This window comes from Gymnoscopelus microlampas (genome assembly GCF_963454915.1).
Source record: "Gymnoscopelus microlampas genome assembly, chromosome: 1".
Classification (NCBI taxonomy): Eukaryota; Metazoa; Chordata; class Actinopteri; order Myctophiformes; family Myctophidae; genus Gymnoscopelus; species Gymnoscopelus microlampas.
Window position 1 is genome coordinate 37,104,028 of NC_139962.1, and position 144,179 is coordinate 37,248,206.

Here is a 144,179-nt window from a genome sequence, read left to right on the forward strand (position 1 = left end):
GTGGACTAAATCTACTTCATACAGTGAGTTAAAAACGCTGAGTCATGGCTCCTAGCTATGACTCAGCGTTTGACTCACTGTATGAATGCTTCAGGGAAGGTTCAAAGGATGGATGGAGTCATCAGGAGATAGCTGGTAATAGAGTGTCTGTAACTCAGGACAAGGGGCTTGAAGATGGAACCTCGATGGCGTCGACGCAACAACGAGGCCCTGAGAGCTGAAACGTATAACGGTGCCAACGAACGTTCTCCGTTTGAGATACAAGGCGTACGGTGCTCGGGACGTGGTGCCATACAACCTACGCGGCTCTATTAATACCAGCTATCTTCAACCACGCGGCGGGAGGCCCCACACGGTACGTACCTGGATCACACCTGGCCAGCAGTGGTGGAAAGTAACTAGGTGCATTTACTTGAGTACTGTATTAAGTGCAATTTCAAGGGATTTGTACTTTCCTTGAGTATTTCCACATTTCAATACTTTTACTTTTACTCCACTACATCTCGGATCCAAATATTGTACTTATTACTTCACTACATTTATTTGAAAACTTTATTTTAGTTACTTTGTAGATTTTTACTGTAATTAAGAAAAACTATTATTAACCACTTCAGCCCTATATACATTTTGGCCATTTGAAATTAGCCGATCTACAAGCTCACAATGCGATGCATTGTGAGCTTGTAGATCGGCTATTTTTAAAATATTTTAATATATTTTGAAAACTTTTGAAACGGGATATTCTACATAATGAGTACTTTTTATTTTTGGTACTTCAAGTACATTTTGATACCTGTACCTTTGTATTAATTTTGAATTCTGGACTTTAACTTGTAACAGAGTATTTCTACATTGCAGTAGTGATACTTTGACTTAAGTAAAAACAAATCAGTATTTTCTTCCACCACTGCTGGCCATTATAAACTAGGGCTGTGTCACCATTACAAAATGGAAGTTGACGATTCATTGTCACATGATTGATTGCGATCAAAGATTTAATTGTGTTTGACGTTGAGCATGGGAACATTATGAATACAAATGTAATTTATTTTTGGCTTTTAAGGCTTCGTAAACAAAAGTTGCACAAGGTAGATATGACACATAATATACATCATTTAATTACAACAAATACATTCATAGTGGGATTAGCAGAGTGGAAATAGCCAATCTACAAGCTCAGAACGTGTCGCATCGCAACACGTTTTGAGCTGGTAGATCTGCTATTTCCACAAAATGTTTGAAAATATATGAACATTATTAACATGGTAATGATTATGACGATTATGCAAAACATAATTGCAAATTCAAATAATTGCAATTAGGCTATTGCGTAATAATTGTGACCGGTCTACTCATGGTAACTGATGACTGGTATCAGACATCACTTTGAGAGCCACTGGTCTAGCGGCTGAGAGCTGAACCAAGACGTCTGTGGTTTTATTTTCAAGCCGAATCCCAACCCTCAACATTCTGCCTCCTCCAGTGTTATGGAGAAATTGGTGACCTGGCAAAAGATGTGTCCATCGTGTCCATCACATGTCAAACATCCAAAGTAAATCACTGCTGTTAGTTCATGAACTTTTTTGCTCTGTTCATAAACAAACGGTTGTTATTTACATTTGGACGTGGTGATGTTTTTGTGAAGTCCACGAGATGGTCGCATGTTTTCTGAAGGTCACCAATTTCACTGTAACACACAACCATGCTGGAGGTAGGAGGCACAAACTGGAGTTTTGGAATCAGCGGCCATATTGGAAATAAATCAGGCCTCTTCCTCATTTCCCTTCACAGGTGTTACCAATGATGCTAATGAAGGCTCTGTTCCAAATGGACCCTTACGGGTGTGTAACTCTTGAGTGTACAGATGGAAACAAATTACAGTCCATTTGGTTCCATTTGTACACTCAGAGTTATGGGTGTCCTTTGAGAACCACTGTGCTACACTAAATAGAACAGAGCCTTCATTTGTATCATTGGTAACGTGGTAATGTGAAGGAAGTAAGGAAGAGGCCCAATCCTTGGCCAAATGAATATTCATGTGGGGGTCCTTGATATGAAAACATTTGAGAGCCACTGTCTTTAGTTGTTTCTGAAACTTGATGAAATGATAAGCATTGTAGACTTTACTTGAACATGGTGTTTGATACAGGAATAGACGGCACCTCTTTGCTAAATTGGCAATGTTTCTCCCAGAATGTAAAGCAAATGAAGAATTTGCTAAATGTTCTTAAAGCAGGGGTCTTCAACAGGGGGTCCGGGACCCAGAGTTACTACAGGGGGTCCGCCAAATCTTTTTTTTACATTAACCACTTGAACCCTAGCATCCCTTTGCTGAGGAGAACTTAAGCCAAAAATAGCAGATCTACAAGCTCACAACGCCTCGCGCTGCAAGGCGTAGTGAGCTTGTAGATCGGCTATTTTTTAGCAAAGAGTTATAGGTGTAGAGGGAAAAAAGAGCAGCAAAAGTTTATCCCAAACACAATTTTATACAATATAGAGGGGGTCCCTGCTTCATCTCTCTCTCAGCTAGGGGGACCTTGGCCTGAAAACGTTGAAGACCCCTGTCTTAAAGGGATAGTTTAAAACAGTGGTTCTCAAACTTTTTCATGTCAAGGACCCCCTAATTGACACTTATTACCCCGCGGACCCCCATTTGAAAAGATAAGCCAGGGACCCCAATAAGAGAAGGTTTTTACGGCTCTCTAGCAGTGATTCTCAACCATTCATTTCAAGGGCCCCCCAGTTTGACATGCATTAGGCTACGGACCCCCATCTAGTGGCATTTATACCTCTGGGACCCCAATTCACATTGTAAAACCAATGTCAATTTAACTCTGAGAGTGTACAAATGGGAGTTACAGACCCATAAGGGTCCATTTGGTTCCTGTCCATCATTTAGCTGGGGACCCCCTGGAACCCCCTCAAGTACCCCTGGGGGTCCCCGGACCCCACTTTGAGAACCAACGGTTTAAAACACTTTTTCCTATGGATTAGTCACCCCATGGAGACATGAATTCATGAATATGTTTTTGTTTTTGTCTCATTCCTAAACCAATAATTTGATGACCGGCAGCGGTTCCGGTAGGAGACACAAAGAGTCTCCTTTGTGCCTACCGGTCCATAATTCAAGGCTCCGTGGGGTGACTAATCGAAAAAAAGTATGTTTTTGGGTGAACTATCCCTTTTTAAGTAATGTAAAGTATACATGATGTGAACATGTACGGGTGGGTACATCATTATCAGACCTAAAACGTATTGTTTTATGCCCACAGTGGCTGTAGGCCAGTCAAGCATCTTCAAAGCATGTACTTAAAGGAGTAGTTCACCCAAAAAATCACTTATTTTCTATAAATTGCACACCCCATGAAGCCTTGAATTCATGATTTAGTTTTTGTCTCATTACTAAGCCAATCATTTGATGACCCGGTGTATTTCCGGTAGGAGACACAAATAATTTACTTTGTGTCTCCTACCGGATACATTAGCCGGTAGGAGACGGGAATCTAATTATTGGCATAGGAATGCGACAAAAACAAATCCATGAATTAAGGCTTCATGGCGTGTGCAATTGATAGAAAATAAGTCATTTTGTGGGTGAACTACTCCTTTAAGTTACTTAATTACTTACTTTGAGGAATAGAAATGGCCAATTACACATTGAAGTGCCCACTTTTCCCGGGTGCCCACTCTTCTAGTTACAAAAATGTTGATTTATTTTCAAACATGTTCAATGTTCATGTACAATACAATTAAATCCTTAATCACAATTATTTGTGACAATTACTCAAGTAAAATGCCATAATGGTGACACAGCCCTGTCAGTGACCAGCTTATGGCTCTACAGACCATCTTGGCTTCCAAAATGTCACCCTGTAAGGCCTGCTCAACTCAACGTTTTTGTTTTCTTTTTTGTGTCTTTACAGAACACGAAGATGACAAGAAGTAGACGTCCGTAAGTGAAGATGGCAGGAAGGTAGGAACCTTTTGATTGCAGCTGCTGCTTGTTAAGGGGGCTACATGCTACATGCTACCATACCATGTATGTGGTAATTTGCGTCGTCTATCGTTTCACGTCATTTGCATCGCGTCATTTGTGGGTAAAGCTTCATCACGTCGGTCCACATCACATAGGACCATGTGCCTTTCTGTGATGTGGATTAATGTGATTTTATTTATTGTTTCACGTCATTTGCGCCCAAAACTTTGATCACATCGGTCCACATCACATATGACCATATGTGGTCGTAACTTCTCCTCTTTTTCTCTATTCTTTGCTTTAATAAAGCAATAACAAGATTATTTGTTTTTATTTACTTTTGTGTCTGAGTTATTTGATCGATTTTTTATTTTTGTCTATCTTTCTTTTCACAAACACATTTCTTTCTTCTTGCCTGTCTATTGCACTAGTTCTTCACTAGTGGTTTGTGTGTACAAATGTATGTGATGTGGAGCTATGTGATTTATGTCTGGTATCATTATGGTAGCATGTAGCCCCATTAACACTGTGTTAACAGTCATCTATGCTGTAGGTCTGTGCAAACTAAAAGAGAAAGCAAATGATGTGCGTGGTGTCATTTGCTTCTTTCTTAGTGTTTTTTTAATTTCATCTGCTGTTTGAGTCGTGGCTGCTGTTCAAGGTAAGTGATAGTAGTGACACGGTCTATCATTGGTTGTCGGGCAGAAACTATATATATATATATATATATATATATATATATATATATATATATATATATATATATATATATATATATATATATATATATATATATATATATATATATATATATATATATATATATATATATATATATATATATATATATATATATATATATATATATATATATATATATATATATATATATATATATATATATATATATATATATATATATATATATATATAAATAAATAAATAAATAAATAAATTAAAAAAAAATTGTCGTAAAGACATTTCTTTACTTGGTCATACCGTGTGACAGTGTCACATACTAAAGCAGTACAAACAGCCGATCTACAAGCTCACAACGCAAAGATCATGATAATTATATTGGATCCATTGGAACACAGGTTATTTTGTGTCCATTTTAAAAAGTAACAATTTTGGACATACAAGGTTTCTGCCTGACCTCCATACTTCAACTTCCCCTCTTTTCTCTTCATTATTTGCTTGAATAAAGTTATAACTTTTTTTTCCTTCTAGTGTGTCTTTGAGTTTTTTACAAATGGAACCAAATGGACCCGTCACTGGTCCATTTGGTTCTATTCGTAGTACTGACAGTATACGTATCCAGGCTGTTTATGTAATGACAGGGTACAGTATATGTAGGCCTACGCTAAGCTGTATAATATAGTGACAGGGTACAGTAGATGTATACTAGGTTGTATAATATAGTGACAGGGTATAGTATATGTATACTAGGTTGTATAATATAGTGACAGGGTACAGTATATGTATACTAGGTTGTATAATATAGTGACAGGGTATAGTATATGTGGCTCTTGGTCACATAGCAAACTCACATAGTTAAACCTATTTGTGCTTTATCTATTTTTGATAAAGTTAAAAATATTGCTTTTTTTTTGCCCCGTCATAGTATCAACTAAACATTTTTTTAGCTTTAACTGTAAAATTTGCACTATCAGCGCCGCTTGCGTTGCGTCATTTAACGGGTGGCGGGCCAGCGGTTTGCGTCGTTTGCGTTCAATGCCTGTCATTCGTGAAGAATATGTAAGGGACTGGACCATTTTTTTTTATTATTGGGTCACGGCCAGCGTTTGTGTGATTTATGTCTCGTAGCATTTCGCGTCATTTGCGTTAAGTAATTTGATTTGCGTCGCGTCTCAGGATTTCACGTCATATCCGTGCAGGTAAGTCTTCATCACGTCAGCCCACATCACATAAGTCCATGGTGTAGTGTAGTGTAGTATGTGATGTGGATTGATGTGATGTATGTGTTGTCATTTCACAACACATGCGGGTAAAAATTACATTTGATTTCACGTCGCTTCCGTCATATGCAGGTAAGTCTTCATCACGTCAGCCCACATCACATATGACCGTACACGGGGGCCGTATGTGATGTGCATTGATGTGATGTATGTCTTGTGTTGTGTCATTTCACAACATATGCGGGTAAAACATCATCACGTTAGTCCACGTCACATATGAACATATGTGGAGGTATGTGATGCATGTCGTCCTTTACGTCGTGTGTCGTTTCGCGTAATTTTATTGCCGTTGTACCGTTTCAGGCTATTTGCGAGTAAAGCTTCATCACGTCAATCCACATCACATAATAATAATAATAATAATAATAACATCACATTACTGGTCGTAGGGTTATATGTGATGTGGATTTATGTGATTTTGTGATTATTTCACAACATTTGCGGATAGCTCGTCATTCACATCGGTCGGCAATTTTTTCTTTTAGGCGAGGTACACGCCGTTGTTTACAGTAGGTCAGAACAGGGAGAGATGTAGGGCCATCATTCATATCATATGCATTTAACCCATTAAGACCTGGAACTGTGTCATTTTTAGATTTGAGCTAAAAAGCTTTATTTTACACTTTGGCTATTCAAAAATAGCAGATATGCAAGCTCATAGCGCAGCACCGAGTGCCGCGCTATGAGTTTGTAGATCTGTTGTTTTTGAAAATGTGTGCAAATCTTTGAATATATATATTTAAAGCAAATATTTTTTAACTCAAATCTTTGCTTCTGCGGGGGGGAGGGGGTCCCTGGAACAAAATATTTTGATGGGTGTCCGCGGCCAAATACATATCATTTTGGGGGTCCTTGACATGAATAAGTTAGAGAACCACTGATATAGAAACTTATGTTTTTCAGAAAACTGTTGGGATTTAGGAGACATGTAGAATCGGCTTCAGGTCTTAAAGGGTTAATGACTTTGGTTATTCCTGTTGCTTGTGTTGTATGTTGTGTATTAATGTCATTCATAGTGTTGTATAAGGTGTACTAATGTCATTCATAGTGTTGTGTACTAATGTCATTCATGCTGTTGCTGTATTGCTGACAAATATTGGCACAATTGATTTTGCGTTGCGTCATTTGCGGTAAAGCTTAATCACGCCAATCCACATCGCATATGACCAGTATGTGATGTGAAGGTGTTTGACGGATGTCGGCATGTGCATCACGTATAGTTACTCGTTATTTGTGTCATTTGCGAGTAAAGCTTCATCACGTCAATCCACATCACATAATAATAATAATAATAATAATAATATAATAATATAATATAAACAATACATACAACCATATGACCAGTATGTGATGTGGACTTCGTTTCACGTTGTTTGCGTACAATGCTCGTCATTTGGCCGGAGAATAATGAAGAAAATGGACTGATGCTGGACTGAGACTGATGCAGAGAACATGAAACAAAGAATGCTGCTGCCATTGCGTCATATGCGCCTCGTATGATTTATGTCAATCGTTCACAAATTATGTAAATTATACGAGTCTCTCTATCTATCCCTCTCTCTGTCTCTTCATCCCTCATCTCTCTATCTCTCCCCCTGCTAAGTATGTTGGTGAATGTAATGCACATTACAAAGTGCTTTGGTTAAAGGTACTATAGATAAATGCACCATTTAAATTGAAACTTTGAATTGAACTCATAGGCATCAGCTAGCAGCCACTGTGACACTGTAAGAGGCAGTTCAGTCACTGTAGACTGTATTACTTCTGGAAAATAAAATAAACATTAGTCATAACTGTGTGATTGCATTCTAAACATTACAGTCATAACTGATGTCATTCAAAATGTGTAAGCTCTATATTTAACAGCTACCAGGCATTGTGCCACTGCAGAGGTTCCCAAACCTTTTAGCTCAGGACCCAAACTAGTGAAGATAATAGATTTGCAAGCTCACAATGAGCATGTAAATCTATTTTCACAACCTCTTTTTTTTGTTTTGTTTCTAATTTATTGCTTAGATTTGTTGTTTTCACGAAATAGCACATGTTCTATTTTGCTTGCTTCTTATATGTGCTTTTAATTCATTTTCATTTTACTATTTGACCCCAGAAAAAAATAGTCACTGTTTGAATCTGGATCTGAAATTATCAATAAACAAGCAATGGCAAAAACACACTGGAATGTAAACATTTCAGTGTAAAGATTTTCATAACGTTTTCGCTCGAGACCCAAAAGAGAAATGTGATGTCTCCCTGGGACCTAGTGAGAATAGCAGATCTACAAGCTCGGCTTGTAGATCTGCTATTTTCATTACTCTTATTTTAATATTTTAAATTGAATTTCTTTGATTTTTGTTTTTAAATGTATCGGGTTCTTTTGAAACATAAGAACGTTTTACTACTCTAAATATTGTATTTTATTCATGTAAAACAAATGTAGGATGCTAAAAGGAAAGAGGAATATTCACTGACTGATCTCAAAAACAAATTAAAACTGGCAGAAATAAAGACTCACTCCATAAAAACCTTAAGGAAAACTCCTCAGACAGAGACTAAGAACATATATTTTTATTTTATTTTTTCTATGTTCATAAAGTGCTCCAAGTGCTCAAAGTGAAAAGTGCAGCGACACACATTTAGGTCGTAGGACCATCGTCAGTGCAATTAAAGCTTCATCACGTCAGTCCACATCACATAATGACCGTAATGTAGTGTAGTGTAGTATGTGATGTGGATTTCTGTGTTGTCATTTGTGGGTAAAGCTTCATTATTCATGCCGGTCCTTTGACCCAAACGTTTGCTGCTGCACTTTTCACTTTTAGCACTTGGAGCTCTTTATGAGCATGAACAAATAAAACACTAATATATTTTTTTAGTCTCTGTCTAAGGTGTTTTTCTTAGGTTTTTGTGGAGTGAGTCTTTTCTTCAACCGGTTTTCCTTTTGTATAAAGATGTTAACATGGCTTCACATTTATGGTCTGTAATGATTAAATTATTACAAATTTCTAAATGTTTTTGTTTGGAAGAGTCAAGATTGTATTTCACACTTGTAAGTTCTGTGGATATTTTTGCTTTGTTTTTTTGATAAAAATATGATGTATTGTTTACCCGATGATTAAATGCATTATCAGGTTGTCATTAAAAAAAAAAGTAAAACAAAAAATCCACAGAGCTTTAAAAAGTGTTGAATAAAATAGTTTTTCCTTTAAAAACAATCTTAATTGTGAACTACATTTTGCTCATGTACAGAGCGTTAATCGATAGGGTTATGTTTTGATGTTGTAGATCTTTGATTTGATTGAATACTTTATTAACAGGTTTGGGGGGGGGAGGGGGTATTTACTCATGACCCAAGAAAATGTGTCCACGACCCACCATTGAGTCCCGACCCATAACTTGGGAAACAGCGGACCAGGGTCCATTTGTTGCCTTAAATGTATGAGGTTCTTTTGAAATATGAGAACTTTTTATTTCTGTAAGTGTTTTATTTTTAAAAATGTAGGAAACTTAAAGGAAAAAGAGAAAGATTGATAGACAGATTAAGAAAATCTATTTTTGTTTTATTCGTTTCATGATCATAAAGTGATCCAAGTGCTCAAAGTGAAAAGTGCAGCAACACACATTTAGGTCATAAGACCATCGTCAGTGCTATATCATCAGATCTAATCATTTGCGGTTAAAGCTTCATTACGTCAATCCACATCACATAATGACCATAGTGTGTGTCTGGTGTAGTGTAGTGTAGTATGTGATGTGGATTTATGTCTCGTATAATTTTGCGTAATTTGATTTGCGTCTCGTCTTATCATTTCACGTCACTTATAAGTCATTTGCAGGTAAGTCTTCATCACGTCAGTCCACATCACATATGACCATAGGCGCTGTATGTGATGTGGATTTATGTGTTGTCATTTGCGGATAAAGCTTCATTATTCACAGCGGTCAGTAGGCGATGCACTGATAATGGTCCTTTGACCCAAACGTTTGCTGTTGCACTTTTCACTTTTAGCACTTGGAGCTCTTTATGAGCATAAAAAATTAAAACACTAATATATTTACTTAGTCTCTGTCTAAGGAGTTTTCCATAAGGTTTTTGTGGAGTGAGTCTTTTCTTCAATCGGTTTTTATTTTTTTAAAAGATGTTAACATAGCTACCCATTTATGGTCTGTAAATGATTACATTATTACAAATTTTATTATATTTATAATTGGTTGGAGGAGTCAAGATTTTATTTCACACTTGTAAGTTTTGTCGACATTTTTGTTTTTTGATAACAAATATGATCTATATGTCATTTACCCGATTAAAAGCATTATCAGGTTTTTATTAAAACAAAGTAAAACAATGTCCACAGAGCTTTAAAAAGTGTTAAATAAAATAAAGTTCCTCTAAAAATGTCAATCTTAATTGTGAAACTTAATTACATGTTGCTCATGTACTTAATCCATAGGGTTAGGTTTTCATCTGCCGTAGTTGTAGATCTTTAATTAAATGTTCATGTACAGAGTGTTAATCCATAGGGTTATGTTTTCATCTGCTGTAGTTGTAGATCTTTGAAATGTGTAAATCAGTGGTTCTCAACCTTATTCTGGATCTGACCACTTAACATGGCAGCCGTGTTAAGTGGACAGATGGGTGGGCCTTTTCAGATCATGCTTTAAAGACCAATCAATCCATTGGTACTAACTTAGTATAAATTATTTATTTAGTATAACTTTTTTATATTAAATCTTAATGTTTTTGCCAAATATTTAGGAGGAGAACCACTGGTTTAAATTTCAACTAAATGTAAGTTGTATGTTAAACAAATGATTCCCCTACTTTATGGAATTGCTTCTTTTTTACTTTACTTTATTAAATTAGTTTGAGCTTGTAGATCTTCACTCTTGTAGATTTTCATTATTTTCTTTTCTTTATGGAATTTCTTATTTAGCCTTTTCCTAAATTACATTATTTTGAATGTTTTTCTTTATTTTTGTGACATTGATCTTGTAGATCGGCTATTTTCACATTGTATAATGTTTTTTGGACATCAACAATATTCCAATATGTCATATCTGCTCTATTCAGAACAAACCAATGTCATTTTCAAATGTATTTAATACATTACAATGTTCAATGTTTCCTTAAATATATGAGGTTCCTTTGAAAAATAACGTTTTATTTCTGTACATTTCTTTCTTTTTTTTTTATTGTAGGAAACTAAAAGGAAAAAGAGGAATATTTACTGACTGTAGCTGGTCTCAAAAACAAAGCAAAACTGGCAGAAAAAAAGACTCCTTCCACAAACTCCTTAGACGGAGACAAAGAAAAGCTATTTTTATTTTATTCGTTTCATGATCATAAAGTGCTCCAAGGGATCAAAGTGAAAAGTGCAGCAGCAAACATTTAGGTCATAGGACCATCGTCAGTGCTATATCATCAGATCTAATCATTTGCGGTTAAAGCTTCATTACGTCAGTCCACATCACATAATGACCATAGTGTATGTCTGGTGTAGTGTAGTATGTGATGTGGATTTATGTCTCATTTCATTTTGCGTAATTTGATTTGCGTCTCGTCTTATCATTTCACGTCACTTCAGTCATGTGCAGGTAAGTCTTCATCACGTCAGTCCACATCACATATGACCATAGGCGCTGTATGTGATGTGGATTTATGTGTTGTCATTTGCGGGTAAAGCTTCATTATTCACGGCGGTCAGTAGGCGAGGCACTGACGATGGTCCTTTGACCCAAAAGTTTGCTGCTGCACTTTTCACTTAGCTCTTTAACATGGCAACCTTGTTAAGTGGATAAACTAAATTGGTAAATGGATGAACTGTGACGGGATAGATGAGGGAGGTCAGCAAGAGTTTTTTTTGTGCAAATATTAATTTGAATATCTGTTAGTTTATTGTATCTTATCTGTATTTTGTTTTAGTTTTTCTCCTTTTTTATTGTAATGTTAATTATTGACATGTATTTTGGGTTATTGTTTTCCTGTTTTCTTCTTGGTCGTCATGACTTCATATGCTTGTCAAAATTACATAATAGCATTAGTCTTGGATATGGATAATATCATTGGAAATTATGTAATATTTGCACAAAAAATATTTCAGTTGTAATGTATGTTTTGTTTTAACTTCCATTTACTGTATTTGAATGTGATAGATAGATGAATATCTACATTGAAAATTGTGAAGTGACTTTACTGTTGAAATGTAAATGAGTGAATGTTACCATGATTTGTAAATAACAACATAAAAACAAAGGCTCTGGTGTGGTCCTCCTGGTTTACCGGGATGGGGTTCAATTCCCTGCAGTGCCCTACTCGTAGTGTTGTATTTACCATTTTATATTGTCTGTTTTATTTATGTTCATAGTGTTGTATTTACCCTTTATGGTTTTATGTTTTATTCTTTATGTTCATTGTGTTGTATTTACCCTTACATGGTTTGTTTAATTCTGTGTTCATAGTGTTGTATTTCCCCTTATGTGGTTTATTTTATCTTTGTGTTCATAATGTTGTATTTACCCTTACATGGTTTGTTTTATTCTTTATGTTCATTGTGTAGGGTTGGGATCCTTCATTATCATTATAATTGTTGATGACCAAATGGACCATTACAGGTCTGTAACTCTTTAGTGTACAAATGGAACGTAAAAGTTTGAGGACCACTGGTATTGTAATGGTTTATCAGACGTGAAGTCCACACACCAGCTCTTACAGTGTGATGGATACGGTTCCAAATGCTAACGCAGCTACAAGCTCTTAGCCTGTCTCAAAGTGGGGTCCTTGGGGGGATTTCAGGGGGTTCCCAGCTAGAGTAGTTAAGGTAGCATCATAAACATTTTAACCACTTTATCCATTTACTAGAGTCTGGGGGGAACACGCCCCCCGAGACCCCAGCCGTTGCGTGGGGCTTTGCGTTCGCTGGTGCCTACGTGTGTCTGTCTTTGTGTTAGTGTCGCTGTAGCACAGAGTGGGCATTAAGATGGGATGTATGCTCCTTTAAGGGAGGTGGATCGTGGGATTCTGTTGTTTGCAAAGAGGCATTGTGAATATTGGCTCATTGCAGACTCACCTTATTGCCACCTGATCGTGTGAGTGAGTGTTGTGTGTACGTAGGGCGGAATAGCTTGCGAGGTTGTGTGCTTTTTTGTTTGCTACTGGGCCTTGCATAGGAATGGATATTTTGAAAAGATGTGTTGTGATGACATGTGAAAAGGAAGTGCAATAATGTGAGATAAATGACATAGACGGAATTGCATGTGACGAAGTGAGGAGTTTATTTGCATGAGATTTTGTATTTGTAGAAAATGATGTAGGAGTGAGCAGGTGTTGCAGACAGTGGCAACGTGCTGAGGACGACAGCTTGTCATGGCTGGGCCTGCGGAATGGGAGAGAAGGAGAAGGCAGGAGTCAAGCACGCAGTCTGGCATGTCCATCAGGGAACAGGTGAAACGTAAGCTAGTGGTGTATTAGTGAAGTGGTGAGAAGCATTGTCTGCATCGGTGATGTAGGTCAATGAGATATGGCACAGGTGACAATGCAACAGATGTACCTAATTTGTGAAGGAGTACTTCCCCATGAAGGAATGTTGTGAGGGATGCAGTTTCCATCGATGGCATTCATGGCAGAGCCTGCAGAATGGGAGAAAGGCAGGAAGAAGGACATAATGTGGATGGCCAGCATAGAGTATGTAACAGTAAAGGAAGCGTCTTTTGTGTGAAGTGGTAGGCCTTGACAATTATGTAGTGCAAGCATAAATGACACATGGAAGAATGCAACAGATGTACCTCAATGGAGAAGAAGCAGATGTCCATGATGAAAGGAAGTTGGCACGTCATCAGGTTCCAGAGATTGGCAACGCAGGGCCTGCAGAATGGGAGTGAAAGAGCAGCCAGGAATCAACCACACAATGTGACATGTTGAAGAGGGATTATGTGAAAGGAAAGGCAGTGATATGTGTGTGAAGTGTTAAGCAGCAGCACTATTAGTTATGTGGATTTATGAGAAAGGAATGTAACAATGCATGAACCTTGCCTCAAGGGGGACGAAGCAGTAGTCCAGGAAAGAAGCTGCAAGGCCGGCAGGTGGCGCAGGTTGTCATGAGAGGCTCTGCAGAATGGCTGAATGGCAGCGGTGACTTTGATGACAGCGGTTGTGGTGCTGTGTGATGAGCAGAAGGGGGTTGTGACCTATGTGGTGCCAGAAGTTGTTGGAACAGTGCGGGATAAAAGTGTATCCCTGTATCACAACGACTTTGGCAACCACCAATTAGTCAGCTCATCGTCACGTTGATTAGGGGGGAAAACTGTAGTAATAGTAGTGTTTTCAAGTGGATTGTTTGTTTGACGGGGGGCCACTGCAGGTGGTGGAGGACTGCTGTGAGATGGTCTCTGGAACGGGCGCTGGTGTGCGGGCAAGGCAGTGAAATGTCTGTGAAGTGGTAATTTGCGTCATTGTCAGCAGCACTTATGTAGATGAATGAGAAATGGCACATGTGACAATGCAGCAGACGTACCTCTTTGTGAAGGAGCACTTGACCATGAAGGGAAGTTGCAACGGGCTGAGGTTACACAGATAGTCATCCATGACAGAGGCTGCAGAATGGGAGAAATGGAGAAGGCGGGAAGGAAGCACACAATGTGAGACGTCCACTATGGATCATGTGACAGTGAAGACAGTGATTTGTGTTTGAAGCGGTAGGTATTGTCAATTATGTAGAGCAATTACAAATGGCACATGGAAGAATGCAAGACTTTTACCTCAATGTGGAAGAAGCACTTGTTTGAAAAACACATTTTCAGTGTCTGGTGCGGTATGGCAAACGTCATGGCTGCTGGGTCACCCGTCCTTGAACTGGCAACATAAAGCTGTCCGTGGCTGAAGACAGGGGACTGTAGCCAGACGCCCACTCTTCTGAGGGTCTGCCCTTGGGACTTGTTGATGGTGGTGGCAAAGGCAGTGCGGATCGGAAACTGTCGTCTGGCCCAGTCAAAAGGGAACTGTCCAGCTTCAGGAAGGAACTTGATGTGAGGGATCAAGACTTCCTTTTGTGTGGCTGCGATTGTGCACAGCAGGAGCTTGTTGTTGAGGGACCTCTGGAAGAAGAGTTTGGTGCCATTGCACAGTCCGTCTTTAGGGCTGATGTTGCGGAGTAGCATCAAGGGCATTCCAGGCTTGAGGGTGATGATGTGGCGGGGAAATCCACTGGGGCAGAGGGTGTTGAGATATTCGATGGTGAAGCGCATAACATCTTGGTAGTCCACCAGGGTGTCAGCACTGGTGAGCTTGGTAGCCATACCTGGCATCCAGGTCTCCATGATGTCATTGATGGTGTCCACCTCTTTGTTGGTAGGGGCAAGCAGTGATCTGCCGTGCAGCCAGTCAGTGCGTGCGTAGTTGGTAGGCAAGTCTGGAAACACTGTGTTGCAAAATTCTTTCATGGATGTGGCCTCTGCGACGTTGTTGCGATCTGTGTTAAGTTGAATGTGGAAACGCATGCTTTCAGGGATGGAGACGAAGTCGTTGGCATCATTTGCTGTGCCATCGCCAAGGCTGAGGGTCGAAGTCCTCCAGACGTGGGTCTCCACTGGCCTTGACGCGCATGTTTTCTGTGAGGGAGAAGATGGAGAATTTTTCCCAGAGTGTGGAATTGTTCAGGCAGCTGTCTATAATCTGGCCCTCATTGGCCCCTCGAATCACTGGGAGACACTGTCGGAAGTCACCTGCCAAGACAATAATTTTGCCACCAAATGGAGTGTTTGGCTTCTGGAGTAGGTCTTGCAGTGAGCGGTCAAGTGCCTCTAGCAGGTGGCGGTGCATCATGGTGGCTTCATCAATCAGCAGGAGGCGTGAGCGGCGTAGTAGTTTGGCCAGGCTGCTCTGTGCTGTGATGTTCAAGGTAGTGTTCTTTGTGAGGTGGAGAGGAGCTTTCAGGCGCGAATGGAGCGTTCTGCCGAGTTGAAGGAGTTGGGCTGCAATGCCAGTGGTGGCCATGGCAAGGGCAATGCAGCCACCTGGTTCCAGACTCCGCACTGCATCTAGGAGGGCATTGAGCAGGAAGGTTTTACCGCAGCCTCCACGTGCAGATATGAAGACTTGTAGGCTTTGTTGTTGTGTGACAGCTGACATGACTGTGTCGTAAATCTGTTGTTGTGCTGTAGTGAACTTTGGTATTGTTGCCTCCACAGTGGCGGAGATCTCGCGCACATCGTAGTTCATTTCTTCACGGATGAGGGCGTCTTCCATGTTGACCAGCCCATGGACAGTGGCCTTTTCAGCATCAGTCATTGGTTCCAGGAAAACTTCGTGGAGGTCCTGGTGATGTGACTGGAGTGAGGCTTGTAGATCCACTCGGACCATGGTTTTCAGCTGGTCCTCAGTGAAGGAGAGATTCCTACGCTGTGCTGTGCGCTTGAAATCATCAGTCCACTGTGACCAGTTGTCGTTGAACAGTGTTTTGGGGTCAGCTGGTTGGCAGAAGAGGAGGATGATTACGAATAAGAGACGAATCTGTGGGCACAGCTGTGTGATTGCATGAAGTAGTGTGAGGAGCAATTATGCAGTGTGGATGAGAGGTGCGTGAATTGGCAGTAAGGCAGTCTGTGTGATGTAAGTGATAGATATTGGGGGCTGGTGTAGTAGGTAGCTAGTGTTCAGTGTGAAGATGTACATAGGAATGAGGGGTGGAGACGGAAAGAATTGCACACACATGTATGTTGCGGTGTATATAGTGTGTGGTGCTGCTTGTGGAGGTGAAGCAATGTGAAGGTGAAAGGCAATGAGGGCAAAGAGTGTGATGTGAAGGCCAATGCAACAGCAGAGGACGTCCACCTGAGGACAACAGATGTGCGCAAGGACGTCTGTGTCGTGCAGACAATAGAGTGAAACACAGACACTCTGTGTGACAGAGAGACACAGACACACAGACACACAGACACACACACACACACACACACACACACACACACACACACACACACACACACACACACACAGACAGACAGACAGACAGACAGACAGACAGACAGACAGACAGACAGACAGACAGACACACACACACACACACAGACAGACAGACAGACAGACAGACAGACAGACAGACACACACACACACACACACACACACACACACACACACACACACACACACACACACACACACACACACACACACACACACACAGACACACACACGCGCACACACAGACACACAGGCTGTAGTTGTGTGTGCATGGTGGTGATGTGAAAGAGTAGGTAGTACATGGATGACAGTGGACTGCATGAGTGGAAGTAATGAGAATTGCATTAGTCAGTACCTTGCTTGTGAGGCAGCTGCAAGGAAGGGCCCGCTGTGTGTGCAGCGTGCTCCGGTGTGTGGTGACTGTGTTGATGGTGTTGGTGTTGTGGGCAGGTGTGTGCTGAGGCGATTGGGTTGATGGTCTGCACCTAATAATGGAAGACAGTTGAGGTGGATATATTTGTTGCATTGGAAAGGCAAGTAAAGGCATCAATGAGCAATGTGTTTTTGACACGGTAGGTGTACTGTGGAAGAGAAGTAGGTGAGGGTGATGTGGTGAGGATGTGAAATAAAGAGGTCCCTGAAGTGAAGAGAATGTGTTGGAGGTCAATGTAATAGCATGAGTCATCACCTGTGGCATGGGGCTGGGTGAATGTGCGTGTCTGTGTGTCTGGCGGCTGTTGCTGGTCGTGCGGGTGTGTGTCCTTTGCGAGGAGTTGAGCTGGGAAGTGAAGATAGTTAGAGATGAGGTAGTGGAATGAGCAGTAATGGCATGTGGATGTGATTATTGCAAGGACGGCTGCGTGTTGCAGACGATAAAGGGCCACGCACATAGACAGACACACAGACTGGCAGTGTTCCTCTGTGTGCATGTTGGTGATGTGAGGGAAAAGGTTGTACATATGCTTTTGCGAAGAGAATGGCTGGAAGTTTGGGAATGCAGTAAAGTCTACCTTGGCTGTCAGGCAGCTACAATGAAGGGGTGTGAAGCTGGCGTTGTGGTGTGGCATCATGACCGGCATCTGAGAAGTGATGTGGCATGTACAGTATATGAGGTACACATTGGATGAAAAGGATTAAGTGCAGGTGGGAGACGTGGCGTGCTTTGGGTGGACATAGAATGTGCGAGAAGGTGAGTGTAGTCATGATGGGAAAGTGTGCGCCAGTAATGAGCAGTAATGCGATATATGTGAATCAGTGAGACAAAAGAAGTGGTGGTGTGTTGTTGTGCTGGGCAGAGCATATGTTGGTGATGAGAGATTATAGGTGGGAAATAGTGTAGAGTGGAAAGACTGCATGGAAGGGATGAGGACAACAGAAGTCATCACCTTGGCTGTCAGGCTGCTGCGGTGAAGGTGTGGGAGGTAGGGCTGGTGATGTGGACTCACTTCGTGCTTGTCAGCTGAGAAGTGAGGTATGCATGTTAATAGTTGTTGAATAGGAATGACTGCATGTGTGGTGACACACACACATATGTATGCATAGTGGCTGTGGCATGATGTGTAATGCTATGCGCAAGGGAAGAGCTAAGGACATGCAATGGAGGGGACTGCATAGTGAAAGAGACGTACAGAGAAGGTGGTGAAATGGAAGTACTGCATTACCTGATGTGTGTGGCAAGTGTGGCCGCTTGCGTCGTCTAGCCAATGCAGGCCTTTTCCTTTTCATGACTGCCAGACAATGTGACGGTCCCAAGCAGGAGTGGGGTGGTTGTAGGTAAACTGTGAAGTAGGGAACATTGTGAGGCAGTGTAAGTGTGGTGTGACACCTTGTGAGGGCAAATGAAAATGTAATAACGGTGTGTACAATACAGCTGCGTTCCTCATTTGCTGTGCAAAGTGCTGTGGCCAACGAGAAGCAGCAAAAGGCACAATAGGATTGACAACGTAAAAGAGGGCCGAAGAAAACAATGTCTTGAAAGTAATGGGTCCAAGACAACATAACAGGCAGTGAGGCAAAGAGTGAAGAGATGAATTAGAACATAGAGAGTGGGGAGAGAGGAATGGAACTGAGTGCTAGACTGAAGGAAGAAGTGTCGGCGTGTGCTTAGAAACACACGTGCAGTAAGTGGGGCCACAGACAGCGTGTGAGGTGATGGGTGTGTATGGCGTTGTTGTGATTCAGTTAGATGGAGACATGGTGGCAGTTGTGGTGCGCAACGGCTCCTTAGTATAGTTTTGTGTGTGAAGAAGTTGTATTGAATGATGTACTGCCTTGGCATGAGATGACATTACATTGTTGGTATGTGAAGGCGTGATAGCATGTGAAACATTTGTAGTGGCAGTGTGTTAAAGAGCAGTGTGCTGAGGTGGTTTGTAAACATGTTATGGCATTAATGTTAGCAGTCATGAAATACAGGGGAAAAAAGCAGCATCCGTTTAGAAAACAATCATACATGTGCATAGAAAGAGTGTGAATTAGCATGGAGAAAATGCGAGGTTGTGAAAAGCATGGAGATAAGATGGGAAGATGAAAGAAAGAGGTGAAAGCATGAGTGTTAAAAAGGCATTACACATTACATTGTTGGTTTGTGAAGGCGTGATAGCATGGGAAACATTTGTTGTGGCGTTGTGTGAAAGTGGTGTGTGCTGTGGTGCTTTGTAAACATGTTATGTCATGAATGTGAAGAGGCATGAAATAGAGGCAAAATAACGTGCATCCGTTGTAAAGACAATCGTACATGTGCAATAGAAAGGGTGTGAATTAGCATGGGGAAAAGGCAGCGTTGTTAAAAGCATACACATAAAAGCGAAGATGAAAGAAAGAGGTGAAAACATGTGTTAAAAAAGCATTGCAAAGTGCATTGTGTATGTGAGTGTAAAGAAAGGCTCCATACTAGAGAGTGGGCTCAACTGGGTAGATCTTGAAAGAACCACTAAGAACCGAGTGAAATGGAGGACACTTAAGTCAAGTAAGTCAAGACTTTATTATGTTGTAAAAGAAAGTATATGCTGTCATACTACGTTGGATGTTTCCATAGTGTAAAAGCAACACCACATGAAGCCACAACCCCCCCAGTTTGATTACAGAAAGAGAACATCAATTGCAGTCAAAATATCATCGCCGCCGCTAGCATCACTCAACGCCATTGTCGGGAGTTTACATTATTTAGCGGAGTGACGAATCTGCCGATCCACACAAACCATCTTTTGACCTCTCCCTTCAACCTCAAATATGCCCTTAAACATCTCATCGATGTGAAAGGCCTGGCTGCACAAGAGAAGGTGGAGATGCTTCACAAATCTGATGATTGGGGGTTTGAATCTTAAAGGTCTGGTGCAATGACATTTTCTGATATTTTTATACAACTAGATTCTGACAAGGAGCACGTTTTTAAGATTGAGTAATTAAGATTGTTTTTTTAGGGACTTTTGATACAAAAATACACAAAAATGAGTTTAATTTGTTTTGGGCATCTATTGTTAGGTATGCCCATATAATAACGTGCAGCTATGAGTATCACACAGGTGAACAAAATCAAGATAAATTCATACTCATAAAAGTGTATATCCCTCCTCACACTTTCACTCACTCAATGACATATGTCAGTAACATGGTCAGTATCATGGTCAGTTAAAACTTAGTGTCAAAAGTAGCAGAAATAAGCGATCTACAAGACCCCAACATATCGTGTGTGTGTGTGTGTGTGTGTGTGTGTGTGTGTGTGTGTGTGTGTGTGTGTGTGTGTGTGTGTGTGTGTGTGTGTGTGATCTTTAATTTACAGAGAGGAGGAAACCAGACAAACTGCTGTCCTGTGCATTTAGGGGAATAAAAAATACCATTACATCACCCTAATAATAATAATTTGACCTATTTGATCCTGTGGCGTAGACTCAGTTTCCAGCTTTACCCAGCTGATGGTTTACCACAGTTAGGGGTCCAATGCCTTGCTCATAGACACGGTGACACACTCCGATGAACTCTCCAGGTGGATTCTCTCTCCATTCAGCTATGAAGCCTCGCACTGCACCTTCCATCTCCATGTCCTGAGACACTTGTTCAGACCTACAGTCTGTTCTGTGTTCAGAATGTTCAGGTTTTTTTTACATGCAATGATGGGGTCCTTTCCACATGCAGTAATGTTATGCTAGTAACACGGTTAGAGGGGAGTGCCGACGCGACGCGTTGTGAGCTTTTAGATCTGCTATTTTCAAACATTTTAGTACTTTAACTTTTGGTACTTTAAGCACATTTTGATACCAATACTTTTGCATTTTTACTCAAGTAAACTTCTACATTGCAGTATTGACTTAAGTCAAACATTTGAGTACTTTTTCCACCAGTGAAATTCATTTTATTTAAACGGATTTATGCCTGATTCAAACTTACTTCTAGGTGTAAACATTTACTTTCTACTACATCAATATGTTTGTGTTTTAATGTACTGTATAGTTCAAAACCATCTGCAACAGTGCATCTAAAGTCCTTTTGCCCACACCTTCTCAGTCGTACTCCTAACAGGTTTTTGGGGGAACAATTTTTTTTTCGTTTCGGTAGTGTCACTACCGAAACGGAAACAAAATTACTAAGTCCAGAGCTCGATGAATGTTAGGGACCAAAAAAAAAGTCACTACCAATCAACTTTAAATTGCCTGAAACTTACTCCTAACAGGTTTTTGGGGGAACCTTTTTTTTTTCGTTTCGGTAGTGTCACTACCGAAACGGAAAAAAAATTACCAAGTCCAGAGCTCGATGAATGTTAGGGACCAAAAAAAAAGGGACTACCAATCAACTTTAAATTGCCTGAAACTTACTCCTAACAGGTTTTTGGGGGAACATTTTTTTTTTTTTCGTTTCGGTAGTGTCACTACCGAAACGGAAACAAAATTACTAAGTCCAGAGCTCGATGAATGTTAGGGACCAAAAAGAAAGTCACTACCAATCAACTTTAAATTGCCTGAAACGTACTCCTAACAGGTTTTTGGGGGAACACATTTTTTTTCGTTTCGGTAGTGACACCATTGTGTCACTACCGAAACGGAAAAAAAATTATTAAGTCCAGAGCTCGATGAATGTTAGGGACCAAAAAAAAAAGTCACTACCAATCAACTTTAAATTGCCTGAAACGTACTCCTAACAGGTTTTTGGAGAAAAAATTGTTCCCCCAAAAACCTGTTAGGAGTACGTTTCAGGTCAGGCTATACTCTACTCAGAGTCATAAGTTTACAAAATGTACTAAAGTACAGTGAACGTCTGTGCGGTTTGTCTTCATCACTGAAAATAACGTACATGTAAACTGATGTCATGTGCAGTTGGGGTGAAGAAACACAACCATTTCACTCCTAATAATACCTATTTGATTTGACATCCAGACTTGCTGCTGTAGCTGAGGCTTGAACCTGTTACCTGCGGCTCACTAGTCAGTGACTCTATCCATTCACCTACAGCTGTTTCCTTAGAATCTGTGGTTCTGAAACGTTTTGTTGTCAACCCCCCAAATTGACATGTATTTGGGCAGTGGACCCCAATGTGAAAAGATGTAGTGTCAGGGCCCCCCATGAAAAAGATTTATATTTATGCTGTAACACATTTTTTTAAGTTATTTGTCTTGTTTGTTGTTCAAGTCAAAGCACCAGGAAGGCTGTACTTGTCAGCCATCTGTTAGCTCAATGGGTTGAGACGCAGTATTCATGATCCAGAGGCCATGAATTCAAATCCCATTGATGTCTTTCCTATGATTCTTTCCTTTGCAGACTGGCTTCCAGAAGATCAACTGAAAACTACCAGGAAGGCTGTACTTGTCAGCCATCTGTTAGCTCAATGGGTTGAGACGCAGTATACATGATCCAGAGGCCATGAGTTCAAATCCCATTGATGTCTTTCCTATGATTCTTTCCTTTGCAGACTGGCTTCCAGAAGATCAACTGAAAACTACCAGGAAGGCTGTACTTGTCAGCCATCTGTTAGCTCAATGGGTTGAGACGCAGTATTCATGATCCAGAGGCCATGAGTTCGAATCCCATTGATGTCTTTCCTATGGTTCTTTCCTTTGCAGACTGGCTTCCAGAATATCAACTGAAAACTACCAGGAAGGCTGTACTTGTCAGCCATCTGTTAACTCAATGGGTTGACACGCAGTATACATGATCCAGAGGCCATGAGTTCAAATCCCACTGGTGTCTTTACTGTGATGCTTCCCTTTGCAGACTAACTTCTAGAAAAACAAGTTAAAACCACCAGAAAACCTGTAACTCTCAGCCAACAGCATAGCTCAACTGGTAGAGCGTCTGTCCAATAACATGACTTGACTTGACTTGACTTGAGTGGGTTCGATTCCCACTCGAGTCAAGTGTCCCCGGTAACTTGGGGCAACGGATAAATTGACTGATATCCTTAGTGATGCTTCCCTTTGCAGACTAACTTCTAGAAAAACAAGTTAAAACCACCAGGAAACCTGTAACTCTCAGCCAACAGCATAGCTCAACTGGTAGAGCGTCTGTCCAATAACATGACTTGACTTGACTTGAGTGGGTTCGATTCCCACTCGAGTCAAGTGTCCCCGGTAACTTGGGGCAACGGATAAATTGTCAACATGACTTGACTTGACCCACTCAAGTCAAGTCATGTTATTGGACAGACGCTCTACCAGTTGAGCTATGCTGTTGGCTGAGAGTTACAGGTTTCCTGGTGGTTTTAACTTGTTTTTCTAGAAGTTAGTTTGCAAAGGGAAGCATCACTAAGGATATCAGTCAATTTATCCGTTGCCCCAAGTTACCGGGGACACTTGACTCGAGTGGGAATCGAACCCACTCAAGTCAAGTCAAGTCATGTTATTGGACAGACGCTCTACCAGTTGAGCTATGCTGTTGGCTGAGAGTTACAGGTTTCCTGGTGGTTTTAACTTGTTTTTCTAGAAGTTAGTCTGCAAAGGGAAGCATCACAGTAAAGACACCAGTGGGATTTGAACTCATGGCCTCTGGATCATGTATACTGCGTCTCAACCCATTGAGTTAACAGATGGCTGACAAGTACAGCCTTCCTGGTAGTTTTCAGTTGATATTCTGGAAGCCAGTCTGCAAAGGAAAGAACCATAGGAAAGACATCAATGGGATTTGAACTCATGACCTCTGGATCATGAATACTGCGTCTCAACCCATTGAGCTAACAGATGGCTGACAAGTACAGCCTTCCTGGTAGTTTTCAGTTGATCTTCTGGAAGCCAGTCTGCAAAGGAAAGAATCATAGGAAAGACATCAATGGGATTTGAACTCATGGCCTCTGGATCATGAATACTGCGTCTCAACCCATTGAGCTAACAGATGGCTGACAAGTACAGCCTTCCTGGTAGTTTTCAGTTGATCTTCTGGAAGCCAGTCTGCAAAGGAAAGAATCATAGGAAAGACATCAATGGGATTTGAACTCATAGCCTCTGGATCGTGTATACTGCGTCTCAACCCATTGAGCTAACAGTTGGATGACAAATACAGCCTTCCTGGTAGTTTTCAGTTGATCTTCTGCAAGCCAGTCTGCAAAGGAAAGAATCATAGGAAAGACATCAATGGGATTTGAATTCATGGCCTCTGGATCATGAATACTGCGTCTCAACCCATTGAGCTAACAGATGGCTGACAAGTACAGCCTTCCTGGTGCTTTGACTTGAACAACAAACAAGACAAATAACTTCTAAAAAATGTGTTACAGCATAAATATAAATCTTTTTCATGGGGGGCCCTGACACTACATCTTTTCACATTGGGGTCCACTGCCCAAATACATGTCAATTTGGGGGGTTGACAACAAAACGTTTCAGAACCACAGATTCCAAGGAAACAGCTGTAGGTGAATGGATAGAGTCACTGACTAGTGAGCCGCAGGTAGCAGGGTCAAGCCTCAGCTACAGCAGCAAGTCAGGATGTCAAATCAAATAGGTATTATTAGGAGTGAAATGGTTGTGTTTCTTCACCCCAACTGCACATGACATCAGTTTACATGTACGTTATTTTCAGTGATGAAGACAAACCGCACAGACGTTCACTGTACTTTAGTACATTTTGTAAACTTATGACTCTGAGTAGAGTATAGCCTGACTTAAACAAACAAATAACAACTTAGTATAGTCAGATTATTTTTTACACAACTTACATTTTGTAATCAAACTACCAAAACGAAAGTTGGTCACCACCGAAACGAAAGTTAAATCCGAAATAATCACTAAGTGTGGAGGCCAAAATCGTCCCCCCAAAAACCTGTTAGGAGTACGTTTCAGGCAATTTAGAGTTGATTGGTAGTACTTTGTAGTGACTTTTTTGGTCCCTAACACCACAAATGGTTTACATACTCTTTACGAATGTCTTACGCATCATTTGCTTAACATGAATGATAATTCTAGTAATTGTTTGGTGTCTGCATTCATGAAAGCCAGGTAGTTTGCAACAGGTAAGGAGAAAGTCCACATTAACAGACAGTCATAAATGATGAACTGTCTTCACTTTACTGTAGGGCACATAATAACATGTACAAAGGATTTATAGATATTTTAGGAATGTTTTACAAAGCATGTTAAACATGAACAAACACATCAACAGACAGTTGTAAATGATGAACTGTCTTCACTTTACTATAGGGCACATAATAACATGTACTAAGGATTTATAGATACTTTAGGAATGTTTAACAAAGCATATGTTAAACATGAACAAGCTACCAATAGCTTGTATATATTATGTAACATCAGTTACAAATTATTTAATAATCATTTACAGATGTATTATACATGGCTTATTCATGAATAGTTACTAATACCTTTATAGATGATTTGTAACCGTAGTTATAAAGGTTTTAGTAATCATTTACGATTGTCAATAAACAGGTTGTTAATGATTTGTTAATAGTCTACAAACTGCTTATAAACGTTTATAAATGCTTTAGAATGGGTCGTTACAAATGATTTAATAATCTTTTACAGATGTATATAAATGGCTTATTCATGAATAGTTCACTACTTACTAATACTTTACAAATGATTTGTAACTGTAGTTATAAAGGTTTTAGTAATCATTTACGAATGTCAACAAACAGGTTGTTAATGATTTATTAATAGTTTACAAACTACTTATAAACGTTTATAAATGCTTTATAACGGGTCATTATTGTGAAGTGCTACCAATTTTTTTTTCGTTTCGGTAGTGACACCAACACTACCGAAACGAAGTTAAATCCGAAAAAATCACTAAGTGTGGAGGCCAAAAAAAAAATTGTTCCCCCAAAAACCTGTTAGGAGTACGTTTCAGGCAATTTAAAGTTGATTGGTAGTGACTTTTTTTTTGGTCCCTAACATTCATCGAGCTCTGGACTTAGAATTTTTTTTCTCGTTTCGGTAGTGACACCATTGTGTCACTACCGAAACGAAGTTAAATCCGAAAAAATCACTAAGTGTGGAGGCCAAAAAAAAATGTGTTCCCCCAATAACCTGTTAGGAGTACAATCCAGGCAATTTAAAGTTGATTGGTAGTGACTTTTTTTTTGGTCCCTAACATTCGTCGAGCTCTGGACTTAGTAATTTTTTTTTCGTTTCGGTAGTGACACCATTGTGTCACTACCGAAACGAAGTTAAATCCGCAAAAATCACTAAGTGTGGAGGCCAAAAAAAAATTTGTTCCTCCAAAAACCTGTTAATGCTGGTGACGAAAAATGACAAAAAATGCTGGTGACGAAAAAATGCTGGTGACGAAAAAATGCTGGTGACGAAAAATGATGGTGACGAAAAATGACAAAAAATGCTGGTGACGAAAAAATGCTGGTGACGAAAAATGACAAAAAATGCTGGTGACGAAAAATGACGAAAAATGCTGGTGATGAAAAAATGCTGGTGACAAAAAATGACGAAAAATGCTGGTGACGAAAAAAATGCTGGTGACGAAAAAATGCTGGTGACAAAAAATGACGAAAAAATGCTGGTGACGAAAAATGACGAAAAATGCTGGTGACGGAAAAATGCTGGTGACGAAAAAATGCTGGTGACGAAAAATTACGAAAAATGCTGGTGACGAAAAATGACGAAAAATGCTGGTGACGAAAAAATGCTGGTGACGAAAAATGACAAAAAATGCTGGTGACGAAAAATGCTGGTGACGAAAAAATGCTGGTGACGAAAAATGCTGGTGACGAAAAATGACGAAAAAATGCTGGTGACGAAAAAATGCTGGTGACGAAAAAATGCTGGTGACGAAAAATGCTGGTGACGAAAAATGACGAAAAATGCTGGTGACGAAAAAATGCTGGTGACGAAAAATGCTGGTGATGAAAAATGCTGGTGACGAAAAAAATGCTGGTGACGAAAAATGACGCAAAATGCTGGTGACGGAAAAATGCTGGTGACGAAAAATGACGAAAAATGCTGGTGACGAAAAATGCTGGTGACGAAAAAATGCTGGTGACGAAAAATGACGAGAAATGCTGGTGACGAAAAATGACGAAAAATGCTGGTGACGAAAAGAATGCTGGTGACGAAAAATGACGAAAAATGCTGGTGACGAAAAAATGCTTGTGACGAAAAATGACGAAAAATGCTGGTGACGAAAAAATGCTGGTGACGAAAAATGACAAAAAATGCTGGTGACGAAAAATGACGAAAAATGCTGGTGACGAAAAAATGCTGGTGACGAAAAATGACGGAAATGCTGGTGACGAAAAATGACAAAAAATGCTGGTGACGAAAAAATGCTGGTGACGAAAAAATGCTGGTGACGAAAAAATGCTGGTGACGAAAAATGCTGGTGACGAAAAGAATGCTGGTGACAAAAAATGACGGAAAATGCTGGTGACGAAAAATGACGAAAAATGCTGGTGACGAAAAAATGCTGGTGACGAAAAATGACAAAAAATGCTGGTGACGAAAAAATGCTGGTGACGAAAAATGACGAAAAATGCTGGTGACGGAAAAATGCTGGTGACGAAAAAATGCTGGTGACGAAAAATGACGAAAAATGCTGGTGACGAAAAAAATGCTGGTGACGAAAAAATGCTGGTGACGAAAAAATGCTGGTGACGAAAAATGACGAAAAATGACGAAAAATGCTGGTGACGAAAAATGACGAAAAATATTGGTGACGAAAAAATGCTGGTGACGAAAAATGACAAAAAGTGCTGGTGACGAAAAATGACGAAAAATGCTGGTGACGAAAAAATGCAGGTGACGAAAAATGACGAAAAATGCTGGTGACGAAAAAAATGCTGGTGACGAAAAAATGCTGGTGACGAAAAATGCTGGTGACGAAAAATGACGAAAAATGCTGGTGACGAAAAAATGCTGGTGACGAAAAATGACAAAAAATGCTGGTGACGAAAAATGCTGGTGACGAAAAAATGCTGGTGACGAAAAATGACAAAAAATGCTGGTGACGAAAAAATGCTGGTGACGAAAAAATGCTGGTGACGAAAAATGACGAAAAAAATCTGGTGACGAAAAATGACAAAAAATGCTGGTGACGAAAAAATGCTGGTGACGAAAAAATGCTGGTGACGAAAAAATGCTGGTGACGAAACATGACGAAAAATGCTGGTGACGAAAAATGCTGGTGACGAAAAAAATGCTGGTGACGAAAAAAATGCTGGTGACGAAAAATGACGAAAAATGCTGGTGACGGAAAAATGCTGGTGACGAAAAAATGCTGGTGACGAAAAATGACGAAAAATGCTGGTGACGAAAAATGACGAAAAATGCTGGTGACGAAAAAATGCTGGTGACGAAAAATGACAAAAAATGCTGGTGACGAAAAATGACGAAAAATGCTGGTGACGAAAAATGACGAAAAATGCTGGTGACGAAAAAATGCTGGTGACGAAAAATGACAAAAAATGCTGGTGACGAAAAATGACAAAAAATGCTGGTGACGAAAAATGCTGGTGACGAAAAAATGCTGGTGACGAAAAATGACAAAAAATGCTGGTGACGAAAAAATGCTGGTGACGAAAAAATGCTGGTGACGGAAAATGACGAAAAATGCTGGTGACGAAAAATGACGAAAAATGCTGGTGACGAAAAAATGCTGGTGACGGAAAATGACGAAAAATGCTGGTGACGAAAAAATGCTGGTGACGAAAAATGACGAAAAATGCTGGTGACGAAAAAATGCTGGTGACGAAAAATGACAAAAAAATGCTGGTGACGAAAAATGACGAAAAATGCTGGTGACGAAAAAATGCTGGTGACGAAAAATGACGAAAAATGCTGGTGACGAAAAGAATGCTGGTGACGAAAAATGACCAAAAATGCTGGTGACGAAAAAATGCTGGTGACGAAAAAATGCTGGTGACAAAAAATGACGAAAAATGCTGGTGACGAAAAAATGCTGGTGACGAAAAATGACGAAAAAATGCTGGTGACGAAAAATGACAAAAAATGCTGGTGACGAAAAATGACGAAAAATGCTGGTGACGAAAAGAATGCTGGTGATGAAAAATGACCAAAAATGCTGGTGACGAAAAAATGCTGGTGACGAAAAATGACGAAAAATGCTGGTGACGAAAAATGACGAAAAATGCTGGTGACGGAAAAATGCTGGTGACGAAAAAATGCTGGTGACGAAAAAATGCTGGTGACGAAAAATGACGAAAAATGCTGGTGACGAAAAATGACCAAAAATGCTGGTGACGGAAAAATGCTGGTGACGAAAAAATGCTGGTGACGAAAAATGACGAAAAATGCTGGTGATGAAAAATGCTGGTGACGAAAAAATGCTGGTGACGAAAAATGACAAAAAATGCTGGTGACGAAAAATGACGAAAAATGCTGGTGACGAAAAAATGCAGGTGACGAAAAATGACGAAAAATGCTGGTGACGAAAAAAATGCTGGTGACGAAAAAATGCTGGTGACGAAAAATGCTGGTGACGAAAAATGACGAAAAATGCTGGTGACGAAAAAATGCTGGTGACGAAAAATGACAAAAAATGCTGGTGACGAAAAATGCTGGTGACGAAAAAATGCTGGTGACGAAAAATGACGAAAAATGCTGGTGACGAAAAAAATGCTGGTGACGAAAAAATGCTGGTGACGAAAAATGACGAAAAAATGCTGGTGACGAAAAATGACAAAAAATGTTGGTGACGGAAAAATGCTGGTGACGAAAAAATGCTGGTGACGAAAAATGACGAAAAATGCTGGTGACGAAAAATGCTGGTGACGAAAAAATGCTGGTGACGAAAAATGACAAAAAATGCTGGTGACGAAAAATGACGAAAAATGCTGGTGACGAAAAAATGCTGGTGACGAAAAATGACAAAAAATGCTGGTGACGAAAAAATGCTGGTGACGAAAAAATGCTGGTGACGAAAAATGACGAAAAAAATCTGGTGACGAAAAATGACAAAAAATGCTGGTGACGAAAAAATGCTGGTGACGAAAAAATGCTGGTGACGAAAAAATGACCAAAAATGCTGGTGACGGAAAAATGCTGGTGACGAAAAAATGCTGGTGACGAAAAATGACGAAAAATGCTGGTGATGAAAAATGCTGGTGACGAAAAAATGCTGGTGACGAAAAATGACAAAAAATGCTGGTGACGAAAAATGACGAAAAATGCTGGTGACGAAAAAATGCAGGTGACGAAAAATGACGAAAAATGCTGGTGACGAAAAAAATGCTGGTGACGAAAAAATGCTGGTGACGAAAAATGCTGGTGACGAAAAATGACGAAAAATGCTGGTGACGAAAAAATGCTGGTGACGAAAAATGACAAAAAATGCTGGTGACGAAAAATGCTGGTGACGAAAAAATGCTGGTGACGAAAAATGACGAAAAATGCTGGTGACGAAAAAAATGCTGGTGACGAAAAAATGCTGGTGACGAAAAATGACGAAAAAATGCTGGTGACGAAAAATGACAAAAAATGTTGGTGACGGAAAAATGCTGGTGACGAAAAAATGCTGGTGACGAAAAATGACGAAAAATGCTGGTGACGAAAAATGCTGGTGACGAAAAAATGCTGGTGACGAAAAATGACAAAAAATGCTGGTGACGAAAAATGACGAAAAATGCTGGTGACGAAAAAATGCTGGTGACGAAAAATGACAAAAAATGCTGGTGACGAAAAAATGCTGGTGACGAAAAAATGCTGGTGACGAAAAATGACGAAAAAAATCTGGTGACGAAAAATGACAAAAAATGCTGGTGACGAAAAAATGCTGGTGACGAAAAAATGCTGGTGACGAAAAAATGCTGGTGACGAAACATGACGAAAAATGCTGGTGACGAAAAATGCTGGTGACGAAAAAAATGCTGGTGACGAAAAAAATGCTGGTGACGAAAAATGACGAAAAATGCTGGTGACGGAAAAATGCTGGTGACGAAAAAATGCTGGTGACGAAAAATGACGAAAAATGCTGGTGACGAAAAATGACGAAAAATGCTGGTGACGAAAAAATGCTGGTGACGAAAAATGACAAAAAATGCTGGTGACGAAAAATGACGAAAAATGCTGGTGACGAAAAATGACGAAAAATGCTGGTGACGAAAAAATGCTGGTGACGAAAAATGACAAAAAATGCTGGTGACGAAAAATGACAAAAAATGCTGGTGACGAAAAATGCTGGTGACGAAAAAATGCTGGTGACGAAAAATGACAAAAAATGCTGGTGACGAAAAAATGCTGGTGACGAAAAAATGCTGGTGACGGAAAATGACGAAAAATGCTGGTGACGAAAAATGACGAAAAATGCTGGTGACGAAAAAATGCTGGTGACGGAAAATGACGAAAAATGCTGGTGACGAAAAAATGCTGGTGACGAAAAATGACGAAAAATGCTGGTGACGAAAAAATGCTGGTGACGAAAAATGACAAAAAAATGCTGGTGACGAAAAATGACGAAAAATGCTGGTGACGAAAAAATGCTGGTGACGAAAAATGACGAAAAATGCTGGTGACGAAAAGAATGCTGGTGACGAAAAATGACCAAAAATGCTGGTGACGAAAAAATGCTGGTGACGAAAAAATGCTGGTGACAAAAAATGACGAAAAATGCTGGTGACGAAAAAATGCTGGTGACGAAAAATGACGAAAAAATGCTGGTGACGAAAAATGACAAAAAATGCTGGTGACGAAAAATGACGAAAAATGCTGGTGACGAAAAGAATGCTGGTGATGAAAAATGACCAAAAATGCTGGTGACGAAAAAATGCTGGTGACGAAAAATGACGAAAAATGCTGGTGACGAAAAATGACGAAAAATGCTGGTGACGGAAAAATGCTGGTGACGAAAAAATGCTGGTGACGAAAAAATGCTGGTGACGAAAAATGACGAAAAATGCTGGTGACGAAAAATGACCAAAAATGCTGGTGACGGAAAAATGCTGGTGACGAAAAAATGCTGGTGACGAAAAATGACGAAAAATGCTGGTGATGAAAAATGCTGGTGACGAAAAAATGCTGGTGACGAAAAATGACAAAAAATGCTGGTGACGAAAAATGACGAAAAATGCTGGTGACGAAAAAATGCAGGTGACGAAAAATGACGAAAAATGCTGGTGACGAAAAAAATGCTGGTGACGAAAAAATGCTGGTGACCAAAAATGCTGGTGACGAAAAATGACGAAAAATGCTGGTGACGAAAAAATGCTGGTGACGAAAAATGACAAAAAATGCTGGTGACGAAAAATGCTGGTGACGAAAAAATGCTGGTGACGAAAAATGACGAAAAATGCTGGTGACGAAAAAAATGCTGGTGACGAAAAAATGCTGGTGACGAAAAATGACGAAAAAATGCTGGTGACGAAAAATGACAAAAAATGTTGGTGACGGAAAAATGCTGGTGACGAAAAAATGCTGGTGACGAAAAATGACGAAAAATGCTGGTGACGAAAAATGCTGGTGACGAAAAAATGCTGGTGACGAAAAATGACAAAAAATGCTGGTGACGAAAAATGACGAAAAATGCTGGTGACGAAAAAATGCAGGTGACGAAAAATGACGAAAAATGCTGGTGACGAAAAAAATGCTGGTGACGAAAAAATGCTGGTGACGAAAAATGCTGGTGACGAAAAATGACGAAAAATGCTGGTGACGAAAAAATGCTGGTGACGAAAAATGACAAAAAATGCTGGTGACGAAAAATGCTGGTGACGAAAAAATGCTGGTGACGAAAAATGACGAAAAATGCTGGTGACGAAAAAAATGCTGGTGACGAAAAAATGCTGGTGACGAAAAATGACGAAAAAATGCTGGTGACGAAAAATGACAAAAAATGCTGTTGACGAAAAAATGCTGGTGACGAAAAAATGCTGGTGACGAAAAATGCTGGTGACGAAAAATGACGAAAAATGCTGGTGACGAAAAAATGATGGTGACGAAAAATGACGAAAAATGCTGGTGACGAAAAATGCTGGTGACGAAAAAAATGCCGGTGACGAAAAAATGCTGGTGACGAAAAATGACGAAAAATGCTGGTGACGAAAAATGCTGGTGACGAAAAAATGCTGGTGACGAAAAATGACCAAAAATGCTGGTGACGAAAAAATGCTGGTGACAAAAAATGACGAAAAATGCTGGTGACGAAAAATGCTGGTGACGAAAAAATGCTGGTGACGAAAAAATGCTGGTGACGAAAAATGACGGAAAATGCTGGTGACGAAAAAATGCTGGTGACGAAAAATGATGAAATGCTGGTGACGAAAAATGCTGGTGACGAAAAAAATGCTGGTGACAAAAAAATGATGGTGACGAAAAATGACGAAAAATGCTGGTGACGAAAAATGCTGGTGACGAAAAAATGCTGGTGACGAAAAATGACCAAAAATGCTGGTGACGAAAAAATGCTGGTGACGAAAAATGACGAAAAATGCTGGTGACGAAAAATGCTGGTGACGAAAAAATGCTGGTGACGAAAAATGACAAAAAATGCTGGTGACGAAAAAATGCTGGTGACGAAAAATGACAAAAAATGCTGGTGACGAAAAAATGCTGGTGACCAAAAATGACCAAAAATGCTGGTGACGAAAAAATGCTGGTGACGAAAAATGACGAAAAATGCTGGTGACGAAAAAATGCTGGTGACGAAAAATGACGAAAAATGCTGGTGACGAAAAAAATGCTGGTGACGAAAAAATGCTGGTGACGAAAAATGCTGGTGACGAAAAAATGCTGGTGACGAAAAAATGCTGGTGACGAAAAATGCTGGTGACAAAAAATGCTGGTGACGAAAACATGCTGGTGACGACGAAAAATGCTGGTGACGAAAAATTACGAAAAATGCTGGTGACGAAAAAAATGCTGGTGACGAAAAAATGCTGGTGACGAAAAATGCTGGTGACGAAAAAATGCTGGTGACGAAAAAATGCTGGTGACGAAAAATGCTGGTGACAAAAAATGCTGGTGACGAAAACATGCTGGTGACGACGAAAAATGCTGGTGACGAAAAATTACGAAAAATGCTGGTGACGAAAAAAATGCTGGTGACGAAAAAATGCTGGTGACGAAAAATGACGAAAAATGCTGGTGACGAAAAATGACGAAAAATGCTGGTGACGAAAAATGACGAAAAAATGCTGGTGACGAAAAATGACAAAAAATGCTGTTGACGAAAAAATGCTGGTGACGAAAAAATGCTGGTGACGAAAAATGACGAAAAAATGCTGGTGACGAAAAATGACAAAAAATGCTGTTGACGAAAAAATGCTGGTGACGAAAAAATGCTGGTGACGAAAAATGCTGGTGACGAAAAATGACGAAAAATGCTGGTGACGAAAAAATGATGGTGACGAAAAATGACGAAAAATGCTGGTGACGAAAAATGCTGGTGACGAAAAAAATGCCGGTGACGAAAAAATGCTGGTGACGAAAAATGACGAAAAATGCTGGTGACGAAAAATGCTGGTGACGAAAAAATGCTGGTGACGAAAAATGACCAAAAATGCTGGTGACGAAAAAATGCTGGTGACGAAAAAATGCTGGTGACGAAAAATGACCAAAAATGCTGGTGACGAAAAAATGCTGGTGACGAAAAATGACGAAAAATGCTGGTGACGAAAAAATGCTGGTGACGAAAAATGACGAAAAATGCTGGTGACGAAAAAAATGCTGGTGACGAAAAAATGCTGGTGACGAAAAATGCTGGTGACGAAAAAATGCTGGTGACGAAAAAATGCTGGTGACAAAAAATGCTGGTGACGAAAAAATGCTGGTGACGAAAAATGACCAAAAATGCTGGTGACGAAAAAATGCTGGTGACGAAAAATGACGAAAAATGCTGGTGACGAAAAAAATGCTGGTGACGAAAAATGACGAAAAATGCTGGTGACGAAAAAATGCTGGTGACGAAAAATGACGAAAAATGCTGGTGACGAAAAATGACGAAAAATGCTGGTGACGAAAAATGACGAAAAATGCTGGTGACGAAAAAATGACAAAAAATGCTGGTGACGAAAAAATGCTGGTGACGAAAAATGACGAAAAATGCTGGTGACGAAAAAAATGCTGGTGACGAAAAATGACGAAAAATGCTGGTGACGAAAAAATGCTGGTGACGAAAAATGACGAAAAATGCTGGTGACGAAAAAAGGCCTTTTTTCGTTTTTTGCAGGGGACTGCAGGGGACTCAACATGGCAACATCCAGAAAAGAGGGAGATTTAGGAAGAAGGCAATTCACTGCTTTCATGAGATCAAGATTGCTTTTGGAGAATCTTGTCTCCATCTCTACAATGGCTCTGTCCAAAATGTTAAGAAGAGCTCTCTTCAGAGCCTGGCTAGGAGTCATGGAGTCTTGGGCCTGGCCTACAGTGGACATAACAACACTACCTGTGAGCAGTGAGCTCATTGTTCTCTTTCTTTTGGCAGCTGGTGCAGGGTCATCTTCAAACCTGGTTAATGTCTCATCATCTCGCATCTTCTTCAGGGCCAATCCTTTGCTCTGCAATGTATAACTCTTCAACCAATTTATACTTGTCTTTAGCCAGTTGTGCTTTAAATTTCGCCCGCATTTGGCTTTTCTCCTCTTTGGCTCTGTCCTGCATGTCAGTTATCTCGTCTTTCATTTATTTTCTCTTAACATTGAGTGTTGTCTGCCAGCCAGACACCTTTCCTTTCATGTCCAGTAACTTTGGCCACTTTTCTTTCAGTTGTGTTTTCCGAATTTGGAAGGCATCTTTAAAGTCAGATATCATTCGTAGACGTCGTTTCTCCTCATCCCAGATCATTTCGGTCACTTCATCCTCTTCTTTAATTTCTTTTTTCGCAGCTATCCTTGCAGGCATCTCATCCTCTGGCTCTGCAGGCATCTCTGGTGTCTCTTTTGGTTGAGGCTCTGGTGACCCCTCTGTGGGGCTCTCATCGTCTGAAGCCTTGGTGTCCTCAGTTTCGGGGACCGTTTTCTGCTGTTCACTGTCGTCTTTGTTATTGGTTAAACAAACTCCCTAATTTTCACAAAGCTGCACAATCCTTTAAACTTTAAAGGATCTACACCATGAATTTAAAAAATATATTTAATATTTAATATCATATTGTATATGTCCCTCAAACGTTTTTCAAAAGGTTTGAGCCTAAATCAAGCCTCAGATAAACTCATTCTAACTATTATAAAGCACTTTCACCTGCAATACCACATTGTCTGGGGTATTTTTTGGGGGTAGAAGAGAGGTAGGGGAGACCAAAAACACACAAAAAGAAGGAAAAGTTAAAATTCATGGTGTAATCCCTATAATGGTAATTTCCTTATTGTTTAAGACCGCCTTCTATGAAGCCACATTTACTGAACACCTGCTAGCCAAGAATTGAATCCTGAGCCTCTCAATCCTATTCTCCTCAGCTCTCTCAAAAAGAAAAAAAGCAGTTTTAACCAAAAAGTAAGAATTTACTTTCTTGCTCATGTACGAAATGGAAGACACAAAAGGAACAGAGAAAAACAAACGGCTTCTGCAGCTGAGATGGAAACGGGTGCTCTCTAAAACATCACAGCCGAAGGGAACCTCTCACCTTGAACGAAAACAAATAGACACATCACTATAAAAGATGATTCAGGGTCTAGTTGTCAGAGAGCTGGAGTGTAAAACAAATGACAATATAGCTGCAAGCAGCGATAATACAGGGCCAGTGAATAGATAGAGAGAGAGACATGGAAACGGAATAGATTGAAGAGAGAGAGAGTTTTGACAACAATACTTTTGAATAAGCATTTCATGTTATCTTTAACATGAAATACTCTCAAATTAGCATTTCATGTTATCTTTAACAATTGCACATGCATTATTTGATGCAGTTATGTTTTGTGCAATGCAATTGAAAAGTGGAATGACCCACCCACAGACAGACAGACAAAAAGCAAAGTGCAATAATAGCACAATAAGACATGGAAAGGGAATAGATTGAAATTGAGACAAAGCAAATGATTCCAACAGGCGAATATTCTTTTCAGCCCAACCCAGCTGAGGTGGTCATATATAGGACGCAGGGGGGCAATCCCAGGTGAAAAACCTCACCCATTGACATCTCAACCTATTGCCATTGACAGGAATCAAACTCTCGACCTTTGGATTCACAGGCTGAGACACTACCTATAGGGCTATAGCTTTGTCCAGGCTGAGGTCATCTGTTGAAGATAAAAGTGAACCAGTGAAAGCAGCCGATCTACAAGCTCAGAAACATGTTGCTATCTGAAAAGTTTTGAGATTGTAGATCGGTTATTTTCACAATGAAGTTTGTCATACATTGCAAAAACATACTCTCTCCAAGAAGCATTTCATCATTACCTTTAACAGTTGCACATGTATTCAATGATACAGTCATGTTGTTTGCAATTCAACTTAAATTAATCTGCATCAAGTGAGGCTTGAACTGGCGACCCTGAGATTGTGAGGCCTTCATTTAAGGGAGACGCCATTGGCACAACAGATAAGTAACTGTGAAAAAGGAGATCACACAGATGATACAGTTTCACGCAAATAGCTGAAAAATCCTGGGTTTAAGTGTTTTTCAAACTGCTCAAAATTGCGGACAATCTAAGGGCGGAGCTTACTGGTCAAAGCGATAGATGTATTCCTCATGAGTCAAGGCACATGTGTAAGCAAGTTTCACGACTTTCGGCCAAACGAGGCATGACTTATGCCTGTTTAAAGTCTGCCTTTTCAAAAAATTGCTATAGCGCCCCCTTTTGGCCAATTGGAGTGAGATTGGTTTCAGTGATATTTGGAATGACCCTGTACATTTCTGCCAAGTTTCAAAGAAATGTGAGTCTGCATGTATGTTTTAGGCACAGATGAATAATTTTCATAAAACTGTAATAGTTAAAATCTATCTCCTCCTGGGATTTTTGAGCAATCTGCACGAAACATTTTACACATGAACTTTGGACCACTGCCTACACAAATTGCCAACGGATTTTCCATAAGTGAAAAAATGCAGAAGTTAGGAGCCAATGACTGTTTTTCATATAATTCAAAATGGTGGGCGATCTAAAGGTCAGAGGTCAAAAGTCAGACCACGAAAGTTGTCGGGCATGAAGAGACGCATGTGTGTATCGAAGTTTCATGGTTGTAGGTCAAACAGGGCATGAGTTGTACCTGTTCAAAGTTGGCACTTTCAATTGAGTGCTATAGCGCCACCCTTTGACGAATGAGTGTGAGAATTATTTCTTGGTAGTTTTTCATGAGCATCTACCATATGGCCGAGTTTCGTAAAAAGCGTATGCACGGTTAAGCCAGAACTGGCAAAAACAAGTATTTTTCAAACTGCTCAAAATTGCGGAAAATCTAAGGGCGGAGCTTAATGGTCAAATCGATACGTGTGTTCCTCATGAGTCAAGGCACATGTGTAAGCAAGTTTCACGACTTTCGGCCGAACGAGGCATGACTTATGCCTGTTTAAAGGCATTGTAGGGAACATTAAGCCTAAATTTAAAAAATATGTATATATATATTTTTTGCATTTTCTCCCCTCTATCAGCCACTATATAATGATGCTGGGGTGTTTTCCTTCATTGAAACACAGTCCTCTGTCTGAAATCCGTATTTTCCCTTCTGTTTATGTTCATGTTGTTTATGTCCGGGTCGTAAATTAACGCACGCATGTGCGTGTCCGTGCGCGTCCGTGCCCGTATCAACTTTTTACTTTCGGTTTTAAAACGCTCTCAAACTTCTTTTTTGAGGCACATAATTTACTTTTAAAAAATCGTTTGGATAGAATTTAGTTGTTTAGCTTCATATATGTGGTCAATTTATCATGAAAGAGCCTATTTAAAAATATAAATTCAGAGAACCGTAGGGTCGGGCATTTCCGCGAATTGTATCCGCATAAGGCAACCTATTTTGGGCATGACTCATTTAAAAAGTCCCCCCTGCGTCACCCCCTGGTGGTCGGGGAAAAGAACTGCTGGAGGGGCGGTGTTTGACAACAGTTTTTTTCTTTGATTATGTCTGAACTCCCTACAATGCCTTTAAAGTCTGCCTTTTCAAAAAATTGCTATAGCGCCCCCTTTTGGCCAATTGGAGTAAGATTGGTTTCAGTGATATTTGGAATGACCCTGTACATTTCTGCAAAGTTTCAAAGAAATGTGAGTCTGCATGTATGTTTTAGGCACAGATGAATAATTTTCATAAAACTGTAATAGTTAAAATCTATCTCCTCCTGGGATTTTTGAGCAATCTGCACGAAACGTTTCACACTTGAACTTTGGACCACTTTCTACAAAAATTTCCAACGGATTTTCCATAAGTGAAAAAATGCAGAAGTTAGGAGCCAATGACTGTTTTTCATATAATTCAAAATGGTGGGAGATCTAAAGGTCAGAGGTCAAAAGTCAGAGTGTGAAAGTTGTTCAGCATGAGGAGACGCATATGTGTATCCAAGTTTCATGGCTGTAGGTCAAACAGGGCATGAGTTGTACCTGTTCAAAGTTGGCATTTTTCAATTGAGTGCTATAGCGCCACCTTTTGACGAATGAGTGTGAGAATTATTTCTTGATCGTTTTTCATGACCATCTACCATATGGCCGAGTTTCGTAAAAAGCGACTGCACGGTTCAGCCAGAACTGCGAAAAGTGGCAGAAGAAGTGACAGAATACTGCCAATAACAATACGGTTCCAGAGCAGAGCTCTGGCCCCGTAATTAAACTCACAATAATAAAATATCAGTTGCACAATAAAGTGCGGGGTGCGTAATTACTGTGAGAATAATAATGATTGTCAAATACTGCAAGACTACGCCACCCTTTTGTTTAAGAGGTAGGGTCCTCTGTAACACTTTCTTAGGCTATTCACAGGTTCGAGTTTACCCAGGTAAGTATAACACTTTTGAATGAGAACAACACTTTATAAAATATCCCTCGGAGAAAACTGGACGGAAACAGGTTTGTATAAAAAGGTAATTAATTTTATTGTCCTAATACAACGGCATCTATAAGCCATAAAACAATGAAAAGCATAAACAAAAATATAACACTAAACACTAAAACCCTCAACCTCCTATGGCGCCCGCTAACTAACTAAAATACACAATCACAGGAACTCAACAACAAGGCTTAAAACACAGGGCTTGTGCAAATTTAGCAAATAAATATAAATCTAGCATAAAGTGCCTACTTCTACTGAACCAGTAAAGTGACAGGTGCTGATTTAAAGTGCTAAATACTCATCACGGTTTAAATGCAAAAGGTGGGGAATGTCCTTATATGGGTGTAATGGATCGGGGGTTTAGGCCAGGAATCTCTGCCTCTTCAGTTCTTCGTATGCGCTGCCTGCAATTATAGAAACTAGAACCAGTTCATCTGTTCAATGTAACTTCACATGGGAGGTTTAGGACCGTGGTTTTATAAAGGTAACGTTGCATAGGAAGGTACTTACACGCACGCCAGACTTAACGTCTGGCTATGAGTGTGTAGAGCGCGCAACGTTATCGCCACTGGCCGTCTCCTCTGCTCCTTGGTTCGGTTCGTCTCCTTTTCCTCCCCGTCGCTCTCGTCTACCGCTGCGGCTTCTTGTCACTGGAAGCGGGCACGTCTCAGCTCACCGTCCGCTGCTTGTGGCTTGGTGCGTCTCGCTGTATCCTTGTTCTCCACCTTTGCTCCGTGGCTCTCCTATACCTGTGCACAACCTGCTCCCTCGGCTGTCACCTTCACACTGCCCTGTGTGCCTGTCTCTCTGCTGTCCAAATGCCCGCGCCCACTTTTGAACAGTGTGGACCACACCCTATCCTACTCCCATTCGCTCTGCCAACAGCGTGACCTGGGGACATTGGCTGGCTGGAGTCACACGGTCAAAGTCATGCAGCCTATCATGGGGTTCATTGTCAAGTGTCTCAGGGACCGTGGGGAAATATATTGCCAGGTTAAAACGTTCAGTGAGAGATTACATAGGATACATTTAAGATGATGGTTATTTTCAGTGCATTATACAGGTTTTTACGCATCAATAAAATAGTACAAAATGTATTTTCATCACTGGTTTTTGACCCTGTCACATCCCCCCCCACTTTTCCGTTGCCAGTCCCTGCAACTCACCCTATTCATGTCCATACCTCTGAGGTGGCTGTCCTAAATTGGCCCTCCCCGAGCGCCGTGGTTCGTCCGGGGCCCTAAGGACGGGGAAATACCCATAGCAATGCGGCTGCGTTGCTTCCACCCGCTCGGGCTGTGCTGCAGGTGTCGGGTTCTCGTGGGGCGACCTGGGGGCTACACACACCTTTAAAGCGTTCCTATGTATGGTCTTTTCTCGCCCCCCCTTCTCGGGTCGAACCCGGTACACCAACCCCGCATCTCCCACCTGCTCCATCACTGCATAAGGCTCAGGGTCCCACCACGTACTTAACTTCCCCTGCCCGTCTCTCTTCCGATTTCGAATCCACACTCTCTCGCCTGGTAATAGAGGTGTAATACCGGCCCTACGGTCATAAACCTGTTTTCTCCTTTTTGCCGTTTCTTCCATCCTCCCCCCTGCGGTCCTATAAGCTGTCGCCATTCTCTGCTGGTGGTCCTGTACCCAACCACCCACTCCCATGCGATTTTGCGCTGGCTGCACTCCTAATTGAACATCCACAGGGCGCCTCAAATGCCGGCCAAACATCAAATAGGCGGGGGCATAACCCGTAGCACTATGAATCGTGTTATTATACGCATGAACTAACTCGGGTAAGTGCTCATTCCATCTCCCCTGTTTATCAGTGTCTAGCGATCGTAACATGTTCAGTAGCGTCTGATTAAATCGTTCTACTCCACCGTTCCCAGCCGGATGGTACGGAGTGGTGCGACTCTTTGCAATACCATAGGTCTGACATAAATGGTGCATTAACTCGGACTCAAAGTTAGGGCATCGGTCCGAATGGAACCGAGCCGGACAGCCAAACGGCTGGATAATGTGTGTCCATAACGCGCGGACAGTGGTTTGCGCAGTCTGGTCACGGGTGGCAATAGCCCAACTATAACGGGTGAATAAGTCAGTAGCTACCAGAATGTTTTGCCACGCATCAGCAGGCCTACCTAATGTGAGGAAATCAATAGCTATCACTTCTAGTGGATACGAGACTTCAAAGGGTTGTAAGGGGGCCCGAGGCTCTGACCTGTTCCTCTGCAGGCTGCAGGCGACACAACCCTGTTGTAGCTGACGCACCGCTCCCTCCATGCCTGGCCAATAGAACCGACGTCGCAGCTGGGCCAAGGTCCTCTCCAACCCAGTATGCGCCGCGGCCGTGTGGATTCCTCTCCACACCTCCTCTCTGCGTGAACCTGGACAAATGATCTGTGAGTATTGTTCTTTGGTATAGGGATCGGTCACTTTCCTATATAACACATGATTGCGTACGGTTAGTTTGTTCCATTGGCGTAACAGTTGCCGCGCTCCTCGAGTCCAATTCTTCCTTTCCATCATATTAGGAGCTCTCCCCCGTTCCACACACCTCTTCACCACCTGCACATCTGGATCGCGATCCTGCGTCTCTCTCCACTCATCCTCCCGTGCTGCAGGCGTCAATTGTACAGCCGCCACGTCTACAGGCTGTACTGGGAAACGCGATAGGGCATCAGCGTTGGCGTTGTTTTTGCCCGGTCGATATTTTATGTCAAACGTGAACGACGCAAGTTGAGCAGCCCACCGTTGCTCCACAGCTCCCAATCTAGCCGTTTGGAGATGCGCAACAGGGTTATTATCCGTGAATATAGTGAACCGAGCGCCAGTGAGGTAATCTTTAAACTTCTCGGTCACGGCCCATTTAAGGGCCAAAAGCTCCAATTTGAATGAGCTATAATTCGCGTCATTTTGCTCAGTCGGGTGGAGACTACGGCTCGCATAAGCGATTACACGTTCGTGACCGTCTTGGACCTGGGCTAGAACCGCTCCCAACCCACGGCCACTCGCATCAGTGTAAACCACAAAAGGCTGCGTATAATCGGCATAAGCTAACACCGGGGCTTGCGTAAGGGCACTCTTTAACGCATCAAACGCCCGCTGGCACTCCGAAGTCCACTCAACCTTACACTGGTGGGATTTTACGTTATTTGGGATTCCTATCAATAAGTTGTTCAGTGGCCGTGCTATAGCAGCAAAAGAAGACACGAAACGCCTATAGTAGCCCGCTAGACCTAGAAACGCGCGGACCTCTCGGACCGCTGAGGGTGGTGTCCAGTCCCGCACCGCCACCACTTTCTCCGGATCGGGCCGCACTCCCTCCTTGTCCACTACATGGCCCAGGAATTGCACTTCTCTCCGCAGAAGTTTACACTTATCTAACCGCAGCTTCAGTCCATGTCTCCACAGGCGTTGGAAGACGAGCTCGAGGTGCTGTAGATGAGAGGAGAAGTCAGGTGAATACACTATAATGTCATCAAGATATACCAGCAAGGATTCTGTCACCTGACCACTCAGACACTGCTGCATCAGCCTCTGGAAAGTCGCGGGCGCATTACAAAGCCCGAACGGCATGCGCTGAAACTCGAACAGCCCCAGGGGGGTCGTAAAGGCGGTCTTCTCCCGGTCCCGGGGGTCCATTCCCACTTGCCAATACCCACTGGCCAGGTCCAACGTGGAGAACCATTGCGCCTTCGTCAGGCTGGTGAGCGTCTCTTCTATTCTGGGTAGGGGGAAGGCGTCCTTGTGCGTCACGGCGTTAAGCTTCCTGTAGTCGACGCAGAACCTCCAGCTGCCATCTTTCTTCTTAACCAGTACGATAGGTGCCGCCCACGGACTGCAACTCTCCTTGATGACTCCCTTCTCCAACATCTCATTCAGCAGGGTCTTCATCTCCCGGTACATGGAGGGCGGCAGCGGCCGGTGTCGCTCTCGTATGGGTGCCGCGTCTCCGGTCGGTATCTGGTGTTGCACGACGTCCGTCCGTCCGAAATCCTCGTCATGGATGGCGAACACCTTCTTCCACTTACACAACATCTCGTGTAACTCTCTCTTCTGCGCCTCCGGCAGGTCATCACGCTCCGTCAACACTTCCATCTCTTCGGGCAGGGTCTTCAGTGGTCCATCATCTTCCACACTGATTACGGCCACTTCCACCTCTCCGTCAGTCCCCAGGGACAGGCTCAGGTCCCTGCCGCCTCGGACGTCCGCTTCTTCCACCGGGTACAGCCTCCCCAGCTTCTGGTGGCGGTCCAGGACCAGACTATATGCGTGTGGGTTACACACTCGTATGGGAACACGTCCGTGGCGCACCGTGACGAGGGCACGGGCCACTCCCAAATCCTTTCCATCTGGCAAGGCTTCCATCAAGGCCTCGTAGTCCGCTCCATTTGGTCCTCTCCAAGCGCGGCCCCAGATCATCACTTCACTCTGCGCGGGGATTCGAATCTTCCGCCGGCCGACCGGCCACACATAACCTATAGACCCATCTTCGTTCGTCACTGCCTCCACCCTCCTACAGGTGGCGAATGCATCCTTCCACAGCGTCCTTCCCTGCTGACATCGAAACACAGGCCTCCCAGGCCATTTAAAGAGGGCATGCCATACAGCGTTTACGACATTCATCCCAATGATCAGCGGTTGAGTACAATGTTCATCTTTCACGATTACAACTCCCCTCCATGGTATCTTCATTCCCTCCAGTTCTAGGTCCAATATAGGCATAGCCAGTGTACGGTAAGTCAAGACCATTAGCGGCGCGTAATTTAAAAACAATGGGCCCATTTCCCAACGTCAGGTGTGAGAATTTTTCCTCGAATAAGCTCTGCTGCATTAATGTGACCTGTGACCCAGTATCCAGTAACCCCCTTAAGTGGACCCCGCCCATAGTGATCCCAATAGTCGGACAGTCCCCAATAAACACTTCATTAGCCCTTGATCTGGCGAGTGCGCGCTGCACCCCTGTCTCCCGGACCTCGGCGACAGGGCGCACTAGTTTTAAATGATTGGTGTCGGATTTACAAAATCTAGCAATGTGCCCGGACTGCCTACAAATCCTACAGATCGGCCTACCTCCCTCATCCCACTCGTTGCGTTGGTAAGGCTCCCGGCGTCGTTCAGGTGGGGGCGAAACGCGAGGTCGTGTATCGGTGGTGTTGGGTCGAAGGAGCGGTCGGATCTCCTTCATGAGCTCCTGCGTAAACCCCTGCATTTGCGATTTAACATCTTCCATGATCTCCTGTTTCAGTTTCTCTCTCCATTCAGGTTCCTGTGAGGTGGTTGGGATAGAGACAGGTTTAACAGCATGGCACAAGATTTCAGCAGCCCCTTCTCTTCTATGTTCAGTGTCTAGTAGGAAGGCCTCGTCTTTTAGGGCGGCGAAGTCTTCTGTGGGGTTTCGACGGGCATATATTCTCAAGGCTTGACCCAGAGGGCCTTCAGACAGCCCTACAAGTAACTGCTCTCGCAGAATGGCATCGGAGGGAGCGGTGTCTGGGTCGAGCCGCCGCAGCCCGCAGAACAACTCTCTAAGCCTCAAAATATAAGCCTGCACACTTTCACCTGCGCGTTGCGCACAGCCATAGAACAAGGCACGAGCCTGGGAAGCAGAAACGGATGATTTATATAAAGTGTCTAAACATTTAAAGACTTTGGCCACTGTATTTCGATCTTCCTTATCAATTACGCTAATTTGTCGCTTAGCTTCCTCAGTAAGGGTTTGTACTACAAAAGCAACTTTTTTCTCCTCTGTTAAATCCTGAGTGCCCAATAATCCTTTAATCTGTTCTCTCCATTCTCTGTATTTCTCCTCACCCTCTATGCCCGAAAACTTAGGTAACCACGGTGCCCCTGGGTACACTGGCATCATCATCATTTCTTTCTTTGTTCAACCAACAAAACACAAAGCAGCAAAACAGCAAAATTTCAATACAGTTTCTCTCAGGGATTTTTTTGTGTTGTTCTCTACCCAGTCCTGCCGCGCTACGCCAAATATGTGACGGTGGCCAGGTTGTCACATGTGACTTGCCACTTCTTTCTAGAATGCTGGCACTCTTTACTCTTTCTCAATAAATAAATAAATAACAATACACATTAAACTCACAATAATAAAATATCAGTTGCACAATAAAGTGCGGGGTGCGTAATTACTGTGAGAATAATAATGATTGTCAAATACTGCAAGACTACGCCACCCTTTTGTTTAAGAGGTAGGGTCCTCTGTAACACTTTCTTAGGCTATTCACAGGTTCGAGTTTACCCAGGTAAGTATAACACTTTTGAATGAGAACAACACTTTATAAAATATCCCTCGGAGAAAACTGGACGGAAACAGGTTTGTATAAAAAGGTAATTAATTTTATTGTCCTAATACAACGGCATCTATAAGCCATAAAACAATGAAAAGCATAAACAAAAATATAACACTAAACACTAAAACCCTCAACCTCCTATGGCGCCCGCTAACTAACTAAAATACACAATTACAGGAACTCAACAACAAGGCTTAAAACACAGGGCTTGTGCAAATTTAGCAAATAAATATAAATCTAGCATAAAGTGCCTACTTCTACTGAACCAGTAAAGTGACAGGTGCTGATTTAAAGTGCTAAATACTCATCACGGTTTAAATGCAAAAGGTGGGGAATGTCCTTATATGGGTGTAATGGATCGGGGGTTTAGGCCAGGAATCTCTGCCTCTTCAGTTCTTCGTATGCGCTGCCTGCAATTATAGAAACTAGAACCAGTTCATCTGTTCAATGTAACTTCACATGGGAGGTTTAGGACCGTGGTTTTATAAAGGTAACGTTGCATAGGAAGGTACTTACACACACGCCAGACTTAACGTCTGGCTATGAGTGTGTAGAGCGCGCAACGTTATCGCCACTGGCCGTCTCCTCTGCTCCTTGGTTCGGTTCGTCTCCTTTTCCTCCCCGTCGCTCTCGTCTACCGCTGCGGCTTCTTGTCACTGGAAGCGGGCACGTCTCAGCTCACCGTCCGCTGCTTGTGGCTTGGTGCGTCTCGCTGTATCCTTGTTCTCCACCTTTGCTCTGTGGCTCTCCTATACCTGTGCACAACCTGCTCCCTAGGCTGTCACCTTCACACTGCCCTGTCTCTCTGCTGTCCAAATGCCCGCGCCCACTTTTGAACAGTGTGGACCACACCCTATCCTACTCCCATTCGCTCTGCCAACAGCGTGACCTGGGGACATTGGCTGGCTGGAGTCACACGGTCAAAGTCATGCAGCCTATCATGGGGTTCATTGTCAAGTGTCTCAGGGACCGTGGGGAAATATATTGCCAGGTTAAAACGTTCAGTGAGAGATTACATAGGATACATTTAAGATGATGGTTATTTTAAGTGCATTATACAGGTTTTTACGCATCAATAAAATAGTACAAAACTTATTTTCATCACTGGTTTTTGACCCTGTCACATAGTGACACTTTTTTTGGTCCCTAACATTCATCGAGCTCTGGAGCTCAGGACATTCACAGTTCAAAAATTCCACCTTACTGTGGACATGCATGCTTGAGATTTTTTCTTTTTAAATAATTTGTAGTTTTGGAGATATTTAACTTTAAGCGCCCCATGTATTGTCGATGCGGCAATGGAGATTTAAAGGCAGGCTTACAACTACATACTTACGCCTAGTAACCTCATTCATACTTTAAAATGTTCATCTTACTGTGGACATGTTTGCCTGAAAAGGAATCTTTGAAATGTTGCATAGTTTTAGAATTGTACTCCTCTAAAAGTTCAGAGATTTAGAATGGAGGCGGATGGAAGGTTTTGGGACCTTAAAAAACACTTTCACCTAGAAACTCCATTCACAGTTCAAAAATTCCACCTTACTGTGGACATGCATGCTTGAGAAACTTTAAAAAAAAATCATTTGTAGTTATGGAGATATTTAACTAAGCGCCCCATGTACTGTATTGTCGATGCAGCAATGGACATTTAAAGGCAGGCTTACAACTACATACTTACGCCTAGTAACCTCATTCATACTTTAAAATGTTCATCTTACTGTGGACATGTTTGCCTGAAAAGGAATCTTTGAAATGTTGCATAGTTTTAGAATTGTACTCCTTTAAGTGACCCTAAACATGGTCTCAAAATGTCAACTTTGAGCACGAGACAGTGTTACGCTCCATGTCTGAAATGTTGTCCCTCCTTGCTCCGCCTACCAAGCACCTGTAAATAAACCCAGAACAGAGGGCCCTGGGGCCTATTTCACGAAAGCAGAATAAGGGACCCCCGTTATACCGCCGCCTCCGTTACCGCCACCGGGACCCCCATGGACGGCACTGCAGATGGATTCCATGTAATCTCTACATTGCATGCATACCTGCCAACCTCAGACCATCCGATAACAGGAGATTTTTTCCCAGGGGGGGGGGGGCTCTTGACCACGCTGGGGGACCCAGGATTTTTTTTAACAGAGTAGATGTAATTTCCAGTATTCTGGTGGATTTTGACACTTTTATCAGGCTTTACTTACATAGGATCCATTAAAAAGTTATAGGTAGCGATAAAAGAGCCATATTTAATAACATTTTGCTGGGGACCCCCTGGAACCCCCCCAAGGACCCCTGGGGGTCCCCAGACCCCACTTTGAGAACTACTGCTTAACGCTTTTTGAAAGTCCTGGAAAAAAAAAACAAGACTCGCGCAACAAAAATCGGCAAGACACACCATCTCCGGTTTACTTCCCTTATCTGCATAGTCTCGCGTCTCACGTATCGCGTAGCTACAGTATCTGCGTGAAGTGGGCGGATGCCTTTTTAGCAGACCGGAAGCAGGTTGGCGTCCACCCACTTCAAGCAGATAGCTACACGAGACGCGAGACTATGCAGATACGGGAAGCAAACCGGAGATGGTGTGTCTTGCCAAATGATGTTGCGCGAGTCTTGTTTTTTTTTGTCGATCTTCTGTTTTTGCTATTTTAGAATGTTTATGGTGAAAAGTAACAGTTTTGGCCAATGAGGTTTCCGCCCGACAGACAATATATTAATATTTATATTGTACGAATGTAAACAAAATATGTCGAATGTAAACAAATCGCTAGTGCAGTCTGGATCTGTCATGACCGATGAACTTCCTCAGTAAGGGTTTGTACTACAAAAGCAACTTTTTTCTCCTCTGTTAAATCCTGAGTGCCCAATAATCCTTTAATCTGTTGGATGAACTTCAACCTGGTGTTTGTACTTTCTCCATTTTTGACCCGTTCATTCATCTACATAAACAGGAACAGGAACCTTGGCATCTGAGCAATCTGGCTCCCACGGGTCTATCTTTTTTCACCTTTATCATAAAGGTTGCTGGACAATACATAGAGGATGAAATGCATAATTTATTAAATAATATAAAGGTAATATCAAATACATTGTAAAGAATGAGAGACATGACGGTTTATTAGCAAGACAGTCTTATTCCTCATTTAGCTGGTTTCCCCTAAAACCCCTGTACTGTTACAGAGTAGAACTACCTTAGAGTCTCTGCTGAAGATGTGGTCCTTACTGATGATATGGCCATAGCTGAATGGTTAGAGAGCCCGCCTGACAAGCCCTAAATCCCAGGTTCGATCCCAGGCCTCAGCAATGTGTCAAAGTGTCCCAGAACAAGACACTTAAAAGAATAGTCCACCCAAAAAAATACTTATTTTCTATCAATTACGCACTCCATGAAGCCTTGAATTCATGGAGATTCTTTTGTTTTTGACACATTCCTGAGCACAGACTCAGACATATTGGTTGGATGCATGGCGCATATAATAGGCTATCGCATTGTAGATTAGTAGGCGATAATTTCAATATTCACTATGCACTCCTCATGTTTAAGCCTAATTTTTAAATGATATATTTATGGACTTGTATATAAATTGTACATATTTTTGGACGACTTGTGCATTTAATTTGTCAGCAATACTTTGCCACGCTTTCTCCCTGGATCCATTTATTGCGGCCGTGTTTCCTTTCTTGCTTATTATACATTTTACTTCCTCGTATGATTCCGGGGAGACGGGACCCAAGCCTCAAGACTCTTGAGCTAAAGAGTTTGTGAACCACTGCCATTTAGAACAGTGGTTTAGTAGAGGACCTGGCTAAGATACGTATGCACTTAATTTAGGAGAGAATATCTCAACTGTTCTTGGCTAATATGACCCCAGGGAACAACTTAGGAACTGTGACTAATTCTCTATCCGGGACGAAATACCCGAAAATGACCACGCCCTTTTTTAAATGACCATAACCGGTGCACTACTTCCAACATGGCTCTATCTGCTAAACCGTTGGAGCTACAGATTTACTGAGGTGCTCAAAATGTTCAAAATACATATGTTTAGGGAAACGTAGTAAAGTAATATTTCTAATTTGATATTTTATGACAGAACAGCTAAAAAACGCAAAAAAAAACTGCCAACATATTACAGTCCAGGGCTATAGGAATAATTGTGTGTGAATCAGTCTAGAAGCACCTAAATTGATGTAACCAAGGGCATGCTCCAATGATTTAGCAAGGGTACCTGAGCCAGCAATGCTCTGGGTCATCATTGTGGCCAAATCCAATATGACCACCACCTGAAAAAGGTTTTGGCTAAAGCTTTTGAACCAGATGATTTATAAATGATCAAACTTGGTGTCTAAATCATGTTTTTTGACAATTAGAAACATGTTGGAATGCTTATCTTTATGCTTGGGTGTGGCTGGACCTCTATTTTGCATATTTCAAAGAAATATTAGTTTTGCAAATTTGTTTCACTTACCTTAATCTTTGTCATTTTTGGCAAATTTGGTGTCTACTTTATGCTTTTTGAGCATTAGAAACCAGAGTATTGTTCAAGTCGCTCCGGTCCGAGTCAAGTCGAGTCCCAAGTCGTTTGGTCCCAAGTCCAAGTCGAGTCCCAAGTCATGTGGTCCCAAGTCCAAGTCGAGTCCCAAGTCAATCCAACCCTCAGGTCTGAGTCCCAAGTCGAGTCCCAAGTCTTTGGTCCCAAGTCCAAGTCGAGTCCCAAGTCAATCCACCCTCAGGTCCGAGTACCAAGTCGAGTCCCAAGTCATTTGGTCCCAAGTCCAAGTCGAGTCCCAAGTCTTTCTGTTGTGGGCAAGTCAAGCCGAGTCAAGTCCCTCACTACTATTGTTCCCCAGCCCACCCACAAAGCACTCAGATTTATATCTTGAAGAGAGAAACCGTATCTTAAAGTCAAGAATTAAACCAGCATAAAGCTGTTCATTTATCCATTACAACATTACATGTCTGATAATTTAGTTAGAACTTGGGAAAGGCTAAATTACACTCAACCTTTTTGAGAACCTGGCATAGCCAAAAGATCCCAGGGCACACCTAGATATACTGTGTGTGTGTGTGTGTGTGTGTGTGTGTGTGTGTGTGTGTGTGTGTGTGTGTGTGTGTGTGTGTGTGTATATATATATATATATATGTGTGTATATATATATATATATATGTGTGTATATATATATATATATATATATATATATATATATATATATATATATATATATATATATATATATATATATATATATATATATATGCACGCACGCACGCACACACAGAGAGAGAGAGATTATTGGGCAGGTATAAAGAAACCTTAACCATTACAAATATATAAATCTTTGGCCTACAATAAACTTGGGTCAGTGCAATGAATGGATGAGTCTGAAAACCTTCCCAGAGTAAAACTTCTTTGGTAAGTATATTTGGTACCCAATATACTTCTAATATCTGATAATAATATCTAATAATGTGATCCTGATAGCATTATTGCGGACGCATGCGCTGTTGCCCACTGCAGACAAACACCAAAACTCTCGCCCCAAAACAGTCACCCCGGGGGAAATCCGGTGATATTCACCTGGTATTCCTAAACGTAACCTCATTAAACTATGCCTAAACCTAACCTTATTCCTAAACTTAACCTCAGTAAAACTAATAACATGGCTAACCGTAAACTTATTTCTAACCTTATCCTCAGTAAAACAACTACAGGAATACAAGAACCGCTGGTCCGCGAAAACAAATGGGGGCGATGGTGTTTTGGGGCGAGTTTTCCGGTTATGTATCTACGGCACCGTGGCTTGAAGATGCGTGTGGACATAAATTACAGAAAATAAGAATATAAATTATAATAGATTATGAATAAATGCATGACTGATAACAAATGAAAATATAAAATGTACAGATCATATAAACATTACAATTATAAGAATTCAAGTAAAATTCAGAAAGTTCTGGCCAAATGAAATCTCAACTGCGCTGTTTATTATGCGCGATTGCGCATGGAAATAAATTACAGAAAATAAGAATATAAATTATAATAAATTATGAATAAATTCATGACTGATAACAAATGAAAATATAAACTTTACAGATCATATAAACATTACAATTATAAGAATTTAAGTAAAATTCAGAAAGTTCTGGCCAAATGAAATCTCAACTGCTGTGTTTATTATGGGGGGGAACTCCGATGACAAAACAAGTCGTCCGAGTCATCTTGTCTCGAGTCGAGTCGAGTTGGGAGTCATTGGCTAGCAAGTCGAGTCGAGTCTCAAGTCTCGTTGGTCTTTTACCTTCAAGTCCGAGTCAAGTCACAAGTTTTACATTCAAAGTCCGAGTCGAGTCGCAAGTTTTACATACAAAGTCCGAGTCGAGTCGCAAGTCGTCAAATATGCGACTCGAGTCAGACTCGAGTCGAGTCACTATGACTCGAGTCCAATACTCTGTTAGAAACACATTGGAATGCTCATAGTTATGATTGAATCCATCTAGAGCATTCTGACTCGCTTATTACAAATATGGCCACTATACCAAACATGTTATGTAACATAAAGTTTCATCCAGATTGAGTGTATAGTATACAGTAGTTGTAGGAATGAGTTAAGATGAGTTAATTTTATCGAAACAACATAATATGACTATAGAATCCAAAGGATACAGCAACAGCCAGTACAGTATGCACATCAATGCTCAGCATAAAGTGAATACTATCATAATAGTCAACAAATCGTTGCTAGGAATGTGTCTTGGTGTCACTACAACAACAGAACAGCTCTGCAAACACACACACACACACACACACACACACACACACACACACACACACACACACACACACACACACACACACACACACACACACACACAGAGTTGCATGTGCTCAGTCCTTTTGATTCCTCGGGCTGATGACTGTTTTTAATGTCCTAATCATACAACATCTATATATCGAGATGCAACAGACTCCAGTTACACTACATGACTTTTGCAGCCCCAGTGGAGGATGGCGCAAGCTTTACTGGCATCTGCAAGATGGGTCCAGTAAGGTTCCCAGGTTCTGACATGCTGAATCAGTGCATCTTGGGTGGGAGGAAGGTTCTCAAGGGACCTGGTACCATTTGACCAACATCAGCCTTCCCTGACTATGAGAAAAGGAGTGCAGGTATCTCAAAGAAACTCTGGTCACCCTTACTTTGGAGCCTGAAAAGATCAACTTTCCATGTCCAAAGATTGGAGTATATGGTCATCATCATATACTGTACGGCAAGAGCCGTGGTGGCCACAGCAGAGTAGATGAATCCTGACAGTGGCTTTTCTCAGTCCCTCAAGAACATTCCACCCAAGCCGCACTGATTCAGCATTTAAAAACTGCTGCAGACCAACAGACAACCTCCGTCCAACAAAATATCCCAGATTTCAAACTGGTACTGGGACTCCATGACTAGTGTGAACCTTACTGGACCTATCTTGCCAGTAAAGCTGTTGCTGTTGTAACACCAAGACCATAAATGTGATATAAACATAATATGTTTATATCACATTTATGATATTATCTATATCTATCTATATATACAATTTGAATCCTGCGCCATGTCGGTTGTCAGTATGTACGTACGTTGTATGTGGCCAGTGTGACGTCATATGACATCACGGTCGTGACATCACGATGAGACACGCCAGTGTGACGTAATCTCACGACAGCATGACATCACATCCTACCTATAAATAGGTAGGATTCCATCCTCAACACAACCCACGCCGACGACCCTTTACACAAATAAACTGCTAACTTCATCACTTGCGATTTCAACTATCTTTTCACATTGTACACCACTGCACACTCCCCACAGGTCTGCCATACCAGGTCTGAGTAATCACAAAGTGGGTTTTGGTCATTGGAGAGGTGATGCACGTCACCTCTTTCTGAAGTGGGTACTTTCAAAGCCTGCTGTGGATTTAGGAGAGCACAAAACTCTCTCTCACACTGTGAGGTGCCTGTAAGGTGGCACTGCAAAGTGAACGACGCGTTACGCTAGACGTTCGGGCCGCGTAGCGGCCCGAACTTCTAGTTGTAAACAATTCTATACACCTTTGACTAGTAGGCCTACTGTATGATATCATACTAGTCAATGGTGTATAGAAAAGTAAAACTATATAGTATTACATTTTATGCTGAGCATTGTTGACCATACTGTATTAGCTGTAGCTGTAGGCCTATCATACGAATTAGTTCTACTGTTAAATCATTCTTGTTTCAATAAAATTACATCGTAAGATACATTGGTTGTTTCATAACATAGTGGCCATATTTGTGATAATCAAATTAGTGTCCTCTGGGTAGATTACATCATAAAGATAAGCATTCAAACATGTTTCTAATTGTCAAAAAACATGATTTAGACACCAAGTTTGCATTTTCATTGCTCAAAATGTGGTTCAAACGTTATAGGCAAAAACTTTGTCAGGTGGCAGCCATATTGGATTTGGCCACTATGATGACCCTGAAGGTCGCTGGCTCAGGCACCCTTGCTAAATCATTAGAGCATGCCCTGGGTTACATCTGGGACAAATGTGGTGCTCTTAGATTGATTTGCGCAAAAATATCCCTATGGCCCTGGACTGTAATACATTTTTAGCTGTTTCTTTTAGCTGTTCTGTCAAATATCAAATTATAAAATTTACACTTTACTATGTTTCCCTAAACATAGGTACTCTGAACATTTTGAGCACCTCAGTAAATCTGTAGCTCCAACGGTTTAGCAGATAGTCATGTTGGAAGTAGTGCATCGGTTATGGTCATTTAAACAAGGGCGTGGTCATTTTCGGGTATTTCGTCCCGGATAGAGAATTAGTCACAGTTCCTAAGTTGTTCCCTGGGCTCATATTAGCCAAGAACAGTTGAGATATTCTCTCCTAAATTAAGTGCATACATATCTTAGCCAGGTCCTAGACTAAAAAGACTGACTGAAAAACAGGCAGTGAAAAAAATCCAAACAGAATAGTGGCCGTCGGACCATTAGCCCGCCTCCTCGTCCATTCACGCGGTCAGGCAGCTAATCACCACCGTATCCATTCAGCAGAGCGACCCTCGCCTATATATGAGCTGCTGCAGTGCTGCTGTTCAGCCACAGAGAAGAACGCCGCTCTGGTTTTGGGCTCCATGATAGGGCAAGTTCAAGGATTCAGCTTTCATGGTCGACTTTCATGGTCTTTTATAGGAATACGTGAAGCCTGGCTTTACCATCCTGGCTCGATGACAAGGTATAGCTCGACAAAGTCGCTCCTTTTCAGCCTGGCTTGGCGTTCATGGAAGGGAATAAACCAGGCTGTATGGACCAGACTTTGTCAAACCTGGATTTGACATAAATCCAGGCTTATTTAATTCTCCTTTCGTGTAATAGGCCCCTGGCAGACATTGTGGGAGGACCATTACAGTGGATGTACAGTATAAGATTGTAGGACAAACCCCTACTGACCCCATGGCCTTTCCTATACCACCACCCTAAATTCCCTTGTTTTTCAGTATTCTTTTTTTAATATGCCATTTTATTTCACTGTAAATAATTTGTTTACCACGTTAATACTTCTATACAATATGACCCCCCCCCCAATTCTGACACTCATATTTACATTCCCTCTCGCTTTTAGACTGTAAAATACTGTTTGACAATCACTCAATGGTTTCGAGCCAAAACATAATACGTCTTTTGACATTAACCCAGACCAGACACTTAGGTCATTTGGAACCGATCCATTAACTGCTCCCAGAGTTAAAGAAAAACATGCTGTCAAATATGCCACACATAGTATAGCAACAAACTTCCTCCATGGGATCTGAGACTTGAGCCAACTCTTATTTTTAAAACCCATGTTAAAACCTTTTGGTTCACAGCATTAGTTTGGCATACTTAAAATGTGAATTATTAATTATTATTTGTATGCCATTTTATTTCTCCAATCTTTCTTCTACTTAAATGACTTTTTATGCTTTGTGACGTGCATCATCATAATACGGTGGGTGTTGACCAATTGGTTTCATGTTCTATACTGTAGAACTCATCATAGGAGATTCACTCAACACCTCCAGGATAGTATAAACTTGTATAGTTAATTCATGATCAACTAGGTCTAGGATTAAAAGTTTCCTTTACTTTGCTCGTCAATGGCATGTTTGGTAGTGTTGGTCACTTAAAGTAAGCTTATGAAAAAAAACACCTCCACTGTCCCAACACAATACAAGGAGCCAAAATGCTTAAAGTGACATTGTACAGAAGAACTTAACTAGTGCACATTTTGTGCAGTGCTTAAATACAACAGCATACACTACTTTTTGTAACTGGTCACTATTCTTTATGGAGAAACTACTGACTGCACATTAAAAAACTAAAAAGACAACATAAATCACTTCAACACTTTTCTTTATTTTTCACTTATGTTCTAGACTCCTCTGGGTGTTTTGAAGTTCATTCCAATAGTTGGCTGGGTGACTTGAAGATTGGAAAGGCCACCAAAGTCCTAGGACAAAAACATATTCTAGAGTTAACTTACATATACAGTACATCATATGCTGTGGACAATTATGACTAGCATTTAGACAAACAGGGATATTTAATGGTCTCATTTGCATATGAATTCTTTAACTGATTAAATATTAAAATGGACAGAAATAGCTGACGGCCAGACTTTTGACATAATACAGAAAAAATGCTTGACATCTAATGATACATATGTCCTTATTATGACCATGGGTATGCTCTAAAAGTGTGAAAAACATATTTTTCATTTCACCACGCCTTAGTCCTTGCAGAGTTTTAAATGCTAGCCAAGATATGTCTTCTCACAAATGGTTGGGATGTACTGCCAATTGCAGAAATAATTCCAACAGAAATGTGATAAATACACATACATAAACTGCCCACAAAAAGTTTGGAAATGTAACTTCGGTCGATTATTTCTCCCCTTCAATAATACCAATTGGTATTGTATTTTAATAAATCATTTTTATCGTTGATTAGTCACCTTTACAACGAGGAATAACTTGTAAGGATCGAACAACGTGCGCCCCAAAAACAATTGCCAAAATCCCCCAATATGCTTCTGTTGGTAATCGCTCTCATTTTGAGTGACCTGCCAGCCAGTCACAGGTGTGTGTGGCACCTGAGCATGGGTCTTGCAACGTTGTTGAGTTTGTGTATGCTCCAAGCAACAACACGATGAGAAGAACCAGTGAGAAAGCCAAACAAAATAGTTCCACACTTACCAGCAACTTCAACATCTCCTTGGTGTCTGGATCAACCTCAATGAGCTCCTGGTCTAGAGCAGACACCTGGCAAAACAAGACAAAAGTAAAGTAGTTTAGCTCGTTTCATAGCCCTCCCATTTGCTACATACAAACATGCCACTTAATTGAGATTGTTCAGGCATCTCAGACATCTCAGAGCTTCTCATTTAAGGTAGGGTAAGTGATATTTTTGGGTTAAAACAAAAAGTATTTTGTTAAAAGGTTAAAGCACTATATTCTGATAGTAATCATTGCTATAAAGTGTTTGTTCAGTAACAGGAGTCTCCCGGTCTCTCCAGCTCTTTAATAAACAGAAAATACATTTTCCGGTAGGTGTCAAAATCTCAGCCAATCAGGAGAAAGTACCCATTTTTAAGCTTCATTTTTATAGTGTTCCAGTTCCAATTCTGCCTGCTCATTTCTTAGTGTCATCACTTCCAATTTCACTTGTTTAATCTAAGTTCTCTATCCTGATTGGATAAAATTGGAAATGAAACTGAAACGAAAATGCATCTTCTGTTTTATAAAGAGCTGGAGAGACAAGGAGACTCCTTTTACTGAACAAACACTCTATAGCAATGAGTACTATCAGAATATAGAGCTATTTAACACTTATTTTAACCAAAGAAAATCACTTACCCTACCTTTAAGTAAAAGCAGCAAACAAAAAAAAGAATAAGATATCAAAGTCTTTCTCCCTATTAATAGTCTCACCACAGCTCATATGTATCATTTAGATGAAGCTGCTGGTGCTATAACAAAATGTAACAGCATGGAGAGAATGTTACTGGTATTTTCCAAACGAATTCTGCAGCTGTTTAAAAGAACCGTTTGTGGATGCCCAGATATAAATCACAAGATGCCTTGGAACATCCCAGAAAATGTAGCACTTCTCCTAACATGATCACTGGTAGAGATGTGAGAGTGGAGATAAGCAGGTTGGGCTGAAACAGAGGATATTTTTTACACAGACGGATTAGATACAGACCTCTGGGACGTAGTTATCCCTTCGCTCTCTCTCCTCCTCTTGGAGCTTGATGGAGATGCCGCGCACTGGGCCCCTCTGGATGCGCTTCATCAGATGAGTGACATAACTGAGAGAGACACACACCAACTACTTATTACACTGACAAAGACATTTCCTCCAGTATTCACCTCTCCATCCTTCTCACTCACAAGGCAACTGTAGCATAGTTTTCTAATGGCTGGTTAGTTTCCTTTAAAAACCTCTTTAAATACTACTCTACCATAATGTGGTAATTTGCATTACATTTTCGTTCATATAAAAGTGAGTCAAGACACCAAGATTCAGGTGGGGGGATTTTTTTAATTAACAAGCTGATGATGCAAGTGTGTTTGAGCTACTTTAAAGCCTGTCTTTCTCTGAGGACTGCTGATGGACTGGCAACAGCCTTGGGACCAGGGTATCTGTACACTTTTTAAGTACAAATGTTATGCCTCTTAACCCATTAAGACCTGAGGCGATTCTTAAAACAATGTCTAAATCAGTTTTTTGAAAAAAATCTGGAATTCTTTTTTTCAAGATTTTTCAAAAATAGCAGATCTACAAGCTCGTAGCGCGGCACTCGGTGCCGCGCTATGAGCTTGTATATCTGCTATTTTTGAATAGCCAAAGAAATCTTAAGTGACACAGATGCGTTCCAGGTATTAATGGGTTAAAGGGGAATTTATTACTTTTAATTTTTAATACTGCCCCAGATTAAATTTAATATTACCACTTATACAATTCCAGACATTTTAAGACATTCTAGAGATCCGTGGTAATCTAGCCCTAGAATCGCTGTGATCTTACACACATTTCAGGTATTCCAAATACACAACCATAGTTCGGTCCTATCCAAGCCCGGTTAGCAGACCGCCGCGGCATAAATCTTCTCTGCACTGTGTGTGTACTCACCCAATAATTAATCCTCAGAGTCAGATATTGTCCTCTAGTTTCATATCCATTTGAAAGTTCTAGCAGAAAACGTGTGTTTAGTAAAATATCTACACTTTTCCACGAGATTCACACAGATGACATTCTCTGTCAGTGACGGGCCAGAACTGAAATGACTGCTGGACTGAACATATGAAAACTTCCTTTGGGAACAGTCAATGTTTGGCAAGCACAAACGTATGGGCTACACAATTGACAGGTGCGTTGCGATTAGTAATTAATCGTTTTGAGTGGTGCACTCATTACGGGCCCCTTGCCTGGGGATTATGTCATAAAGTGGAGATATTTTACTAAAAACAGGTTTTCTGCCAGAACTTTCAAATGGATATGAAACTAGAGGACAATATCTGACTACGGAATTAATTATTGGGTGAGTACACGCGCAGCGCAGTGAAGATTTATGCCGCGGAGATCAGTCTGCTAACCGGCGGGGATAGGAACGATCTATGGGAATCCTGCTTGGGACTGTCAAATAGATGCAACATGTAACTAGTTAACCTTGGAGCAGAGCAAGTGTCCTTCTCCTCAAACATGGCACTTGACATTTAAAACCTCAGTGACTAAATTCCAAACCTTAGCTTTGAGGCAGTTTCCTGCTGTCAAATAGAAGGCGCTCCCAAAGTCAAATTAATTCATGCACAAGTCAAACTTTAGAATAACCTTAAAGGAGGAGTTCACCCAATAGAAAATAAGTCATTTTTTGGGTGAACTCCTCCTTTAAGCAAACTGTCTTTAACACTATTGTATAGTGGAGTGTATCATCTGATTCTCTCTCCATGTGTTGAAGCAATTGTATGTAGACCTATACTAAACAGAGAATATTGCCACAAACCTCCTGTTCAATCAGTGACAGCAATTCAAAGTATACTACAGCTACGCTATATTCAGAAGTAGAAGTAAAACAGAGATAGAAAACACATTTACCCAGCAATCTTGTTACGCAGTGGTTTGCTGGGGATGATGGCAATCTCCTCACACACCCTCTTGTTGGTGTGGAAGTCATTTCCAAGCCGTGTGTAATACTTCTCAATAATGACCCTGGCGGCCTTCTTAATGGTCTTGGTCCTGACACGACCCTGAGGGAAAACACATCAGCTGATTCATTAGGCAAAACCATTTAATACATATCCAATTCTCAATACACCTGGTATATCTGTTTAATGCACACATTGGCTAAAATCTAATGGGTATATCTTTCCGGACCTTATTTCCTATAAACCTTGACAAGTAGAGCATGCATACTACATGCAAACCCCCTTTTTTTTTTAGGGAAATGGTTCTCAAACCTTTGAATTTAAAGGACCCGCATAACTCTAGACTAGAGTGTTCCCTTTACACACTCAGATGTACAGACTTGTGAGTCCATTAGGAACCCCCTCAAAGGAATCCTGAAGGTCCCAAGACCCCACTTTGAGAACCACTGCTAGGGGCTACTTAACTGCACAAGTTCATTTAGCTCATACGGATTCTCATCACTGCTGACAAGCAGAGCAAATCCTCCAGTACAGAGTGAAATTCTGTACCATCCAAAAAAGATCCTATTAACAGCGTTTACTTATTGCACCAACTGAGGACCAACATGCTAGCCTAGCCTTGGATCAAGACAGTCATCGGTATTGGAGTCTTGTATCAAGGCTACCTGCTAACCAAGAGGCTAACGTTAGTGAACGTCTCAGCAGTTACAAGATACATAATTTATCAGACAGGCCAATAAACATGTTTCATAAGCATTGCAGGTTGGTGGCCAGATAGTTAACACATACTGTTATTCGCCTCTAAATCGTCAATACTTTTGACGCGTTAATGTGTCAAGTCGCTTCGGTGGTCCTAATGTTCACCGATCAAGTTAAATGGGAATAAATAGTGACATTCGGGTCGCCCAAACGCGTCGTTAATAAAGCATGCAGATAAGTAGCGCATAATGTGTGCACGCCAATGCTTGTATACGTTGGATGGCCTGCCAGAATTTAGAGATTGAAAAGGATTGTGAAGTGATATATTTCTAGGGATACCCACCATGTTGGCTTGGACTGGTGGAAGAGAGCACAGGAAGTTGTTAGCGGAAGTTTATAGTGAAAGACGAACAGACATCACCGAATGTCACATCGCCGACTAGCGGTGGAAGTCGGTAACTTTATAATTACTTTAGTATTAAAGCCACAGTACTTTTTACTGTCTATGCACAGCCCACAGGTGTTATTAGCTCAGCCTGGCAGTGGTGGAAAAGGTACTCAACGTTGTACTTAAGTAAAAGTATCAGTACTACAATGTAGAAATACTCTGTTACAAGTAAAAGTCTGGGATTCAAAATTCACTTGAGTATTAAAGTACAAAAGTATTGGTATCAAAATGTACTTGAAGTATCAAAAGTAGGACTCATTATGCAGACCCATTTAACAAGTTTTAAAATTATTATATTTGCACAATTAAATGGCAGGATCCACATGTATGTTTTCAGAAGTTGACTCACCTTTGTTTTTCTAGGGATTATTTAAGTATTTATTACAAATGTATAGTATACATCAAAGCAAGCAGTATCAAACTGATTTAGGCTAATGCTTTAAATGTTATAGTTGGTTGCCTAATGAGGATTACGGACTAAAGGTAGTATAGTTTACCCACCTTTTTATTTACCACATCATAATACTGGATGTTACCATTGGCATGTGAAGAGTCTGGATTCAATCCAGCGACAATGAAAACAGACATGAGGAGGAAGACGTGTGATGCCAGGGCATTTTCTATCTTTATAAGCACTTATGACTGCAGCGAGGAGGGACACATTTTAATTAATATCTTGACTGGAATTAGGGTGAAATTACCCTAGGTGGGGATGGCGAAAAGGCCTACTCTGTTTGGAGTTTGCATGTTCTCCCTGTGTCTCTCAGGGTAGTTAATACCCTCACAAAAACATGTAGTTATCCTGGTCGCTATATCGCCTCCCCCATGACAGCCGGGGCGCCTGATGGAGGGGAAGGGAACTGGTTGGAATAACATGTTCCTTCCACGTGCTACGTCCAACTGGGGAAACTCCCCTGTCAGGTGACAAGAAGGTCAGTTGGCTCTCATGCATTGAAGGAGGCATGAGCTCGGCCCTGGCCTCCCTAGGCTGGTGAGGGGAGTGTAGCGCTAATGTTCTTTAGGTAAAGAACATTTCAGGCTACTTCAAATATTGGATTACAATTCTACCAGTATTTTAGGAAACTGACTCATTCACTGGTACTGCAGTGTAGGTGAAGAATGAGTGACATTATCCCATTCAAATTTTGACTTTGCTAAATGGATCCAACATTAGAATCACTGTTTCAATAACATTTCTATCAATAGAAAATAACGTATCAAAAACATGCATACTCACAGACACGGTGAAGAGATTTGTTTTTTATTTTACATAAAAAAGGGTGCAAACTGGAGTTTCCCTTTAGGTGAGGAGGGAATAAAAAGTGAATTTGTAAGGATCACATGTGACATTTTTCATATGAATCCAAAGAGGAAAAAATAGGCATCTCAGATAAAAAGAACCTTTACCTTTCCACAACTTAAAAACAACAAAAAATAAACAAACAAAAAAAGCAAAAAACAAGCTCCATCATACTTGAAGCCCTTGACTAAGTTAACTCATTCAAATACATTTTTTGGAAGTAACATTCATATTTCAACACAATATTTATTTACAGTTTAAGGATTTGTATTAATCATAGCTCTGAAAAATGCTGAGGGGAGGGATAAACTCTTGGAGCTGTACAGTTCTGTTGTCCACAATTTGAATGACAGAAAAATCAAAGAATAAATCCTTTATATGGGATCAGACAGAAAAGAGACTACAATGGTGAACCTCTGTACAATTTTACAATTTCAAATAATTTCATCACAATATTGCAGTAAAGTCACCCTAAACCTTTCCCTAAAAAAATAATAAAAAGAAATACAGTAAATCTAAGACGGTACTACAGTACAGCAATAAGGAAAAGTGCCAGAGAACCCCAAAAAGACCTAAGCCATTAATTTCCTCCTTGTTTAACTATTTTGCTTTGATTCAAGCTTAATTTACACTCCGATGCACGACCATTTATTGTGCATAAAAGTCTAAATTAGCCATACACTCCTGGATAACACAGGAAACTGGATTACACAAGACCAAAGTCAAACAAAAACAATGAGCACAGAGAAGCAATGTTTTACTTAAGTCAACTATATAAGAAATAAGAACTGAAATGGAATATGCTGTGGTGGTGGTGGTCACAAGATGGTAAACGTCTTATTTTTTACATGAGGACTGGAAGCCCTTGTACTTTATTGATCTAACAGTATTAGCCCCACAGGTGACTAACACCATAATATTCACTACAGAGACTATTGTCATCTCCAGACAAGCCATGCAGATACACACTAAGCCGAGTAATCGTATATCAGTCTGGATGAGGTCTAAAGCGGAAAAAGTAAATACATATCCATCATTTCAACAATAGGCTCAACTGTGACATAACGGATAAAGCAGACCATGGCTATAGGTAAATGGCAAAGATGGCCAGTCACATAAATGAATATATATATATACGTGTGTATATATATATATATATATATATATATATATATATATATTACAAAACCGAGGGAAGCCATAAGACAAATATTAAGTTGCAATGTTCCTGCAACACATTCAACACTTTCCATTAAAGAGCACGAACACTTCCCAACACTGGACTGAACCATCCTATTCTAGGATTTTCAAAATGACAGTGGACACAATAAAATGAAGGACACAAGTTAGAATGAGGTGGTGAAAAACATTCAACTTCAAATTTTCCTGGCACAGGTAAAGGCATGGGCTAGTAGTCTTGGGAATGGCATAAGGGAATTCAAGGGAACATTGAAGGCTATTGTCTGGATATCCATCTCACCACACAAGAATACTTTGAATATTCTTAAAAGCTGGTATGCAGCAGTATGATTGCCGCTGAAGCCTTGCTGGGGAGGACCAGTAGGCAGCAGATGGCACCATTTTCTGTAAAGACAATTTCTTGAAACGAATATATCACACCCATCACTTCTGAGAATGAATTTAAGTAGACCAGATAGGCTGAGCCTGAGCTAGTTTAACAGCCACTCAAATGTTGTAAATCATGACTGCATGTTTGAGGTACAGTATCTCTTCCCACATGTCAAGATAAAATTGTTTTTTATTCATGTTCACATTGACTATGCCGAAGAACAATTCTGAACACAGCTTTCTGGCTATGTACAGTTCATCACACAATAACACATACATGGTCTCATCACAACAGAAACAGGTTTGGCATACGAAATGGGGGCTTTCACTCGCTTAATCGAGGCTCTACTGTTATCAATAATTTAAGTCTCAAATCAACAAGAAATCTACTCGCCACTCCCCTGAGCAAGTAGGCCTACTGAAAATCCCAACGCTTCAGGGTAATTGGTCATTCTCACCACCTAGTACAAGCATCCAGAAGCACAATCCTCATGTCCAATACAGTCAAGAGGCACTAAGGCATCTTAAAGAAATGAATACCTGTCATTCAAAAAGCCTATTTTCCTATTATTTCCCTAAAATGCCATCTCTGGAATCACCATACTGATACAGACAAAAGCAAACAAAACAAAAATCCAATAGATTTTCATATTCAAGTACTTTCAATAAAACAATAACTTAGACCCCAGAGAAACTGACTTGAGTAACCAGGGGTAGAAAAACCAAAAGCTATACAGTGTTAATACACATAACAAGCAGGTTTATTTACTGGTTCACAGAGCCAGTTCGCAACATCTACAACATAGGTATCTCTAATATCTAAGGTGGCTGAGCAGGTGCACAAAAGCCAAATATCCAACACTCCACTGAGAATTGATTCAGAGGTTGAGTGTATGCATGTAGGGGGCACATGGCACAAAAGGATTAAAAAAAATAAAAGATAAAACCCCCAAATTTGTTAGAAAATCCCATCACCAAGCATGAAGGCCTAACATATGAGGGGCAGCTACAATGAGATAAAGTAATGAGCACTCAAGTACAGGATTAGGGAGACAGGGTTCTTGTCAGGGAAATCAAATGTAGTGCAGTCACGGTTTCTAGCTTTTTGTCTTCCTTGCTTTCCCTGTACAACCATGGCCATTTGGAATGAAAAACAAAATATAAATTGTAAAGTCACTTAGCAAGAAAACAAAAATGTAATAAAAAAACAAAAAACATTTGCTCAAAGCATTCAAATAAAATTAAGCCACCATGCATGGAATTACCTCTGGGAAGGCGTCAAGAGGATAGGAAAGGTGACATTATCAAGGGTCATTATTTCAAGGCAGTCCTCTACAACGCTAATGTAAAAGAAACAAGAAATTAAAAATAAATCAAATTTAATCAAAAAACTATAGTACACACATACTGTATTCGTGCAGCTTCTGTGACCCAGGATCAGGGCCCAGCTGATTTTTTTTTTAAAAACATTGTGGAATGCATTGCAGCACTGCATTAAGAGGGGCAGAGACATTAACATGATCCTAGATTATTCCACCCAATGTTTCATTTGGCATCATTCTCTGGGGCCATGAACTTCAGTGTTAGAAGTGAGTGACTTAACTGCTCTAGTTTACGCCAATGGGGAGAACATGGCGCCAAACATTGGGTGTCATTATGCAGATACTGCAAAATTCCCAACCCTCATCCTGCCACCTTGTCCTACTGGCTATGTGATGTTGTGGTTGGGGGTTAAGGCATTGGACAGTAGTGTAAATAGACTGTATCCCCAAAGCACATTGCACCATTGTCTCGTTGCTCCAAAGTAATATGCTCCAGCTTCGACTGGTGCAGAATGTATAAAGTCTGTTAGTTGCTGTCACACGATTAAGGTCAAAACATCTTTTAGAAGAGCTCCAAGTCCACCTAGTTTGGTCAGTTTTATTTTCTTAGTTTAAACTGGTCTCACTTTTAGACTGCTTGTGGTTTCCTTCCCATGGGCTTGACAGATTTATATAAATGTCCCAATGTCATTTGCTTTTCTGTCCATACATTCAGTGTGTATGTTTAAGAATTAATAAGAAAAACAAGGATGAAGATCAAGAGATAAATAGCATAAATAGTATTTTCTTTAGCCAACCTACAAATGTCAAAGTTGTTGCTCAATGAAAATCCACCAGGACCAAAACTCCATGAGTCAAAGACATTGTAATGTATTTTGACTCAGTTATGGTTATGGGGAGTGCTGGCAGCTTAGACAGCCTGGTGAAAACACAGAACACATGGTCTCAGCCCATGTCCCAGTGCTATGTCTGACCCCTTTGGAGGAAAAAGTGCAGGGGTCTAGTGACATAATGATACTGTTTCCATGGGATTTTGCACCCTGACATGCTCCCTGGACGTATGTTCAGTGTGTTTAAATGGATACAGGCAGTTACACTCTTGGTTCCTCACATGTTCAGGTTTACATTCACTTCAACACCAGAAATAATGTGGGAGCGTTGTGCCAAAACAAGTTAGCAAAGTATACCAGAGGAAAACTGCACTCCATTGGGGCTTGACATAGGGACAGAGAGATTGCGTTTCTGACTGTGAGCAGAGGAAAGAACCAAGTAAAACATGGTTTGCAACAGGTGTAGCTGAAGTTCTTTCCCGAGGGAAAAAATGTTCTTTTATAATTCCAAGGATAAATGAAAAATAAACAGAGAAGGCAAAGAAAAAGTGCAAATGCTTGGTTAAGTATGACAAAAATACAAATCTTCCTTTTCCTCAGCTAAAAGCCAAGATGTAGGATCCCGATCAGGCCTGTTTGCCTGCTAAATATTCCAAGCATCATGGAGGGAAGAAAAAAAAAGATTTAATGAGACTCCCATGAAACTCACAGGATTCTAATCAAACGACACATAATACCACATAAGTATGCATCTTGTGTACATCCCAATAACCATTTCCATAGGTCCTCCTATCTTTCAGGCATCTCCCTTTTCTTCTGGATTGGACCGTGTTGATTTCTGTAATCACAATTCAACTGAGCAAGACACTTTTAATGTTTCAGGCTGTGAAGGATCATTTATGTCGTGGTGTGTTCTTCTTCCGTTTCCGCTTGAAGAAGCAGCAGCACCTGCAGAGAGTGAGAGAAAGGGGTGAGCTAGCATACAGCCAAAACAAAAGACTAGTAAATTGCTTAAATGGTATATTAAACTGTTTTTCTCACAGCCTTCTAAAAGTTTGACAGATATTTCTAAGAATCACAGTAACCACAGCTGCTGTTAGCAAAGCCACCAAGAACAAGATGGCTCTATCGCCATCCACCAGTACTTGTGTTCCAATTTATCTACCACTATTTATGAGCCATCATCATCAATTGTTCCAAAACGTAGTGTATCATATGCACATCCTAGTCAAACCATGTGCCGGGTGCTTGGCACAATGCAAAATACAATGGTGAAGAAAACTACCCGTCCCGTGCACGGCATAGTTGCTCCGTTCAAGAATTTTATTACCAATTTTCTGATAATAACTAGTCAGGCATTCAATGGCAACTATCCAGTGTGGGGGTGTTTTTCTTTATCATCAATTGTGAAATGTCAGAGGAGCTCATCTAGTAGCTGTTAAGGACTTTGAAGGCAATTATGCTTGTATGGACAAAACCTGAGTGGTGCAGACAAAGAGCACAGGACATGGTGAGCCTAAATAGCCACTATAAACATACAGAAGACAGGAAAACAGCTATAGACCAAGACATAGGACAGTGACTGGCTATTTTTAAATAAAATTATTTATAGAGAGACTAATGGTGAACCATGCAACAGAACTAACACATACGCAAAAGTCATTGACCGAATCAAACTTTCCATGTTGCTAAATAAACCAATATCACGTGAAGTAAATGAGACTCAGCACAAGTTTGTTAACTTCTACTAAAAAAGGGCTTGGGTTGATGGTGACACCTGCTTAGGAGGAGTTAGGAGTTTTGTACTTTTTTGATCAGAGCTTGTATCATGAATAAATAAATTATACACCAATATAATGGGCTGCACTGAATAAAGTGCTTCAAAAAGGTTGTTTATGTACTGTACAATCTTCATAATCAGGCTTCTGCAATGTACTGATCTGAAGTCTGCATGTTTTCAGTGGGCACTATCTATGGTACTATAGTGAGTGTCCATTGTTAATACTGTATTAACTGCACTGGGGCCCAGCCGAGGCCTGTCCACTCCCTGTCCCATGAGTTTGATGTGGACTAGCAGAGAGGGACTCACCAAAGGTTGAGCATTTTCACGCAGCTACAGAAGAGAGAGGAAAGAGTGTAAAAGAGAAAAGATAGATTAATACAGCTAGACCAAGACGATGGGACTAACCTCATGCCACAAACATACATGCAAAGGTAACTAAACACACACACACACACACACACACACACACACACACACACACACACACACACACCCCAACAGGGGAAACACAGGTGACACAGACAGAGCAGGTCTACTAGGAGGAAAGACTGGATCAGCTACTCTACTTCCTGTGTGTGATTATGATTCCATAAGGATCCATTCACAGTTCATGGAGGTCAAGATAACCAATACCTCAAATAAATCAGAGAGAATATATACATAGGGCTAATGTGCAAGGTGCTTAAAGCTTACATTGTTTAATGATTTATCTAGATGGAAAGCAGGTACACTGGATTAAGCAGATAAACAGCTTAAAAATAACCATTTACAAAACGCATTTAAAGGAAACAAAATGTTAATCTGCAAATGTAGACAGAAGATAACCAAGATGAAGGAAAAATACATTTTCCCATGGAAACCTTCCCCCCTCTAGGTCGTCCCTCCATAATATGCAAAACATTAATGAAAAAGGTTTTGGCTACAAGATTAGCATTTTGCGTTACATACACTTATTTCAACCATGAACTTGTTTGACAAGGTATCAAAGAGACTGGCAGTACAGGCGGCAATCATCATATCAAACGCCTGTATGAATGGAGGTAAATGGAAGCAAGTGTGTTATCTAAGCAGGACCAGAAATGGGAATAAATTAAAGTGAATTCATCTCATGATGGAGATGGAATGAGGTGGAAATTATTATACGTATTTACATTACATAGGACATTGGTGGGCCCAAACAGACTCTGACTTCATGTCAGTTATATAGATTAAAGGTGCAGTACATTTTATTTGTTATAAGCGTAAAAAAGCTCTATTCAAGCAATCATTGCTAGAGAGACACAGAAAATGCACTTTCCGGTCAGGACACCATTTTTATCCAATCAGGAGGATACAGGATAAACAATTGAAATGGTAAGCGAGGACACATAGTTCCAGTTCCAATTTTGTCTGCGCTTTAAAACTGAAGCTGAAAAATGGGTACTCTCCTGATTGGATGAAATTGGCAAGCCACCTGAAAATGGATTTTCAGAGCTGGAGAGACGGGGAGACCCCAGTTATTGAACAAACTCTGTAGCAATGATTGCATATAGAGCTTTAACCTTTTTAAATATCACTTACACTACGTTCAAACATTTCAGTGAAATATGTTGCATTATCAAACTATTTTCCACTAGAATTGCCATAAGAAGAACCAAGCCAAAGTGTATGCCAAATATCATGCAAAACCGGTCAAATTTGATAAACCACTGTTACACATAAAAATGTAACATTGAATAAATAAACAGGAAGATCAAACATTTCACTTTAATGAAACATTTTAAAAACTCAATAATCGATCGGTTAAAACCCTCAAAATACTTTCTCTGATAATAAGAGAGAGACACTAGTACAAGTGTGCAGTAGCAGAAATCCCTCAGAACACAGAAAGAAGAAAAACATAAAAAAATATATAGTGTGGAAGGCCTGCTTAACACCTAAAATACAAGCACTTGTACAAGTATTTAGAACTACATCCTATTGCCATTATCTTTTAACCACTTGACTACCAGCATTCATATTCTGGGGGGAACATTAGCCAAAAATAAACAACTTTTGCGTTGTGAGCTTATTTTTGTCGAAGAGAAGAGGTGTAGAGGCTAGAAAAGCGAGTACAGCAAGTACTGAGCCAACCCTGGTCCATCTTACTAGGTCTAGAGGGTTTAAGAGGTTAACCAACCTTAAAATTAAATTAAGAAATTGCTGCAGGAACAGTTTCCAGTCTTGATCAAAAAGCATAGCTTGATCAGAGCACAGCTTATAAGAGCGTGGACAGTCGGATCAGAGTTGAGGGAAAGGGCTGCCAGCCCGCCACAATACCACAGCAAAAAGCACAATGTAGACAGAGTGTGTGACTTACTTTGCTTCATCAACCACTTCAACTTCTGCCTGAGCTGTGATTGGTGCGTTGGAATGGGCAGCCAATGGATCATCTGCATTCAGCTCCCCATTAGTCGAGCTGACCACCTTGGTGTGACACAGTGAAACATTCCGTCAGACACAGTCCTGCCCACGATTTATGTTTATTGAACATTGACAGGTTGGCCCAAGCCAGTCACCTTTCAACCTAAGTTAAATGCTTTATCAAGGACAGGTTCTTATCAACACGGCGAGTCATTTAGCTTCACCAGTACTGAAATTGTGGTTGATAATAAAGTGACAGTTTAAATTGGTGGCATATAAATAAAAGATATTACGGTTTGCCGCCAACGTTTGTTCCAACTCGAATGTACCAATTTAATGCAAGTTCCATAGACATTCTACATGGCTTCAGATGGGTTCTCTATCGCCATTAGCAAGTGCTTAACTGGTGCAATTCAAAAATCATGTTTTAAATAGTGTTTGCCACATTGTCCCTCTCAGTGATAAATTGGAGCGCTGCTGCAATATAACAGTGGCCTACACATATCATCAGTATAATATAGTTCAACACCTTGGATTCTATTAGATCAGATGTTTCTTACCATCCTTTTCTTTACATATAACGACAACAGAATATACTGTATATGGATCCTAGGGATGTGCATCTCACCCTTATGACCATCCGATACGTGCCTACGATACCATTAGGGAGGAAACATGGACAAAATGTAATATCTTGATTTATGCCAAATATCTTTATAACAATGCGACATATAAATATATGGGTTCACATTTGATATTAAGCATAATTCAAAAAGCATTATCTTTTAAGTGTAGCAATAGTGAAAACTAAGATAAATATTTTTTTATTTAGATTAGCCAATTATTTGTACCCCTTTTTTCTCCCAATTTAGTCGTTATGCCAATTATTTCCTCCCACTGCTTGCTACTGCTGTTGTACCTACTGGCACACCTGCCAGAGAGGAGCCCCACCGGGAGGACGTAGCGTCTTCGTCCTACTCGTCCAGTTTAACGTCCCCCGCTGACAGGGGCCACCTCTACCCATAGGAGTACATGCTGCGACAAAGATCACACTCCACACCGACTTTCCTTCCCTGAACACGGCCAATTGTGTTCGTATAGACAATCGGCAAGCCGGGTGCACCACAGTGGATTCCAACCCCTCGACTGTAAGCCTTAAACACTTACTTCCCTTGCCCTAGATGAAGTGCTCTTATTTCGAAGGCCATCTGGAAGTAAAATGCTCACTTTCGTACCACTTGACGAACATGCTACGTTTTGCAATGGTCACGGAAAATCACTCATCATTCAATAAACTAATGGCAGTACTGCTGTAATGAATCCAACATGAACAGTACATCTTTTCATACAGAATGCTTTATAAGATGAGAGGCTAGCGAGCCAACACAACTCATCACTAGACGACCTAGGAGGGGAGTATGTAGAACAGGGAAGTCAAAAACGTGACTTGATGCGGGCCAGACCAGTTGCACGGACACGCATGTGTGCTTGTGCGCATTAATTTGTCACTGGCTTTGTTTTTCAGCCTGTTGTCTCAGTCACTGCTATAACTACAGTATATCACTTTACAAATTGTTTATTATATTAAGAAGAATAGCTGCTACAATTATTGACTTTATTGGTATTACAGTTGAAGGCTACAAGAGATTTGGTATGAGGTGAAGAAAACGATGCAATTTGCTCTACAATGTAGAGCAAGCACGCAGGGAGGTGAGAGCAATTCGAGACAAGGTTTATTGCAAATGAGTCATGATTATTCTTAAAGTAATGAATGACTTGCAACATTAAATCAGAGAGTTCCACAGTAGCTTATACTAAAGTAGAATTAGCAGTAAAGCTTTAGTCAACTGATTCATAACTTTATCAGATGATTCATGGTATATTAAGATTGATTTAAGAGTCCACGAATCAATCTAGCATCGTTAACGTTAAAACTGGTTTGCAGTTCATATTGGTTCATCTTTACACCCCTAATGGATCCACTACACCAGATTCTAACACCCTACAATCAACTTGTGTTAACTGCGATGACTTCAGAGCATGCATTAAGCCAGCTAAGCAAGGCCACCCTGCCATGCAAAGTGTTTTATTTTTGTACTCCTAAAACTTGCATGCATTTGAAAAAAAATATTAGGTTGAACCGATCTATAAGCTCTTAGATCTTGCAATAGTCTAATTAAAAAGCAAATAAAAAGGTAAAAAACAGGGAATGTCCAAGGGCCATGGAGAGTGGAACCTGTGATTATGACGCCAAAAACAGTTCAACTGTACAGGTTAGTGCATCACATATTCAGCACCTGGGAAGTGTGCACCATATGACATGCATGTGATGATGCACCTTGCCCAGAGAGAAAAAGTATCCTTGCTGTTGGGAAAGGGGTGTGGGGGGGTTGGGGGGTCAATGGAGTCAGATCTGTCTCATGAGAACAAATGCACACACACTCCACAAAAGCTCTAAAGATCCTGTAAATATCAAATCTAAACATGTAGAGCATTTTTCTGTCCATTTAATATGGTGCAAATTTCTATATTTTTTAATTAATTGATTTACATGCAAGGAGACCATCTTTTGATATACCGTATAAACACGATTTAACATGGTAAATGATAACTTGTCTTTTTTTGTGTATTTATTTGTGAACAGTATACCATATGTGGTAGTACTGTTGCATATTACTGGATTGAGTATTTTGGATTCATTGATAAGACAGGAGTGACTCCATAGATAAGGGGTAGAGCGTAGAGAGCAGTGGATCAGATGAGTGGTGTATACCTGCACTGAGCCCCCATGCCTGTCCGCTGCCAGGTGGGAGGTCAGATAGGAGGAGTTTGCCTGGCGACTGGGCTGCACCTCCCATGCTCCTCGTCGGTCAGAGGCTGCCGTCTGTTCAAGGGATGGGGGTTGGAAGTGGTAAGGGAGGTAGGGGTGCAATTGGACAGGGAGGGTGATGGAATTGGGAGGAGGTGAGATGGGTGTTTGGGTGAGCAAGCCAAGATGTCATGCAAAGCTGCACGTGAATAAACAAATAATAAAATAAAATGCGTCAAAATTAAAGCAAGGCTCAAGCCAAGAAGGTGAACTAATAACTACTGCTGAGCCTGAATCCAATTGAATGTTATGTTTATAAATCTCAAACTTTGGCATCAATGTCCAAATTATACTGCTTTGGGTGGAACTGTCCTTTAGCTTTGATGGACTTTTCACCAAGCCCCCCTTCATGTGAGGTCCACCACCATTACTTTCAATGATGTGAAGTCACATTCTCTTTCTCCATATTCATCCTTTAGAGACCTTTTTCAGGCTATCTGTGTGTAAGTGCTGTATGTGATCACATTCTTCACTTCCTATAAGCTGAGGCCTGTCTTTGCGTCTCTGGAACTAGACAGATATGGAAAATGGAAACCCTTCCTGAACACGACAAAATCATTGAAAAAGGGATCCAACTATTCAAAGGTGATCCTAGTATTACAAATTTCACATTCCTACAATAATTGCCTTCCTCCTCAAACACCGGAAACACTACAGAACCTTACTTTTCCACCATGCCGTTTAAAAAGTTGCCTCAAACCTTTTTTTTGAGGCAGTGCACTGCAGTACTTTAATGCTAATGAAAGCAAAACTCCTTTAGCTGTTTTTGGGGGGGATTTGTCAGTGTAAATTTGCACATAATGTGAAACGTGTCTTCTACATTTAACCCATCCTCACTAATTTAGGAACAGTGGGCAATTATACTGCAGTTAACACATCGGGTGCCAGCGTTTTATTAAAACAGATTACTTTGAGGGCCAGAGATCTCACCGTTTGTAACGCTGTGCTGTTTATAGCTGTGAACTCCACGGCTAGCACCCACACGTAAACAATGGATGCGTGCACGACGATCGATGGTACTGGCTAACGCCTGGAACAATAACATCTTTCACGCGAGTCGCCATTACGGAGTAATCGGCCATCGAAAATGACTCGTTTTCCCCAATGTAAAAAGTTTCGGAGCTGCAGAGGTTTTCATCAAGGAGATAGAACGGGAGCGGACGGGGAGCCATATTTATTGGCACAGTGATCCATCTGTCCCGTCCTTCTCAGAGTCACCGTGGGTGATTCCAGAGCTGCGCTAGCCCCCCCCCCTTGTAGAAAAAAACAAAAAGATTGAAAACACCTATGCGCTACTCTTTGAAAACACGTTTTTTACCGTGTTTGGCACCCGATGTGTTAAAGGGAGTGGTTGTGATTGATATTGCCGCTTTTGAGGCACCGCATAAGTAATTACACTACAAGCGATATAAAATCAAACATGTTACCTCCAAACTTTTCCAAATTATAATATATTATAGAGTAAATAATTGGGACCTAAGTAAGAACACATTATCATGACAGTGATCCACTAAAAGACAATCCTGCATAGAGTCACTTAGCCATTTCTTATGCCTAAATATAAGTTGGCTTCAGCCCTGCATACTATATAAGCTTTGTGGAAACCCCATAATGCTTTCATTAGCAGGTTCAGCCTGAAGGCCACTCAGAGTCTAAATACCCCTTTGTTGATGTCCTGGAATTCATTAATTTATTTAAAGACATGATGCAACAGTTCCCGGGACTTTGTTGAGGGGTTTTGACGGCACCCCTTTTCTGAAACATGGTGAGCCTTTATCACACCTGATTTCTCATTGGCTGGTGCTGCGAAGGGCGGTCTCTGTGAGGATGGCTCTCTCTCGTGATGGCGGATGCTCCAGAGTCTATATGGACAGACCCTACTGGCGTGGGCTGTGTGAGGAAAACAGTACCAACTGATCATTGAGAAGTGAGACATTTTGCTAAAAACATTATTACTCCCGTCTTTAATGTCTCAATAATTGTGGGCTCACTAAGGCGAGCATACTAAAGTTATCCTCACTATTTAATATTCTGCCTGTGTTTTGGTACCTATCTCGTCCTTCAATCTTTTAGCTAAAAACTCGTTCCAACTCGAAAACATTTGACTTGCTTAGGACATGTCGGCTATTATATCTTTTGTACTTTGAGATATTTAACTTTAATTTAATTTAACTTTAAGTTGTGACCATCAAGTTGTGACCATGTTCTTCTACACTAAACAAATTCCACTAATTAACTGTGTAAAAAATGAGTAACTCAGTCACAGTACCTTCAAAAAGGTATTTCTCATGTTTTACCTCAGCAACAAGTTTTACCTTAGCAACCACCTATTAGACCATATTAGACTTAACACTAATACTACTTAACACTATCAACACTCTTAACACCAAGAATACTTAGCAGTATCAACACAACACTATCAATGCTTAACACTGCCAATACTCAACATTATCAATACTTAACACTACCGACATTCTAAACTATTGCATAATTCCAAGACAGCGAGCCCACACCGTTTCATCAGGAACAGTATTTTCCAGTTAATATATAACAATCTTTTATCCATCTTACTATTTGCCTGCCAACCCAGTCGTAAGTGTAATCAAATGTATATCCTTTCCGCTCAAACAGTTCACTGAACAGAGTCCTCAGGTATTCGTAGTCTGGCTTTTCAAAGAAATCCAATCGCCTCACGTAGCGCAAGTAAGTGGCCATCTCCTCTGAAACAGCAAGAAAGGAATCATGTTAACACTTTATTCGCAACTCTGGACAACATTTATGAAGTGTTGAGGCCGATTCTAAAAATGTCTTCTAAATCATTACAGTTTTCTGAAAAAAAATTTCAAAGACTTTCACAAATTTACGATTTTTCAAAAATAGCAGATCTACAAGCTCATAGTGCTGCACGAAATGACGTGCTATGAGCTTGAATATCTGCTATTTTTGAATAGCCAAAGTATAAAACAATGGTTAAAGTGGTTAAAATATGAAATGACAGATGCTTTCTTAATGGGTTAAAGCACATGAAGTTGTATTTCATTTAGACACTTCAGCTCAGGAATAACCAATACCATTTATTAACCATTTACCATGTATTGCATATATAACCATTTGCTGCAATATTAACCATTTACTGTAATGATATTTCATTCAGATTTGGCTGTGTGACTCTGCTCATGTGATATTACAGATTACCTGCGCAAGCAGGACTACAGATCTGAAATCACAAACCCCCTGAGCAGAGCATGGAATACAGATACGTATAACATGAACATAACACTGAACCTTTAATGCATAATTAAACGACCACATATCATAGCACAGTCCATAGAACCACAGTACACTGACAGCTGACAACCGGCGCTGACAGCTAAGCACGTAGAATGAACAGTGAACAGAGGCTGCTTAAATGAACCGCCAGAGATGCACCGTGGAAATGAGGGTGTGAGTGAGTTGGCTTGTAGCGAATGAGAATGACGTGAGGTTGAACGTACTGACTTGTGGGAGTACGAATGAATTAGATCGTTAGCAAATGAATGGGGGGGTCCGGGGAGAGTGAACATAGCATATAAACATCCTGCCTTCCGCGCCTACATGAACTATCGCTACGCTGAATGCAACATTGCAAAAAAAATAGCATTTGCAGGAAACAATTGTCTTGATGTATTAGTTTTGATCCAAGGATCACAGATTGCTGCTATAGAAGCAGCCATCTTATTACTAAGCTGTAAGCCCTGCAAGCCTAAGCCATCGTACCTGGGAAGTTCTCACAAAGGACCTCAATAGGAGTGTTTCTTTTTGTGTCTCCAATTTTCTGGTATCGTTCTTTCAATGTGTCAGCCTGCAGAAGATAAACATAAGGTCATGTAACGAGACTATGCAATACAATAGAGATAGATCAAAATGACAGGTGCTGTTCTTCTAAGTGATACAATTCTCATGTAGGCATTGTCCCTTCCAATAGACCGTTCGCTAAGCCCCAACCCACAATAGCGATAGTCAAATTCCAACTTAACCATTGCTAACCACCATTGACTAGGACTCCCATTCATACCATTTAAGACTACGTCAATAATCTACACGATAATCAGCAACATTACTAAAAAGAATAGGAATACCACTATGGTGAAATGCTGCTGCTGTGCAACAGTGATTCCAGGTGCCCAGTGCAATTGGAGGGTGTTTTTGTTTTACCCCTTTCCCCAAGCTCAAACTGCACTGACAGATGCAGGCTGTGGCTGCGTTGTCAACACACACACACACACACACACACACACACACACACACACACACACACACACACACACACACACACACACACACACACACACACACACACACACACACACACACACACACACACACACACACACACACACACACACACACACACACACAGCAAGGGCTGTCACGATTAAAACATTTAAGTTGATGATTAATTGTCATAAAAAGTTATTGTGATTAACTGTTTGTTGTGTTTTTGGCGTTGAACATTGGAACATTTGAATAAAAACTTAATTTATGTTTGTCTTTTAGGCTTCGTTAATCAAAATTGTCACAGGACAGATATGACACAAACTTAAATACAAAAATAAATGACGGACGCTCATTTGTCTGAGTCTGGTGGTGGAGTGGGCGGAGCTGAGTAAACGTTCTATTCACCATCATAAACCACAGAAAGTACTTCAACACATCACCTGTATTTGAACTCATTTTCAAAGCTTCCCTAGACATGGTCAAAAGATATTTACAAAGTCAATGTGTAAGATTGCTTAATATTTACAATTGCTCTTCTACATAACTGTAATCAATATCTAAATAGACTGCATACCTTTAGTCCTTGCCAAGGCAGACTACCACGGAGGAAATACATGAACATGTGACCTAAGGCCTCAAGGTCATCTCGTCTGCTTTGCTCTATAAAAAAGAAAAGATTACAATAAATGTATTTTAAATAAGCACTGTAGATAGTACATTTAAAATAGTAGGTAACAGGCTGAACCACAAAAATCAACATTTCCACCACTGTTCTTTCATCATTGTATCATTAAACAGGTGGCCTGGATTCTGTATAGTTGTATAGTCCAACTGTATAGTTGAACTTATTTTAAGACAGAGTACATTAAATGTTCCAAAAATACCTAAAATATGGTCAAATCTGCTCAAACGTAAGCCTGAAGCTGAAACCTGAGAATTTCCCTAATGCCTATGGTCTCCAACCATGGTAAAGATGCCAGTCTGTGTGTTATGTATCTGGCTCAATGGTCCACAATCTCCCCATGGATAACCAAACAATTTATGCAAGGAGAAAAATCCTGGTTTGGAGCTATAATTAAAAATGCACATTGTCTTACCTTTGCCCAAATGTGTATTGATGGACATATATCGGGCGGTTCCGGTGAGGCTTTTGTGTTCACGGTATGGAATGTGTTTTTTCGTTTCAGGGTCGATGTACTCTTTGGCCAGGCCAAAGTCAATTATGTGGATTATGTTTTCCTTTTTGTTCCCTTGCCGTCCAATGAGAAAGTTTTCAGGTTTTACATCTCTATAAATGAGGTTTTTAGAGTGCACATACTCCATCCTGGAGATCTGTAGTGGGACAATACAGGAAGAGTCAGCAAAAGGATATTATATGCACAGCCACATAATGTAAAAAATTAGGCTTTTTAGACAAGAAATCAATAAGTAATTTAACCCAGAAATGTACATTTGTGCAACAGTAGCTCACCGCTACATTATTTCAATATTTTCAAGTTCTTAAAAGCTAAATACCATCACATATTTCATATACATCACTATATTATATTATGGGATAGCTTGAACTGAATGATACAGTACTATCTTGATACTCTTGGTTGGCCAAAAAGTTGAGCTGCAACTAACTTTTGCATACCAGCAAACAAGCTTGTGGTCAACATCTGTTTGTTTCTCTGGTTGTAAAAAGAAAACATCCAGTGACTGATTTACTCAGCTAATGGTGATGTGTACACACTACAGTTATTATTATTAATATAGAGTAACCAATTATTTGTACCATATTTACCCTCCACACATTTTTGTGTTGTCAAATACTGGCTCTGCATGGCCAATATGTGTTCATATAAGTGCGGCCCTGCTGGGTATAACCCACTGCCATGAACTCACCAACTGAATGGCTATCATTAGGACAGTCTTGAGTGAGAAGGTTCTGTCACAAAGGTCAAAGAGGTCCTCTAAGCTGGGGCCCAGCAGCTCCAGAACCATGGCATTGTACTTCCCACAAGGCCCAAAGTAGAAAACCTGTGGCAGGCCTTCAGCTGAAACAAAGGAGTAATAAGTAATAATACATGACATGAGACACAATCATAGCATCGCTGATAATACTCAAGTCCATGAGCAAATGGTTTAATTGGTTAATTTCCTTTGTGTTCTTTTCCATGTGCATCATGGCCAACATTGTTACAAGCTTGGATTGTTAATTGGGAATTGAGTCACAGCTAATATTCTAAGCTTTAATGGTAAGATATTCTTTCAGCTGCACATGGCAATGTGTCTGATGAAAACCTGTGGGCAGCAAGAGACTGTTTATTATTCTTGCCTCCCATGAATGATGAAATTGACCTGGAGCCCAACTCAGTCACAGCCAGATCTGAAACTAGACAGGAGGAGTATCACATGGTTTGTTATGGAGGGTAGAGATCAGATCCTGCTGCTAGTTACACATTAACCAGAAACTAAAATGCACCGACTGTTAAAACTGCTCCATGAATTGTCTTGGTGTGTCTGGGAGAGAGAGCTTTGAAGTTAAGACCTAGAATATTACATTGGATAGCAAAAAGGTCTGTGCTGATTAGGCCAAAGGCCCAAGGAGAATTAACCTACATAAGTTATGGATAAGAAAAGAAGCATGAGTGGCCTGCGTATGTGAAAGGTTGCGCAAGCAACAGTATGCACAACAGTATAAGTGTAGGCAATCCATAATTTGGATCAGCATGTCTGTCATTCAGTTTTGGAGGGTGTCCAACATCAGACATCAGACACACAACATTTTCTGCAGGCAGTGTCCAATTCTAGCACTGGGCAGCTGTCCTGATGACAAGCTCTTCAGTCCAGACAAAGCATTATTCTTAAAAAGACAAAAGAAACTGCAAAGATGTGATTTTCTTAGTTTTGGGATACCCAAAATATATTCCTATCACATGTGAAATGAGAAATTTTCTTGGATTTGTTCCTCATCGTACTGTAGTTCCAAAGTGTAGGAAGTCTTTGATGTTTACTGAATACCACTGGAAACACAGTTAGGCATGACTAAATGATGACCGCAGAAAACCGTTATTTGTTATCCCCAGGAAACATTGAAATGTCCAATTTCTTTTTTTTCACCCATGATTAACACCGTGGGCAAAAATCAATAATCAGCCAATTTAATGAAGTAAGAAATAGTGTTTCTCAAAGAAGCTCCTAATCCGAGCCACAATGGTCTACTGGCAGAGACTTGGTCTTTAAGACGGATACAATAATGATGAGTATTTTACTCATCCTAACCTTTAGAATATTGTGAGCAAATATTCCTGAGGCACATCACAGATGGGCTTTAACACGTTTACAGTGAGAGAAGTGGCACTACAGCCATTTAGCTACATTTGGCCACGTCAACATCATGCTGGGTTCCATCCTGTGTTTTAGGAGCCAATTATCCTATTCTGTGGGTTGCCAATTGTACCATAGGAATGATACCTTGAGGCATCTGGAGATTGAGGAAAGGGAATAAAGTAGAGCCCGATATATCGGACAAACGGATATATGGGTCATTATTTGACTTTTTGACAACATCAGTATTTTTTGCAAAAACATTAAGATAAAAATTGTCAACAATGACAGGAGCAATGACAAAGAAATCTAATTTCCAAATAAATTATATTAGAAATTTCACTGCATGCAAGGGAGTAAGATTTTCTTATATAGATGCATCCCTAGATTATTTTATTTCATTTTATTTTTTCATTCTTCAGAATATTTATTTATCCCACCCTATCTTTCTCTAAAGTACTAGTGGTTATTTGTTAGCCTATAATTTCTATACTGATGTATGTCCAGTTTAAGACAATACAACTATGGGCTAAGACAATAGCAGGCCTAGTGTCTCTGTTGGCCGTCTTTCTCCCAGTTTTTATTCATCACAAACCCAGTGGGCCGAGAAGTGAAAACGTTAAACATCAACGACCCACATTGATAGGTTAAACCAATATTTTGTCCAGTGATGGCTGGGGCACCAAATAGAAGACTGCAGAACCTTTCTTTCCTTGTTTCTATAGAGCCAAATTCTGCTATGGCGCGCGTCTTTGGGGATTTCTTTTATTGCTTGAGATGCTGGTAGTGGCCAGAGACACGGTGTAGTCTTTCAGGGTTAAGCCAGGCAGATTTTTCATGGCTCACTAATTTCCTCTCGCTATAAATGCTGTACTGTAGCATTGTACAGTAGATCCTGAAAAATAAATCCTGAGCAGTCTTGGCCTCTGCTCTGTGCAGAAATGCCACACTTGTGGTCATTCTAGTAAGTCAAAGCTACAGATCACCTTTAGAAAAACATATTGTCATATCAGATTCATGTGGTGGGGCGGATAACACTCATAATCATAAATATATTGTATATTGACACCTGGGTTGAGCACATTCATCCATGAATGCACTGATGCAGCACAGACATCCTTTATCTGACAACCACACTGGCTGACATAGGATGATGGCATATTAGCACACAGCTAAGATGAAATGGGGTCACGTTATCCCATCTGGAGTAGAGGACAGAGGCAGGTTAGTGCTAAGAGAGGCAGCCTCACTCTAAATATTTAATGAGTTTCCGCACAGTTGGCCTTTTCCAACCCTTGCAAAACCGTAGACATTATGTTCTTTGTCTGGCTATAATAGAGGCACCTTGAGTTCCACAGAGCTTGCCAAGGAACATGCCTAGCAAAACTTCCATTTTATTTATAAAAGTGCTACTGAGCAATCAGGGTGTATCAATATAACATTTTGACTTGGGTGTTTTGAATACAATGAGATTAGTCAACTGTCTTAGGCTCTTTGTAATTGTTATCATAGTTTTTGAAGAAGCCAGAAGAGCATATTTTCAAACCTGGACCCAGAATAATGCATTAAAGCCCCATTTATTTAATTTATTCGCCATTTTATGTTACTTGTAAACCGTAATGTTAAATCGTTTTTTGTTTTTGTTTTTAAATACAAAAATGACATACTATGTTCCTTACATGTGAGGGCTCCTACATTTTCGCTGGTGCACATAACTTCATGAGTTGAGAGCACTAGTACTAAAAAGGTACATTTTGAGCCCTGCTTGTCAAACAAATTCTGACAAATAAAAAGGAGGATGAATAACAAGAGGAAGAACTGAAAGTGAAAAGAGAGTAGGGCAGAGAGTATCTAATATCATCTCAGGAATATAACCAGGATCGGATACATTTTGAGTTTTAACCCATTCAATCCGGGAACGCATCTCTGTCATTTTAGCTTTCTTTGGCTATTCAAAAATATTTGTTTAATCGAGAGAATGTATTTTATATGTTTTTTTTATAGTGAACATTTATAAAATATTTTGTTCCAGGGACCTCCAGGAGCAAAGATTTGAGTCGAAAGATTTGCACAAATGTTCAAGATTTTTCAAAAATAGCAGATCTACAAGCTCATAGCGTGGCACTCGGTACAACGCTATGAGCTTGTATACTGTATCTGCTATTTTTGAATAGCCCAAAGTATAAAATAATGGTTATAGCTAAAATCTAAAATGACAGATGCGTTCCCGGTATTAATGGGTTAAAGACACACCGAAATCATCATCATGCTTGTAGAGCGTGTAGAGAGACAGGAAACCGAGGACAGAGAGGAGTATAGGTCACGTGGAGAATACAGTGTGTGCACAAATTGGCTGAGCTGTCAGGCACCCATATTACTCCTATTTTAGGATTACTTATAACCCATTCAATCTAGGAACGCATAGCTGTGTCATTTTAGTATTTTAGCTATAACCATTATTTTATACTTTAGGCAATTCAAAAATAGCAGATCTAAAACCTCATAACACGGCACCGAGTGCCACGCAACAAGCTTGTATATCTGCAATTTATCTTAAAAATCGTGAAAATTTGAATATAATATATATTTTTTAAAGCGAACATTTTTGATGATTTTTCAAAACAAAGCAGCTCTACAAGTTCATAGTAGATTTTGAATAGCCAAAGAAATCGGGAAAATGACACAGATGCGTTCCCGGTTTTAATGGGTTAAGGCACTTCATGGCCTGGCCCCTGAGTTATTAACCCTTTACAAGCCTGTGCGGAGCCTGAGCTCCTCAGGCAGGAACCTGCTGGTTGCTCCTAAGGCGAGGCTGAAGACACTGTGTCTCTGGAACGACCTGCCCCGAGGTCACATAAGGACTTAGAAGGAGTCCATCAGATTTGGGGATAAGACATAATGTAACTGGATAAGACATGACAAACCTGCATTATGCACGAGTTCTATCACAATTCTGATGGCTGTAATAAGGTTACCGCTTCCTGCCATCTCCCTGTTAGATATCAATAGTGAAGTCTTTTCAGGGCAACAGGAAGGAAGGTAGCAGTCAGCTTCTGGTAATGGTGTTTCCACATGAATTTGCAAAGTCACCTTTTGAAAGATATTTGTCTACAAACACTGACTCCCAGAGATTAACCCATTGAGACCTGAAGCCGATTCTACATGTCTCCTAAATCTCAACAGTATTCTGAAAAACGTATGTTTCTATATCAGTGGTGCTCAATCTTTTTCATGTCAAGGACCCCCACAATTATATGTATTTGGCCGCGGATCCCAATCAAAATATTTTGTTCCAGGGACCCCCAGAGGCAAAGATTTGAGTTACAAATGTTCGCTTTAAAAATATATATATATATTCAAAGATTTGCACACATTTTCACAATTTAAAAAAAATTGCAGATATACAAGCTCGTAGCGCGGCACTCGGTGCAGCGCTACAAGCTTGTATATCTGCTATTTTTGAATAGCCCAAAGTGTAAAATAATGCTTTTTAGCTCGAATCTAAAAATGACACAGTTCCAGGTCTTAATGGGTTAAAATGGATTTTATCACACAGATTCTATTGAGGGTCAATGACTGTAACCGCAAAGGCGTAATCACTTGGAAATTAGACAACCTTTTTGACTCATCTACATTAACTGTAAAAATCAGTCATGTAGTAACACAAAAACGAATGGACTGAATAATAGTTGGTAATCTTGCCAATGACCTTACCTGTACTTCCCAAGGTTTTGTAAAACCGGTACTCCAAATGTAACTGTGGCGCCCTCGATTTCACTGGTTCCTACATGACATAAGAACCAAAATGAAGAGTTATCAAATGCGTCTACTGACCAGAAGCACAGCAATTTCTACTACAAAAAGTTGGAGTTTCGCGAGCATCACCTGGCATAATCTAATATAATAATTTTCTTAATCTTTACCATAAGCAATTTAATCATTTTAAAATCAACAAAATCATTTTGTTTTCTTTATTAAGTAGCTGTGTAATAAGTGGGATAATGAACAGTTAGTCGGTCATTGCTGAGAAATAAACTCTTTTTTTTTACATAATGTAAAAAAAAAGATCTGTCTCCATTCAGATACCTAACCTCCACCGTTGACCTGGGGAGGGCGTAGACCAGTGGTTCCCAAACTTTTTAGCTCGAGGCCCAATAGAGAAATGTGTTGTCTCCCCGGGACCCACACTAGTGAAAATAGCAGATCTACAAGCTCACAACACGTAGCATCGGAACGTGTTGTGAGCTTGTAGATCTTCTTAAAAATGTATTTGTCTCCCTCTAATTCATTAAAGTGTTAAAAAAAATATGGAATTCTGTTGAAAAAGGTTTGCATTTGTGTTTAACTTAGGACAAATTGTAAAAAAAAATTGGGGGGGGGAATATTTAAAAAAATCTTTTGCCATAAAAATTTAAAACAATGTAGGAAACAAAAAGGTTAAGGGGTATTTACTCATGTACAAATGTGTACCCACAAATGGGTCCCGACCCACTGTTTGGGAAACAGTGGTGTAGACAATTGCATGCCTCCTCTGTCTACTGAACAAACGCCCAGACCAGTTGGCATCATTAGTGCAGCAACAAAGAACACAATCCCCTGCCGGCTTCGCATGTGCAAACAAGGCCAATCGTGTTCGTTGGGGTGCCCGGCCAAGCTGGACGGACGCACCATGGAGGTATCAAACGCCAGTCTCTCCACGGTGGTGAGAGAGTACTTTAGCCCTGTGCCAGGACACGCGATCTTGACACTACCATTGGACATTCACACAGTTGCATGGTAACAAAAATCTATTATCATTAACTGTGACAAATGTCATGTCAAATACCCATTAATGCATGCGTGTAAATAATGTTTCGCTAAATATTGTAATTTGTATTTTACTGTACGTTTACAATCATGTCTATTTTGAGAAATTGCTATTTTGAATAACAGTCTCTACCTGTCAAAGCAAGGGCAAAAGAGGTTTGACTTACCAGTTTAATAGCTACGTACTCATTGGTGTAGAGATTTTTACCTGGAAAAAGTAAGGAAGAAAGAAAGTAGAATTACACAGAAGTAAGGCAAAATGGCATCTGAGGGCTAAGAAACAATTATTTAAAAATATCAATGTTGTGATGATCACTTTTTGCAAATTACCAGTAAAAACTGAAAGATAGTAATTTTGACCGATCATAATTGTAGAAGAATCCTGCAAAAATAAGTACCATCTCATAATTGGTATTATTAAAGTAAATAAACTAGACCAACAGTAGAAACCATTATTGTCAAATTATGGTTTAATAGTGTGGAGACATACATACATATACATACAAACATGTGCATGATGGCACTTTAGTGTCCACGCACAGGACTACGGGGATGGGGTGGGGTGACAAGACGTTGTGGAAGTGTGTATGGGACAAAAGGAGTAAATATAGCGGTACTTCCATCCTGTGAGCTTAGGTCAGATTCACAATAGCCTCAGTCTATTAAGGAAATCCTGCCAATAGCTATTTGCATTTCAAAACTCAATCGGCATAAAAAAAAGAATTGAATATATTTTACTTCTCCATAGACGGCTACGATGTTAATTGGCCAAATTCTCAAATAGGTTTAACTTCCTAAAGATGACAAGTGTGCAGAGTCTCTGTGAAGGGTTTTGATTGACAAATATGGAAGACATTGTTCTGTAAAAAGGTCAATTAATAATATTGCGCTTAGTCTTCCAATCTCTGTATAGCGCAATTTGGCTTGACTTTTGCAGTTTGGAAATATGTGGCATTTAAGGTCAATTAACAAGGAAAGACAGCTCGGTACAAAGAAACATTATGAGAATAGATTATGAAGGGATAATAAATATGACGCCATCATAGATTCTAAGATGTACTAAAAGTGCTGGAATGTCAGCACAGCAGCACTTGGCAACGTCGTACCAACCAATGATCAAATTATCAGCATGTTAGACTAGTGCGAGCAGGGGCGGCCTTAATGATCTGGGGGCCCGTTTCAAGAGCTCATATGGGGGCCCCATATGCACCCCCCCCCCCCCCCAAAACAAAAAAAAAAGTTTTTTTTTTTTTTTCTTTTAAATAAAATAAAAAAATTGTGGACTGAAGTTGGTTTGCTTCCACAATCCATAATGCTGCATTTTCGAAATAAATTAATTAGGCTATCTGCTCTTCCACCATGGACAGACAGCTAAAACAACTCACTCACATGATTCACTTGAGCTGAGCCCTGATTCAATCAGATCTACATCATCTTCTTGCATGAAATTCTTGGACGTCGGCAAGCCAGAGGCGGGTCCCGGACTGGGATGCGAGTCAACCTCAGGGGGGGGCCCCTGAGGTTGGGGGCCCGTTTCAATTGAAACGGGTGAAACATAGGAAAGGCCGCCACTGAGTGCGAGTACCCTAACCCATTTCCTACATACAGTACAGAGCGCCTAGTCGCCTACTGTCAGCTCACAAGGCACATACCGAGTGTACTAGCAAATGTACAGTGAAAGCAATGTTCAACTGTGGTTAGAAAAAAAAAGGTCACACCACAACTATTATCTGCACTCGCACAAATGCTTCCAATTATATTTCAAGGTCACACAGATTAAATTTTGGGAGCAATTTCGAGCCATGCCATAATGACCCATTTATACATTTTTAGCTCAGTCTCTGTGATTAGTAAAACACACCAATGCATAACCGTATCTGCTTACCAAGTTTCAGCTCGCCAAAATTGCCACAGCCAATCTTCTTGCCCACACGAAAGTTTGGTCCCACCATGAGGACCCCGGAGGACGCAGAGGAGCCCGACGGCCGTGACGAGTGTCCACTGCGACTTCCTTGTGAAACCTTGGTACTTCTGGCTGGCCGATCAGCATATTTGTCTCGTTGTTGATCCATTGTACAAGTTGGTGGGCTCCAGAGGAGATCCAGAAAAATGCCCCCGTGCTGGGCCTACTACAGGCCTAGTCACTGGCAGTGCAGCGATGGCACAGTGACTTTCATGGGTCAGGGTGGTTTTCCTTCTCTCACTCCACCCAGGGAATTCTAAGAGTTGTACAGGATAGCTTCTGGCCTCAACATTTGGCAGGCACAAGAGGGCATAGGCAGAATACCTGCAATGAGAAAGATGCAAATAAATCACGATAAAAGCACAGGCACATTCACGGGGAAGTGCAAAAATTGTACACAAGGTGTGAACGTGTTTTTAAACCAAATGCTTCACAAGATCAAGATGTACGATTCCACCTTTACTTCAAAACAGGAACATTCAAACTTCACTTGGATAAAATGAATCACACCATTTAGCAGTATGATTTCCAAATACCCATGGGCAGTAGGGGTGTGCCGATATATCGTCCCGCGATATATCGCGATACGTTTTCGCGACGATATGTATCGTTTTGGAAAAAAAATAAATCGTTTTTTTTTTACAATCATAATAATCAGGCATGCAAACGGCCCCGAGTTGAAAAGAGTGACAACATGTTTTTTTTTTCGGGTCAGGTGTCATACTATTTGGATTCAAAACGGCTATTGTAGCTGAAAAGCTACAAGTTTGCATGTCTGAATAATGCAAAAACAGAATTATTTGTTTGCATTTTCTTTTTTTCTCCTCCATATATTTTCATAATAAAAAAAGTGCGTATCGTATCGTATCGAAATCGTATCGAAGTTGTGAGCCAAATATCGTATCGTATCGTTTCGTGAAATTAGTGTATCGGCACACCCCTAATGGGCAGTATTTCTTTTATCGTTGTTTACAGATAGGTGATATACAAAAAGCAAGGGCATTGCTAGGTTTAAAAGATAGCACTCAAAATCAAAATTAAGTCATCATAAAACACCCACTAACCCAGGGCCGGACTGGGACCAAAATTCAGCCCTGGCATTTTGGTCCGGACCGGCCCACACCCCCCGCCCCCCCCCCCCCCCATTTTGTCAACGGGGGGGGGGGGGGGGGGGGGGGGGCATTTCACTGAGCCAGCCCAGCCCTGCACATGAACTCTGCGGCCGCACTGAGGCGCCTGCTGGAAAGCATCCCAGCCCAAACATTAACGTAACTAATAATTGGGCCGCGCGACTCGGATATGACCGTAATTACCCTAAAACATTTTTAAAAGTATATTTAAAAAAAAAAAAAAAAAAAAAAAAAAAAAAACTTTTTTTTTTTTTTTTTTTTTTTTTTTTGGCCCAGTGGCCCACTGGCCCAGCGGCCCACCGGGCATTTGCCCGGTACGCCAAATGGCCAGTCCGCCGCTGCACTAACCAGTTTGGATTTTGAGATAAAGCTAGGCTGTCATGAAGGATAAGGATAATTCCTTTTAACAGGTCGTTCATGAAAGTCCTTGCGGTCTTGTTTCCAATGAGAACCTGTGAGCAACTAGGGGTTAAGAGTCTTGCTCAGGGACAAATTTCTTTTCATCGACACATATGCTGGCCTGGCCTGGAATCGAACCTGGGGCAACCAGGGCCTCTGGCTCCCTAGGCGGGCTCACTAACCACTCAGCTATGGCCGCCCCATGAAAAGAAAGATTTGTGCACCAATACATTAACTGGGCATTTTTTTAAAGGCACAAATTCTACCAAGTTTGTGCATAGCAAATAAACACTATAATTAACATATACAATGTGTTTAGCACCCTTTTATAAGGAACTGACCATTTTCAGCCACAGAGGCATTAGCAGCCACAGAGGCATGTTGTTTTTATTTTAAACTTTGTTTTATTGTTTTTTCTGCACATTAATAACAAATTCAGTCATATTCGGTTCATGATATGTGCCATACGGGGAAAGGGAAAAACGTACAGGCCTTCACATTGAAGGAACCACAACAGAGGGAAACAAAAAACAAAACAATAAACAAAACAACAACAAAGCAACAGGGGAAACAATACAACAATCCATCACGAAACAGAGGCAAGTTATACCACAGAGGCAATACTAGATTTTGAACCACCTACAACCATAAGGTTGATAGCAGAGTATTATATAAACTGTTACATAAACATACATCACAGCTTAAACTGAGAGACACTAGTTTGATTTCACCAAATACAGTATGCAAGAGAAGTGTCAATAGCTTGATCTTCCTCATGCTGACATTAACAACAACTATGCAAATGTTAAGGATGTAATCACATAAAATCAAGTGTGTTGGATGTCATTATGCAAGTGTTTAAATATAAAAATCAAGCAATGTTTGTCAACATGGTTTATGTAAGTTAGGCAAATTGCACTCTGCTGAACCTGCCGTGTAATAAATCAGCAATTGTAAGTTCAATCAAAGCAGTTTCTATTATTTCATTTTGCAAAAATAAACTGCTAAGCGTGCTGATGTGGTGGTCAACTGTTCAGTGGTACATAGTAACACCGAACATCAGCAGGCTGACAGTGACACGAAACAACATGTCAACACCAACAATAACTAGGTTAGTTCTATTAATTGTTCAACTTTAACCACATACATCCTATATATACACACTCCTCAAAGAAAAGTTTGGAAACGTAACTTTGGTCGATTATTTCTCCCCTTAAATAATACCAATTGGTATTTCGCTCTTGTTTTGAGCGACCTGCCAGCAGGTGTGTGCCAGCAGGTGTTTCCGTAATTCCCTCCAACTCTCTTTGCCGATCTACAAGCTAACGTGTCGCATTGCAACCCATTGTGAGCTTGTAGATTGGCTATTTTCACAAGCATTAGCACCAGAATAGGGACACTAGGGTTCAAGTGGTTAAGGGTTACATCTACTTGGTACTTGCATGATAATGATCCAAAAAAGTATGGGAGGGCTGCTTCTGTTATAACATATGTATGTGTGGGCCTCCTGATGACTCATGCTCAGTTTCACAGCATCTGAAATACACATTTAGTTTGCTCTCAAGGGAAATTGTACAGTGTTGCTTTGCAAGTACATAAAAGCCAGGAGAAGCAATCATGAGGACTACAAAACACAGATTTTACAGCTCAGAAAGAAGACCATTGGGATTGGCAACAATTCCTGTTGTGCAAATAATTATCATATCTAGGCTAATAAAATCAATTGTGAAATGTTCAAGATTAATTATGTCTCTGTTGAATACAAAGAAAACATTTGTTTTCAATGCTTTGAATTAAGTTTTGGTTTCCCCACCAAGCCAACCATGAATTCTTCATGTGTGCAAAGATCTCGCCAGAGTAATGTTCAATACATAGCACTACAACTACAATTATTTTGTCAATAATATGGCAATAAGGTTTCCTTACACTAACTGATGAATCACAGCTGTTGAAAGGGCGCACTGAGATGAAGTAAACAATATTTGGTGAGAAACATAAGTCAAACATTCTACTGTAGGTACTGCACAGCTATCAGTTGGGCCAGGCATTTTGAAGACGAAGGAGGTGGTAGAGGAGGAAGGAGAAAGACAGCAAGAGGAGGACAACAAAGGAGAAATGGGGGAGGGTCAATGAGCAGAACTGTCTGGATCAAAATGATCATTAGACAGTATATTGAAGTCATGTGCCATTGACTCATTTACACAGCACAATGCCTGAGTGGGTAGATATTTATTCTGCATCACGTGGGTTTTGAACTCACAACAATTGCCACCAATGGCTAGGCCTGACGCAGTTTCCGGTGTTATACCTGTTCAATTTTTGGTTGAGTACGGTAATCAAATTAAGTTTCAATTCCAATAAGAAATCCAATTTCTACTGAGGCCATTTCCCAGAAGTTGAACTCACATAAATGAAGCAGAGATTAACCTTCAGAGGAAAGATCCCCCTGCGAGGGGGCCTGCTGATATGTATGGAGTGGACCCCCACTGTGCCAGTGGCAGCAAACAGCTGCCTTACCCCAGCGTCTGTTCTTATCGGTTGTAGTTAAAGGAAATTTCTCCTACTTCATTATTTTGGTTGGTAGTTACAGACCAGCATGTAGTACACACACCACAACCAAGGATGGAAAACGAAATGACAAAAGGGTGATAGTCTTTGGGTTGAATGTTGAATGTTAATTACTCAATTTCGATCACATAAAAGTTCTATACAGTACATTGATTTTGTCAATAATAATCTGCACTCACTGTCTGGAAGAATGACAAGTAAAAATATATGTGTACTACCTTTTCCTGTGCTTTTAGCATTAAAATGGAATTTGCCCAAGTCGGGGCATGTAAACAATGTTAGTTTGGGCTCATCTGGCAGCATTACACTCCAAACCGAATTCCTGAATAAACATGAAAAATATCTTTAACCGACCTGCCAGTCTGCCACTCCCTCAAAAGCACTGTTCAGGTGAAAGCCAACTCTAATAGTCATGCAATTTCAATGTCACATTAAACTCTGTCCTCCAGAAGTCCAGCTAGGTTCAAATTCCAACTTCTAAAGCCATTTTATACTGCTTTCCGTTTAATTACATTGGCTTTCAGTGAAAAACATTAAGGGATGTAGGCAGGGTGCAGTGGTGCACTGGGAAAATATTGTATTCGTGTTTAACATAGTTGTTGGCAAGGTAACGTTAAATTACAACTTTCAGAATACATGATGGCTCCTAATTGAAGAGAGAGCTGGGCTAACAACCCTCACATCACGTATAATGTGAACTATCATCATGTAGGGTTTTATTGCAGGCCAGCTAGATCATGCCTGCTTTGATTTATTACATTTGCTTTACAACTATCGTATGAAAATGTACAAGACAATGGTATAGATGTTAAAGACGGGCATTAGCCTAGTCCATAATATGCAAGTGGTAGGTTCTGAGTTGCCATGTGTATGCCATTATAGACAGGCCATACAGGGATAATGATTAGGTCAGTGGGTTTGAAATACCAAAGGAACAGTCAAAAACTCCCCTGTATGCTTAATTGCATATCTATCCAAAATAGCCTTTAGTATAATAGTGTTATCATTCATTTGACTCGTGGACTTGTAGATATGCTGTTATTTTTTTCCATTCTTTTTAATTTGTGGCATAAAAAGTACTAAAATAAAGTACATTTAAAACTGCCACCTGTAATGGCATACACAAAATGAGGACACACCAGTTTGAATGAGGGTATAGCACATGCCTCTCTATTGGGATGTGAGTGCACACAAATTAAAAAAGATAATGCAAAACTTTTTTGCAATAAGTGTGGTTGTCTGTCGTCACAAAATCCCAAGGCACATCTGGACTTGTCTCACCAGAGGTGCCTTAGCACACCGTTTGGCAACCACTGGACTAGGTTACCTAAATCATAGCCCTAGAATGTCTGTGATCTTACATACATTTCAAGTATTCCAAATACACAGTCATAGATCCCCCTCGTAGGCGCGCTGTGTAGTGACGATCTGCGCGGCCGTAAAAGTGCTCTAAACTCCGTCTGTACTCACCCAATAATTAATTCCTAAGACTTGGAGTCATTTTTTGTCCTCTAGTGTCATATCCATTTGAAAGTTCTGGCAGAAAACGTGTGACGACTGTCTGGATGCGCTAGGGGGGCCGACTTGAGTGACGGACCCATTTACTTGTGTGGGTCCGTCACTCAAGTCGCGCCCCCCTAGCGCATCCAGACAGTCGTCCGTGTGAAGCTCGTGGAAAAGTGGAGATATTTGACTAAACACACGTTTTCTGCCAGAACTTTCAAATGGATATGACACTAGAGGACAAAAAATGACTCCAAGTCTTAGGAATTAATTATTGGGTGAGTACAGACGGAGTTTAGAGCACTTTTACGGCCGCGCAGATCGTCACTACACAGCGCGCCTACGAGGGGGATCTATGACTGTGTATTTGGAATACTTGAAATGTATGTAAGATCACAGACATTCTAGGGCTACCTAAATCAGTGGTTCTCAACCTTTTCAGGCCGTGACCCCCCAAAAAATCATATTTGAACTGGGAACCCCCCACCCTGTTAAGCACTTTGTAGGAGTTGAGGCATTACATTTACTTTGACTCGGTTCCACAGATAAATATCGTGAATAGCAGATCTACAAGCTCCCTCTTTTTATATTATTTGACAATTTGGCCAATGTTTGACCAGTTTTTATAGTATAGTTTGTTGATTAATTATGATGCAGTAATGGTCTTAAATTTATTTTTTGAGGTATTAAAAAGGTCTTAAAAGTCCTTAAATTCAAATTGTCACTTCACTGTCATCTAGGGACACCAATCTACAACTGTGAGCTTGTAGATCTGCTATTTTAGTATCTTTACTTTTGGTACTTTACGTATATTTTGATGCCAATACGTTTGTACTTTTACTCAAGTAACATTTTGAATACAGGCCTTTTACTTGGTAACAGAGTATTTTTATATTGTGGTATTGCTATCTGACTGCCACTGTGCTTAGGCTTGTTTACACATTTACACAGCAGGTCGTCACAAAAAGCTTTTGCTCATAACTGCAGTGTTTAACTCATAGAACTACCGCTAGCTTTTAATATGTTTGCATAGAAAGATACCAAGGACGGGTCTCTGACGTCACAGACAACCGGAAGTGTGTCTTGTCTGTAGTCCTTTAGTCGCGCCACCCGTTCGACTCTTTTGTCAGTCGTTAAAAAAAAAGACGTAATGTTTTTTATTGTTATGTTTTATGTTTTATAGTTCACGCGACGAGGCCAACATTTTAACGCAACAACGGCACGGTTAAAGGGCCTCATGAATCTAAAGCAGTGTTGCCAGGTTTTGTGAGAGAAACAAGCAAACAGGTCTACGAGAACAAGCCCAAAAGAAGCGACTATGGCTACACGTCACGAACGCTTTCAACCTATACACATCGGCTATTTGACAATAGCCAATCTACAAGCTGTTGTGAGCTTGTAGATCTGCTACATTAAAAAAAGAAATCTTGTCCCTGGCATAAAATATTTTCAGATGAGGGTCCGCAGACAAATATATTAATTTGGGGGTCCTTGACCTGAAAATGTTTGAGAACCATTGGTTAAAACAACATTAGACAGCAAGCCCAAAATAAGCAACGACAACAAGTCCAAAAAAACACAACCACTACCATTTTTACAAGCAACTTTACAGAAAAAGAAGCCCAAAGTCGCTTACAATAAGCCGACATGGCAACCACGATCTGAAGCACTTCCTCTACATGACGCTGATTTATACTTGGCTGCGCGACGGTGTGGCGCGACCCAAAAAATACCCGATTTACAAGCTCCCAAAGCGTTGCGGCCGTGACACGCCATGAGCTTGTAGATCGGCTATTTTTTTCCGGTCAAGGTGCCGCGCGACACCGGCGAGCGACCAAGTATAAACACAGGGGGATCAGATCTGACATCACTAACCTCATTGGTATCTTTATTCCAGGGCAGGGGTCTTCAAGGTTTTTCAGGCCAAGGACCCCTTAGCTGAGAGGTAACGGAATAGGTGGGCACCAGGGACAACTGGGCACCTCGATGTAAAATGTCTATTTTGTCCGAAATGTTAAAAAAATAAAATGTTTGAAAAATGGTCTTAAGTAAAGTAAAGTATACATGATTAGAACATGCTTAAACATTCGACAATTAAGGTCTAATATTTCTACCATTGCTACAAAACCTGTATATCCATTCATTTTGGGGCATAAACAAGTTGAAGGATACAATTAAGTCTGATAATGATGTACCGTACATGTTCACTCACATCATGTATACTTTACAAGACCATCAAATATATATTTACATTTTTTAATGTTTGGACAAAATAGACAATTTTACATCGAGGTGCCCAGATGTCCCTAGTGCCCACCTATCCTGTATCCATCTGAGAGAGATTATGAAGCAGGGACACCCACTATAAAATTGTGTAGCAAATTCAACTTTTTCATAGACTTGTTTGACAACACTATCATTGTGTAGTGTTGTGTTAGATTCATGTTAGTGTATATTTTCAGACAGTTAACCGCTTAAAACCTCCCTAAAAAACATCTTTGCTGAAAATAGCAGATCGAGGCGTTGTGAGCTTGTAGATATGCTTTTCGGCTAATGTTCTCCTCAGAATAGGGATGCTGGGGTTCAAGTGGTTAATGTAAAAAAAAAAAAAGTTCCCATCACACAAAGATTTGGGGGCCCCCCTCAGTAACACTAAGGACCCATAAGGGTCCCGGACCCCCTGTTGAAGACCCCTGTTCTAAGGCTTCAGAACAAGGAAATTAGCCTGCTAGCAGCAGTGGCTACCAACCACTGAAGGCTCTCAAACAAACACAGCACTAGCCTCACCTTCACTCTGATATGATGATGAGTCCAGACGATCATCAACCACTCTATAACCGTGTTAGTCCTACAACACGGAGGTCGTTCTGAGTTATAATCATAGAGCGCGTCTCTGTTCACTCTGTGTTGTTTTCTGTGTTCACACTGAGAGTGAAGTGTCTTCTCTTTCCTTCCATTCTTTTCTTGTTCATCATCTACCTTGTCGCTCGTGAAAGATTCACACAAAATACACCCGGATGTAAAAACACGGCACGCCCGCTATAGGACGAACATTTCCGGGTCACGCAGACCTAAACGGTCTTTAGAGAAATATATATATATATATATATATATATATATATATATATATATATATATATATATATATATATATATATATTTTTCATATTTTATTTATATTTCATAGTTTATTACAGTACAGTATAAGCATGTTTTTTTGTCCCATACTTGATCTGTGATGCAAGTAAAATTTACATTGGGGCCTGGTATCTTTTTATATAACAGAAGTGGTTTTTGATATGGCTGAAAAAGTCTGAATAAATCATCAAATAATGATCCATTTAACAGTTATATCATAAATCAGTAATAAAAAGTAAACAAAGTTTAACCAATAATATTTATTCTTTACATCTAACGGTAGAGCAATTTCAGGAAATGTCGGCGCAAATGACAGTGGTTACAAAAATAAAGCACATTCTTATATGACAAGACAGAAAACTAGACTTACAAATGTTGGACAAGAAATATGGGCATTTATCAATTGCGTGTCAAAATACAATTGTCCTTACTAAACCATTTACTCAAAAGTATGTGCTGGTAACATTTGACAATGATGGTAGGCTACATGATTTAATTCAAGTACTGTTGTACATGTTTAGGTCAGTAAACAATGTCAGAAATAGTCAAAATCACTTCTGTTGGGCATCATCACCATTTAGTGATAGATCAATGTATGGCCTGCAGCCCTCCACAGCCAAAAATCTATACGTACATACTAGACTGGGAAGAGATTCCATTCAGATGAACATAACGGTATTTCAGACAAATTTCCATCAATACATTGGTAATTGCATTTCAACATCAATGTGTGCTCACTGTAACCTTCACCTCCTTTATCATTTCATGCAGCTATGACAGGCTTATAAATATGCACTAGTAAACTGTAGTAGTAAACTAACAATGTGCAAATTAAGCTCTACCATTAATATGCTGCCTCTCCAACTGTACAATGCATTGTAGTGCACCAAAACATTTGACAAGCTAATATTAACATAACTTGTTAGAGACTGAGAGACTGGAATGACTTGCATCAATTCATCTTCAACTGTAAACCATAAATATAATTACCTTAGGGCAGCAACTCATGTTAACACTTAAATATACTGATCTGAGCAAGAAACAGATATATCTCAAAGAGATACAGTGGCTTTTACAAACACTAGCCAAATAATCTCAGTTGACTTCATACTTCATCAGTGGTTCTTAAACTTCTTCATGTCAAGGAAACTCAGTGGTTCTCAAACGTTTTCATGTCAAGGACACCCAAAGTAATACAAAATGTATTCGGCTGCAGAAAATATTTTGTGCAAGGTATCCCCATACACACAGGTATTGTTATAATATTTCAAAAATATTCCAAATTCTTCACTTTTTTTCTCCCAGATAATTTTCAAATAGCCGATATATCTGGGTTTAAAGTGGTTAAACTGATTTTAATGGGGACCCCCTGGAACCCTTTCAAGGACCCCTGGAGGTCCGAGGTTTATATCATCTTAATGTAGACAAGGTAAACAAAGACGTATGCGCAAAATTGCGCATGAAATGTTTTCAAGTACAGCAGCACAAACGTATATAAAAAAGCCGGAAAAGTACTACAATAAAAATACAAATATAGTGAATGGATGAAGGTTTCATCTGTGTGGCAATTGTCCTCTCAATTCCTGGCCAGGATGTACAAAAAGGCAGTTGAAGGTCTTTACTAGTATAGTCTCCATCTTTGTTAAGCTATTGCCTTTGCTTCTGGCAGGAACGCCTCCCAAAATTTTGTAATCTGGAACAAAGTTAGATTTATAAGGGTAAGAAGTAAGTTAATGAAGCCTCATGTGACTCATATGCACAAAAAAAAAATCTGGACCTGGGCCGTAGCGTGACGGTCCAGGCACCCTAGGCTGCAATGCCAGCCTGGCAGCGTGTCGCGGGTTCGACTCCCGTTCCCGAAGACCTTTGCTGCGTGTCACCCCCCCATCTCTCTCCCCAATTCCTGTCAGCCTACTTTCCCTATCCCTCTTTAAAGAAAATAAAGGCAGAAAAAGCCCCAAAAAATCTTTAAAAAAATATATATATATTTCTGTCTGCACAGATGTCAAATTAAGATTGCTTGATTAAGTTTATTTGTGCATCATGAAATACATTTTTACATCTGCACTGATGGTGATGGTTTGCAAAAAAAGACTCGCTTAATTATTCAGGTAAGTTAGTATGGAGAAACTTTAACCATACTTGAAATCTAAAAATAACAGAAACAAGTGTTTTGTGTGTATGATGCTCTGAATGAACTCACCTTTTAAAGTATGTAATTTTAAATATTAAACGGAGTGAAACAGTTTTTGATGACAATATGCTCAAAATAAAACGGCATAACAGCAAATACGTATTGCTATCTATTCAATAACAGTTGTTCTATTCAAGTTTTTACAAATCACCAGTTTCACACAGTTTGTCAATATTTTATCATTATTATTATTATTACTAGACATAACAGTAAAAAATAATCTTCCATTTTGTCTCACATAACGCCAGTAGTATCTCCACAAACCCCCGTTAAGAGATTAAATGTATTTCTGATATACAGTTTGCATAACTAGCAATTACGTTTGATACGATAGGGGGGTGCCGCGGTTTGCTATAATGTATGAAAATAAAATGCCTGTGAATCAACTTTGCATTTACTATATTTAGTTTACCATTTATTAAATTGCAAACAATATGAACTGAATTCAAGGGACTGTCATCTGCATCAATAAAACTTCCATTTCAATTTCAGTGACCTCCTTTGTCCTAACCCTATCAGGTGAGAGCAATGACTAACAGCTGTCTTGTATGAGGTAAGGTAGGATAGGATAGTATAGAGTACTTATTTATTCCTTTAATGTACAGTATATGATGCAGTGCTGATGCACTGTAGCTTGAAGTTATTGGCCATGACCATCATAATGTTTCAATCCTCTACATTTTGGAATCCTGCCAATAGCTTAACTTGCCAATAGCCTTGTTACTAGTAGCTGGATCTGGTGCTACTGCTAGTTTAAGCTTTGACCGGAAGCTTTGGTGGAGAGACAGTAACTGCCTGTGGACATTAGAAACCTGAACACAAAACACTTTATAATTGTTTTATACTATATTTTGTGGTGTCATGTGGTAAAATGAACTTGTTTAGGTTGGAATAAGCTCGGAAGTCTGAACTACGGGCCCTGTATTACAATTTCAGATGACAGAAACATATTACCCGTTGCTGGGACTGCAGCATTGACTCCAAATATCTCACTATCTGGCTCTTGAAGTCCTTGGCCTTTTCACTCTGAAAGGTAAACAAGATTGTTTTGTGTTCTTCACCATTGTACAACCCATATAATTTTGTGTAAGTGCCATTTGGCTTTTCACGTGTAAGAGTCCATATACGTACCTCAAACCTAAGTACTTCCTTGCGCACAGTCACGCCGATCCTGTCAAAATCCCTCTCGTACTGAGTGACTCTTGCTTCCCACTGAGGACATCGAAGAGAAGATGGAGAAGTATTTGAAATGGTCCCAGTACCCAGACGACATTACGCCCCCCCTCCCCCTTCATTCATGGCCATTAGTTAATGTTTATTTAAAACCAAAATGTGTGTTTCAAGGGTTATTGTGGAGCTTTATATCAATGAAGGAGAAACAATCTGAACCAGAATATTATACACAGAGTACTACTGCGGTTAATGCAACATTTAATACATCGGTAGAACCTTTAGTGATTCAGGAGAGGTCTTCATCCTCAGTTAAGTGTTACAGTAGCCTACCTCAGTGATCTCGTCTTTGGCTTGGTGCAGTTTGTCCGGCTTGTTGGCCCACAACAGCTTGGCCTCCACCTCCCTCTTCTTCTGGAGTGTGCTTTGAGCCTCCTGCCAGCGCTGCCATGCCCGCATACGCTGATCAAAACAACCCTATGGACACAATGGACCTTTTTCACAGACATGTCATAACAGGACAAACACAGCTGTGGCTAATACAATTAATAACGGTTATGGTTGATTTAGGTGTACCAGTTAGCACACTTTGACAATACTATTGCCCGTTTTCAGTGCTGGCCTTTTGGAATACTCCTAGTGAGAGCGAGATACTTCAGACAGTAAGTATTATTATTGCCTCCTAGAGGAGATTTGCACTATATTGAGTGCACCTTTCTAGTAGAGATATGCATGACTGACCAAAATCAGAGTCGATTATTCAACTGCTATTAATAACAAATATATAAATAAATATTACACCAATACTAGGTATCCTCAAAAATGTAGTTACTATGGGCAGGGTTTGGATGACAATATAGCCTTTGCAAAAATATAAACATTGTAATAATCGATTTTATCCTCAAAAACTATTATTTGAATATATTCGATTATTCTGACACATCCCTACTTTCTAGTTATGATTCTGGTTATCTATGTCTCATGTGGCCTTTGGTGGATAAAAGCATTGGATAAATAGATGGCCTCCTCCACAAACAGGAAACTCACAATTGAGTCTAGAGTAGATTATTTTATTATATCAAAACATTGGTCTATCTTGCACATAATATATCATTGCTGTCAGGCAGAAACCAGCTAACTTCATTTTTCCGCTTTTGCATTTTTTTCCTTAAATCAGTGATATTGAACACCCTTTACATCTGTGTGTTGATTAAAACAATATTGAACCAATGAAAAGTATTAAAAAGCGCTTCTGACAAAACCAGCCAACTCCATTGGATCCTCACACCAAAAGGGGGGTGGAGTTAGCTGGTTTTGCTGACTCCAGGCTCCACCCCCTTTTGACCTCCAACCTCATTGTGAGCTTGGAGGTCTATTTAGCTGTTCTTATCAATGAACAAAACCTCCCAACTCCACTTTTTGTCATTTCCTGAAAAATGTACATATTGGAGCACACATACACACACACACACGTAAAAGAAAGAAATTGTGCTCCAGTGCCATGCAGTGTCAATTAGAATTATATGTCATGTCACCCTGAGATTCTTTGCCGAGTATGACATGATGAAACCTGAGGCCATGACCAATTCAGGCAATCCAATTTCCTCTAGAGAGATTCTGGAGTAACAGGTGACATTTTCAACAACATTTTTTATGGAACAATGGTGCTGATATAGTTGACACACGTCTGAAAAATGTATACCAAGGCAATCTGACCCTGTGCCTATACCAGTGGTTCTCAACCTTTTCTGGATCAGGTCCCACTTGAAAATCTTGAAAGCATTTGCAAACCACCCATCTGACCACTTAAGTGGTTGCGTGCATTTTCAGAGCATGTTTATTGTAATGATCAATCAATCGATTGTGTTCCACCTTGGATCAAGTGTGAGCGAGCATACCCTGACTGCAGCCATCAAGCGAATGTAGTCGGCCAACAGCTCAGCAAGAATGAAGAAGTCACTGGCTGCCTGGTCCTGGTGCAGCTGTTCCATCTTGTCCTCCACCTCTGCCAGCTGAGACAGGGCCCGTGATAGAGCGCTGTTGTCCTCCGAGTTGCCCAACATGGCCATGCTTTTGGCAAACACTGCTGTGTTCCCACACAGCTCTAGAGAAAAAGAGAGTGAGTGTGGCGGGGCACAAAATACATGTATGTTATTGCCAAAGACCGTGATGATAGGGGGAGAAACATTATCTATGCATTATGCTCCATAGGGGCCGAAGAGCATAAGTAAGTACAGCTCAACACTGACCATTTGCTTTTACCATAATTTAAACGTTTTTTTCCCTTTCCTTTTGTTGGTGGAAAACAATCCCTGACAATATATACTGTAATGCATGTATGCAGTAAGATAAGTCATAGAATAAAAGGACAGAATGGAAACCCAAATGTGATATGCAGTAGATTATCGCACAGGAAATCGACAATGCCAGGTAATCTAACCTGCGGCCTACAGCCTACTACAAATTATACACAGCAAAAATGTGATTATCACATACTCAGCCTTATTTTGCCACTAAGAATGAGAAAATGGCATTTGATTTGGCCATGTTTGACATATTGCATTTCTTCAACAACTCTCATTGGTTACAGTTCCGCGCACATTGGCACTTTTGCTTGTACCGATTGGTCAGCCATCAGCCCAAAGGATTTTAAACTATCACTCTCTCTGTCCTTTTATCGGTCTCCTCACTCAGGGCAAATAAAGACTGGGTATGTGATACAATGTGGAACTCACCTTTCCTGTGATTGACCAGGGAGTCTACCATCGCATGGAGCTTCCTCAGTTGCTGTTCCTCATTCTCCACCTCCTGGAGCTTGTCCTCAAACCACTGGGACACAGTAACATTGGGAAGTTCAAGGTGATTGGACATGTTGCAGTATAACAGATCCTCAGAAGTACTTCAAATAAAAGAGTAATTTAGTACTTATAACCATGCTACATTAATTTGAAACATACTTCCACACATCACCACACAAGTATTACCCTCTCCCCCTATTGGTAGCTCCATGATATTACTCAAGTATTACGGGTCTGGTCAGTTTGATCTAAGCGCTCAGTTATCTCTCTGTTCCAGCACCAGCAGCCCTGGTGTTGACCATGGGGTTACTTCTTTCTTTTGGGAAGATGGGTTTGTAAGCTTAGCCGTCTTTCTTTAAATTGTTTAGGGGCGAGATGCCCAGTGTTCACACTGGATGCTACAAAGATACAGGCTACGATTAGTTTTCAATGGTATCCAGCAACTTGAATATACAAAGATGCATCCAATGTTAGTAGCTGCTATAAAAGCTACAGGAACCCATTCGGGAGGGAAAAAAATAAAATAATATATATTTTTTTCCTTTGTTTTTGCCTCTGGGTAGCCTGGTAAACCATGTGAATTGACATTAGCATGTGTCTTCTGCAGACCGGTCTGGCCCCAAGTGCTGGGTGGGCGTTTTGCAGAAACCAAAAAGTGGAAGAGCCAATCAGCGTCTGTCAATCACAGGGCCCTGAGCGCACACTCTGGGGGCATCAACTCCTTTTTATGTACAAACAAGAACTCGGTTTGGCTCCTCCCCTTTCTTAGTCCACTTCCTCCCGGGTGCTTCTGTGATTATTCCTACTAACAACACCACCACATGTTTAGGTGGTGGCAGTGGTGCTGCCCTAAACAACATACAAAAATGTTGAGCTGGTTTCAACTTCAGATACAAATCTACAAATATGCTCTGTAGCTTTGTATCTTTTGTATCTGCCAGTGTGAACGCAGCATCAATGTAAGTTGATTGTGGCCAGCCTACTGTATCTCTCCTATTTTCTTCTTGCGATTTTTTTGTTTATTGTTTGGCATTCCCCCAAAAAATGTAATGTATGTTAATGACCTTATTTCAAAAGGTCACAGTGCATAACAGCAAGCTAAATACATATTGTCATTTTAAAACATTATTCAAAATGATAAGCCCCCTTACAGTGTCAGACTCATTAATTTTGATAGTCATCTTGTTGACAGCATCTGACGCCTTGTTGATCATCTTCAGGAAGCCTGCACCACTCAGTGCTTGGGTGTTCACTGCTCTGGGTAGCTGAAGACACAATCACACAGGAAGGCAGGTGGATAAATGGACACAAAAAAAGATCCTTCAGTGCTAAAATGATCTTGTAAATTACAGAATTCCACAACTGACGTCAATTGACAATCCTAACATAAACACAACTATTATTAGAGCTGACACAATAATTACATTTTACTTGACGATTAACTCATTCCCTGCCAATGACGTCTTTTGACAGCATTTATTTGTAAGCTCACACTTTAAACTTAATACCTAAATACAAGCATTTTAACCATGTACCAAACCATCAAAGAGATAGCCTAAACACATTAAATTCTTACTTTAAACTGTACCAAAACTTAACCATCCCAAACAACCATGTTTTACTTTATACCTATTCAACCATCTTTAACGTCTATAAAACATTTTTTTATTTGATACCTTAACTTAACCATCTCAATTCCTAAACATAGGCATTTTAACTGTATACCTATATGTATCCATCTGATCCTTAAAACACAACTATTTTACCCTTGTATCTATACTCAACTATTTGTGCATTAAATTTGAACTGAATCTAGGACAATTACCATTACATGGCCTAATACACCATTTTTAAGCATGATTGATCAATATGACTACCAAATTAATACAGACAAATGCAGGCTGTAAACATTAATACAGCTGTCCTAAATATTCCAACCTTTGTGAATATACGGTTTGTAACCGTTTCCCTAGGACATCATAGATATCTATAGGTTATAAATCCATTATTAACAGAACATGCTTTCAGTTTGCTTTGAGCCTACCCCTTCCTAATGATGTAAAAACAGCTGACCCATTGGTGACTAGGTTTTGTTCATACAAAGCACATAACTATGAAGTGAAGAGAATTGGGCATTTATGAATAGTGGTACAAAGTGTGGTGTGGTGGCAATACCTCATCCCTCTCCAAGAACTCACGGACATCAGGGTCTTGCAGGAGTGATGGATGTGACACTACTCTCTGAAGATACCTGAAAATCATACAGTAGCAACATGTGTATAACCATAATTTCCATTCATATTAACACCATCCACAGAGAACACTGTCCGTGGTGCGTGCATAATGATTTGATTTTTCAATAAGGTATTGCATCATTAGTTTCATGGTAAAGCATGTTCTTCAGAATAATGAGCAATAGTCTAAAAGTTGGTTCTGCGCAAATCATAAGGTTGATTGATTCATCTGGCCAAATGTGGTCGTATGGTGACATAATTATATGTCGGGAGTGCGTCCATGCATCTGTTAGATGCAACTTTGGGAACTTTGAATAAGCTTTTGTGGTGATCTTAATCTACTACAGTCTCCTGACTCTCATAAAGAATTGTAATTCAAGTGGTGTTGTTTGTTTACAGGTTGGGACCCTGTGTGCATTCCATATTCCTGGTTTAACCACGCTACGAGACCTGACACTGAAATGGACAGCTGTTGTCTCTGCTTCATCTTCAATGAAATTCTGTGTGTGTGCATTGTTCTTGATTCGTGGTATAAGACAACTTTGTGTATTCATTTAATTGTCTGTGGCAGCTCCACATGGAACTCCACAGTAACTCCACAGAGCAGCTCTGAGTGAATGATCTCCGACGTCAGTGCACTGATCGAGCAAGCGAGCGAAAAAGAGAGAGAGCGAGAGAGAGAAAAAGAGAGGGAGCGAGAGCGGACCAGCTACAGAGAGGTGCAGAGGATTTGAAATGTGTCTGATTTACAGACAGTGATAATAAAAAAATGACGTGCGTTTTTTCATCAGTTAGGATGTCCGGAAGGAATTGTATTTTTCGGTCTTGGCCATAAAAAAAGACTGTCAAAGCCGGCAATTATCGGACTAATGCAACCTGAGAGAGAGAGAGAGAGAGATTATTATTATTTTTATAAAAAATAGCCGATCTACAAGCTCACAACGCGTCACGTTGCAATGGTTTGAGCTATTTGGGCTAATGTTCCCCCGGAATATGGACGCACTACATTAAGCATGTAAGGGAAGCACCCTCACCTCTCCAGAGCTGCTCTTCTTCTCTCCACAAACTCCACTGATGAAGAGTCGTCCTTTCCAACTTTCACTTTGGTCATTCCTGTTTGTACCAATTTAAAAACAATAGTGAATGGACTAAAACTCACCAAATGAACTCGCTTGTTTGGTGAATAACAGAACAGGAGGACAATACAACCCACCCATAACACTCTTCTCAGGTGGTGGTGGAATGACACAGCCATTCAGCGAATGCTTGACTGACAGCTTCTCGTACAAACCCAGGAAGTCACTGAAACGCCTTCTTACTGAAAAGGTCTTATTCCTGAACATCGGCAAAGAAGTCTGGAGGAGAAATGGGCCAGAAAGAAATAGTGTTGAGTGTTAAAAGTTTTAACATTCAAAAGGCAATGAATTCTGTAAATCACGGGGAAATATTTGAAATAGGCATCCTAATAAAATACGTTTGGTGGATTTTGCAGCTAAATACGGTGACAGGGAATGTAGATAGATATATTGGAATTTCCATGCATACCCGAGTGGATACTTTGTAAGCCAAGTATGCATTCATGCCATCCCCTGCATGGAAAGATTACATTGGCAAGTAACCAAGATGAGAAAGAAATATTCTGCTGCTTTGCTGGATGCTTGCAATAATACCAACCAACAAAAACATTTTACAATTGTGTGCATTATGACAGAAATGCAATATAGTCTTAACACAGTGCAGGCATACAATGAATAACCTTCCTTTAGTATAGACAATAACACTGACCAACTTTCTCTGGGTTGGTGACAGCAATATCCACATCAAAACTATCCTTAGCCTCTGCCTCCTCCAACTGCAAAAGAACAGTGCAATAAGCTTTATTTAAAATACATGGCAATACATTAATGACAAATAAAACCTTCTTGATGGCAATATAATAAGTACGTTGCAGATGGATATGGAATCAGTTTTGTCCAGTTGTGTATAATGTGCTACAGTGAGTGTGCCAAGAGTATCTATACAGGCTTTTCTTCTAAAACTAAACATTACATCTGATTTAATTAATGAATGACTTGCCCACAAAGCTGTGCTAGTGAGTGAATGAAATGGCAACATGATTAGGCTCACTGCCTTAGTCTTAAGCCCTGCCCTGTACCTGCTCGGTGGACTTAGGCTGCACTGCTGCTGTACTGGTAGTTAGCAAAGAGGCAGGTCTAGATGCAGTGGAGGTGGGTAGCTCCTTCCTGGATTGACTACTGGGTTCCTCTGTGGTCAGCTGTTCCATAGGTGCTTCTAAGTTACAAGGAAAAAGTGTAATTTCTTCAACCTCAGGCTAAGCCAGAATAATAATATGCTGATAATTTAAATTATGAAAAGAAAAAACATATCATGGGCTATGTGCTGTGAAATGAAATGGAGGAGAGTTTCAATACCTCCAAACAGATCGTCATCAGAGTGAAGCCCATTGGATTTGGAAGCGGAGCTGAGGTTTGGTGCTGTGCTGCCGACTTCCTCTTCACCGAACAGATCTGGACGCTCCTCACTTGAAGCATCTGGCTGGGTAGCCACATTGTTGGTCTATTTTAGGAAAATAACAATGTCCATAATGTTCTATTAGCGAGTTATCACATCACCCACAAAAGCAAAATCCATTTGTACACGCTTAGAGCGTGTACCTAAATGATTTAAAAGGCGCAGCAAGTGATTGTTTTTAAAGTAAGTGAATTAGCTATATATTCTGATAGTAATCAGTTTTATAGAGTGCTTGATCAGTAACAGAGTCTCTCCAGCTCTTTAGTAAACAGAAAATACATGTTCAGGATACCGTTTTTATTCAATCAGAAGAGAGAACACATACAGAATACAGGATAAACAAGTGAAATTTTAACTGATGACAAAGAAATGATCAGACAAAATTGGAACTGGAACACTATTAGAAATTGAAGCTGATAAATAGGTACTCTCTCCTGATTGGAAGAAACTGGCAACCCACCTGAAAATATATGTTCTGTTTATTAAAGAGCTGGAGAGACCGTTCACTTTTAAACAAAAAAGAAAATAAAAGAAAAAATAATTATCACTTTAATACAGCATACTTCAGAATAAAACTAACAGGACATTACAATCATCTCCATTCAGCTGAAGGCTTCTTGGACATAGATAAGCGTATGGTTGCGTGCAATGGGTGGGATCAACTAGTTATCAGTCAAGGGCTAGCTCCATAAAGAACCTCTCACTCCGCTATACAGCTCCGAGATGAGGCTCTATAGGGTACAAACACACTTGTCCGTTTGCTGGCGGAAAACGGGTCGCTACGAAACGGAAGCTCTTGTTCCGGATCCGGCAATTTTGTTATGTGTACAGATGTGTAGCGGAAACCGGATGTGCTTTTTCCAGACCGGATCGCGTCCGTTTTATCCGTTTTTTTTAACATGGGAGTGGATGGGACTTCCGGCCGTCCGTACGGTTGCAAACGGACAAAAACGGACAAGTGTATTTGTACCCTATGTGGTTCTCATCCGGGATCGGTCGAACGTCCGCCAAGGCTCCGCTGTTTACCCTTTTGTATACATCGTATCCCAAAACTAATGGTAGATTCCAAACCTCACGGATGTTTAAGGTTTGGACCGGAGCATAATATTTTAGGTCTGGAGCGAAACTACCCGTTTAAATCGCTTATTTAGTCAGCCTGTGGCCATGTTTCCCATTCAACCCGGAAAACCCCCCTACGTCCGCTGCCAGTACTGCTCCTGGTTTGGCTACAATGGGAAACATGGCCACCGGCGGACTAAATAAGCGATTTAAACGGGTAGTTTCGCTCCAGACCTAAAATATTATGCTCCGGTCCAAACCTTAAACATCCGTGAGGTTTGGAATCTACCATTAGTTTTGGGATACGATGTATACAAAAGGGTAAACAGCGGAGCTTGGCGGACGTTCGACCGATCCCGGATGAGAACCACATAGAACCTCATCTCGGAGCTGTATAGCGGAGTGAGAGGTTCTTTATGGAGCTAGTCAAGGGCTAGAGTGGTTTTGCTAAGAGAACATTAGCTTAAGTTCCGTTACAAATTTGACATACCACCAAGATATACTACTTAGTGAAAGCATAATTCAGTTGCTTGCGAGGGAAGAGGGGGAATTAAGGCTGGAATTGTAGTCTTGGACGATCATAGATGTATTTTAACGATTTTAACATTTGCATATCTATAATAGTCTTGGGCTCCACCCCTCTGGGTGCCCTAGACTTTAACCAGTAAAGTCCGTATTTCTCCAAACATGTACACATGCAATATATAAGGCACTTATCCGGTTGGCCCAAATGTTAACACGGCATTCGGAATCTTTGTGCACTGTATCAGTCCATATTTCTCAATAGATATGCATTTTAATTCCGTCTGTGGCCGAACGCCATTCCCCCCCCTTGTTTACTTCCTGTTTAAATTGAGTATGATTCCGGCTTTCACCGGATGCGCCCCGTCACTACCGCCCATTGAGGAATATGGAAACTTCCGACACAGACGGGATTAAAACACATATCTATTGAAACATACGTACTAATACAGTGCACACCCGAGTTAACACCCGGGGCTACAGGGTCAGCACTTTATATGTTTTTTTTTCCTACATGTACGGAGAAGTACGGGCATTCCGCGGATGTCCAGTGACAATTTGGGCGGGGGGGGGGGGGGGGGGTGCAGCCCAAGACTATCATAGATACGAAACTAAGTCAGAATCGATCAAATATCTGGTCCAAGATCCAAGGCTACTGGAACTGAATGATTTGGGATGTAAAAGTTGGTGACTAAATTACCGCACTGTTATGAAACTTCGGCTTATTATGTTGTTTTACGAAAGTGAAAACAAACATTTGATTTAAGAGCTATTTCAATGCCTTCGATGATGTGAATTCCGGGGTCTGTCAAATTGGGTCAGTTGACAACAAGTTCATGTCAACTTCCTCGCTAATCATCAGCATAACGTTAAAACACTTTCAAACTTTGACTATCTATGGGTGAGTTCAGTTGAATGAATACATACACTGCACACAAAGACATCCGCTCCCTCGTCACTATCTCCATCTCCCATGTCAGAAAGTCCTGCTTCTTGATCCTCTGTTGCAGGGAAAGGAGGGGGACTACGATCTGAGCTGGCCGCCATATTACTTGTTGTGAGGAATGGATTATTTACGTAGACGGAAGTGCAAGCCGAGCACTTCTTCTTCTTCTTTGTGGAGTTTTATGGCGGTTGGCATCCGTATAGTTGCATTACTGCCTCCCTCTGTTCATCTCAGTGCCCCTGTCTATCCCATTGAGTTAAATATAAGGTCTATCCCACAATCGGTTTCTTTGACAAATCTAAAAAATGTTATTCTCCCCGTTACGTGCTATCTTCTGCTGCACGAATATATTTTTATGAATGTATTAGCCTGCACTCATCCAAGGTTACTTCGACTATGCATGCACGATGCACCTCATCATACCATAGCGCCACATATAGGCCTTAAGAAACAAGGCTCCAGACATCCCAAAACAAACTGGTAAGGCTACTTTTTGGCCTTACATCAACAACTCATTTAACCCCTGCTCACTTTGCAAGGGTCGGATGGCTCAGGGTAGAGAACAGAGTACAGCAACTTGCAATGGGCCTGGTCTACAAGATACACTACACCACAAAGACACCCATGTACCTGTCAAAATACTTCAATCCTGTCCATAATCACAACACCAGAGGGAGCTCCACTAATCACGTCCAACCCAGATTTGTCTCTAACAAGGGGTTGAATTCCTCCTGCTATGCCACAAAAATGTGGAACTTACCAACAGTTGTAAAGGAGTGTAAATCCATACTCTCCTTTAAAACCGCTCTAAGAACACTTACAGGTGGCTGCAATTCAAAACTGGCCCCTGTGAAAGCCCCCCCCCCCCGCCTCGAACTGTTTAGTGTTTACTGTACCTGTTTTTGTTTTCAAACTGTTTATATGATGTTTTGCATAGTAGTGTATATTTATTTATTAATGTTTTGATGAATTGAGTACAAAAGACCCCAATGGAAACAAGCCATAGGTTCTCTTGTTTAAAATCCTCTTAGCAGATCTTGTATGGAACTGTACTTTCCTGTGCTTTTTTTTGCAAACTTATATAGGCCTACTTACATATATTTACTACAAAAGTATTCAATCAATCAATCAATTGTCCCTTTAGTTTTGTACTTTTGTGTTTTTGGTTTATTGTATTTTGTGTCTGGCTGCTTCCCACATGAGCATGCAGTTTATGATCACTGAAATAAGGGTATTCATTTTGTGGCGACTGACCCTATCCAAGACTCAGAGACAGGAGTTGTGAAAGTCAAAACTATGGCATTTATTTTCAGAAATATTAACAGAGCTGGGAGCGGGGAATAATGCCAACAAAGATAAGTGATGGATATTTTCTTATTACCCAATGAGATTCAGATTAATTTCACAGAGACAATAATAAGGCTCACACAGGCAGCCAGATTACATTTATTCCAGAGATCGGACGAAGGTTGACAGTACCAGAATGATGCTAGGCTAAGTGGATCTCCCTTCCTAAACAGTCAATGCAAGCAAGGGGCTTATAACAGGACCCTTTATCTCATTTGTAACCCATAGCAACCTAAACAACGATATATCATGGGTAGTAGGCCTACAGAGGGCTAGAGTGGTCGGGTAGAGTGAACTGGAAACCGCAAGGTTCCCAGTTCGATCCCGGGCTGGGGCGCTCCCCCAGAGTTACTGTCGAAGTGTCCTTGAGCAAGACGCTGAACTCTTAATTGCTCCCGATGAGCAGGTTGGTGCCTTGCATGGTTTCCTCCGCCATCGGTGTGTGAATGGGTGAATGGCACAATCAATGAAAAGCGCTTTAGATAAAAGCGCTATATAAATGCACCATTTACCATTTTACATCAATAATAGGTGCTTTTAATTTAGACTGATTCACACAAAATTATTCCTATATAGCCATGGACTGTAATATGTTTGCGTTTTTACTAGACAAGACCCGGCCTCAACAAAACTATTTCTGGGTTGAGCTGGAGGACCGAGTGAGCGCTGCAGTTCATCGGAGCAACCTGTCTCTGCAGCCGCCATATTTGGAGAGGAAGCCGAGCCTTCTAATGCATTTATGTCCATTGAAGAAGGCGGTCTCTCCAACATTAAAATCATCACAACTCCCTGAAGTTTGTAACAAATGCCAGACATGCCGTTATGGATCAAGTGTAGGCCTACTTGGTTACATCTAAAATGCATATTTGCAAACCATAATAATGTAATAGTCACTGAAATAGATAATAGTACATGATGTATGCAGGCCACATTGCAGAATTGCCTTTTCTGTCTATATCCAACATCCTCATCATGCTATTCAGGTCACCACAATGAAATATAATCGACAATGAAATAAATATTTATTCAAATGAATGACAAACAGTGTATAAAATCATAGTACAATGGTACTGATCTTTATTACTTAATAGGTTAGGAGAGCAATAGAATAGAATGGATTAATATTAAAATATAGCAAGGCCTAGGGACACAGGGACCCTGGGCATCCTGTGAACCAGTTGTTATACATTACTATACACAAAACCTAGTTGGTTCACATCAAGTTGAACACATCAGATAGTAGGTATTTGGTTGCCAAGGAAACGAAGCAAAGATGGCCACATCATCTTCCCTCTCGGTCAATGGAAGGAGTCCATATGCGCCCGGTAACTCTTCTCTGTAGTACCGAGCCACTGCCGCCCAACCCAGGGCATGCTCTAATGATTTTGCAAGGGTAGGCTACCTGAGCCATTAACGCGCTGCGTCATCATCATTGTGGCCAAATCTAATATGAAAAAAGCCACATGAAAAAAGGATTTGGCTAAAACTTTTGAACAAAATGTGCTATAAATGCAAACTTGGTGTCTAAATCATGTTTTTTGACAATTAGAAACATGTTGGAATGCTTATCTTTATGACTGGGTGTGGCTGGACCTCTATTTTGCATATTTCAAAATATTAGTTTTGTGTTTTACTTACCTTAATCTTTATCATTTTTGCCAAACTTGGTGCCTACTTTATGCTTTTTGAGCATTAGAAACACATTGGAATGCTCATATTTATGATTGAATCCATCTAGAGCACTCTGACTTGCTTATTACAAATATGGCCATTATACCAAACATGTTATGTAACATAAAGTTTCATCCAGATTGAGTGTATAGTTGTAGGAATGAGTTAAGATCAAACTGGAGAAAACAATGTCAGCATTAATCAAATACTACTATCATAATAGTCAAAGTGTATGTATGGTGTATGGAATTTGAACAATATGTTTAAATTAGAATCAGAAAAGTGAATTGCTAAACGGTTGCCAGGAATTTGTCTTGGTGTTGTACAACAACAGAACAGCTCTGCAATAACTGATACATAGACTACAGTACTGCACCCCACCCACACACACACACACACACACACACACACACACACACACACACTTTTGATTCCTAGGGCCCGGGGTGATGACTGTTTTTTAATGTCCTAATCATACAACATCTATATATCGAGATGCAACAGACTCCAACTTTGTAGCATTTGCGGTGTCCACTACATTACCTTTGCAGCCACAGTGGAGGATGGCGCAAGCTTTACTGGCATCTGCAAGATGGGTCCAGTAAGGTTCCCAGGTTCTTCTGACATGCTGAATCAGTGCAGCTTTGGTGGGAGGAAGGTTCTCGAGGGCCTGGTACCATTTGACCAACATCAGCCTGCCCTGACTATGGGAAAAGGAGTGCAGGTATCTCAAAGAAACCCTGGTCACCCTCACCTTGGAACGAACCTTGAAAAGATCAACTCCGATTTCCATGTCCAAAGATTGGAGTGTATGGTCATCATCATATACAGCAATAGCCGTGGTGGTGGCCACAGCAGAGTAGATTAATCCTGACAGTGGCTTTTCTCAGTCCCTAAAGAACATTCCTCCCACCCAAGCTGCACTGATTCAACATGTACAAACGGCTGCAGACCAGCTTCTATTGGAATCAGACAACCTCCGTCCAACAAAATATCCCAGATTTCAATAGGTTGGGCTGGTACTACTCCATGACTAATTCCATGACTCCATGACTATGTTAATTGTTGAACATACTGTATTAGCTGTAGCTGTATCATTAGGAATGAGTTCTGCTGTTAAATTATCCTATTGTTTCAATACAATGACATTGTAAGATACATTGTTTCATAACATAGTGGCCATATTTGATAATTGATAATAATATGATAATTAAATTAGTGTCCTCTAGATAGTTTAAAGGAGACACACCATGAATTTCACTTTTTTTAATTTTTTTGGTATTTTTTGGGCTCCCCAGTGTCTCTTGTACCCCAAAAAATATATATTTTTTAACATTCAGTCATTCATTCTCATTTCAGAGATTTTCAGAATGGGCGTGTCTGAACAGGCCATCTCAGAATGGCAAGTTTGCTTACATCACGAAACTTTCTGCCCATGTATTTTGACAGACAGAATTGCTCAGTACCGCAGTACAGCACCCCTCTGCCCAACAGGACGTTTTGGTATTGCAGCTGAAAGTGCTTTATAAGCCTGAGAGAATTGACTTGGGATGAGTATCTGAGTGTTGATTTAGGCTCAAACCTTTTGAAAATGGTTTGAGGGACATACACCATATGATATTAAATATCAAATATTTTTTTTAAATTCATGGTGTGTCTCCTTTAAATCATAAAGATAAGCATTCAACATGTTTCTACTTTTGGCCAAAAACATTTAGACACCAAGTTTGCATTCGTAGCTCATGTGGTTCAAACCATAGATATATATAAAGGCTAGATGACTCACCCGCGCTGCTGGCCAATGGAGTACGACGTCGCCACATGGCGGCCATCCTGGGACGGTCATTCATAACATTATGTCTATGGTGCATATACTTTGAAATAACCATAGCGTGCTCAATTTTCATCCGATTTTCAAACGGTTTGGTGTTTTGTAAACACCAATGATGTAGTTATGATATTATTGTATTTTTAAAAAAAAACATGATTATAATTATAAGTATGCAGTATCATAACTACATCTTTGGTGTTTACAAAACACCAAACCGTTTGAAAATCGGATGAAAATTGAGCACGCTATGGTTATTTCAAAGTATATGCACCATAGACATAATGTTATGAGTGACCGTCGCAAGATGGCCGCGGTTGAGCTACGCTTGCGCCGCCCCCTTGAGCCATCTAGCCTTTATATATATCTATGGTTCAAACCATAAAAATCAGGTGGCGGCCATATTGGATTTGGCCACTATGATGACCCTGATGGTTGCTGGCTCGGGCACCCTTGCTAAATCATTAGAGCATGCCTTGCTTGGGTTACATTTGGGACAGTTTTCTTTTAGTTTCTTTTAGCTGTTGTCATAAAATATCAAATTAGAAAATTTACACTTTACTATGTTTCCCTAAACATTAGTATTCTGAACATTTTGAGCACCCCAGTAAATCTGTAGCTCCAACGGTTTAGCAGATAGAGCCATGTTGGAAGTAGTGCACAGGTTATGGTCATTTTAAAAAGGGCGTGGTAATTTTCGGGTATTTCGTCCCAGATAGAGAATTAGTCACAGTTCCTAAGTTGTTCCCTGGGGTCATTAGCCAAGAACAGTTGAGATATTCTCTCCTAAATTAAGTTAATACCTTAGCCTGTAAACTGATTGTATGACGTTCTGTATAGTAGTGTATATCGGTCTGTCTCTTAGCCTATGTCATCATGATTTGTGTGCATGGGGATCTCATCTTAAAGGGGTAGTTCAGATTTTTTGAGTATTTTCTGTAGGAAATACTTACCATTAATGTAGTGGTTGCAAAGGTATTAATTGATTGCCCGAGTCCCGTGGTCAGAGTTATGTTCCGTTTCTGATAAATATGAATGTAGTTCCGGTAGATTAGTAGATTTGGTGGGGGCCGCTCATTAAAAATAAATAAATGTAAAAAACTAGCGTCATTTGTATTGTTGACCTATTTCTACCATATAGAGCAGGTTTCGTTCAATTTCGACCCCTCTGTCACATGGTACTATTTTTTTGTGTCATATATTTTGTGCGTGAGTAGGCTGCCGCGGCGCAGTGATTCTGGACACAAACATTAGTACCATGTGACAGAGGGGTCGAAATTGAACGAAACCTGCTCTATATGGTAGAAATAAGTCAACAATACAAATGACGTTAGTTTTTTAAATATATTTATTATTAATGAGCGGCCCCCACCAAATCTACTAATCTACCGGAACTACTTCATATTTATCAGAAACGGACCATAACTCTGACCACGGGACTCGGGCAATCAAATACCTTTGCAACCACTACATTAATGGTAAGTATTTCCTACAGAAAATACTCAAAAAATCTGAACTAACCCTTTAAACAAGCTCAGTGCTTAATGAGTCTTCCAGTTTAGTAGACCTTGTATTGTGAATTTGTACTTCCATGTACTGTTGTTAAAGTACATCAATCAATCAATCAGCCAGGTCCTAGACTAGCAGGAGTAGCGGGTGAGTGAGGAATTATTGGAGTGTGGCCTTCAGTCGAGCCGGCATGATTCCTCCGGACTCGCATATAATTCATAGTTATAATATCGATATAATCCTCTCCTTCTCGCTCCGAGTCTGAGGGTGGACTAATGGGTGAGTGAGTGGAGTGAGCAAGTGGATGTTACCGTCTAGGCGGGATTATGACTTTTAGAGCCGTTCAGTCATAAACCTGCAGATGGCAGCAGCGTCGCCCCAGTGGCTCCTCAGCCAAGGACATGCACCAATGTCTAAACCTGCGGTTCCTCATACAGCGGGATAATATAAAAAGGTATGCCTCATTGGCCGCTGCAGTTCATTGGAGCGATGAGTCATATTGGGAAGGGGGAGCAGAGTCTTCCAATTCTGTTTATATCCAACATACATCCTTAGGCCTATCATGCTAGCTATTCAGGTCAGAACAGACTATTTATGGAAGTTTTTTTTATCTAAAAAATAAAAATAAATACCACAATGAAATAAAATCGACGATGGCATAGGCCTACATAATGAAAAATCATATAAATAAAAAATGAAATAAATAAATGTATTAAACATCACTTAGTATCATCTGCACTGAAATCACTTATTCCGCTAAAATGACTTAAACTGTAGGCCTACATACTACTGAGATGACTTGTATGAATGTGAAATGCACATGTATCAAAAACAAAAATTGTAATCATACAAGAAAAGTAGTTGTGAATGTACAAGTGCAGCAATATAAGCTTTTGTGAATGTGTGCATGTGTGAATGTTTCAGGTAGCTATACATGTCTAACTTGTGGGACCTATGCATGTAAGCATTTCATGTGTATTGACACAGAACTATACGCATGTGTTTCTCATATGTATGCTTAAGTGTTCAGATGAGTATGTGTAATGTTCGTATGCATAGATTAAGATTTACAGGGTAGGCTATGTATGTTTCAATATACAATGAGTGTTTCAGTAGTAGGCGTCTCATTAGTGTGTCAAAATGTCTCATTATTTAAGTCCTACACAGCCTCTCATTGTTCTAGTAGTTCTTGTTGAAATCAAGTATAAGCACAACAGGAGAACAGAACAGGTCATTCAAAAACTTACCTGAAGACATTTGGCTCCTTGAAATGTCGCCAACATGCTTCCTTCCACTGTCTTCCTTGTGACTTTGAATCTACAATCTATTAACATTCCTCTGGTTACTATTAACTTAATTACCTGTGATATTCCACACCATATACATTAAGGCTTTGCTAAGTTTCATACATTAATTTCATACCCACTTAAAATTCCAGGAGTTTTTGTACAGTCCTTACTACAGATTGAGTTTATGGACCTACAATTCGGTACGTATCGCATTTTTGGAATACAAATGTCAATCATTTATATAGCACATTTTCTCCAAAGTGCTTTACAATGAGAAAAAAATTCACACACCAATGATGGACGCAACCATGCAAGGCACCAACCTGCTCACCGGGAGCAGTTAGGGGTTAAGTGTCTTGCTCAAGGACAATGTAACTGCGAGGCCTGTCACCGTTCTATGCTGAACATGTCAAATTACCATGAAATGTTCATATCTTAACATTAATTTGAAGCAAAACTCACTATATCCCATGAAAAAGAAGACAAATGGAAACACAAGCTTTGTTAGTATTCATAATAGTTTGTATACACAATGTATAGGAGCACCGATAAAAAAAATCTCATTTTTTTTCCTCAAACTTTTTGAACATTTTTTAAAAAGCCACAGAATGTTTCTACAGAAAGCAAAGAGAGCTCTGTACATAAACAAGCAACAACAGAATTCCTCAGCATCAGCAGCACAGTAAATACTCCACTGCTCAATTTCATATCATCTCTGAAGCAAAAAAAAGTAACATAAAAACAAGACCAGCTGCCTGCTGCTAACCTAGGACACTACGTTACACAAACAGCTTGATATTTAAAACACAAGATATGTAAGAAATGTACTTTTCAAAAATTGTGAAAAAGTGCAATACAGGTTTGACTGTTTACAACTTAATAGATTATTTCCCAAATGGAGTCCGGTCCTTTTCCCCCTTCCGATTTCAATCAACTTTTTTTCTTTTTTTTTCTCAAACGTTCCTTTTGTACCCATAGTTAAAATCTCTTACAGTTATACTGACATTCATGAAGATGTACATTTATGAGAAACATGATATTCACAAAAGTAGAGCAAATAACTATGATTGCAAATGACAAATTTCTTTGGGTAAGAGGGTAGATGAAAAACTAGTTTCTTACATGAACATACTTTAATCTTTTCCTCTTTACACTGGAATTGTGTACAGAACACGCTTTTTTTCTTCATACAAAAACTACAATGTAAAAAAAAATATGGGAGTCCAATTCAAAAGGCCAACATTTTTGCATCATACAAGACATGACAAAAAAAGAGCTATGGTGTTGTGTTTCTTGAAGCAAACAGAGAAAACAACAAACACTCCATTGTGCAGAAAAACCTGGTTCAGCAAAATACAGACTTCTGAAACCAAATATTGGCTTTTGGAAGCAAGACACACATTTTATAGAACTTCTCACACAACAGATTGCTGTTTTGTTGCAGATGATTGATTGACTAGCTGCAATGTGAGTTTTTTGGGTTCAACACTGCTAAGAACAGGGTCCCCCAGTCCTGTGTGGATATACTGTAAAGTCTTACAAAAGGTCATAAACTGTCACCTTTAGACAGGTGGGGACAGCGCTATACCGGGTGTCACAGTATAACTCAGAGCATCATCCTTGACGAGTTGAGTCATCTAGAAAGTCCAACGTACAAATGCGTTGGTAAGGCTTTTTAAACGGAGCTCCCACGACAAACAAAAACATTTCAAATGTACATGGGGAAACACAATGCCAGAGAAGAACGCAGGATTCCGTTCAAAATGTACGGTAGAAACATGGGCATCTCTCCCCTGCTGATAAGAAAAAGTGAGCATCAAGGCTTGATCGCATCCCACTTTTATCCCAAATAACAACAAAATGGGAAACATAAAAAGAATGAGGCAGTTAAAAAAACATATGTACATGTCTATAAGGATATGTGTGTAAAATATAATACATAAAAAATGAAAAGTCATGGCACAATATATGACACAAAGGGGGAGGGGGTAAAAACTAAATCAGCTTTAAAATGACCACATTTATGGATACTCTAGGCTTGTATAGGGAACTGATATCCAAAGTTCACTTCACTGAAACGGCCCAATAGATATACAAAATGCACAAATAAATGACACGAATCAAACAAACACTGTGTGTAGACTGTGCTGCTCGAGCACCAACATCAATACCAGCATATTTTTAGACTTTCTCCTTTCGAGTTGCTATTGAACAAATGGAGTCTTGTCCCGTGTGGCCTCCTCTCGCACACCGCAAAACCCATCGATTTTTTGCTGAGGAAAAATTCACAATCTTCCGGTTGAAAGCGACCAATGTTAATCGTCTCTTGAGAATGTTTCTTCATAAAAAGGTGAAGTGTCTCACTCTTCTTCCCTCTCACAGCCTTCTCCTTCCTGAGACTGAGTAAGGTAAGCCAAAGAGTTTGTACTGTAAGTATCAGTCTGGTGTTTTTATAACTGCAGGGCATATGAGAGTTCCATATCTGTAAGAAGCTATTTTGTGTCCGTGAGCCTCTGTCTCCCAAGTTATTTACTTAGGTGTGTATTTAATTTAGAGTGTGTTTTCCTGTATGTACTCTTATTTCTTCCCATGTGAATGAAAGGTGTAAACTGTGTGTGCTCGTGTTTTTGTGTGCGTCTGCTCATGGCGCTGTTGTGATGGCGTTTAGGTCCTTCATCAGGCCCTCGAGGTGGGCCATCTCCTCGGTTAGCTCATCAGGCTCGTAGCTCTGGGGGAGAGGAATAGGGTTACTGCGGGGGGCGGGGGAGGGGCAGGGAGGTAGGGAGGCAAGCACCTGGGGGGAGGAGGAGGAGAGGAAAGGAATAGGATCAGTCAGGGATCTTTTCCTGCGGGCAGGGAGTCAAATGGGTTGGGTGAGGTGAGCGGGGGATGGGTCAATGGTACTGAAGCGCCATGAACATAATGACAACAAAAAGCAGCAGACAAACGGCGAAACACAACCAAAACCAAAGCCAAGTCAATATTATGGGTCATTAGCCAATCAAGGGTTTAAGGCATTGAGGAAAAGATTCAATTGTAAAAGTCATTCCAGTTATGGGTTATGTGATGAAAATCAATGATTATGATTCAAACGAAATCATGTCAAAAGGCAGCCAACAAGAACGACACAAAATGGTGAGAGTGAAGTTGGAATGAAAAAACACAGAAGGAACAAACAGAAAACGTGGTTAAAATCAATGTTCAATTGGAAGATTACTTCAAAATCTAGTCCCCAAATAAAATAGACATGGGTTTGGAGTGTGTGATTGGTATCACAGTGGCAAAAAACACAACTGACGCATGCCAGTAACTATCATTACTTTTGATAAAGTACGGCCAGAGAAAATCCCTAACCATCAGCCTTGAAAAAGATCCACAATCGTAGGCAATTGACTACAGATGCCAAATGTTGGGGACATTATACTCACGCTGTCAACATCCTCCAGCATTTTGCTGGTCTCTGGCACATCAGGGGCATTTGGCACAGTAACTACCATGGGTGTACGTGTCCTGCCTAGAGTGCCAATGGAAGCCGTCTTGACGACGTGCGGGTGAGAGGGGGCTCCTGAGGATGAACAGTCATGTACACATGTTATATTCTTAATCGCATCATCTCTGGCCACTTTGTTTGTTGGAGTCGGTCAACAAATGACAGCTGTGTACTCGCACCAATCAAGCCTCTAATGGCTAGAGGCATGATTGGGGTGGGTACACAGCCAGTACACAGGCTGTGTGCAAGGACTTGATTACCATGGAAACCGGAGCCACAGTGGAATCAAATTTTACACTGGTTACATGATGCTAACTTTCTAGGTAGTCTCAGTTCATCTAACCCTTTGGTCGAAACAGGTTATCTAATAAGAACATTAAATAACCAGGTAGGTACCAGATACCTTTCTTTTAAAAATGTCTCTCCAATTTAGTCAATTGCCCCCATGTGTGTATAGTCCCTGTCACTGCCAACCCCTACTGTTGGTCTGGGGAGGGTGCAGACCAGTGGTTCTCAACCTTTTCTGGATCAGGGCCCACTTGGAAAATCTTGAAAGCATTCGTGGCTCCACCCAGCTGACCACTAAACTTGGCAGCCGATCAAATGGGTGGGCCGCGTGCATTTTCAGAGCATGTTTATTTTAATTATCAATCAGTTGATTGTGTTTCGACTTGGACCAATGGAACTAACGTGGTATAACTTTAAGTTTAACTTATTGTTATCGCTTTGGAAACACACGTGTGGAGGAATATGCTATCCCTCCTAGTTCTGCTCCCTGCTGAACAGGTGCCCAGACCAACCTGCGGGAGTTGCAAGTGCGGCAACAGAGAACACCCTCCCCTGCCAGTTTCCCACTCACGATCAAGTCGTGAGTGCCACCCGGAAGGCCGGCTCTTCTTTATTGTAAAACAAATCTTTAACCGAGAACTTTACACTGTGTGTGTTTGTCTTCTCACCAGGCTGAGTGAGCAAAGGGGTGCTGGGAAGGGCAGGCGACTCATAGCATGCGTGAGCGGTGGCAGGGATGGCGGGCACAGCAAAGCTCTTCAGTGGGTGGGCATGGGCGTGTGGGTGGGCTGGGCGATGGGGGGGCAGGTTGCTGGCATAGCTGGTGTCCTCCTCTGTGGTGCTGGAGCCATGGTAGCTGCCCTCAGGATCAGCCAGGAGCTCTGAGGGGCAGGAGGGCTGGGAGGAGACTGTGGCTGGGGGAAGAGGCTCAGAAATGGGAGTATTCCTCACAGACTCTGGAGAGGAGAGAGGGATGAGAAGGTGGTGGGAGGGGGGTTGGCGCAAATGAGTTCACACATGTAAAGGTTTAGACTTTAAAAGTGTTGACAAAGTGAACTGACCACTTTATCATGTAGAATTGTTGGTGGGCGAGTATTTACCCCTTACACCACCTGGACAGCCCAACAATCAATTATTCAGAGAGATACATGTTTCCTACAGCCTTGTGTAAAACCATCCAGAAATGTTATAATAATTATTTCATTCTGAAATGACTAGTGAACAATCAAAAATATTGGACTACATATCAATCACATCATAGCAATATTTTGGTACCAAATGTATGCAGGTTGAGTTTCATGGTTCCGTCACCAAAGCAGAAGCCCATTCCCTAATAGTATATATCATTTCCTGTATTTGAGATCAATGTTTGCTTTGGTTTTAGTCAAACCCAGGTCAACAGCACAACCATTGTAAACATGGAAATTGGAAACCTATAAAAAACGGACGTGCCAACTTTAATTACACTTTGAAGCCCAACAAAACGAGATGTTGAACTTGAGAACATCATGAGTTAGTATTTACAGTGACTTGCAGAAGTTGTGTGAATAGATTAATTCATGGAATAAATACAGAAACATTTATTAAATGTTAGTATCCAAACCCCAGGTTTAGCCCTCACTCCATTTCTTGGCAACTCCTCCATGTTCTGGGATCAATTGCATCTCTACACGTTTGTTTGGTGTGAAAATAACTTGTAATGAACCTGAGAGGAGCAAATTAGTGAAGGGCATAAACAAGTGATTTGGGAAGGCAGAGTGGTTATCAAACCTTAGTTAGTGCTGTGGTTAGCTCATGTAGGAAAATTAGATGGGAACACATGTCTGCCTGTATGTATGAATGAATGTATGAATGAATGAATGAACCGACAGATGAATGAATGGAGACTTGGACGTGTCAAACCTGGCCGCGATCCGTTGAGGAATTGGGAAATTAGCAATACCCACTTACTAGTAGGGCTGGGTGATATGGACAAAATCAACTATCACAATATTTTTTACCATGTAGGCTACCTCGATATTGATAGTTAAAATAATATTGTATTGGAGCCATGGTATCTAAGTAATTATTCAAAGAAATGAAAAAATAGATACAATTTTTGTATTTTAAAAATTAAATAAGGGTTGAGTGATTAAAACCAGAAAAACACTTATGCCATATCACAATATTACTACATTCAAAAATCCAGATGATCTCTAGTCTCATATCACAATATCGATATAATGTCGATATATTGCCCAGCCCAACTTACTATTCCTGTTTTTTAGCATGTACTGGAGCATCAGTCTCACCTGTGGAATCCACCCTGTCTAGATGGGAGAGAGGTGTGGCGCAGGCATGAGGCCGTGCGTGCCCACTGCCCTGATGGTAGAGGTAGCTGCGTGTCGGCGATGCCAGGCTGCCCATATGATAATGGTGGTGATGGTTATCAAGGGAATGGATGGGGTGAGCACTAATCACAGCTGTGGATGTACGTGGACATGAATACACACAAACAGGACAAGATGTTTAACCAGCTGCCATGACCAAGGGTGGGAAAGCATGACTGTTCAAATGCACATACATGCAAACAGTTTTAAACCCATTATCTCGCATTTTAAAGTCTCTCTATCACACAAATACAGGGGGGGTGTACACATGAAATGAAAAGAAACCGCTTTTCTGTTGTCCAGTAAATTAGAGAAACAGTACCTAACTAACTTAATCTTTCTGTTGACTCCAATTGGATCAGATTCAGTAATAGGATTAATATCTACATGCAGTAGCTGCTGAATCATGGACATTCAATAGTTTTCTATTTAACTATAGGGTGTGGGGGAACCCACTCATCCGCAGACAACTCCAAACACTCAGGTATACACACACACTCTTACGCTGAGGAGGCTGTGCGTCAAATGGCATCATTTTAGGCCACACACACACACACACACACACACACACACACACACACACACACACACACACACACACACACACACACACACACACACACACACACACACACACACACACACACACACACACACACACACACACACACACACACACACACTTACGCTGAGGAGGCTGTGCGTCAAATGGCATCATCATTTTAGGCCTCATCCCTCGTCGGCCTGCTAGTGTAGACATGCTGTCCTCTGATTCATGGCCTAAAAGGTACGGTGGAAACCAGCCAATCAGAAAGAGCTACTATCTGACTGCTCTCTTTGTGAGCCATGTTATTGATTATTTCACCCTGATGGTGTATAGTTCTGAGTTTGAATGTCATTCTTTGACCTTATTAATACCCAATTGTGTTCACCTTTACTGTAATCCTTGTAGCATGACCAGTAATGGAAGTCATTTATGAAAAGCATGAAATGTTATGCATGAAATTCACAGACTTGTCTACAGAAGCAGACAAGCATTGAGACAAATAAAGCTTGTAAAACCGACAAGACAGAAAAATGGAAAAAAATGAAGACTCCTTTCATATGTCACTATAACCACTATAATCTTGAGGGCATGATCACATCTCAAACATTTCCTACTGTAGGGATTTCTCAACAAAATCATTAAGACTGACCCTGATTCAGTGGCCAAATACGGAGAGTTAGCAAATGTAGGTATATCTCAAGGCTGGGTGTCCACGAAGACCTGTGAAAAAGCCCCTACAGTACCTATTTTTAGCATCGACCTGTTTAAGTTTAAACATTAGCATCAAGCATAGCACAGACCTTTGATACTCCTCTATGGTCCCACCTCTACTGTGAAGCAGTCTTTACCCCTGCACCACCCGGACAACCCAACAATCCTATTATTTGGCAAAGCATTGAAGTGATGTTGATAAACGCTGCGTTCTCACAAAACTGAAATTCTTTCAACTTGAGAGAAGGGCAGCACTCAGTTCTGAAAAGAGGTCAGGTTCCTGTGATGGGTCGAAAGCATTACCTTTACAAAAGAATTAATGACAAAACAGTGTTTTTTTGTTTTATATAACAGGTCTCCAGGAAACACAGACTAAATAAGAAGAGCCACCACTTGACTTGACTGACCACGGTAAGAGTTACGCCGCTGCTGTAAGTGTGGGTTGTTTTCCAGGCCACTGTCAGCTGGTGTGATGTCCTGCGAGGTGCGGGGAATCGGCGTATCTGTCATGACCGGGTTGGGATCAGGAGACTTGTCCATGGGCTTGAGCTCCAGACGTTCATGGTGGATCCACAGATCAGGAGGCTTCAGGTCCTTGGAGTTGCCCTTGTACTTGTGGGATCCATTTGAGGACTTGGAGGCTGCTCGCTTCCTGGGGGCGTGAAGGGTTAACACTAAGAGTTAAAGCAATACACTGAGTGTTGAGAACACAAGGTTACAGAAGGGTACACAGAGAACACGGGTAAAGAGTAAATTAAAACATTTAAGTAAAAAGCATAGATTATACAACAATAATAAGATCAAAATAAGAGCTTACTTTTTCTGGTGAGATGTGGTGCGTCGTGTGCAGAGGAAGGCTCCTACCACCACCACTATAATGGTGAAGGCTCCCACTGAGATGATGATGACGATGACCAATATGTTGTTTTCTCCGTTGCCCACCACCCCCGACTTGCCTGGATTAGATTAAGTGTGGGGGAAGAGAAATGAGGGAAGGATGGATGGAGGGAAATTTTCACAAGGGCAAAAGCAGAAATAAAGAAATGTCAATCCTGAATTTCACAAGTTTTATAGTCAAGCTTGATGTTGCAATTGTCTGTGTTGCATTTTGAAGTTTCTTATGACCCTGTCGAATTTCGTTTCGGCAAGAAGGATTCTGCAGACTTTAGTCGATGCGGTCGAAGCAAGAACATGACTATCATCTACAGTGTCTCACCTTTCCACATGGCTTCAAAAACAATCTCTTCAAATCATTTCATGGAAAGCTGTCATATACTGTAGATGGATAACTGTTATCCATGAAGAATAAAATTAAAACCTAAAATATGTGATTTATTGCCATTTATCATCATTTATCAGCTACAAACGTTATTAATAATAGAAACTGGTGGACACCCACACATTAGCAGGTATCCGGGCAGTACCCTCTCACAGATCTTTGCTCTGCGTAGACTCAAGACATTTTCAAAAACAAATTTTAAAGGCATTTTAGTAGATTATACAGATATTATAAGGAAGAAAGAGGCCACAGAAGGAGTAACAGATGAAACAATTCTTGAGATGGATTTGAACCTATGATTCTGAACATGAACTCACTATTTGAGCCACGAGGGCGGTCCCTGGGGTGAGGCTCTTGAGCAACATAATCAGATAATAGTTGGAGTTAGGTCTTGCCGTGCCTCTAATCCTGTGCCAGCATGACAGCTAAACAGTTTGTCATGTTGATGTTGAGAATAGAAACCTTACCCACAGATCCAAAGGTGTCAGGAGCAGGTTGGTTGCTTCCTGGCTTCATTGGAAGATTGGAGGCTGGCAAAGGAGAAGGGAAAACATTTCAAATTAACATGTCATCACATCCTTTCATCTCTCTAGTGCTTATACCACAATTCAACTTTTTCTGCTTCTGCGTAACTTTCATTTTGTAGAATGTTATCTAATCTCTAAAAGAAAAAAATAGTTTTAAAAGTCATGCATTGCAAATTGAAGTCAGCCCAGAAGATGAAAGTCTCGAAGAGGGGCGTGCGCACACACACGCACACACACACACACACACACACACTGAGCAGAGTCATCAGTGAGGACCGGGGAGCGGGGGTGGAGAGGGACTTTACCTTGGTCATTAGCCATTTTGTCAGAGGACTCAGCTAAACAGGCCAAAGAACAGCAGGAAGGGAGAGAAAATAAAAAGCAAAAACTTGGTTAGCAGAGAAGAGCAGTGAGGCAGCACAGACCAAAACCCACTGAGAAATAAGAGATTGGTAAGAGTGCGTAAACACTGCAAACCAGAGGAAAGATAGAGTAGAAGGGAGACACAAATAAAGAAACGGGACACGCAGAGAAAGCAAGATGTGGATGGGGAATGTTATCAGCAAAGCATCTAAAGAAGAATTAAAATGCACCGCTCAACCAATAAAAAAAACAATTTCATGCAGCCTTGAAACATACAAATTCCCTTGAATATTTTCTCAAAAGGATGTGACTGAATCAAAATGCTTCCATTAAAGTATTAGGGAATCATAACTTGTGCAGCACAAGGTACAACGGTTATACATCTACAAGCATGTAAATACTACGTGTGTATTTTTACCGTTTTTTCAAGAGGCTTCCTCAAAGCATAAACGATCATGAAATATATCTACAACGTTCACAGTGATATAGGCTTAGATCAGTAAATCACAGGGAGGTACACATTTGTTAAAATGCAATGAGGTTTTTGTGAGTGTGTAAAATGTCAAAAAGGAGCATGTCATTCTCCTTGATGACCCGAACCCACCAGACGCACAACCGCAAGCGCACGGACGCTGCTTCACTTTCGCTCCTATGTTAATGAATGCAGCAGTTGGCTCACTGGCCACACACGGACGCTCCGCTTGTGCACGTGAAGGAGCGATTTTCAGGCCTTGTCCATGTGCATATTCATAAAGAAATACATTGCATATGCACAATATCTGCATCATATCACCCGATATTAATGTTTTTAAACCTAGACAATCACCAATGTGGGATGAATCAAGTTAAATCAAGTCATACATTTACCATATAACGAGTATTCCTGTTTTATCATGCCTTTTTATTTATTATAGTATACAAATGTTCAATGAATGAAGACAATGCTTACTTCTGTTTTTATTATACTTATATCACTGTATCGAGGTAGCCTTAGAGAGCACAAGGTCTGGCAAGCGGCAAATTACTCTCCATTGATAAAGGACACTAAACCATACCAATAATTACCTACACATTTGAGTGGGCCATCACAGATCTGGCCATGAAATCTAATTTAGAACAGGGACCTTCAGTAAGTTGTTATTTATCGATGGCATACTAGCCTACTGTAACCCAAAACACGTTCTGAATCTGATGTGTAGACCTACCTCGTCAGCTGTGGTTAGTCTAAATGAGCCACATGCTTTAATTAAATCCAATTAATTCCAAACAGTTTTATCAGCATATGATAAGATACTTCTGCCCTTATTAAAAAATGTCCATGGGCAAAGACAAGTCCAGGATGAACATATCAAAACCCATCACTGAATGTCGAAAAGCAGTTCCAGTAAAACTTGACTTAACCTTCCCATATCTATGACATATTGACATATTCTGTTACAGGCTTTGAGACAATAGATAAAAGTAAACAGTTATGTGAATAATACTGAGAGGATTTAAATATTTACGTTTTCACACTGGCTGCTTTCTGTGAGTAACAAATGTGCTCTGAAAAAGCTGCTGGTGAGAACTGTCGACCACAAACCTGCGCGCACAATAAAACACATGTGTGCATGCGCATCTGGTGGGTTCGGGGCATTAGATGTACTATTGTCCCTCAGGATTTGGGCCACACTTGGGCCAACTTACTCTTCGGAGTGCGGAACTGCACAGCCTCAGACATGGGGCCCATGCCCTTGGAGTTTCGGGCTTGGATCTTAAAGTAATAGGTGGTGTCCAGCGTGAGCTCCTGGATCTGGTGTGTCAGACGGTTGCCGACCACCGGTTCAATAACCCAGTCGTGGACCTCTGCATTGACATCCGTACTGTAGTAGATAATGTAGCCTACACAAGGCATTGTGGTGGTGGGGGGAGAAAAGGACATTTATAAATCAATTTCTTATTCTTATACGTAATGATTTTATCTGTCCACTAAAAGCACACTTTTTCATTCTGTAGTCCTGGTATTACAAAGAAATATAATTAAATGTTATTTAATAAAAACATTTAACTGTCGTTTTAAGAGGCATGGCAGAGAGAGAATGAAATACATAGAAATAAACTGACCAGTGATCTTGCCGTTGGCTTCAGAGGGCGGCTGCCAGTTCACAATGATGGTGCGCGGCTTGCTCTCCTTGCTCACCACTGTCACATCTTTGGGGGCAGAGCTGGGAGCTAGGTTGGTGTGGTGGAGGGATAATGGCATCAGGACATTATATTGACATTGGTCCTGATAACAGGTCAAGACTGCTCCCACAATGGCTGTCCTGTATTAGTACAAATTCAAACAAGGGCAAACTAGAGGTGTGCCCAGTTGAGCTACGTGGCTCATGGCTGGATGTCAATCATCGTAAAAAAATAATTACTTTCAAATACAATCAGTCGTATCCTTTGATGATGAATTGTTCAGAAGTTATTTATGACAATGTATTAATCAGTAATTGATCTTCTTGACATTGACATGATATAACCCTAACCCTATACATGTCATGTATATACTGTATGACTCTGGTCAAAGCAGTTGAAGCAGTTTGTTCATCTGGCAGTTTTTAATAGTAGTTGCAAGTCGTGGCAGTTTTGGCATCGCTATGACCAGCTACATTGAGGGGTAATATCTTCAGCAGAAATAGTCCTTGGCAGAGTCAAGTAGGCACCATGTGGTGGAAAAGTGCTTTGTGTATACAGTATGTGCAGAACATGCACATGTATGTGTACATCTTTATAGTTTTTGTTTGTCTGTGAGAAAGTATATATACATGCTGTGTGTATGTGGGGGGGGGCGGGTAAAGTGTTCCTACTGTTCTCAAAGGTGGTGCCCTGGGCTGTCATGCTCCAGGTGCTGAGACGCCGGCCCTTGGTTACCATGACCGAGAACTCGTACAACGTGTTAGGCTTCAGTCCCGTCACCATGTAGCTCAGGCTGGTGGTATTGGCCGTCTAGAGGCATACACACAAGTGCAAGCGCACACAGACACACACACACACACACACACACACACACACACACACACACACACACACACACACACACACACAATGGTACATTACACACTTTGGCCACTGAGTGGAACCCAAACCTTTACATAGAGAATACAGTATAAGCTGCTCACCTAGCTTTTCTGAGAAATATGTTATGAGTGCCACAAAGACACACCGTCAGTGTCAGGTACAAATTCTAAAATAGAGAAATAAAGTCAGCACACTGAATCGTGCTCCCATAGCGATTTTAATGATTTACCACTAAGGTGGGTGATGTTTGGAGCTTTCTAGCTCTTGCTCAGCCACAGACCCGACTCTGAGGAAGCTTGAAACGTCACCCACCTTGGTGGTAAATCATTGAAATCCCTATGGGAGCATGATCCAGTGTGCAGACTTTATTTTTCTATTTTAGACTGTTCTTCTGTCCAGCACCTGAGATTTTATCGTTAGGATGTGCGTGCTTTAACTCCCTTTACAAATTAGCACAAATCTAAAATGCAGGACCAGCATAAATTAAGAAGCACAGAAAGATTTGTAAGGGCATACAGATTTGTACTAGGACAGAGTAGAGGAAAAAAGAAAAACATAGGACAGATAAGCAACATGGGTCGCAAGCAAGGAATCGAACCAGGGACGTTGCAGTAATGTTTTTTAGGCTAATTGGCTTAACTGCCAGTGCGCCGCCTCCACAATAGAGCATGTCCACAATACTCAAAACCAGCAGGGATGTTCTTTATATGGATATTATGTCAAACTCCAAACTAGCTTTACAGACCTAAATTCCGGAGTTACAGTACTTTGCATTTCTTAATCCCTTTTCCTCAGCTTGGCGAGCATGAACGACTGACATCAAAGTGGGGTTGCTTTAGCTAGCTAGCGGCAAGTGAGGTTAGCTGGTCTCTGTCAATCCAATCCTCTCCATGACAGTGTGTGCTGTAACAACAACGTACTAACTCTCCATCAGGGGGATGTCAACCAGAGGTCATAGGAAAGGAACTCTGTTCTTTAGAATCAGCCAGTGTGTTGTCAGCCTTGTCTTAAATAATCCATGAGACTGTTTCTCTATGGCTGCTTCTAAGAGCTGATGTAAGAAGCTGAAGGGAGCCAACATCAAGGTGTGCACCCAAAACTCAAAAGATGGTTGGTGATGCTTTTCAGACGATACAGTAAAACTATACACTTCAAAATCAGTAGGGTCCCTTTTTACACTCTCAGAATTAATTTTGCAGCATACTATAACTACTCTGGCTGCATTAGTTAGTTAAGTTAATGCTTAAATAGTGCATGATGATCTCTAGAAACTCCATACAGTACCTCCAGGTACAGGTACAATTGTTGTGCAAAAACTGAACAGTAATTCAGTTGCCATAAATAAGTGTAGAGCATGCAGACCCTATTGATTAATGTTGCAAGACAGAAGATCAACCAAATTAGTCAGTCCAAGCAGGACTCAGGCACATTCAACGTATTTGCAACATCATTGTTTTTTATATCATCTGACTCAAGCCCATTTGGGCACTACAGTTTCTGTAGTGAACCAGGCGTATTCAGAATGCATGGTCACGTCTTTAGCCTCTTTCCAACATTCTTGTCCTTGATGAATAATTCATCACAAAATGCAAGGCTTTATCTGTGCTCCGCTCCCTGCAAACGCGTGCACCATGCACACATAAGTACATCCCATTTACTATCCAGTATTTGTATAGTAAATGGAATGTATGTTGTTAATTGAGCTTCAGGGCTCAGATCAGATGCTTTTGTATGCCTCAGCTGCCAGAAGTTACTGTGCCTGCATCCTCATATGCACAGCCACTGGACCTGCAGGTCTACCAGGTCAGTTAATAGAATATCCATTTGCTGCTCTCAGATAATTTTGCAATGTAGAGATTTCTAGAAATAGGCATTGAGCATCAACCTCAAGCAACAAAAACTATGAGGGACGATAACTCACCAAAACAAGCATATCAATGCTACTTTGTCGTCAAAAGTAGTCAAAATAGCACATGTCGCGGCGCGTTGTGAGATCGTAGATCTGTGGTTAGTTGACAATGGGTTTTATCAACATTTAACCAATGAAAAGTAATAACAGTAGCTTTGACCATATACTAACTACACTGGATACACTGGAACACAGGTTATTTTTTTCTATTTACTGGAAAGTAACGTTTTTGGACATACAGTTTCCGCCCCATAGCGACGATATGAAAAGTTTCATTGAGCAACAGAATTCTGTTTGAATATATGAATTACAGATTTACAAGAGCCGGGCCATCCTTCCAATAGGACTTTTAGACAGAATTGTGAAAGACTGCTGGAATAAGTCATTAGACCATGATGTGATAAACAGAATAAATGTAACTTGGAAGAAACAAGCAGGTTGAATGTATTTTCAAGGCTTTTAGTATTGCCATGTAATTAGCTTTTTAATTTGTTTATGGACAATTATGTGGTTTAAATTGGACTGAGGTCTGGTTCCACTAAATACTATGTGGATTTATTGAGTTCTGGATTTATCTGATTCATAGAACAGGAAATCAATTGAGTTGAGTTGAACACTGAGTTGAGTCCTTTCTGTTCAATAGAGATCAGACGTTGCATGTTTTGTAGCAGTCATTTGGTCTGCAAGTGCATATCTTTTCGCATGTGCCGCATCTCATCCCTCATCTCCACTTTCATGCTCTGGAGATATTCTGTATGGTTGGGAAGGTAACCGACCTCATCGTCACGTCATCTGATTAGGATAGCGAGTGGGGCCGTCGATGGCAGTGAATCTCTCTGGTCTGGGCATCTGAGGCTGAAGTGACTGCCTGTATCCAGCTCGAAAGACCACACAATTTAGGAAACGATGCACTTAATCAAGAGGGTGGTGGGCAAACACTTCGGGTTGTCAGGTTAGAAAAACAGTCTCGATGAGATCTTGCCAAGTTGGTCTCTGTTAACAATGCGGTTAACAAAAACGGCAACCTTAGGCAGAGTCTGGTGAGATATCTTGGTGGTTCTGGCAGCAGTTAAGCGGTGAAGGTACTACCACATGCTATTCTAGTTTGCAGCTAATTCAGTAATAGATACACTGACTCTTTCTAAAATTGACCTAATTTATGTTTCATATGCCAAGTCATAGTAAGATCACCATGACATGTTCAAATCAGTACAGCGTTTAACAAAAGACAGCAGTAGGAGTGGGATTGTTATCCTTTTGTACACTTGTTATATACCAGTGTTTGAGTGCCTAGTCCTAGTGTATTGTTGCATTATAAAGGTCAAGTAGATTACTGGCCAGTCACACCCACAATGTAGTATTTTGACATCAGCATGCTATTGTACATCATTTATTTTGGGCCATTTCTACTTACAGAATATCAACACATTTCTCTGGTAGGTATAAGCCTGAGGGGAGTCCCATAGCACTGAACTGCACGGGAAGCATAACAGAATTGAATAAATGTGTTTATATCAAGGTCTGATTAGGCTGGACTGATGTGAGCTGTACAGTATACTGCACCAAACTGAATTTAAATGAGTCGTTCAGAGCGTAAAAGTGCTGACCTAAAACTGAACGGGAGAGTGAGCTTCAACAATAAATCCATTTAATTCCTTTTCAATTCAAAATTTAAAGAGAGAAAGTGTGTGTGTGTGTGTGTGTGTGTGTGTGTGTGTGTGTGTGTGTGTGTGTGTGTGTGTGTGTGTGTGTGTGTGTGTGTGTGTGTGCGTGTGCGTGCGCGATAGAGAAAATCTACTTTCTGAATTGACTGAACAGAAAGTGTGGCATTCCGGGTGGAGATATTTGTTGCATGTTTTTCCTCCCTCTCAGCCTTCACTCAATTTCCTACCTGTGTGTGCCGTCCTGTCTAAATAAAAAAACAAGAAAAGAAAGGACTTACCTTCATCTTTGTGTTAGCAGGGATGTTGGTCTTCCAGCGCACTGTGTAGTAGCGGGCATCTGTGATCTTTTGGTTCTTGGGCAGGGAGTTGTCAGCCCAGGTCACCTTGATAGTGTCATGGCTCAGCACAGAGGCCTGAACGCCCACAGGCGGCAGCATGGGGGTAGGGTCTGGTACTGGGGTGTATGGAGCATGGAAGAGTTCATACAGATCAACATCGGGGTCTATGGGGTCTGCATGCCAGCAGTTACCCGCACGCACACGTAACACAAAATTAAAATGGGTTCAAATTAAAAACAAACAGAGAAGCGTGGTAAGGTGGATCAGAGGGGGTTGTTAATGAGTTACAAAATGGCAGAGCAGGACGACAAACGGAAATGAGGAGGAGGAGGAGAAAGTTCGTGACAGGGACAAGATTGGGAAGGGTGAAGAGAAAGAGAGAGAAGATTCTATTAGGAACAGGTTACTACTGCTATACGAAACCACATCTACAGTATCTACAGACTGGGTTGCTATACAAAGTACTGTACAACACATACATTTTCTATCATTGACAGTAGGAAAGATAATAATCCCTTCACAAGGAAACATTAGGTCTATCAGGAAAGTAAGAGTCAGTATAAAGATAGAAGTCATAACTCATTTAGGAACAACATACACAAAACTAACCATATTTTTTTAAACAAAGTCAAGGTGCAGTGTGTAACACTAAAACAAATGGAATTCACTTGAACATTTACAACAATAACAATAGTCTATACTCAATGTCCTTGACAGGCATCCAGTCTTTAGAACTAACTTGAAGCCTACAGGCTGAAGACAGAAAAGGGTCATGGACAAGTGGTAGATGTTATGTGCCTATTGTTGGGCTCTATAACGCAGGGTATTCTACCATTCCACATCTTGTAGGGAATGTTTTTTCTCCCCCTCAAGTCTTTCACTAGAATCAGTTTTTAGTTGCGATGTTAAAATAATGAGGCCATTGGAATAAGAATGACATGTCAAAAACATCTGTGAACCCTAAATTTAGCTTAAATATCTCCCTTTGGGAACAGGTGCAGAACTGGTTTAGCTTTCAGCGAAACAGTTAGCTTGTTCCCAAAGGGAGATATACACATATTTTTTATGTTATTCTTATTGCAATTGTCTAATTATCTTATGTTGTAGTACTGCAATCAATTCTGAAGCAGAAATACATCAATTTTATTCATAAAGTCACTTTGAAAAGCATTAGAGACCTTTTTGTTGTCCAAATGAAGTCCTATTCTTTCATCTCAAAATTCTCATTACAGGAAGCAGTTACTAGTTTTCAATGGTACAGATTTGTAGAGCACAATAGCAGGCAAGTTATTTAAATGTTCAAATTTAGCATTATTTCCCCCTTAAGGGAAAATACACTATGCAATCCAACACCTGTATATGATAAGTGTTCCATGTAATGTGTAACAAAAAGCTGTTGCCTAACAACCTGTGTGTGGGTGTGTTTGTGCCAGTATGACATGTGTGGATAAAAACATGTGTGAAGTGACTGCTCATTATGGCCTTGTAAATGTGTGTGTGAGACAGCAGCTCAAAGTGGCTCCCCGACCACATCCATTGCCGCCATGTTGAGGAATAAATGCTTCAAGATGGCTACTTGGAACAGGCTGCTGGCCACGCTCTGTTCTGCTCTCCATCAGCCAGCCGCTTGGGTGCTCCAAGCTCTGACCATGGTCCAGTGGTGATGAAAAAAAAATGAAAAAAATAAACCCCTGGTCAGTCAGCCACGAGGGGCTGCCTCCTCAATTACCAACTACTTGTTGGACCTTGGTACTCAAACTCACCCCATTTGACAACTCATTGTGTAGCGGACTGCTCGTTATATTCTGTTTATATTGTCTGGCCTGCTGGACTGTGTGTGTGCATATGTGTGTGATCCAAAGATTCATGTGGTTGCGGAGACACACTGAGGGGTCAGAGTTGCATGCATGCTGCATATTTGCCCAACTTGCAGGAGAACAGTACAATACCACTACCATTCCCTAGCATTTCATGCTCTTGTAATAATCTTTTACCCTTTTCAATGCAGATACTACTTGTTGTAAAAGGTTCAACCAAGCAAGCTTTCAAGTAAAGTTCCCCAAGTTTTCTAAGTTTTTTCAAAAAGTACACGCACTATGTAGGTCAGCTCATCTTTTTAATCCTGACTTGAACAAACTAGCAGGAATGCACCCTGGAGGATACAGTGGAAGATGATGGCAGTGGGCTTTGGTTCTGCTTTCTGAGGCAACGTTTGTTTCTGACGGAGGGTTGCCAAAGCCACGACAGGGGGTCTGCTTGTGTGTGGTGGTGGCGGCGTGTGTGTGTGTGTATTGTGTGTGAAGAAGAGAGAGCTTCTTTCAAAAAATGTGTGCATGTAAGGGCTTACTGATTGTGTGTATATATACTGTGATGTGTGCATGTGTTTGTGTGTGTATTTAGGCTGCTTGCCCCCTGCAGCATATTGATGATATTCCTGTCTTCCGGCATCCCACCCCCGTCTGGCACAGCGGTGCACGGTGCGATGGTGCTGTGTCAAAGACAAACTGGTGCGAGTTGGGAGACAGGAGGTTGGCTTCCTGAAGACACGGGGTACAGCCCACATTCTGAGATGCCCATGCATGCATACGCACGCACAGTGTCACACACACGCACGCACGCACGCACGCACGCACGCACGCACGCACTCACAGAGAGACGGGGCTGGTTGGGTTTAGATGTCTGAATTTAGCTACAACCAACTCTGACAGTTTGTCATTCTTTACGTTTATGATCTAATGTAAGGCACAGTGTGGCTCGAGTTCTACTGCTTATTGTCAAGCAGAGCAATGATCTGAGTGTTAGAGAATTATGGATCGGCAGCCAGCCAAGCTGAATGCTCTCAAACAATATTAACTCTGGCTGTCTCTGTTGCAAGACCTTAACTGTACCATGCAAGGATTATTGCCTATTATTGACCAATGTCAAAGACTCTAGATGACTGTGAGCATCCAATTACAGAAGAATGAAGTGTAACAATAGTCACAAAGAAGATTTTCAATTGGATTGCAGAGAAACCTGGTTAAGACCGGCAGTTATATTGTTGAGGATTTTGGACCTAGACACATTCTGCCAGATAATGACATCTGGTGAGAGAGAGCCAACATTAATGTCAGTTGAACCTTTCATTGGGACCATGGATATAAAATGCATGTTGGAATACATTACCTTCTGGGATGTACCATTGCCTGTATTCATTTCTACGTAATAAACTAAGTAAATACAAATCAATAAAGTCTGAGTAGTGTCTCTGATATATGGATTCTGTTGGGTGTGAGCTCACGAAGTATAGAGTCTTCCATAGATGCATATAAGACATGAACGAGACCATCTCATCAGTACATCGATTAAAGAAACTGCACTACGTAATTGTGACAGCATTTAATAATTTAGAAATCAATCTATCGCATTGAACATTGCTGATTTGTGCAGCAAGTGTAAGTACTTGCGTTTCGCTCCTGTGTGTTTGTAGGTAGGTGGGTGTGGGTAAGTCCTACCTGACTGTGGCCTAGTGATGGCGCTCTCGTACACTGGGATCCCCTCGCCCACATTGTTGAAGGCCTTCAGTGTAATCACATAGTGGGAGCTGGGGTCTGAGAGGGAGGAAGGGAGGGAGGAAAGAGAGAGATGAAAAGGAAAGATAAACTGATGCTGCAAGCTAGGGCTGTCAGAACGAATTTCATGATTCGAATATAATTCGAATGTGAAAAAAAAATAATTACATTCCAGTGCCGAAATTGCTATTTGAATGTAGTTAAAAATAAATAATATTCATATATTATATATATATATATATATGTATATATTTATTAATTTTATTCCAGACCTACCAATGCGAAAACTAATGCTTTCGTCATGTCACGACAACAATAAAGTTTGATATAATTATATAAAATATTCCTCATAACTGCAACATTAGTGAATATCTGAATACAGTCATTCCTCTCTCTTTATGCTTATTCTGATTTCTTTCTTGAAGCAAATCCAGACCCCTTACCAATATTGTAATAAAAGTTTAATTAATAATTGAATATATATCCATCAATGGGATATGGCAAAACCAAAGGAAACAGGGACGATAGCCTTGTAAATATGTGGGATGCTTTTCCCCCACGGTTTGGGTTTTCTAATCTTCTTGGAGAAAAAAAAGACCACTGCTCGTCAATTTATTATCGCTACAATGATAATGATTCTGTGCTCTCCATTGTTATGATGTCAGAATCAGAATCAGGTTGGAAAAAAAGAATGGTTCAGTATATATTCTAATTCTATAGTACCTAAATTGGGATTCTGAGATCCTAACATAATTTTAATGTTTGTCATGTTGTGCATTGTCTGTGCCATTTTGAAAGGCACTGTTCTATGTCAGTATTAACTGTTATTTGCCTCGACTTCTTAAGGGCTAGGTGGATTTGAAGACAAAGTACAGCTAATGCTAATACAAAACCCACAAGAAGCCTTTGCAGGGGGAGTTTATGCTTAAATGCACTCAGAAAACAAAAACACTGAACAGTCAATTCAAATATATTTGTGTAAACACACTAAAGCATGCTCTATTAGCTACAAAACTCAAACCAGAGGAAAACTCTAGGAAGTCTAGGAAGGAAATATTAAACAATTGTGGTGCAATCTGAGAACTGTGACCTCCATCAGTTAACCTATAACCAAAAAAAGAAAAGAAAATAAGTTCTTACCAAGATTCTCAATGCTGTAGTAGCGCTGCTTGTAATCCACTTTGATGGTCTGGGCATGGGGACTGCCTATCCCATATCCGATGGTATAACCACGCACCACAATATCCTGGTTCTCAGGCGGTGTCCAACTCACCACGATACTGTTTACCAGTGGACGGACGTGTAGTGAGCTGGGAATGTCTGGCACACGGGACTCTGGTGGAGTTAGAAGAGAAAACGTCGGCTTAATCGGGGCATGTTCATGTCTGAGTCAGCTGACCTAATATTGCAAAATGGCTTAATTTAAAGAGCAATGTCAGGATCTCTCCTGTGAACTAAGATCTACTGAATGCTACTCATTAAAATGTATTCTAGTGGTTGGTGACCATACATGTGTGGTGTGTAAATCAGTTGTTTACCATCCAGGTCACTCTCAAACGTTTCCGCGGTGGTCCAGTCTGTGGCAGGTCCAGTGCCATTCGCTGTCACAGCCGACACTCGGAAGGTGTACTCCGTTCCTCGCTCTAGACCTAGAGGAACGAAAACGCACGTACACACACAGCTACTTTTCAAAAGCTGTGCAACTCCCACTCGAGACTGCGCGCAAATTACCAGCAGCAATTTAATCTTGAAGTAATGATTCAAGGATTCAGACTGATTAATTGACTGATTAATCTGTTTTAGTAAAGTAGCAAGCGTATTCCCCTTAATCCTTGTCCATATCGTATCAAAAGGGAATTATAATGCTACTGCTGTGGAGCATGTGCGCTTCCTCTGCTTGCCTTTTTGGTCGTGGGTGCTCAGCTAACAAGTGATACTTAGAAAAGGAATCCACCAAGTGGAAAAAGCGGCGCTCCAAAATTAAAATGCAAGACAAGTAGCTCAGTTGACCATTTTCTTTAATCCTAATTTAATTAAAGAAAATGGTCAACTGAGCTACTTGTCTTGCATTTTTTATTTTTGGAGTGCCGCTTTCCACTCCATTCAGGATAATTTACTGCATTAGGAAGAATGTTTGAACATGCTTTTACCTTGACTATTCAAAGTATCACAATCAGAATATTTATATCGGAAAAACAAACAAACCTTGACAGTATAAAGCCAGGGTTTGTCAATAATGTCAGAAAGTAGATCAACCAAAGACCAATGTTTCAACTTGAGGCACTTATTATAGGGGATCACTTCATTCATTCACATGTGCGCACACATTCCATTAAAACTTCTCTGTCACTGACAACTTTAAAAAATGTACTGGCTCTGTATCAGTCACTCAACCATTAACTGGGACACGAACATGCAGACAAAACAAATATTTGAGGACACTAATAATATTTTTCAGGAGATGCCCAATATTTCTCAGCAGGGTTCAAAGGGAGGGATTAACCAGGGAGGGATAAAACAGGGTTTGTCGTAGCGCGATTACCCTTCTACTCAATTCAATATCATTGAGGGGTTGGAGATGTATTTTTTCTCCACTGATTACTATGTGTCATTGCAGGGAAAGTGTGCTGGTGCAGCTGGAGGAAGAAAATATATTTCCAAGGGAGATGCACATCTCTTGAAGTTTGAATTAGCTCGGTTTTTCAGTCTATTTTGGAGGCAACTGTCTCACAGCAGGGGCCAGATTTGGAATTCAGAATAGGCGGGAATGCCTGCTGACAATAAATTATGTGTGGCTGTGTTAATTTGCTGAAATAGTTTTTCTTCATCATCAACATCATCATCATCATCATCATCATCATGGTCCCTGTTGGTATGCTACATGTTAATCCTGTCATCCTCTCTTCCTCTTTACCCACTAATCTGGGCCACCCCTGGGGGCAGTGTCTGAGGACTGCTTAACCACTCATGCCTCCCAGGCTACAACATCTCCCTCTAAATGCCTTTGAACCGACAAACATCCCCCTCTGTTTCACCACCAGAATCTCTTCAAAAATCAACTTGTACGTGTGCATTCTCTTTGATGCAGCACACAGCATGAGTCTGGGCCACTAAAAAGTTGCTGAGACCACATGTAATATTAATCAGCATTGCTGAGTGTGTCTGGTGAAACCATCCACATTTGTGGCTGCAGTGAGCATGAGAGACGCCGACAGTAGGTGAGTGTTTAAAGTCCATTTAAACTCAGAACTACAGCCACTAACAGAAATCCGACACACACAGCCATGACTTGTTAAAATAATGCTGATAGCCAGACAAAGCTTTCAATCTCACAGACCATGACTAGATAATGTAAAGAGGAAGTACAAAAAACTTCAACCGCAGGAATTGCTACTCATTCCCTATAATCAAAGTACAAATTCACTGGTATATACCATCAATGAGCTGTGAAAGCTGGGTGCCTCCAGTGGTCTCCGCTGCCTCACTCTTCCGTGTTCCTTTTCTGTACCGAATCTTGTAGCCGGTGATCTCCCCATTCTGTAGTCCAGGGGGCGGGGGCTGCCAGCGGACCATGATGCTCTGCCGGGGGGGCGGACATGACAAGAACACAGTGACGTGAAAGGGATAAAGAGGCATTGCGGTAAGGAGGAACTCCCTATCAGGGAACACTTAGGCATTGAACCGTTAAAACTGGTCTCACAAGTCGTCAACCTTGTCGACCCCAAGTTGACACCCTGCGAATGCTTTTCTGTAGAGGTGACCTTGGGGCTTTGCAGCCACGATAAAACCTTCCCTCGCAGACCTTTGCATAACTATGTTAACTCTGACTGCTCAACTACACTATCTCACCTACGCCTCTCCCATCCTCCTGTCAGTGGTGCTACAGCAGGGGAGCGCCGAAAGACAAACAGGGTGATGCAACACCGATAGACACATTAGGAAGAAATAAATGTATGAATAATAGATACTGAGTGGTCCTGTTGAGAGACGTGTGCATGTGTGGTGGTGCAGTTTTCCCTGCAGGGATACTGAGGCAGGGAGATGAATGCTGCTTCTTGGCTGGCGGGCTCACGTGCATGTGTGTGTGTGCAGTGATAGGTGGGGGGTAACTCAGTGTGGGAGAGCAGTTAATTAACACTACCCGACTGTTGCAGTGATGCGACAAACCTCTGAATACAGTACTGATGCACACTCCTCCCCCATCTTGAGTCAAGGGAATAACATAAATTAAATCTGTGTTAAGTGAGTTCAATTATTTCCATTTTCCTTATTATGGTGTTGGTCCTAGCTTGTTAGTTACATGTGCTGCACTTTCCCACTTCTAGAAAATGTGTTTAATTGAGTTTCAGAAAATCACAGGAAACACAGGAAGACAGATGTTAAAGGAAGAAAAGCATGGAAAACGTATCCCGTCAAAGTCTTTTTATAAGGTTGACAGGCGCTATAAGTGTTACCAATGTCAGCTGCACATTTAATGTTCAGTTGTGTAGTTAGGGTTTCAGTATGGTTTTTAGTATGGTTTTTAGTATGACGTAAGAGCAAAATGACAACCATGTGAATATGTTCGATTGCAGGAAGGTTTTAAGATTTAATTATTCATACTTGGAATATAATTAGGTTCTGGAAAGATAAGTTGTTGAGCTGTAATGAACTGGATTCTTTAGAAATGTAACCAGACATCAAATCCAACTTTTAAAATCACTCAAATCTACTTCAAATAGCTTATTCTTGCCACCTTCAAAAATACAGTAAGCTGATTGTGTTCAAATTACAGAATGCCTAATTTACTATGTGTGGTACACATCAATTACTCAAAAAATACTCAAAAAGAGTATGTTAATACAATATAACTTATACAATTGGGGTGGTTGTATTTTGTCTCCCTGCCCTTCTATTGAGACATTTAGATCGTGTCAATGGTCATGTCTGACCTAGACACAGGATCTGACACAAATTTTGACCTGATGGTCAATATTCAATTTATCCCCTGAGTAAGCAGGCCGGCTCTATTGGCTCAATGGTAAAAATGTCAGCACTTGCGCAAGAAACCGGGTTCAAATCCAGGGTAGAAGAGGAAAGTTACATAGTGCAGGCAGCTTTGACTCCTCATGGGTACATTTTTACACACTCAGAAAAACACTGCATTTTACAGTGCAGTCTAGTCTTTTATATAATAAATGTTGCAGATTCTCCCCAGCTACAGTAGCTTCTTGGATTCGCTTCTACTATTAACTCTGAGTAGTTCTTTGAGAACCCGTTTAGTCTTGATCCCCACGGTCTTTGGCAGATACAGATAGAGACTGATAGAGAGGTTAAAGCTGTCTGACAGACAAGGACTCTCTAGCCGATGAAAGGATCGATGAGGATTCACACACCCTCCCAACCAGCAGGGGCTACAGGTCTCTGACACACCTAACCACATGGAAAGAGTGTGCTCTGGCCCGTGGGCTATCTATCACACAGAGAGAGAGAGAGAGAGAGAGAGCGAGAGCGAGAGAGAGAGAGAGAGATGTGTTGTGTCTGTGGATGAGGATCTAATGATGTGAATATTCCCACTGTGTCTGAGAGTGAGGTTGTTTATGTGGTCTTTTATATATTTTTTATTTACACACAAAATGAAAGGTAATTGGTGTGTAGATCTTTTAAGGTATTAGGACATGCCTGTCTTTGTCATTTCATAATGATTTAACATAACCAAGGGCTTACCTTTGAGTTTTGGACCTCTATGGTGAGGTTTTGAGGAGGTGCACCTGGAACTGTGAAGAAAACAAGAGTGCATGGTGAAAAGATACATTGTGTTAAGTAACATACAGATGAATGTGTACTGTACATTTCACATGGCACTTTTAAATTAACACTCAAGACTTTCCTCTGTATGTTTTAACCACGTAAACACTATATAGTAGACCGGAGTGGGTCTATCCTAGCTCCTCCCCCTTTTCCCCCCTCTACACCCGCTGAAAATAGTAGAGCTTGTAGATCTGCTATTTT

At 40.7% G+C, this 144,179-nt stretch overlaps 4 protein-coding genes across 10 annotated transcripts in view; all 4 read right to left on the reverse strand.

Moving 5' to 3' along the window:
* Positions 1–56,919: 56,919 nt before the first annotated feature.
* LOC311052467 (small ribosomal subunit protein eS17) lies at positions 56,920–61,808 on the reverse strand. The gene is made up of 5 exons (XM_084067427.1): positions 61,773–61,808; positions 60,681–60,832; positions 58,788–58,893; positions 57,779–57,844; positions 56,920–57,033 (listed from the first exon to the last, which is right to left on the reverse strand). The coding sequence occupies exons 1-5, from the start codon at positions 61,773–61,775 to the stop codon at positions 56,956–56,958; spliced, it is 405 nt and encodes a 134-aa protein (XP_083923553.1). The 5' UTR covers positions 61,776–61,808; the 3' UTR covers positions 56,920–56,955.
* Positions 61,809–63,125: 1,317 nt separating this feature from the next.
* csnk1g1 (casein kinase 1, gamma 1) lies at positions 63,126–96,854 on the reverse strand. Of its 4 annotated transcripts, XM_084067880.1 has the most exons (14): positions 96,658–96,854; positions 88,193–88,594; positions 86,475–86,515; positions 85,216–85,285; positions 80,077–80,228; positions 79,287–79,521; positions 78,764–78,849; positions 77,689–77,773; positions 76,504–76,652; positions 75,715–75,822; positions 73,837–73,947; positions 71,020–71,126; positions 68,988–69,011; positions 63,126–67,846 (listed from the first exon to the last, which is right to left on the reverse strand). In XM_084067880.1, exons 2-14 carry the CDS (start codon positions 88,377–88,379, stop codon positions 67,792–67,794), a joined length of 1,410 nt encoding a protein of 469 aa, XP_083924006.1. In that variant the 5' UTR covers positions 88,380–88,594; positions 96,658–96,854; the 3' UTR covers positions 63,126–67,791. The 4 variants fall into 4 exon arrangements, with proteins under 4 accessions (XP_083924006.1, XP_083924008.1, XP_083924007.1 ...); XM_084067882.1 differs by lacking the exon at positions 73,837–73,947; XM_084067881.1 differs by lacking the exon at positions 68,988–69,011.
* Positions 96,855–97,259: 405 nt separating this feature from the next.
* snx1b (sorting nexin 1b) lies at positions 97,260–110,571 on the reverse strand. Its single transcript, XM_084071360.1, has 15 exons — positions 110,445–110,571; positions 107,837–107,981; positions 107,560–107,696; positions 107,190–107,256; positions 106,950–106,993; positions 106,618–106,759; positions 106,439–106,517; positions 105,346–105,421; positions 104,322–104,435; positions 103,108–103,201; positions 102,271–102,476; positions 100,706–100,849; positions 100,334–100,414; positions 100,157–100,228; positions 97,260–98,701 (listed from the first exon to the last, which is right to left on the reverse strand). Exons 1-15 carry the CDS (start codon positions 110,562–110,564, stop codon positions 98,651–98,653), a joined length of 1,572 nt encoding a protein of 523 aa, XP_083927486.1. The 5' UTR covers positions 110,565–110,571; the 3' UTR covers positions 97,260–98,650.
* Positions 110,572–118,607: 8,036 nt separating this feature from the next.
* The window catches only part of LOC311051728 (neogenin-like), a 178,326-nt gene continuing 152,754 nt past the window's right edge, over positions 118,608–144,179 (reverse strand). For 2 of the 4 annotated variants that reach the window (XM_084066345.1, XM_084066343.1), the window contains exons 12-28: positions 143,895–143,944; positions 141,623–141,767; positions 139,727–139,837; positions 139,329–139,523; positions 138,132–138,227; positions 134,578–134,753; positions 130,516–130,654; positions 129,785–129,892; positions 129,368–129,562; positions 127,259–127,321; positions 126,330–126,468; positions 125,920–126,164; positions 124,942–125,034; positions 124,177–124,347; positions 122,554–122,841; positions 121,536–121,672; positions 118,608–120,901 (exon numbers count right to left, since the gene is read on the reverse strand). In XM_084066345.1, coding sequence (XP_083922471.1) covers positions 120,749–120,901; positions 121,536–121,672; positions 122,554–122,841; positions 124,177–124,347; positions 124,942–125,034; positions 125,920–126,164; positions 126,330–126,468; positions 127,259–127,321; positions 129,368–129,562; positions 129,785–129,892; positions 130,516–130,654; positions 134,578–134,753; positions 138,132–138,227; positions 139,329–139,523; positions 139,727–139,837; positions 141,623–141,767; positions 143,895–143,944 — 2,504 coding nt within the window. In that variant the 3' untranslated portion in view covers positions 118,608–120,748. Of the gene's footprint in view, positions 121,011–121,535; positions 121,673–122,553; positions 122,842–124,176; positions 124,348–124,941; positions 125,035–125,919; positions 126,165–126,329; positions 126,469–127,258; positions 127,322–129,367; positions 129,563–129,784; positions 129,893–130,515; positions 130,655–134,577; positions 134,754–138,131; positions 138,228–139,328; positions 139,524–139,726; positions 139,838–141,622; positions 141,768–143,894; positions 143,945–144,179 lie in introns of all 4 variants that reach the window. The other 2 variants (XM_084066344.1, XM_084066346.1) reach the window with 2 other exon arrangements.

What these genes read in the sequence shown, in the direction of transcription:
- LOC311052467 (XM_084067427.1), bottom strand. An exon ending in CTGCGTAACAAGATTGCTGG is followed by an intron (nt 58,894 to 60,680) that starts GTAAATGTGTTT and finishes TGTCTCTCTCAG; the next exon opens with TTATGTCACTCATCTGATGA. An exon ending in AGGAGATGTTGAAGTTGCTG is followed by an intron (nt 57,034 to 57,778) that starts GTAAGTGTGGAA and finishes TTTTTGTCCTAG; the next exon opens with GACTTTGGTGGCCTTTCCAA.
- csnk1g1 (XM_084067880.1), bottom strand. Translation starts at nt 88,379, where the DNA reads ATGGATCAACAACGAGACAAATATGCTGATCGGCCAGCCAGAAGTACC. An exon ending in TGCCTTGGCAAGGACTAAAG is followed by an intron (nt 77,774 to 78,763) that starts GTATGCAGTCTA and finishes TATCTTCTGCAG; the next exon opens with GCTGACACATTGAAAGAACG. An exon ending in CCTTTGTGAGAACTTCCCAG is followed by an intron (nt 76,653 to 77,688) that starts GTACGATGGCTT and finishes TTGCTGTTTCAG; the next exon opens with AGGAGATGGCCACTTACTTG.
- snx1b (XM_084071360.1), bottom strand. Translation starts at nt 110,564, where the DNA reads ATGGCGGCCAGCTCAGATCGTAGTCCCCCTCCTTTCCCTGCAACAGAG. An exon ending in TGATGACGATCTGTTTGGAG is followed by an intron (nt 107,697 to 107,836) that starts GTATTGAAACTC and finishes CTTGTAACTTAG; the next exon opens with AAGCACCTATGGAACAGCTG. An exon ending in CACCAACCCAGAGAAAGTTG is followed by an intron (nt 106,994 to 107,189) that starts GTCAGTGTTATT and finishes CTTTCCATGCAG; the next exon opens with GGGATGGCATGAATGCATAC.